Source organism: Eschrichtius robustus, chromosome 5 (assembly GCF_028021215.1).
Source record: "Eschrichtius robustus isolate mEscRob2 chromosome 5, mEscRob2.pri, whole genome shotgun sequence".
NCBI classification, from domain to species: Eukaryota; Metazoa; Chordata; class Mammalia; order Artiodactyla; family Eschrichtiidae; genus Eschrichtius; species Eschrichtius robustus.
This window is the reverse complement of record NC_090828.1, coordinates 964288-1103323: the sequence shown is the minus strand read 5'-3', so window position 1 is coordinate 1103323 and position 139036 is coordinate 964288. Positions and strand designations below refer to the sequence as shown.

The following is a 139036-nucleotide window of genomic DNA, read 5'->3' as shown; positions in this document are numbered from 1 at the left end:
GGGCTCACGCCAAGGAGTACTTCCCAGAACTTCTGCTGCCAGTGTCCTTGTCCTCACGGTGACCCACAGCCACCCACTGCCTCTGCAGGAGACCCTCCAACACTAGCAGGTAGGTCTGGTTCAGTCTCCCCTGGGGTCACTGCTCCTTCCCCTGGGTCCCGATGCACACACTACTTTGTGTGTGCCCTCCAAGAGTGGAGTCTCTGTTTCCCCCAGTCCTGTCAGAGTCCTGCAATCAAATCCCACTAGCCTTCAAAGTCTGATTCTCTAGGAATTCCTCCTCCCATTGCCCTAGCCCTAGGTTCGGAAGCCTGACGTGGGGCTCAGAACCTTCACTCCAGCGGGTGGACTTCTGTGGTATAATTGTTCTCCAGTTTGTGGGTCACCCAGTCAGCAGTTATGGGATTTGATTTTATTGTGATTGCGCCCCTCCTACCTTCTCATTGTGGCTTCTCCTTTGTCTTTGGATGTGGGGTATCATTTTTGGTGAGTTCCAGTGTCTTCCTGTCAATGACTATTCAGCAGTTAGTTGTGATTCTGGTGTTCTCGCAAGAGGGAGTGAGAGCACGTCCTTCTACTCTGTCATCTTGGTTCAGGCTCCAATACATAATCTTGTATTATGTGTGTTTTACAAAATGAGGATAAAGAGGAACACAGAGATCATCTGGCCACAGCTAGTAAGTAGCAAGCGCTGGGATTTAAAGTCAGTCTGTTTGTATCCAGTCTGAGTTCCATTGCCTCCAGCTGATCAAGGAGTGAATGATCCTTTGTCTGGATTTTTTTTTTCTTGATCAGTTTAGCCAGAGGTTTACCAGCTTCATTGATCTTTTCAAAGAACCACCTTCCATTTTATTGATTTTTCTCTGTTGTTATTTTTCTATTATATTACTTTTACCTTTTCTTATTTCCTTTCTTCTACTTACTTGGGTTTAGTTTGTTGTTGTTGTTTTTTAGCTTCTCAAAGTGAAATCTTAGATGAATGATTGTAGGCCTTTTCTCTTTCCCAGTATTAGCACTTAAAGCTATAAGTTTTTCTCTAAACACTGCATTAGCTTTATCTCACAGATATTGATAAGTTGTGTTTTCATTATTAATTAGTTCAAACTATTTTCTAATTTCCCTTTTTTTTAAAATAAATTTATTTATTTTGTTTATTTATTTTTGGCTGTGTTGGGTCTTCGTTGCTGCACGTGGGCTTTCTCTAGTTGCAGAGAGTGGGGGCTACTCTTTGTTGCGGTGCACGGGCTTCTCATTGCGGTGGCTTCTCTTGTTGCAGAGCATGGACTCTAGGCACGCGGGCTTCAGTAGTTGTGGCTCACAGGCTCTAGAGCACAGGCTCAGTAGTTGTGGTGCACGGGCTTAGTTGCTCCGCAGCATGTGGGATTTTCCTGGACCAGGGCTCGAACCTGTGTCCCCTGCATTGGCAGGCAGATTCTTAACAACGGCACCACCAGGGAAGCCCTGATTTCCCTTTGATTACTTACTTAACCTTGAGTTTATTATACTTATGTTGCTTAATTTCCAAATATTTGGGCATTCTTTAGATAGCTTATATTTTTTGCTACTGATTTCTCATTTAGTTGTGTTGTATTTGAAGAACATATTCTATATGATTTAAATCCTTTTAATTGTTTTGAGACTTGCTTTCTGGCCCAGTATATGGCCTATTTTGGAGACTATTCATGTGTACTTGAAAAGAATGTGTATTCTGCTCTTGTTGGGCATGCTGCTCTGTGGACATAGGTGTGGGCAAGTCGATTGATGTTGTTCAAGTCTACTATATCCTTAATAATTTTTTCTCAGTTACTGAGAGAGGAGTGTCAAAATAACCTATCATAAGTGTGGATTTGTCTATTTATTCTTCTGAGTTGATGCTTTTATCAATAGGAAGTGTCACCTTTTTATCTCCAGTAAGAGTCCCTGTACTGAAGTCTACTTAGATATCAATATAGCCATCCCAAATTTCTTATGATTAGTGTTTTCATTTTACATCTTCTTCCATTCTTTCACTTTGTTTTCACTTTTTACTTTTAATCTGTTTGTTTAAAGTGTATATCATTTAGAGAGTGTATTGTCACTTTTTGCTTTTGTAACCAGTTTGATAATTTTTGCTTTTTAATTGTAGTGTTTAGACCAGTTATATTTAATGTAATTATTGATATGGTTGGGTTAGATCTACCATCTTGCGATTGTTTTCTATTTATCTCATCTATTCTTTGTCTCTTTTCCTCCCACTTTTGGATTAATTGAGTACTTTGTTTTGTATTCCATTTATCTCCTCTGTTGGTTTATTTATTATGCCTCTCTGTTTTATCTTTTCAATGGTTGCTATTGGGCTTACAATCTGCATATTTAACTTATCAATGACTGATTAGATGTAGGAGGGAGGGGAAATTTGTGTGTTAAGAATGACACTCAAATATCTGGCCTGGGCAACAAGAGGGATCATTCTCTGAGATGGGGAACTTTGAAGGAGGATTACAGCATGGGGGTATGATGAAGGGGCTTGATGACGTGGTCAGTTCTGGTCAAGTTGCGCTTAAAGTGCTTGTTATATGTCCAAGAGAAGATGCCTTGTGGACAGTCCATGTGTGGTCCAGAGGTCTGGGCTGGAGCTGGCAGAGGGGTCAGGGCATAGGGGTGATACTTGAATCAACAGGACTGGGTGAATCTGTATGGAGAGTGTGTGATGGGGCGAGAAAGGGCCCAGGACCAAACCCCAGCAAACCCCAAGTTAGGGACCCACATGGAGAACAACAGGGATGTGAGAGGAGAAGCCAGAGAGGAAAGAGCAAAATAAGGCGAGTGCACCACCGTCACAGAGCCAGAAGGGCAGTGGCCCAGCAGTTAGCCTGTCCCCTGGGTCCTGCTGCCAGATCCAGACAGTATGCAAGGGCGCCTCAAAGGTCATCTGAGGACCTCCTCCTTACCTGTGCACAGGTACCTGGTGTGCACTTAGACCTAGTTAACATTTTATTAAAACATTTTAAAAGTAAAGAACTAGGGATGGTTCATCTCTGCCAAACGCTGCTGGGAGATGGAACAAGGTGGTCTGCCAGGGCCTGCTGGGTCTACGACATGGCAGCCAGAGGGCCCTCAGGGCGGATGCCTCTATGTGCCGACCATGGTGGGTCCCAAACCCCAGTGGCGGAGCGAGGAGGGGTTGGGAGAAGCAGACACTGTGCGTGCAGACGTCTTTTGGGAGAACGTGTGGGCCTGAGGCACCGTACTGCCCTCTAGCCAGGCTCTGCAGAGGGCTGGGCCCCCAGGGGAGGCAAGCAGTCAGCCAGACCCAGGCCAGGCTTCTCCAGAAGGGGAAGTGCAGCGGGGGGGGGGGGCATCGCAGCACCATGGCCAACAGGGGGCCCGTCCTCTCGGCCGGCAGCGCTTCCCTGGGGACCGGTCTCACCCCTGGGGACCGGTCTCACGAGTCGTGCTCTGTCCTGCTTCGGCAGCTGCTCTTGCAGCCAGCCGCTCCCCAGGGCAGGTTCCGCAGGCCCCACCCCTCTCCTGGCCGCTTATCCAAACAGGAGCAGCCCCAGCAGCTTTCCACAGCCCTGCAGTCTGACCAATCTGCCCCAGTGCTGACTTCCTGGAAGCGCAACCCCACCGCATGGGGCTGTGCAGACTGACTCTGACCTCGAGCAGGAGACCAGCTGCTCGGCTCAGGGGCTGCCGGAGAGCGCTCAGCAGATAGTGGGGGGAAACGAACAGCTGGTGGATGGGGTGGCGGGCCTGCCGCAAGGGGCCCAGGACGGGCAGGTGGGGGAGGTAAGAGCAGAGGTTGGTGGCCCAGGTGAGGGTGAGCAGGTGCAAGGGTAGGGCCATGAATCCGCCCTGAACCGCTGTGGTGTGTGTGCATGTACATATACGTGCATGCATGTACACATATATGTGTGTACATGTATGTGTGCCTGTGATTGTGTCTGTGTGTCTATGTACGTGTGTGTGCGTGTGTGTGTGTGCATGCATGTGTATGTACATGCATGTGTATATACATACATGTGCATAGGTGGGTGGGGTGCTTGTTAAGTTGGGCTCACCCCAGACAGACTGGCTGAAACCAGCCTGAGCTAGAGGCCGGCTGCCCTTAGGGGAGGGGGGAAGGGGGGAACCCCTCATGGAGAGACAGGACCCCTTCAAGGGAGACGCGCCCCCTCCTGCTCTGAATCCAGCTGCTGACTTTAAGGCAAGGATGGTGTGTGCTGGGCACACACTTGGGTTGCTCTCTGCCCATCAGACTCCCCAGCCTGAGGTCACCGCCGGGAGCAGGGCCTGGGAGCTGCTGTTGGGCAGTGGGGGCCCCTGCAGGGGAGTGGCCACCTGGTGAGGAAGGAGGGTGGAGAGTGGGCAGGGGATGCCCGGGCGGGGCGGCGCGGGCCGGGATGGCCATCTCTGCTGGGAAGGGAAGCCCGAGACCAGGCGGGGCGCTGGCGCTGGAGGGCCGCTCGGGGACGTGGCGTCCCGGGAGGGGCTGGCCTGGGACCAGCAGCTGCCTTCCAGGCGGAGAAACCCCGGGCAGAGAAAGGGGAAGGAGGCCCTGGAGCAGGCAGGAACCTGCGGTTGGACCAGCACCACGGCCCACCCACTGCCCCTGCGGGAGGGGTCCCGGGGTTCAGGGCAGGAGGCGGAGCTGGCGGCCTGGGAGCCGTCCCAGAGGAGGCCCGATGGGCCCTCAGGTGCCCCTGCCCTCAGCCAGCTGGGAGAGGACTGGACATCCCTGGCTTGGCCTCTGTTGGGCGCCACGGGGTCCCAGGGCGAAGGGAGCACGGGGGGAAGGAAGGGGCTGCAGAGCATAGGGGGGCGGAGGCAGGGTCTGTCTGGGGGCACCAGGGGTTTACGAGGGGGACCGGCTGGGGGAGCTTGCAGTGGGAGAGCAGGGGCGCCGGGACGCCGGACGCCACAGATGCCCGCCCCAGGGCCCCGGAGTGCGTGCCCTGGACCCATGGCCTCTGTCCGCCGGGCCCCTGGCCTGTGCGGTGGTCACAGATGGAGGGACAGTCCAGAGCCTGGAGAGCGTCTGGAGCGCTGGCCGTCTGACCGGAGGACCACAGGCTCCCGCCCCGGACGTGCCTGCTCGCTCCTGGAAACAGGGCAGCCATCCTTGGGCCACTCAGAGCCTGTCCCCCGTGGGCTCACTGGCCGGGTGGGGACCGGGTGGCACTGGAGGCCAGAGGCTGAGGGCAGGCAGGCGGCGTGGCCGCCACGTCCTCCCTGGTGTTTCCACGCCCGGTGCTCTCCCTCTCTGGCTGCGTCCCACTGACTCCACCGTTAGAGGGGGAAACACGAGCCCGTGCGGGGGACACAGTGGGCGTCCAAAGGTGGCCCGTGGAAGCTGGCCTCCCCGTCCCCTGTCCGCAGGCACAGCCAGGCCCTGAGGGCGGCTGCTGGGGCTCTGGCACCCCCTGCCCTCCTGCCCGCACCCTTCCCCGCTCAGCCGCATTTGCTGAGTGGGTGAACGAATGAGCGAACGGTGGGGGGGGGGGAGGGGTGGTGAGCAGGGCGGGTCTCAGAGGCCATGTAGTGGCTTTGTGGAAGGACAGAGGTGGCGGCCGCAGGGGCAGGGGCTGGAGGCCTTCCCGCGGGAGGGCCCCTGCTGGCTGGGGCGGCATCTGCAGCTGAGCCAGGCGGGGCCGGTGGGCAGGAGGTGGGGTCTAGGAGGGAGGCGGGTGGCAGAGCTGCCGGCGGCTGCGTGCCCGTCCCCTCCGCTCCGCCCACACGGGCCGAGGCCTTGGCTTTCCCTGCCCCTCAGACCACTTCTGTGGTGCTGTCCCCTCTCCGCCTGGCCAGCGGGCAGTGCACGGAGATGAGTCACAGGTCGTTCCCGAGGCCCTGCGCTGGCGGCCGGGTGAGCGCCGGGCTTGGCACAGAGCAAGTCTCGGGTTGAGGGCACCTCGGGCCGAAGAGCTGGACTCAGGCAGCCAGCCCCTCCCGCTCCACGTCCCCTTGCTGACCGGCCACCTCATCTGCCCACCTAACACAGACCCTTCCCCAGCCACGCACTTGTGTCTCTATTTTTATAAACTTTTTATTACGGGAAAGCTCAACTATATATCAAGGTAGGGAGTCTAGTACAGAGAACCCCAGGTCTCCTGCCCCATGAGGATCAACTCCCTGGCTCGTGTCCAATTCCAGCCACTGTGTCACCCCAGCCAGCGACACTTGCGTGTGCTTCCAGCAGACAAGGGTCCAGCCAAGGTGCCATGATGGCGCCCGAGGACAGAGGGCTGATTCCTGGCCTCGTCCTCTTGCTGGCCGATTCCCATTGTCCCGTCACAGAAGGATGCCTTCCCCAGGTGGCTCTCCCCAGGTGGCGGGCAGTCGGCCCGCGAGGCCGCATCTGGCCGTGCCTCTGGTCTGTGGATCCCACCGCCGGGTCCCCTGAGGGGCTGTGAGGCTGGGGGCAGAGCCGGGGGCCTGGGCTCATCCACTGCCCCTTTGAGAGAGAGACAGAGAGAGAGAGAGAGAGACCAACCTGCAGGGAGACAAAGGAAGCGAGGCTGGGAAGAACCAGGCAGGAGGGGGAGCTGTGGGGGGGGGCAGACCCAGCAGAGAAGGGCTCCTAGAGGCCAGCGGCTGCTGGGTGGGGTGACGGGGGGATGGTGCCGGAGAGGAGGGGGCGAGGGGGCAGCCCGGCCAGGAAGGGTCTGTCCCCTGCCTCTCCGGGCCTTCCTCTGGGGAGCTGAGGCTGGTCTGACGGCTCAGGGGGGACCCCGGGGCCCAGGGCCTGTGGGGGAGAATCAGCCTGCCCAGTGCGAAAAGGGCCTGCAGCGGTTCAGGTTTGGGGTGGAGTTCAGGGTGTTTCGTTTTCCTGTGGGGTGGGAGGGACGGTGACCCGCCAAGGGGGAGTGTTGAGCGGGAGCTCGAGGGGCCGGCGTGAGGACCCGGGACAAGGCTGAAGGGCCTGTGAGTAAGAGCAGGACGGGGAGGCCCAGGGCAGGGCTGCCGGCCAGCGGGAGGAGGGCAGCGATGCCGCCACGGACGACCTACACCGGTCACCTCCTCGCCCTCCCCCCCGCCGTGTCCCCATGCCGCTCAGTTTCCTGAGGCATGTGCCCCCCATCCTCCTCCACTCCCCCGCGTGGCATCCTGCAGCCACCCCCGCCTTGCCCCACTACGGTGACAGCAGGGGCAGATAGCAGGGGCAGATAACAGGGCCCCCGGGCTGGCTTTTGGCCAAACCAGCGGGAGGCGGGAGGGATGTTTCCCAGGCCTGGTTTCCGAGAAGAGAGGAACAGAAAGTGCCTGCAGTGACAGAAGTCCACGCCTTCTCTCTCAGCTTCACAGGGATGCCAGGCCCAAGGCTGAGCCCAGGGCCCAGGGCCCTCGGGTGCCCCCCGTCGCCCACCCCGGCCAGGCGCCTGGGCCAGGGCTGGGGCCAGGGTGAGGCAAGTGAGGCCTCGGCCTCGGCACATCTAAGAGGCCCCACAGAAGTCAGTAATCAAGATAAACTGTCCTTCAGTGCAATATTTTAATACATCAGAGATAATGCAGAATCCACGAAGAACAAAGAATCAGCATATTAGATTAAAGGCAGGGTGGCGGGACCGGCATTCCTTTGCCTCAGGCTGAGAGGCACGATGGAAGACCAGCCTCCACCCGGCCCGTCAGGCTGCACAGGGTCCCCCTCTGCCTGCACCAATGGCCACATCTCCCTGCGGGCAGTCAAGCTCCCCCCTCCGCCCAGCTGTGCTGGGGATTGTGCAAGAGAGGTTGTCGGCTCCATCTCCAGCCTCTGTTCCCAGGGCCGAGGCCTTGCTCGCGCCCTTCCATCTTCCAGGAAGCCCCTCCCCCTCCCCACTCCTCCCACTTTCCAGGTCCAGCTCCAGGGCCTCCACCTTCAAGAAGCCTCCAGGTCCTGACCTGCCCTCTGTGAAGCCTCGCGATGTGAGTGCACGCTCCCCCCGTGCTGGGCACGCTCACCTGGGCACGCTCACCTGGGCACGCTCACCTGGGCCATCTCCCCCGCCCCCGCCCCCCGCCAGCCGTGTCCAGCACGTTTGCCCACGTGTGGGGCGGCGAGGGTGGGCACAGAAGAGGGGCAGACCGTAGTGTAGAGTGAGGGCGGAGTGGACAGAGTGTAGCCTGGGGAGGACAGCCTGGGTGGGTCAAGGCCCTTGGCCAGTGGCCGCACTGCCCGGCTCAGGACACCCCACCTGGGTGTCCTCAGGGTCCTTCATCCTCTTTCTAGGCCAGCATCCTGAATCCCCCACTCTCAGGGCTTTGTCCCCTCCTGGACACTGACGGCAGGGGCCTCGCTGCCACCTGAGGTGAGGAGGCGGGGGCTCCCGGAAGCAGTGGGGTTCCCGGGTGGCGGTGCGGTAGGGGCCCTGGGCCACGTCCACAGCCTCCGCTGGAGCGACTCCACCTCCCGGGGGGCACTTCCCTCAAAGGGAGGCTCACCTAGATAGGGTAGCGATGCCAATTTCCACCCTTGTGAGCATATCTCCCAGCTGCAGCTGTTGCCAGCAGCCTTTTTCTCTCAAACCCCAAACGTTCGGAGGGGCGGGGGGCCGGGAGGAAGGGGCAGGAGAGACCCTCCTTCAGACCTGCGCCTGGCCCGCCACCACCCACGGGCCTGCCACGTGGGCTCCCTAGCAGGTGCAAAGCAGGAGAGGAGGGTGCTGGGACGAGGCGCGGGGGGCTCTGTCTGAGCCTGAGCACCGAGGCTCCGGGGGCTCCACGGTGGGTGCCAGCAGTGGGGTCCTTCCCGGTCCTTCTCTGAGGAGGGTCCTTTATGGTTTGAGACCAGCAGGCAGCGAGAATGGGCCAGGCCTCTCGGAGCCCCGGGGATCCAGTGGGACTGGGCCTGCCCTGAGCCGCCCCAGCTCCCTCCACTGGGAGGGAGCTGGCCAAAGGGCCAGTAGAGGGAAGGGCCGTGGGGCAGGATGGTGGGGAGAGGTGCTCCATCCCACTCCCGGCCGACAGGGTTCTGAGCCTGCGGCCACTCCTCTTTACAGAGCGCCCGCCCGCTATGGGCCAAGAATCTGCTTGTTCCTTGGCACTGGCCACCCGGTTGGATTCTCCGGTTGGGGCCCCTGCTGACCGGTTAATGGGATTTGTTGAGGCCCTACTATGCGCAAGAGTGGGTGGGGTCCCAGCCACCGGCCAGAACAAGGACACAGGAGACATTCAGGGGAAGCCCTGTGGAGGACACCAGGCAGGGTGGGAGGCTAGGAACGGGCCGGCGGAGGAAGCTGGGGAGACTGGGGGCCGGGGGACGGGCAGAGAGGAGGCAAGGCAGGGGAGGAGCCCACGGTGGGACCCTCAGGCCTGGGTCTGGAGGGTGGAGCCCAGGCCCCGCCTCAGGGGCCTCTGGGCAGGGTCCCTGGTCCCAGGGTTAGGAGGCCTGGGCCAGCCACTCCCCTTCTCGGGGCCTCAGTTTCCACCTGTGGAAACGGGCAGGGCTGGGGTCGGAGCTCTCCCCAGCCCCTCGCAGTCTGTGCAGAGAGAGGTGCTGAGGTCAGGTGCTGCGGGACCCAAGGAGGTGGGCTCTGCAGGGGGCGGGAATAGCCCTTTGAGCAGGGTCTCCCAGCCCTGAGCTCAGAGTGGGGAGAAGAGAACAACCCCGGGAGGGCCCGGCGGAGTGGGGGAGGAGAACACTCTAGACCAGGGGAGGGACGGTCTGGAAGGAAGGCCCCTGAGGAGGTGGGTGTGATGAGGTGCATCTGGTGGATGAGCCGGCGGCTGGAGCCGAGCGGCAAGAAGCCCACGTGTGCCGGTGGTCACGGCGTCAGCATCAGCGTGGGCGTGGTGCGTGCGAAGCTGCAGGCCTTCCTGCCAGCGTGCCGGGGTGGGGTGCGGGCACTGACCGCAGCCACGGGGCTCAGTCCTGGGAAAGGCTCGCGCCATCCAGAGAGGCCAGAGACGACGGGGAGAGGATGCCGCCCGCCGCCCGGTGGTCTGGACCCGCTAGCTCGGGCGTCTCCAGAGCACGTGCTCTGTCTTAGCAAGCACGCCACTCCTCTGGAGGTGTTGACACGGGAGGCCTCTGGCACCCCATTTCCTCTCCCAGAAACTCCCCCAGGCAGCCCTGGGGTGGGGCTGGTGCAGGTGGTGGGGAGCCCTGCCACCCCAACTCTGCTGTCATCAGCCTGCCCACCACCTGCCGGCTTTAAGGAGGGGTACAGTCAGGGGGACCGGCTCACCCCAGCCCTGCTTCCCCACCACCCCCATCAGGCAGCACCTGCAAAGGCTTCGGCAGCTCAGGAGGAAAACCAAGGCTGACTGCAGGTCAGTGCCAGCAGGTCAGTGCCCCTGGGGCCAGGGGTCTCAGAGCGGGATGAGGGCTGGGATGGGGGTCTCAGAGCGGGATGAGGGCTGGGATGGGGGTCTCAGCAGGTGAGGGCTGGGATGGGGTCTCAGCAGGTAGTGGCTGGCATGGGGGTCTCAGCAGGTGAGGGCTGGGATGGGGGTCTCAGCAGGTGAGGGCTGGGATGGGGTCTCAGCAGGTGGGGGCTGGCATGGGGGTCTCAGCAGGTGAGGGCTGGCATGGGGGTCTCAGCAGGTGGGGACTGGGATGGGGTCTCAGCAGGTGGGAGCTGGGATAGGGTTTGAACCTCAGCAGAGTGTCCGGATGGAGGAGCTCTGCGGGAGGTGATGTTCTAGAAAGGGGGCATGAGCGTGGACAGCAGTGCAGAGGAACTTAGGGTGTCTCCCAGGGCCTGGACTCCCACCTCATTCAAGTCTCTGAAATGTATCCGTGGGTTGAGACAAGCATGTGAAGCTGGAAGAGGAGGTGTCTGAGTGGGGTTTTCCTAGCACAGTGAGCGCTGCTTTATGAAACTTGTCCTGGATCCTGGGCTATTTCTAAAGTGGGGTCCCAGCTCCAGAGGTCTCTATGGTGCCCAGGCAACGGGGGTCTGCGCCCACTCTCTGCCCCAGATCCCATTCAGGGAGTCTGCGGGGTTCCTTGGGGGGCCAGCAGGGAGGGCTGGTGGGAGGCTGTGCTGTGCTCAGACCCCCCAGACATGAGCAGACTTATCTCCAGTTGACAGCAAAGGTATCTCAGCGCATAATCAGAGGGCGGCTTCCTGCGTCTCGTAGGGGAAGCAGCCTGATCTCACTGTCACCCCTGGAGCAGGAAGTGACACCCCTGAGGTACTCCTACCCCTCGGGCCAGCCTCCCCCAGCAGGAACTGGCAGAGGGCCCCTGACAGCCGAGCGCGCTGAGCACTGGCCGTGCTGCAAGGGGCCCTAGCCGCCACAGGGCAATGGCTGCACAGTGTCTGTTGGAGGTGACAGGTCTGTACATCCAAGCAGGAGGCCAGCTGGCGTCCCTGTTCTCCACAGAGGGCCCCATGCCCTCGCCTGGCACAAGCAGGGACATGAAGTGGTTGCCGTGCCTTCTGGGGACCCCATGCTATTTGAGCTGGACCTTGGGACTTGACTCCCCAAACTTTTTTCACCCTAAAGGACAGAGATGAGGTGCCATGAACAAGGCATTTCCTCAAAGTCTCATGTGCACCTTGAGACTCTTGCAAAGTTGGTGTCCTTCCCCCTGACAGTTAGTTTGCTTTATTATAAAAGGGAAAATTGAAAGACTGCAGTTAGATTTTTTAACTTTCCTGCACAAAATATTGGGCCACACTGAGGCTACACTGAAAGTTATACGCCCCCAGGTGTGTGGACCGGGGCCCAGACCCTAGGCAGCCGTCTGAGTGGAGGGCATCGAGGGAGGGGACAGGCCCGCCTCCTTCTTCTCCCGCCCAGGCAGTGCCCTGGGCCGCGGGTGACCCAGAAGGGACAGCAAGCATCCACTGCTGCGGGCACCGCTGGCCAGAGTAGCGAGGGGCAGGCCCTGCACCCAGCTCGGGTGGGGAGCCCCTGTGGCAGCTGGGCCTGCAGAATCGGGGGATATTCCCAGTAGGCTCCGAGGGTTCTGGGCTGGGGGTGCCACACACAGCTGGCCTGGCTGCGGCCAGCAGGGCAGGCGGACAGGAAGGGAGGAACCCAGCAGTTGTTCCAGTGGGTTCCGGGGCCTGAGGAGACTGCCTGCGTGGGTCTGGGGGTCACAGAACCTGTGCAGAGTGACGTGTCGCTCAGAACAGGGAGAGAACAAGCAGAATCCTGCAGAAACGAGGAGAGAGGCTCCTTAGGGGCTGTAGAGATTTCATACACAGTGAAAGGGTCCATGAAAATTTAATTGCTGGCGAACGTGCCGTTTAAAATTCAGCAGAGATGGAACGGGATAATTGGTGGAAGACTTCTGTTCTGGCTACAGTCAGCGTTCCCGCCTCCCTAGGGGACTGTGGCCTGGAGGCTCCCAGGGGGCCGTGGCTGAGGAAACGGGCACCCCCGGCCAGGCACCAGTGAACCTGACACTGCGGCCGCTGGGCTCTGGATGATTCTTCCCTTCCTTGTGCGGAGGGGGCGGGTGGAGCAGAACCCACCAACCTGGCTGTGGGCCCTCCCCTGAGTGGACTGAACCCCCTTCCCTACCTCGCCTAAAGGTCAGCGAGCCCCCAAGAGGGCCTGTGCTCATGGGGGAAGGAAGGCCACTCCCACCCCACCCCTCCTGGCCCTTCCAGCCAGAGAAACAAAGGTGCGGGGATGGGAGGGGGTCTGGGGGGCGTGCACCACTCACGCATGCGTGCTCCGTGGTCCCACACGTTTGACACCAGCACCCCTGGGTGCTGCCCGGCTCAGGGTGAAGCCGGAGCCTGACCTTTGCACCATCTGCCACGCCCGGAATGTCAGACCGCTGACCCCAGCAGTCCTGGGCGGTGTCACGGAGCATGTCCAGGGGAGCGAGAGGCATGGAGGGTGAGGGCACGCGGGTGCTTCTGCTGATGACAGGGTGTGCGACGCCCAGTGCCACCCTAAGGCCGGCTCTGCGCCGCGGGCCTGCAGCTGGAGGAGCAGGGCTGCCCTCATGGCCCTGACTTCAGGGAGCTCAAGGGGACCCCCGACCCCAGAGGGGGCCTCAGGCCAAGCTAAGTGGGACCTCAGGGCAGAGGGCTGGGGAGGGTCTCGGAGGGAGGGAGGGAGGGAGGCTGGTGTCTGGGGTGGCCGCAGCCACTGTGCCCTCAGGAAGAGGATAAAGGACTGGAGGGAGGGAGAGAGGAAGGGAGGAGGGAGGGAGGGAGGAGGGAGGGAGGGAGGAGGGAGATGGAGTTCTGGAGCTTTCTGGAGAGCTGGTTGAGCCACGCACCCTGCTGTCCTGAACCTCAGCAGCCAGGAAAGGCCAGGTGGGGCAGATGCCGGCCCACCGAGGTGCAGGTGTGGGTCAGACTCAGGCACCACCTGCAGCTGGGTGTGCCAAGCGGGTGGAGGCGGCAGTAGGCGGCCCTGGGCTTTGTCCTCGGCCTGTCTTGGAGTCGCCTCTGAGCGTCCCCCTACCCTGTGAGAATGGTACTGGGTCTGGGGCGAGGCTGGCCGCCCCCCTCCCGAGAGCTGGCAGAGTGAGGGTCCCTGGGATCTGAGAGCTGGCGGAGTTGGGGCGGCTGGGACTGGAGGTGGGCAGTGGGCTCCCGCCTTCCTTTCTGCCCAGCGGCAGGCAGGTCCCTGCAGACGAGGGCTCGGGAGAGGGGAAGGGGAGCTGGGTCCAGCCCTGGGCCCGCTCACTGTGCCACCTTGGGCCCGCGGGCCTCTGAAGGCCTTGGCTTCCCCGCCCACCCAGCTGGTGGGGGGTGGCCGGGAGGGTGCCTCAGAGCTCCTTTCGGTTTCTTCTTTGGGAAGGTGAACTGGGGGCTCCTGACTGTGGGGTGGGCACTCGCCGCCTGCATCCCTGGCCGGAGGTGGGCGGGCCCAGGCTCCCCTCCCGGCCTGCGTGCCTCACGCCCTGCTTCCCTCCTGCAGCCCCAGGACCATGAACAACAGTACCTGTGGCTCCAGGGAGCTCCCTGGGCCCCAGGCGGCCAAGTACCTCTTCCTCACCTACACGGGCGGGCTCCTGGTGCTGGGTCTGTTGCTCAACGGCCTGGCGCTCTGGGTGCTGTGCTGCCGCCTGCTGCGCTGGACGGAGACCCGCATCTACATGGCCAACCTGGCCGTGTCTGACCTGTGCCTGCTGTGCGCCCTGCCCTTCTTTCTGCACTTCCTGAACAGCACCACAGACACGCCACTCTGCCAGCTCTCCCAGGGCATCTACCTGGCCAACAGGTACATGAGCATCAGCCTGGTCACAGCCATCGCCGTGGACCGCTACGTGGCCGTGCGGCACCCGCTGCGAGCCCGCAGGCTCCGCTCCCCGCGCCAGGCCGTGGCCGTGTGTGCCGTGCTCTGGGTGCTGGTGCTCGGCTCCCTGGTGCTTCGCTGGTTCCTGGACATGCAGGACGGCGGCTTCTGCTTCTCCAGCCGCTCCGGGCAGAATTCCTACACCGTGGTCTTCTCGCTGCTGGGCTTCTACCTGCCGCTGGCCGTGCTGGTCTTCTGCTCTCTGCAGGTGGTGACCGCCCTGGCCCAGAGGCCAGCCGCCAACGCGGGCCAGGAGGAAGCCACCCGGAAGGCCTCCCACATGGTCTTGGCGAACCTGGCCGTGTTCGTGGTCTGCTACCTGCCCTTCCACGTGGTGCTGACGCTGCGCATGGCCATGGGCCTGCACACCTGTGCCATCCACCTTGCCCTCCAGATCACTAGCAGACTCTCAGATGCCAACTGCTGCCTGGACGCCATCTGCTACTACTTCATGGCCAAGGAGTTCCAGGAAGCCTCTGCGCTGACCGCCCTCCCCGCCAGGGCCAAGGCCCACAAGAGCCAGGACTCTCCGTGTGTGACCTTGGCCTAGGAGACGGGCCACGGGCTCCTGGGAGGCGCTGCCGAGGTGGGGACCTGTGAGCAGAGACGAGGAGTTCCGGGACGGGGCTGGGGGCACTTTCAGGAGGCCCAGGTGGGCAGAACAACCCAGGCACGGAACCTGGGGAGGAGACACCCCTACCCCTGGGGCCGAAGAGGAACAGGGAGGAGGGCAGGAGGACGAGGCCTGAGCGAGGCCAACCCCAGGGACCCTGGGTGGGGCTGCACATCTGTTGCACCCGGAGCCTGGTACATCTGGGGCGCTGGAGGGTGGGGCCTTCTGGGTGCTGGGAAGCTCTGATGGCCAGCTTTCTGCTGCTGCCCCACAGGGGCCGGAATAAAGCTCTCCACCAAGGCTCTGTGTGTGCCACCCACACTCACACGGTGGGAGGTGGGGGGCCTGGGGGCATCTTCCCAGGTAACTTTCTAGAGCTTTCCACTTGGGAGCTCTCCTCGGGCCCTGCCACCTTCTTCCCACCCCTGCCCACTCCCCATCCGTCTGGAGCTCTGGCGGGGCTGTTGGCAGTTCCTGGAGGGGCCACGCTGGCCGCCATGGAGGGCTGGTTTGCATCTGCCTTGTCAGTCCCAGGCCCGGGCCACGCCTGAGTTAGGCAGCTGGTCCTGAGCTCTCAGTCCAAGTGTGAGGAGGGGCGGAGGGGACAGTTAACTTCTGTGTCTGGCAGGTGACACGAGTGAGCGTCTGTAAGGGCCAGAGGTGGGAGGAGCCCCATGAGCCATCTTGTGCCTCAGCCTGGGGCGTTAGGAGGCCCTGTAGCCAGAGACAGTCTCTGGAATAGAGAAAAAGTGAGAGATGGGAGAGAATGAGAGACAGATGAGGAGAAGGCAAGAGGGAATGGGGGTGGTGAGAGAGCCTGGGGGTGGGAAGTGTGGAGGAAAGAAAGGGGGAGCGGGGACAGAAAACAACGGGGGGAGAGTGATGGGGACGGGAGGAGAGAAGGACAGGCCAGAGACGAGAGTGAGGAAGACATTAAGCAGTGCGAGAAGGGGCATCCGAGGAGGATGAGGAGAGAGCACGAGGGCAGAGCCAGAGAGGAGGGACAGAGAGGCTAACAGAGAGAGACGACAGGTCAGCCTGGTCTCCCCGAGGCGCCAGGCCCTCATGCTCTCCTGCAGACCGGGAGCCCCAACGGCTGGCCTGGGAGCCCTCCTGGTCCCTCAGAGGGTCCCCGAGAGCAGGTGGGGGTCCTGGATTCTTGAGGAAGGACCGGGGGCCAGCTCTGCCTGCCCAGGAGTCTGGGGACCCTGCGCCTAGGGCTGCAGGAGGATGGACCTCACAAGGGGCCACGTGGCCTGGGCAGACAGGGTAACTGGGCAGAGGTGCGGACCGGCAAAGGTCCTGGGCTGAGCGGAAGCCTTGGGTGGAGAGGTCCAGAAAGGACCCCCCACAGAGCCCCCTGTCTGGAAGGATGCCACGGTCCATGCCCAGGCACAAGGCCAAGGGCTGGGGCCCCTCGTCCCACGGGGCGGGGCAGGGGAGGTGGCGGGTCCACAGGCTGGAGGGGGCCTTGGTGGAACCCCCTGAGGTTAGGGGAGGGGGCACCCTGACCCCGGTTGTCCAGGAGCCCTGGGGCTGGCACTGGAAGTCGGGGAGAGAGAGGGAGAGAAAGCTGGAGGGGCTGGGGGAGGGGGAAGAGAAAGGCGGCGGCCTCTCCCTCCCCGGCCCAGGTGAAGCTGAACCCAGCCGGAGCAGTCCTGGCCCTGAGCCCGCTAAAGCTCCCACCATCTTCCCGCCCCCTCCCAGGCCGTTGGCCTCGGTGTCTGTGGCCGCTGTCCCCGGGAACGACTCCAATGGCTGCGGTACGGGCAGGAGTGTCCTGTCCAGGTGGTGACCAGTGTCTCCGTCTGCCTCCTCACGGCGCTGGGTCTGCCCTCAGCGGGCCGGCGTGCTGTGTGTTCTGCCACTGCCGGCGTAGGTGGGCAGAGACCCGCATCAAGTGGTCAACCAGGTGGTGGTGACCGCCCGCTGCTACTGAGCTGGACGGATCCTTTCCCCAGGGCCGGGAGGACGCCCCGTGCGAGGTCCTGCAGTGTCTCCTAGGTCAACACCTACAGGAGCAGGTGTGTCATTTCAGCGCGGCCTGAGGGGAAGCTCCGGGGGACCCTGCTATGCCCAGATCGTCATGGATCTCAGGATGTGTCCACTCCACTGGGGCCAGAGGGCCTGGCTTGGAATTAAATGACTGGATCAGCACAAACACCTGCGCTAAGAAGCCCAGGAAGGCGACCATCCTGAGGACTCGTGCTAGAGCCCGGAACCCCCAAACTGGGGCCGGGGCAGTAGCGGTGGGTTCTCCTGACAACCTCAGGTGACCAGGTGACAAGCAGAAGGATCGGGAGACCCAGGCCCCTCGCTGGCCTCCCCAGACACACAGGGAGATGTGTTCATGCAGAATGAGGGCGGACAGGCCGCAGGCAGGGCAGTGTCCCAGGCCAGACCTGCTTTCCTGCCTGGCCACCAGCCTCAACCTGAGGGAGACAGACTTCTTGGCACTGAAACAAAGCAGCAGGGCCCTGGACCTGGTCAGCGTGGCCTGCTGGTAAACCCCCCTCCGCCCATGCAGGTGCCCCACCCATGGCCTGGCCCCGGGGTCTTCCGCTGCCAGGAGGTCCAGGCTCACCTGGCTGCCCCGGCCACGCTGACCGCCGGCAGCTGCTCACCTGCCCCCTCCCGCACTTGCTCTGGTGAGGTGGGGGGGAGGTACCTCTGGCCCCTGGGCACACTGCTCTGGGCCCAGGCACAGGGACGCTTCAGATGGCCCGTCAGCGGGCTCCTCAAAGAGGCTGTTTATGTGGCCAAGGCCGGGGGCGGCATCAGTGCTCTTGGCCGCTGCTCCAGTGCCGAGGAGGTCAAGAGCAGCTGTCCTGTCCTCGGCTCAAGTGCAGAGCTTCTCGGGGTGCCGAGATCACGGCCACAGCCCCTGCCCCCGTCTCCTCTCGGGGCTGCGGGCTGGCCAGAGTGGCAGCTGGCCGGCAGAAGGAGGTGTGGCCCTGGCCCGGCATCCCCCGCTCTGGAAACTGCAGGGCATGAAGTCCGCCCCACGGGGTCCAATCCTGACCACCAGTGGGCGGGGAGGGGGTTCCTGAAGGGGGCACCGCCGTGTCATTGTGAAGAGGCAGCGCCTTGGAATACAACCCTGAGCTGCGAGTGACCCCCAGAGGGCCAGACCTGAGTTGACTTATTCATCAGCACGTAGAGATAAAACCAGCCCCGTGACAGGCACTGGACCCCAAACGTGCACCCTGGAGCCTCAAGGGCTGCGTTCCGAGGCCTCACATGGAGGGAGCGGGGAGGAGAGAAGCTGGGAAGTGGGCCAGATAGGATCATGGGGCCTTGCAGGGGGATGCAGGGCTCATGGGTGTTCTGAAGGTGTGGGAGGGTTTGTGTCAGAGGAGCTGGGAGGCACTCTTCGTGCTGGCCTCTCCTCGTGCTGCTCTGGGGGGTCCAAGGGAGGGATGGCCAGGGCCAAGGTGGCAAGGGCAGATGTTGGCCAGGATGAGGGCTCCAACCGTGATGAGGGGCAACACGGGACTCAGTGGGACACTCTAGAGGGGCGTGGCTAAGGAGGAAGAAAGGGGGCCTCCAGGAGTCGCGGTGTCCTGGTTCCAGTGCGGAGGGGTGGGAGGGCCAGAAGGAAGCAGGGAGCAGGCAGAGGCAGCGGAGTGACCCTCCGTGACCAGGAGGGATTGCCCAAGGGGTCACGCTAGGTTCCGTCTCTTCTCAAGGACACCCCGGACCCCACCCCCACCCCTGCAGGCACCGGTTCTGCAGTCTTTGCGCCTCACACACTGGACTGGAGGCCGGAATCGCTGTCCTTCGCGATGCTCAACTTGCTGGTCCCAGCCCGGCGCCCCGCACGGGGCAGGGAGAGGCTGGACAGGACAGCCCTGGCAGGCGGGGGCGGAGCTTCGGCGAGGAGGGGCGGGGCCAGGCCACCGGAGCCGCCCACGTCCCCGCCCCTCCAGGTTCCGCCCCTCGGCGCCAGGCCCGGCCCATGCCCAGGGCCCCGCCCCTTAGCGCCCCGCCCCGCCAACTCCCCTCCTTTCCTAGGAGGTTCCGCGCCCTGTGGGGCTGGGGGCCTCTGGTGCAACCCCTCTTCCCTCCCCAAAGACGGTTCAGGCTCCAGGAAAAGAGCCCGGGGGCGGCTCCCGGCGCTGATGGGGAGGGGGAGGGGGAGGAGGGCCGGGGCTTTGCCTCCCGCCTCACCTGCCTCTCACTACGCAGCTGTGTCCAGCTCTGGTTAAGGTTTGGTTAAAGTTAATTTACGAAGGGGATGTGAATTCTGCACTGCGACCCAGATCAACAGGGTGAGGATAGCATGCTCAACAGAGACCCAGCCGGGGGCACACAGGCAGCTCGGGTCATGGGTTTGTCCTGCCTGCCGCTGTCCCTCGGCCCTGACTCCTTCCTGTAGGACTGTACCAGTCTGCCGAGGCGGGCGGGGCGCTGTAACGGAACCACAGGCTGGGTGGTTTATAAACGGAGCCCGACATCAGTACCCACTGGGTCCGGGTGCTGGTGGGGCCGGCTCCTGGTTCCCAGACCACCGTCTTCTGCTGGGTCCTCACATGATGGAAGGGATGCGGGAGATCCCCGGCATCTTTTTCATAAGGGCGCTAATCCCGTCCCTGAGGGCTCCACTGTCGTGACCTAATCAGCTCCCGAAGGTCCCACCCAGTACCATCCCATCCGGCGTTAGGATTCCAACATAGGAATTTTGGGGACACACAGACATTGTGACCATAGCAAGGGGCAAGTGATTTGACTTAGGTAATCACCTAGATTTTGCCTGGCACATAGTATCACAAAGTGCTGGTGTCTATTAGGAACCTCCAAGCCCCCCTAGATGAGAAGCACTTTGTTAGTGAGATGTGCCACCCGAGAGAAACAAAACTGAGACCTGGGCCCCTGCCCTCTCCCCTCCCTGCATCCCGGCCAGCACACACGCGAGAGCACCCATCTCCCCTCGCCTTTCCTACCACCTCCAAATTTTACACCCCAGCTGCCCTGTCCCCAGCCTGCCATAGCCTCTGGAACCCTCTCGCCTTTGCCCTGTTGGCCTCAGCTGGGAGCCCAGTGTGCCAGGCCGGCAGGCTCTGACCTGCCTTTAGGATAGCCCGAGGTCCCGCTGTCCAGAGCGTGGTCCCGCAGCCCGGCTGCCTGAGTGCAGATTCGCGGGGCTTCCTTACCAGCCTCAGTGTTCTCGCCTGTATCCTGGGATCCTTGGATCCAGGGTCACCTCTAACATTTGTGGGGCTGAGGACATGAGTACAGGTGAGACCCAGGCACGTCCAAGTATTGAACTTACACCCGAACCCTCGGAGTCCGGCCTTAGTTCCCAGCCCAGGTCCCCAGCCCTGGAGACCACAGGGGGCCCAGGGGCTGAGGAGGGGGCCCATCCCTGGCAGGGCTCCCCGGGAACCTGAGCCATATCCCCATCTTCAGGGGCTGGCCAGGACTCCTGGGAGCGGTTCCCTGGCTGGGAATGATGGGGGTCAGGGTGGCCTCCCTCAGGCACCCCTTTTCAGACTTGGGATCCCGAGGACTCCCCCAAACCACCACCTGAGCAGAGGACAGGGAAGGGCACGTCCCGCCTGCACTGTCCCTGTGAGCAACTCTGAGAAGCGGTTTTCAATGCTCCTCCCATCTCATCCCCTGGACTTGCTGCAAGGCCCCTGTGGGTCCAGGCACTGCAGGCCTTGGTCCCTCTATTTGTATGTAATATTGCCACAAATGGTCACTATCTTCCTGTCAAGATGCCAAGGCAGCTCTGCATCAGACTCGGGGAAGGTTGTGGGCCTGGAGAACCCCAGGCAAAGCTTGAGTTTCGGGGTGTCGGCTTTGAGGCCTGGAAGTGGGGAAGCCGTTAGAGGGTCAGGATAAATGGCCACCCATGATATTTAGCGGCGATACCTTTGATAAAACGGTCACCTGCATAAAGGCCAGAGCCAAAGATCACCAGGAAGTCTCCGTCAGCAATCAGCATCTGTTTTATTACTCACTGCAGTGGGGGACTAATAAGATTCACATTTATAACAGGTACATTTATAAAACTCTATCCTAAGAATTATAATTCTATCAGGTCCCCATGTGAGATGTTGTTTGATCACTTAGATGATAGCATTAAAACTGAAAGAGAAAAACATCAAAATTATTTTAGAAGACAAAACAAAATTCTTGCTGTGGTACTGGATTATTTTATTACCCTGTTTGCGACAACAAAATACTGTAATTACACTTCCCACAAATGGAATAACTTGGAAGCCCTCACCTTCTAAGGGAAAATAAAAATGATTTTAGTGGGGAAAAGCATCTCTATTGGTTCTAGATCTTCGGAAGCTCGTGGGAAGGTGGGGGCAACTCGGAGGTGACTCATTTCTGGGACCCCTTGACCTAGAGCCCATGCCCTGTGTTTCCAAAACCTGTGGGTGAAGTCCCAATAGAAGCGAACGTTAGATCTTAGGAGGAGAAAGGAATGCAAGAGTTGATGAGATTGAGGTGAAACTTTGGATGAAAATTGAAATGCTTGAACAGACTGCAGGGGAGGTGTTTGCATCTGCTGTAGCAGGACGTATTCTGGGGATACGTACTGTGTCTGACTGGGGACGGCATCCCCTACCTAATCCTGTAAAACAGGAGGCGTGTAAACCCACCCTTCAGCCAACATTGATTGGGAGTTCTAAATGCGGGTCAGTGAGATTGTCCAGCCCACAGAGGTTATTAATATGAAATAGTATAGGGCGCCTGATGGACGAAAGGGGATTACCATCTTCATTATGTCCGGTAGAAGCTGGAGCGCAGTAAGGACAAATTGAACTATAAGGCAAAAGAACTATTGCCCCATGTGGAGCACAGACTGGGCCTTAGAGTAAAAGTCAGTGAGCGCCACCCAGCGGGGACCACTGGGATGCTGGACCGGAACATTTCCGTCTGAGATGATTGGTCAGCTAGCTATTGGGCTTTGATTGAGACCACTCCTCTTACCCAGGGACATAAAGTAATTCTGAAACATCCTAAGTGATGCCAAAGAAACCGCCAGTGGGGAGGTCAGTGACCGGAAGAGCTCCAGAATAAGATGGAAATTTTATTTACTTATTTATACAGGTGCATGCTCCCAGAGGAATATCCACCATCAGGGAGCCTCTTTCCCCCTTGCACTGACTTTGGAACCCCTGAGGAGCCGCCAGACGCCACTACCGCATGGACGGTGCCCGATAAGCAGCTCTCAATGGACCAACAGAGGGCTGCCCGGTTTTCGGACGGCAGTTCCGAGGGGAATGGGCAGCATCCTGCTTGGATGGTCACCATCTGATCAAAGAAGGTAAAAACGAATCAGCTCAATGGGCTGAATTGCATGCTGTTTGCCTCTGCGTTTGAGTTTTTACTGACTCATGGGTGGTGGCCAGTGGCCTGGCCATACGATCAGGTAGATGGTCAACAGAAAACTGATCTGTTAAGGAGATGGTCCCATGCAAATTACTATGGAAATTTAAGGGGTGCATTAAACTAGGACATTTCGATACCCAACAGAAGAACCCCCTTCCAGGATCAGAGGTGATTGGAATTGGCAAATGGCTATCCCGGTGCTCTTGCCTAAGGTGGCCACAGGGACCCATGAAATGAGTGGACATGTGGGCACTGCAGCCCTGCAGAGATGGGCTGAATCTCTACAGGGTCCTCCTGCACCCGCTGAGGCACAGAGTGCCAACAAGGGCTGTGTGTCCATCAGCGAGAGAGACTGAGACTGCAGACGGCTGGGGGTAGATTCCCGGCTGGCAGTGGCTCCCACAGGGCTGACAAGTCAGATTGATGCCCCATGGCCCCAGGTGGCCACAAATGGGTCCCACTAGGAGCAGATGCTGACCGTGCCCTGGGCTTTGCGGGCCCAGTGGTAGATGCAAGCGCTCAGAGGGCCAGCAAATAACTGGAACAGCAGGGTTTGCACCAGTTTGTATGGTCGAGTTCCGTTTCTTCAGACCAGAGAAGACACTTCCATCTTCAGAGTAATGGTCTGACGGAGAATTGGAGCAGGCGATTGAAACACTGGCTGTCTAAGCGGTGGGGAGATGTGGCACAAAGGGCCGGTGTGTGCTCACCCTCAACACAAGGGGCCACGGGCAGCTCCTCCCAGAGCGCTTCCTCTGTTTTCCTGGGGGGTCCAGGGAAAGGGGGTGAGGGAGAAGCTCGTCCAACTATACAAGTCTAGAAAGACTTGTAGAAACGGGGAAGGATTCTAGTGTGACTGTGCGGTTTGGTGCACATACATTAACGATTGCCTTGTCTTCTTAGTGCATTTAACCCCTCTTATCAATGTGTAATATCTCTCTCTGTCCCTGGTAATTCTCTTTGCTCTGCAGTCTATATCTGATATGAACATAGCCACTCTGACTTGACTTTAGTTCATGTTTGCATGGCGTATCTTTCTCCATCCTTTTACTTTCAGCCTCCCTGTCTGATGATGGTTGAAGTCAGCTTGTGAAAGGCAACGTGGACTAGTGTTTTCATGTCCATTCTGGCAGGCTCTTTCAATTGGCATATTTGATCCATTTACATTTCATGTGGATATTGACATGATAGGGCTTTGTTCTGCCATTTCATTTTTTATTTACTGTTCGTTCCTTCTGTTTTTGTCTTTCTTCTGTAGAATTTATTTTTAGAATAGTTTTAGATTTGTAGACAAGTTGAGAAGATCGTATAAATAGTTCCCATGTGCCCTGTACTCACTTCCCCATTATTAGCATCTTACATTTGTGTGGTTCATTTGGTACAGTCAACGAACCAATATCGACTGTTGTTATTGACTACTGTCCATAGTTCATTCCTATAGTGTAGTTTTACCTAATGTACTTTTCACGTCCCAGCATCCCATCCAGGATGTCACGTTACATCTAACTGTCCTAACTCCTGGGCTCTCCTTGGCTGTGACAGTTTCTTAGACTTTCCTTGTTTTTGATGACCTGGGCACGTATTTTGAGGAGTACTGGGCACATATTTTGTAGGATGTCCCTCTATTAGAATTTATCTGGCCTTTTTTCACTATTAGACTGGGATTGTGGGCTTGGGGAGGAAGACACAGAGGTAAAGTGCTATTTTCTTCTCGTCATATCTGTGTACGTACTATCAGCATGATAGTTCATTGTGGATGTTGACGGTGGTCACCTGCCTCAGGTGGTGCATGTCAGGTGTCTCCACTGGAAAGTTGCTCTTTCTCCCCTCTTTCCATCATGTCATCTTTGGAAGGCAGTCACTAAGCGCAGCCCACACCTAAGGAGTGGGAGATAGGCTCCCCTCCTTGAGAGCAGAGTATCTGCATCAACTGTTTGGAATTCTTCCACACAGGAGTTTCTTCTACCTCATTAATTTATTTATGCGATCATTTATTTTTATCAGCATGGATTCGTGGATATTTATTTTATACTTTGGGTTATTGACTCAGTTTTTTTTTGTTGTCTTTTAAAGTTTTATTTTATATTGAGTATAGTTGATTTACAATGTTGTGTTAGTTTCAGGTGTACAGCAAAGTGATTCAGTTATGCATATACACGTATCTATTCTTTCTCAGATACTTTTCCCATTTAGGTTATTACAGAATATTGAGTAGAGTTCCCTGTGATATACAGCAGGTCCTTGTTGATTATCTATTTTATATATAGGAGTGTGTATATGTTAATCCCAAACTCCTAATTTATCCCTCCCCCACCTTTCCCCTTTGGTAACCGTAAGTTTGTTTTCTAAGTCTGTGAGTAGTTTTTTGTTGTTGTTGTTGCCCAAATTGTTCCAGTCTTGGCCATTGGGGAACCTTTTCAGTTGGGTCCTTGTCCCTTTGACATACTCCCACCAGTGTGGGTGTTTGGGGGGGTTTCCTACCTTCCTGGCGCTACAAGATGCTCCAGGCTTACCTTGTGTATTTCCAGCCCCAGCCCTAGAAGCAGCCATTTCTCCAGGAAGTGCTGGTTCCTTTGATCGGAGGATGGGTTTAGAAATCAAGCTCTGGGAGCTGGAGGGGTGCTTTTGGGCCCTCTCTGCAGGCACGGGACTCCTCTCCAAAAGACCCCTCCCTCGCCGCAGCCGGGCTCCCACACCCCACACAGCCAGGATGGGTGGGAGTGTGCTGGGGGGAGGGAGGGGCAGCGGGCCAGAGATGGGGAGCTCTTTCCGGAGCCTGGTGCCTGGAGCCCAGGAAGCCAGAGGTGTTACAGGGCAGCCCGGCCCTCCCTGAAGGCCCAGTAGAGCAGCCCCTGGAGTGCACCCCCCAGCGCCCCTCCCGCCACTACCCTGATCACTTCCTGCCTTCAAAATGGGCAGTTTAGACCATCAGGGGCTGGAGGGTCTAGGAGGAGTAGGGGTGCAGAGAAAGCTCCTGGGCTGTGCCTGGAGGCCTCAGCAGAGGGCAGCCCGTCTCGCCCTGTAGCCAGGTTACGGTTAACGCCCACTGCCCACAGCGGGCTCCCCTGATTCCTATATCTACCGCAGCAGGCCCTGAGCAGCCCACGCCTGGGGGGCTCCCCCCAGAGAAGCAGGGCAGCCCCAAGGCCTCCTTCAGCTGCGCACCGGACTCTCTGGCCTCCCACTGACCTCTTTCCCGTCGCGCCTCCTCCCTGGAGGGCCCGTGGGCTGCGATGGGCACCGCGCGGTCAGACCAGCCTCTCCCACACCCCCGGCACAGGGGCTGTGAGGGCGCAGCCAGGGGACCAAGGAAAGGCCCTTGGAGCAGGTTAGCGGCGCTCGTTCCTTAAGTGGCCAGCACAGGGACAGCGTAGGGGCTTAACCAGCACCCGTCAGGACGATGACCGGTGCGTGTCCTCCACCACAGAAGCAGGCGTCCAGGCCACTTAGCGCAGGTTAGCACAGGTGCTGCCAATGGCCAGGCGAGCCTGGGGCCCAGACCCCGACGAACGCCGCGGGCAGGCCGGCTGCTGGAGGGGCCTTCTGGGGGCTCTGCCCTGAACCGCGTGTGTAAGCACGTGTGTGTGAGTGCGTGGCCGCACCCCCTGGGCTTGTTCATTTTGCCTCTTCCGTGACTCTGGCGTTTCGGAGTCCAGGTCAGGGTTCCTGTAGAACAGCCCACGCCCTGGGTGCACCCCACCCCTTCCCGGAGGTGGGTGCTGTACTCCGCTCCCTCCGTCCCTGCACTTCCGGTGAATTAAAATTGGGTTAGAGGCTCTGTTGGATTTGGCTCACACGGGCTTGGCAGGAGGACTTCAGAGGTGACAGGCTTTCCGGAGAGCAGCTGAGGGCGGGGAGGCTTGCCAGCCCCAGAGAGCCCGCAGCGTCACAGACACACACCACGGGGAGCACGAGATTATGGGGGGGAAAAAAAGACCCAGGAGATCACTCTAATTTGGAAATCACACGCACAAGCCCAGAAAGGTTGCATCTCCTAAAACCGGTTTCAGGGGCCCCTTGGAAATCTAGCCAGGCTGATTGGGGAAGGCCTTAGCCCATACAAAGCCAGTCTCTAAAGCCTGGGAGACGTGACTCTTTTTTTTGAAATGCTTAGAGCTCAGCAAAAATATTCAAAATATTCCTCTGTGTACCGTGTGGAGTCCCTTTGTTTCGAATGGTTCTGTTTCTCCAAGAACCGCTCTTGAGTCCTGCTTGGTCCAATGGACTTTTTGCCTATAACAGCCCCTCCCAAACCCGCTTCTCCTCTATGGAAGAGTTTCCTCCCCATAGCTTTACCAGACTCGCATATGGTTGCGTGTCCCGAACTGCAATTATTTGCGGCTCCTAAATAAACCCATTTTGCTGGTAAAATCACTGGCTGTTTTATTGTTTTACAATGTAAACTTAGTGTGAAAAACATGGTGTGACTTTTATATCACACAATAAACAATACTTTATCAATGAGAGATTTTGATCCCTCGTCCGATTTTCCTGTCTCCCTTTTCTGCAAATTCCTTAATTAGGTAATCAAAATTTATACATTCGGCAACTTCATTTTCAGTTAATCTAACTGAAAGCAGTATCCGTCACTCTGGGCAAATACAGGATTGCAATTATTTTTGACAATTTTTAGCTTTGAGAAGGATCTTTCTGCTGATGAAATTGTTGCTCGGACCGTTCAGAGTATGAATAGGCTGTGAGAGCATTGGGATACTTTCTAATCATTTTGAAATGTAAATTTTAGGACATTTAGAGCTGATGATTCTTTCAGAGCAAGTTTTCTAAAAAGATTTAACTCTTCATACAAATCAGTTTTGTGACAGTTTGAATTTAAATGTAAATCTATACAGTGCCATTTTCATATTTCCTGTAGCTTGTGGAGGTCATATAAGAAACTGACTCATAATTTGTGTGTAATTGCAAACACCTCTTTGTGCATTTTATCACTGTATCTTCAATTATATCGAAAAATTAATTATTAAGTTGTCGTGCATGTTAGTAATTGGTTCATCAACGCTTCACGTGGAAATTGTGCTCTTTTCTGTCTAACGCCAGGTTCCTTAAATTTAATTTTTGTTTCCAAGCCTGTGGATTTTGGTTTGCAATGTTAACATTTTTCAAAATAGAGATTCTAAACTCCTGGAATAATTCTAATAACTTGCTGATATGCTTTATCGCGCTGCCCACATATTTGCTTTTCTTGAACTAATTTCCTGATACAATTTACTGCCCAGGCAGCAGCGGTTTCTGTCCTGGAAGGGTTTGTGCAGAGGCTGCAGGGACTTTCTGCGGGGACAGATGTGCGGGTGCCCCACCTCGGGTCCTGGTGCTCCAAGCGAGGGGCCATCGCTCCGCGGACACCGTGGCTCTGGAGAATGGCCCCTGTACCCACAGGTGCCCAGCCCCTCTTGCTGCACCTCTTTTAACCCTCAGGTGGATGCTGGTACCACCCACCCCCGCTACAGAGGAGGGACAGGCCCAGAGAGGTGAAGTGATTGCCCGGGGTCAGCCAGCACAGGGGAACCCCCGACTTCCCGCCCGTGACCGCCACAGGCGCTGCCTCCAAGCCTCCGAGTCCTCGGGGCAAGTTCTCACTGAACTTCTGGATAAAGATGGAAAATGGAGCACAAGGCCCTGTTTTGTTGTTTCCTGAAACGGCTCTAAAAAGACTGAAAGAGGTTTTGGAAACGGTGTCAGCCCGCCAGGATCGGGCGAGGGGAGCAGAAAACAAGGCGAGACAAACGCTAACGGAATCAGGGGGCAGGCTCCTCCGGCACCGTGCAGAAAGCCGGGGAGCCGCCCAGCATGTTCCAGGGGGTGCCCCAGAGTTTCAGCAGGTGGCAGCCCAGGCCCCCTGGAGGTGGGGCTCACCTGGCACCAAGCTGGGAGGAAGAACTGCAGGTCTGCGGGAGAAGTGCTGGGTCCCAGGACCCTGGACGCCCGCCTGGGCCCTCATCACGGTCGAGAGAGGCCGTGGGGACCAAAAGCGGACGCGTGCCCATGGGTGCTCGCCCCCAGCCTCCTCCGCAGGCGGCTCCCGAGGGGATCCTGACGGCTTCGATGTCGCCATGGCAGCTCTGGAGTTAGAGGCAGGACGGACCTGAATGGTGTTCCCCCGGATTCAGGCCATTCCCGGAACCTCGCAGTGTGACTTTATTTGAAATAGGATCTCGGCAGGTGTAAGTAGTTAACTGAAGATGAGGTCACGCTGGAGTAGAGTGGACCCCGATCCAGCGTGACTGGTGCCCTTCTAGGAGGAGGAGAGGCGGAGACACAGTGAGGACGGGCAGAGACGGGAGCGATGCGGCCACAAGCCCAGGGGCACCCGGGAGCACGGGGAGCACAGAGCCAGGGAGTCAGGGAGGGACGTCCTCGGCCTCAGACACGGCACGGCCCCCACCCCGATTTCTGCTGCTCAGCTGGGGAGCTGGGTGAGCACGCGGCCAGCGGTCTCGAGCCTCTCGCTGTGGGTGCTTTGCTGTGGTGCCCGGGGCTGAGGCAAGGCCATGAGAGTTCCATCCCCGCCCAACCGGCAATCATGGGGGCTCAGAGCCAAGACATCTTATTTCAAATTTCCCTGCCAGGACCCCGTCTCAGGACTCTGGGGGAGACGTGCCCCACCCCATCCAGCGGAGGGAGCAGAGGACGCGACCAGGGCATCCCCCGAGGAAGGATGGAGCTGTCGGGGGAACTCCCAGTTGTCCATACCTCTTGGGCGACATTGACAAAGGGGACACTGGTGTTGGAGTCAGGAAACATACGTAGAACACCGAGCGAGGCCTCAGGGCTCCTCTGGGCCAGTGTTGACAGGGTCAGAGCTGAGTGGAGCCTTGCCGCTGGTCTCACCCAGCGGATCTGTGCCCTCCCCAAGGTGAGGCCTAAACTGAGAAATCCCCGTGCGGCCCAGTAAACCCGAAACACTCAGCTGAAAGAGAAGACGTGGCCTGGAGGAGGGGATCCGGGCGGAGGAGGGGACATGGCCTTTTTTGTACATTTCCTAGGACTAGGTGCACCCAGAGCGGAAGTTACAAACAGTAACAACGGCCTAGGAGCCCCCCTCGCTTGTTTCCCTTCCCCCAGGAAGCCGAGGCCAGGTTCCCTGAGTGCTCACCCCGTGTAGACAGAAGTGGGAGGAAGCTCCCAGAGTTCCGCTGGACCCCAACTCCCATCTGATGAGGTTGTGGCGAGCTCAGTGGAGACAAGGGGCTGCGACCAGAGGCAGGGGAGGGTGTGACCTCCACCCGGGGCCTCAGACTCCCCGGGGCCGGATCCCTGGGATCTGGTGGCTGAGGACAGCACCATTACCTAGCCCTGCGGCCACACTGCTAATGGGCCTTTGCTGCTTCTCTGCCCCGGCACAGGTACAGCGAAGGAAGGGCACCCACGGCAGGGTGAGTTGAGGGGGTCCCCCCCGCTTCTGGGAGTCACCGGGGGCCCTCACCCAGGAGCCTCAGGAGAAGGCCACTCCCACGTCCACAGCCCTACACCGGAGGCGTGGTCCCTCTTACTGTCTAACTTGGCCCACTTTCCCCTGGGACTCCACTGTCACCAGGCCCAGCGAGCGTCTGGTCAAGGGACCCTGGCTCGGGGTCTGTGAGGATGCCCTGCAGGGGCCACGGGACCGGACACTGGGAGTCCCCACAGGGGCACCGTCCCCGCCTGTCTGCCCAGCACCCTCGGAGGGTCTGCTTCTCCCCAGACCCTTCTACCTTCCTCCTTGGCTCCAGCCCCCTCTGTGACGATGTCCAGACCAAGATGGGCCACTCACAGCCCCTCCCTCCAGGATGGTCAGGGAGGGGCACGTGGCTTGGGGAACCTTAACTGCAGGGTCTGTAACTGGAGCCGAGGAGCCCCCCTTCCCCCGTCTACATCACAGAGGGAGCCTTTGGAGCCCCATGAGGGCAGCTGGGATCACTGACCTGGCCCTCTCCCCTCCCCACAGGACCTCGCAGCCAGGAAGCACTCTGGGTACCAGCAGCTCCTGAATCCCTCAGGTATGTCCACCTGGAATGCCTTGCGTATCATTCCTGTCCCCCAGATAAGAGCCACCGCCCAGGGCTGGCCTTGCTCACCTGCCCCCAGGGACTCCCTGAGCCCCTTACCTGTCAGAGGGCCCAGCCAGTATACCTGGGCGTACTCCAGCAGTGTGTGCCCCGAGCAGTGGAAGGTGACGGAGGCAGCCAGGGCGGGGTTGAAGGAGGCAGACGTGAGGGGCCCAGCTATGGGAGGAAGCGCACACGGGCTTCTCCTGGCCCTGCCTGCAGCCACCTTTCCAACCGGGACCCGGCCCAGCCCCCAGATCCCCACCGAGAGTCCTTCTGGGCCCGGGCCTGAGCTGGTTCTTGGCACAGAGGCCGGGGGCTCGGCGCATCCTCATTCCCTTGTACTGACGGGGACACAGGGAGGAGGGCCACTCACCAGGCCAAAGGTCATGGGGTCAGGGAGCAGCCGGGACAAGAGTCTCTCCAGGGACATCCAACACCCATCCTGACCTCTCACCCCTGGATGGATTCTTCTTCCCCAGCCCTTTTCTCCATACCCCGCAGCTGCAGGAGGTCATCTCTGAGAGAACGAGAGAGATAGAGAGAGACACACAGAGATGGAGAGACAGAGGCAGTGAGAAGGGGAGACAAAGAGACAGAGAGACCGTGGAGAGAGACTTGGCCTAACGAAGAAGCAACAGGAGAGGGGGGTGGAGGGGACCGAGAGGGGTCACGTGGAGAAGCACCAGTGTCCCTCAGCCCCAGGCCAGCTGACCACGGCTGGCGATCAGGGACCTCCCCTGGGCAGGGCCAGAGCAGGGCCTGGGCCTTGGGGAGAGCCTTGGGCGGCTTCCACAGGGGCTGAGGGGCCCCATGAGAGCTTGGTCAGGAGGCTCGGCCTGGGTCGGGGGACGGACCCAGACAAGGGAGGAGGATGGGAGGTGTAGGAGGGGGATGGGGGATGGGAGGGGGGATGGGAGCGGTGGGGGGCTGCCTCTCGGGTGACACATGGGGCCCAGCTGGAGGGGGGAGGGGGCTGAGGAAGAAACGGCAGCCCTGGGTGCTCTAGGAGGGGTGACCGAGGGTGCAGGGGCTTCCAGACCAGAGCCTGGGCCCTGAAGAGGCTGCACCGGCCGCCCTACCTGCCTCAGGTGTAGGCCTTCAGGGATGAACAGGGACAGCTGGGGGGTGTAGACAGACCCAGCCAGGAAGGACAGCCCTGATAGGTGCCGGGGTCCCAGCCCAGCACACCGTATCCAGCCCAGCTGGCTCCCATCCCCACCAGGTGCCCAGGAAATGGCCACCCCCAGACTCTGCGGCCCCTCGGCCAGCAGCCCCTCTCCTGCGTGTCCACAGGCACGAGTGTGCAGGGTGGCCACACGGGCCCCGGGGGACGGGCAGCCAGGTCTCACCCGTGTAGGCCATGATGGTGACCAGCAGGGCCACGGCCAGCACCCTGTAGACGGGAAGACTGTTCCGGCAGCGGAGGAGGGTCAGGTGGAAGAGGAAGGCGCAGGAGCCCTCCACCAGCGCGTGTGGGGGACGGCCGCGCGCAGGGCCGAGCCGCAGTGCACGTCCATGAGGGTCTGCAGGACGCGCATGTCGCTGAGCTCCCAGGCCCAGTAGAGCCGCGTCAGGGCACAGGCCGCCTGCATGCCCAGCGCCTGGGCTGCCAGGTCCAGCAGCGTGCCAGGCAGAGAGGCCTCGGCCAGGAGGAACTCCTGCAGGGACACGGCGGGATCGGCCGAGGCCCCGTCCAGGGCGGCCCCGTGCACCAGGAGAAGCAGGAAGAGCGGGGTCAGCAGCAGGTCGGGGCCGAAGCCCCCTCCCCAGGGGCCGACATCCGCCAGCGTCCGCATCTCCAGGCAGCAGGCCCCCAGCTGGGCGGCGCCCACCACCTCCCGGGCAAAGCGGGCGTAGGTGCCCCCGGGGAGCAGGGCCTTGGCCGCCCTCCTGGCCACCTGGCAGAGGGCGAAGGTGGCAAAGAAGAAGGAGAGGGACGTGTTCAGACTGGCCATCGGCCTGGAGGCTCCAAGAGGGTCCGGGCTCAGCAGGGGACTTGAGCTGACTGACGTGTCAGGGGCTGGTGGCCCGGCCCCAAGGGCGGGGGGAGGGGGCTGTGGGAGCGCCACACCTGTGCCCTCGTCACACCTGTGCCCTCACACCTGTGCCCTCACCGCACCTGTGCCCTCACAGCTGTGCCCTCACCGCACCTGTGCCCTCACACCTGTGCCCTCACCGCACCTGTGCCGTCGCCGCACCTGTGCCCTCGCCACACCTGTGCCCTCGCCGCACCTGTGCCCTCGCCACACCTGTGCCCTCACACCTGTGCCCTCACCGCACCTGTGCCCTCACACCTGTGCCCTCACCGCACCTGTGCCGTCGCCGCACCTGTGCTGTCGCCGCACCTGTGCCCTCACACCTGTGCCCTCACCACACCTGTGCCCTCACACCTGTGCCCTCACACCTGTGCCCTCGCCGCACCTGTGCCCTCACACCACCTGTGCCCTCGCCGCACCTGTGCCCTCACACCTGTGCCCTCGCCGCACCTGTGCCCTCACACCTGTGCCCTCACACCTGTGCCCTCACCGCCAGCCCCGCCTCTGCGGCCCTGCGGGAGGTGGGCCAGTAACTCCCCCAGCAGCGGCCCGCCCCTCGGCCACCCTGCGCTTCTCCTCAAAGCCTCCGTCGGAGCCAGCAGGGCTCTGTGACCCCCACCCCACCGGGCTCCTGGCTCCACGGGCACAGCCGTGCAGCTCCCTGCACCTGTGCCGTGTCCCATCCTGGGCGAAGGTCCCCGGCTCCGCCTGCCCTGTGGGTCTGCTGCCACCAGTTCGCCCGGGGAAGGCAGCTGCATGCTGGGCCAGGAGTCCCCGCGTGGGGAAACTGTGGGCGCCCGGCAGGGCTGCTCTGGACGCCTTGGAAGCTGAACCTGCAGAAATGGGCCCACTTCACCTTATACTTAATTTGTCTGCCTGGAGTGTGGGCACGTAACATGCATTTCTAAGAGAGCAGTGAGTCAGTCCTGAGCAAAACAGGTGGCTGGGAAGTTCAGGGGCTGCTTCCAGCTCCCAGCATGTGGTGAACTTGTTCCAGGGCAAGCGGGGATCCCCTGTGACCCCCCTCCCCGCACCCCAGTCACGCCCACAATGCACCCCCTTCCTGGAGATATGTCGCTGGGCCTCAAGTTGGAGGGACCGGGAGTCTGGGACTCTGCTGGTGACTCGGTGCTGGACGCTGGCCGGGCTGCAAGAACACAAGGCCCGAGGTCGTGGTCATGGACGCTCCTCAGGGACCCCAGGACGTGCAGGAGGAGGGGCAGACACTCGGGGGTGGGGGCTGCACTGGATCCACTGGGCAGCCCTGAGGCAGCAGTCATTCCAGCAGAGGGGACAGGCTGAGTGAGGCTGGAGGCCACTGGGGTGGAGGGAGCCTGGCAGGGGCAGGGGCCGGGGCCGGGGGCTGGGCTGAACCCCCTCTCCCAGGCCTGTCCTGGAGCGGGAAGAGGGGGCCGGGCCGGGGCAGTAGGGAGTCCTGGCAGGACGCTCCCAGGGCAGGAGGAATGAGCTGGGGGTCGGAGGCACCTTCTGTTGAAGACCCAGGTCCAGGTCTCTGGGACGCGGCTCTGTCACCCGCCAGCCCGTGCAGGCACAGTGGGGCGGAGGCATCGCAAGGGCGGGGTTGCCCGGGGGAGACGGGTTCCCTCTCCCTGAGCCCCCACCCTCACCCCTGCAGAGGGGTGGACAGAGCAGGGGAGGTGGCTTTGAGCCCAGGAGCCGTGGTCTCTGCCGGGCAAAGGCCTGGCGTCCAAACACCGCCAGGGGACCCCCTGGGAAAGGGGCACAGGTGACACCTCTACAGCCCCCACCTCATGCCCACCTGGAGGACCCCCAGGCCCCGCAGCAGCTGCTGTTCTCTCCCCCACGTCGCATCCCTGTCCTGCTGTCCTCCACCTGCCCCTCGGTGGACGGCAAGACCACCCCTCACCGCCACCTCCCCCCTCCCTCCTTCCCAGGCAGCGATTCCAAAGATTAGAGGAAAAAAGGCCGTCAAAACCAGTATGAATTTCCTTCCAAGGAGTTCAGCTGGGCCCAGCGCTGCAGAGGGTGCTGAGCGTGGAGGGTGAGAGCAGGGCCTGGCCACCTTCGTCGGCTGGCTACGCCCCAGATGGAACCTGTCACCTGCAGCATCCCTGGTTTCCCCACCAGACGCCCTGCCCCTGGCGATGCCCCGGCTTGGGGGTCCGCATCCCCGAGCAGGTCACGGCACTTTCAACGCTGGGGCCCGAAACCAGCCAAGGCTTCCAGCCTTGCCACCAGAACCAGTCTTGCTGCTCGGAGGGCCGTGTCTCCACCCCTTACAGGCCCTCTTGTTTTCTTTTTCCCACCCAACATCTGTCCCTCCTGGAGCTCAGACTCAGGGAGTGGGGACCTGCAGCCTGAAGGATTAGGAGCTGATTTTTTCGGTTGCCCCGGTACACAGTTTGGAGGTTTAGGACTTTCCCAGAGGTGGGGAAGGCAACTGGCCCCCCCGCCCTCCAGGGAGAGGGGTGAGGTTTGCCCCCGCAGGAAGGTCCCCCAGGGCCAGCCTTGCCAGAAGTCCACCCACTGTCCCCTGGCCCCCGACTTCGCCCTGGAAGGCGGACAAGCCCCCAGACTCCAGCCTGGGTTGTGCGGTGTGTGTGTGTGTGTCTGTCCTTCCCTTGTGCGAGGCCCCCACCCTCTCAGAGGAGCTGGGAACAATCCGGAAGCCACTGAGACCTGACGGCTGGGTGCACAGAAGCCGGTGATAAAAGAAATGTTCACCTATTGAGGTCTGGGGAAGTCATTCTGGCTTACACATGTGTTAGCTTGAATTTGATGCTGACTCGAGCAGCCTGATTGTGGCTTATCAGACGTACGTTGTACGGATACCTCTGCTTTAATGATGAAAGAAAAGAGCACATTGACCAGAAGTAAAGAATGTCCATGTTAAAAATAAAGATGAAATGCCTCCCTTCCTGGGACGCCGATGCTGGCTGGTGCTGCTCTGAGGACAAGACTCCCTCCCAGGCACCAAGTCACGCTGACTCGCTGTGTACCTGCAGGTCTGTTTTTTTTTAAACCTTGAAGGAATGTAACCCTGACTTGGTTGATGTTCTTTGTTCTGACAAGTTATAAAACTGCTGAAAACTCTGCTTCTGCAGAGCAGTTTCCCAGTCATCTGGAAAGCTGTTTTCCGGACTATAGTCTTCAGTCTGGCTTAAGTAATACTCTTCTCTTCCTATTACAGATTATCGGTTATTTTGTTCGACAGCGGGTTCCCCTCAGGGCCCACGCGGTGCATGAGTGCATGGGGAGACCTCCTGTCCACCTCGGGAGCTGCTGGCCTTCGTCCTTCCCTAACTGTCACCCCGCTCCCAGCAGTTGGGGCCTGGTCTCCAGGTGTCCAACACCTGCTCAGGTCAGAGCACACAGAACCGCATGACCGCGCAGACCTCCTGACTGGAGTTCCACGGTCATTCACACTGAATAATCAATGTTAATTAGGTTTTTATTTTTTTTTTTAATTTATTTATTTATTTTTATTTTTGGCTGTGTTGGGCCTTCGTTGCCGTGCGCGGGTTTTCTCTAGTTGCGGCGAGCAGGGCTACTCTTCATTGCGGTGCGCAGGCTTCTCATTGCGGTGGATTCTCTTGTTGCAGAGCATGGGCCCTAGGCGTGTGGGCTTCAGTAGTTGTGGCTCATGGGCTCAGTAGTTGTGGCTCGCGGGCTCTAGAGCTCAGGCTCAGTAGTTGTGGCACACGGGCTTAGTTGCTCCATGGCATGTGGGATCTTCCCGGACCAGGGCTGGAACCCGTGTCCCCTGCATTGGCAGGCGGATTCCTAACCGCTGCACCCCCAGGGAAGCCCAGTCTTTGTTTTCTGATAAAACTTAAGTGGTGCGGAGCCCACCAGTCTTAATAGTGGACTTCCACCTGTGTGACAAGTGCACAAACCCAGGTAACCCACACATTTACCCAGATAGGAACGTTTTCCCCGAAAGTCTCGTGTCCCTTCCCAGTCGACCCTGCCCCTAATCAGAGGCGTCTGGCTTCCTGCTTTACTTCATCACAGGCTTGGGGACAATCAAATGTAACCAGACTCCCGCGTCTCCACCTGGGGGCCAGCAGGGAGGTGGACTGATTTTGTTTCCAGTGTCAGAGTTTTGCTCCTTTTTATTGCCGAATGGAATTCTGTTTCATGGATGAACCACAACTTGTTAATCCATTTTTCCTGATGATGAACAAACATTTAGGTTTTCTTCCATTTTTTTTTTCACTAATACAAATAAAACTGCTATCGCACGTTCGTATAAGTCCTTGTAGACAATTTTTTTTTTTTTTGAGTAAATACCTAAAGAATTTTTCTAGACCACAGGGCAGGTGAATGCTTAATTCTGTAAGGTACCATCACTACTTTCTGCAGGGTAGTTATAGTTTTTACACTCCCAGGAGCAATGTATGAGATGCATGGTGTCTATAAAAGTCGGTGCTGTGAAGACTTTCACACATTTCCTGTTCTCCCTGGTGTTTAGTTCTCTCGGTGGTGGGAAGTTGCATTTCCCTGATGACAGGTGATGTTACACACATTGTCAGGAGCCTACTTATTGGTCATTCAAATACCTTTGGTTCTTTTTTTTTACTAAACTGTATATCTTTTTTATCATTGAGTTATAATAATTCTTCATATATTCTGGATACAAGTCCTTTGTCCTATAATTGTTTTACAAGTACTTCCTCCCAGGTCCTGGTCCATTTTCTTGATACGGTCTTCGGATACGTAATTCTAGAAGTTCTACAGTTTCCCATTTTACATTTAGGTCTAAGATCCATTTTGGCTCAACTTCTTAACTTTGTGAAAAGTGTAAGATCTGTGACCAGATTCTTTAAAATACTTTTTTTGCCTGTGGGCATCCCATTGCCCCAGCACCGTTTGTCGTGAAGACTGTCCTCGTGCCCTTGAACTGCCTTCGCTCCCTTGTCAAAATCAGTTGACTCTGCTTGGGTGGGTCTATCCCTGGGCTCTCTGTCCTGCTCCGTTGATCTATTTATCTGCTCTTTCACCAGCACCACACCATCCTGATTTTTGAAAGCTGATAGTAAGTCTTGAAGTCGGGTAGTGTGAGTCTTACAACTTTGTTCTTCTTCAGTACTGTGTTGGCTCTTCTGGGGCTTTGGCCTTGACGTACAAACTTTGGAATCAGTTTGTCAATATCTGGTGTCCTGGCACTGTGATTGGGGTGCATGGAATCTGTAGGTCCAACCAGAAAAACTCACATCTTTACAGTAGTCAGTCCTGCAATCGGTGAACACAGAATGTCTCTCTATTTACTTACATCTTTGATTCCTGTCATCAGAATTTTGTTGTTTTCTGCATACAGATTCTGAACATATTTTGTTTGATTTTTACCTACCTTGTGTTTTTGTTTTTGTTTTACTTATTTCTCTCCTTTTTTGGGTGCTACTGTAAATGGTGTTTTTAAAATTTGAAATTCTAGCTGTTTGTTTCTGGTATATAGGGAAGTCACTGACTTTTTCTTTTCATTTTTATTTTATATCGCCCCATGTGGGGCAACGATGAGTAGAGTTGCTTTAAACATATGAATATCAGTTTTCTAGGGCATAGTTTTTCATTTCTCTAGGGTAGATACCCAGCAGTAGGACTGCTGAGTCATATGAAAGTGTATGTTTAGCTTTCTAAGAAATTCCCAAACTCATGTCCAGAGTGGCTGTGCCTTTTGCATTTTCACAAACAATAGAGAATTCCAGTTGCTTTGTTTCCTCGCCAACCCTTGATATTGTCAGGTTTTGTTTTTTGTTTTTAATTTTAGCCTTTTTAATATGTGTGTAGTGGTATCATTTAGCATTTTTAAATTGGGTTGTTTTATTTCTTATCAGTGAGGTTTGAGAATTCTTACTGTGTTCTGGAGACAAGTCCTGTGCCAGATGTATGATTTGTGAGTGCCTTCTCCTTATCTGTAGCTTGTCTTTTCATTTTCTTTCACAGAGCAAAAGTTTTTTCATTGTAATGAAGTTCAATCTTGCATTTCTTTTCTTTCATGGATAGAGCTTTTGGTGTCATGTCCAACAACACTTTGCCTAGCTTTGTCTCCTGGAGATTTCCTTGTATGTTTTCTTCCAAAAATTTTATAGATTTAGATTTTACATAACATTTTGAGTTACTTTTTGTATAAGGTGTGAGGTTTAGGTTGATGTTCATTTTAAAAAACATATCAATGTCCAATTGTTCCAACATTATTTGTGGAAAAGTCTATCCTTTCTCCATTGATTGCTTTTGCACCTTTGTAAAAAAAAGAAAAATCAGTTCGTTATATTTGTGTGTGTGTCTACTTCTGGATTCTCTCTTTTGTTGCCTGTATCTATGTGTCTGTCCCTTTACCAGCACCACACTGTCCTGATTACTGTAGCTTTATGGTAAGTCAAAATTGGGTAGTGTGACTCTTTTTACTTTATTCTTCTGTGTCAAAGTTGTTTTAGCTCTTCTAGTTCCTTTACTTTTCACAAAACTTTTAGAATCAGGTGGTTGATATCTACAGGAATTTTGATTGAGATCATGTTGAATTTATAGATCTATTTGGGGAGAGATAACCACTTAACAAATATTGAATCTTCTAATTATGAATACAGTGTAACTCTTCATTTCACTTAGGTCTTTGATTTCTCTCATCAATGTTTTGTAGTTTGCAGCATACTGATTTTTCATATGTTTTGTCAGATTTATACATACGTAGTTCACATTTTTGCTATTTTAACATCTTTATTGGAGTATAATTGCTTTACAATGGTGTGTTAGTTTCTGCTTTATAACAAAGTGAATCAGTCATACATATACATATGTTCCCATATCTCTTCCCTCTTGCATGTGGTACATTTTTTAACTCAAATTTTCAACTGTTTATCGCTAGTATATAGAAATAAAATTACTGTTTGTAGTTCAATACCTTGTAATAATGTATAATGGAAAAGAATCTGAAGAAGAATATATATATATGTGTGTGTGTGTACATGTATATATATAACTGAATCACTTTGGTGTACACCTGAAACACTGTAAATCAATTATACTTCAACAAAAAAATAAAATAAAATTAGTGTTTGTATATTGACCTTGTATTCTGCAACCTTGCTTAACTCATGTATTAATTCTAGCAGATTTTTGGTATATTCTTTAAAAAAAAATTTTTTTTTTTTTTGGCTGCGTGGCATGTGGGATCTCAGTTCTCCAACCAGGGATCGAACCATGCCCCCTGCAATGGAAGCACAGAGTCTTAACCACTGGACCGCCAGGGAGTCTTTTTAAATTTTCTACCTATTATGCCATTCTTCCATTCTGATCTGTGTGCCTTTTCTTTCTTCATTTTGCCTTACTGCACTGGTTAGGATCTCTATTACCATGTTGAATTGGGGTGATGATAGAGGGCATCCGTGTCTCGTTCCCAATCTTAAGGGTTAAGTATTAATTTTTTTGCTATTAAGTATGGTGTTAGCTACAGATTTATTGTAGACACACTTTATCAGGTTAAGGAAGTTATCTTCTATTTAAAGTTTTGATTAGCAATGAATTTTGGATTTTCGTCAAATGCTTTTTCTGTATCTATAGAGAGGATAACATGATTTTTCTTCTATTAGTTTAATATAGTGAATTACATTGATTAGTTCTTGAACCAAGCTTGCATTCCCAGGATAAACCCAACTTGGTCATGAGGTATTAACCTTTTTATGTACTACTAGATTCAATTTGGTAAAATGTTATTGAGGATATTTGTTTCTATGTTGATGAAGGATATTGGTCTGTAGTTTTATTTTCATGGAATGTCTTTGTCTGGTTTTGGTATGAGGTAATGCTGACCACATAAAAGGACTTGGGGTTGCCTGGGCATGAGGCTGGCAGTACAGGGGTGGCATACCCAAGGGCACCTGGAGCTGTTCAGACAGGTGCAGCCGGGTACTGAGGGAAGCAGGTGGATGCGACCACGATAAACACCGTCTTGTACCTCCCACCCCTCAAGGCTCTCTCCCCTCCCCACCTCGCCACTGGGAGATGCGTGCTGTCCCCAGACAGCGCTGGACACCTGGCCCTGTGGCTATTTAAGGCCCCAGCAAACAGACCTAACACACAAATAAAGCCAAGTGGAGACCCGCGGGTCTGGTGTTGCATAAAGAGCCATGTTTATTTCTTAATTGGACAGAGCCTTAAGTGCACACACACGGTACAGGAGCCTAGAGCCTAACACTTGGGTTTCGGACATCAGGGAACTAGAGTCATTACATCAGGATGGCACTTACAGTGCAGGGGCTGGGGTGTGCCACAACCACGTATGTACAAGCCACGGGGGAACTCAGGAGACAGTTGGCCGCGGGACGCACGGACCTGGGAAGGAGCCACAGCCTGTTGTCTCTCCCGGGGGAACGCGTGGCCCAGCCCCAGGGATACAGGAGGGTGCCTGCGGGGTCCCCGCGCTGAGGAGAGCTGACGGAGGACCAGTGTGGCCACCCTGCTCGTGCCTGCAGCATCGGCGACGTTTGGGGACCCTCCCCGAGTGCCTTGCGACATCCGCCCCAGAGGTGTCGAGGGGGGACTAGGATTGCCGGGAGACCACGTCACTGCAGCCGCCCTGGTGTGTGTGTGGGTGTGCGTGCGTGCGTGTGTGTGCATTGTCGGTGAGAGAGACAATGACTACTCAGAACAGAGAGGCCTTGAAACTTACGAGCGTCTCAACAGCCGGCCCTGGGCACCAGCCGGATCGCTTTGGAGCCGGGCCGCTCAGCCGGGAGCCCAGCATCTCCCTCCCTGGGGCTCCTCCCTAGGGCCACAGCAGAAGGAGCCCATCCCTCCCTGGGCGACAGAGAGCCCCCTCCAGGCGAGCACGGCCTCAAGCACAATGAGGCTGCAGCCTGAGCAGCAGCAAGCACTGGAACAAAAACCGTCCAAGAGAGATGGCTTTCTGGATCTTTCTCTCCTTCCCCACTCGCAGGACACAGCAGCCACAGCCAGACCTGACTTTCCTGTCTGCACCCCACAACCTGAGGACCCTCACGGGCCTCCAGACCAGCCTCCCATGTCACAGATGTGGCAACTGAGTCCCAAACCACTTGTCTCTGGCTTACATGGCACCGGGCATGGGAGAGCAGCTTTCCCGACTCACAGATGGAATTCTCGGACCCAGGCCCTCGCGTGGGAGCCAGCCTGAGAGGAGGAAGTGGTGACGGGTAGGGGGCACCAGATGGTCCACACCTGGTTCCGAGTTACTGCCAAGATGCCAAGACAGCGCAAGGCCCAGACGAAGCAGCCCTGGAGGCCTCCATGGCCGTGGAGGCCCCTGAATTTGGGGCGATTCCCAGAAACCCTCCCGGGGGCCCCCTGCCCCACTCAGCGGGTGCTCTGCAGGTTGGCTGGCCCCAGACACCTGTGCCCGGGGTGAGAGGGCCTCAGACTCTCCGGAGTCCACGGCCTCAGGCTGGCTGACCTGAGTGGCCGTGGCCTGAGCCCTGCACCTCCAATCTCCCTGTAGGAAGGAGGGGCTCTTGGAACTGACCCATCTTAGGACAACTCACCCCACCCGTCTCTCCTCCCTGCCCTCAAGGCCATCACGAAGGCCAGCGTCAGTGCTTGCTCCAGAGCGTGCTGTCCCCTCCGCTCTCTGCGTCTTGACCTCTGCCTCCAGGGAAGCCCTGTGGGGGGAGCACAGGCCTGCTGGTTTCCGGACAATGTTTGACTTTAGTCCAGAATGTGAACCCTCCGTCACCCCCTCTGGGGGGACGTGGTAGGGACGGGTCTTGTGCTGTGGTTGCTGTTTTCCCTCGAGCTAGAAAGAGGCTGAATGTGCCTCTGAGTGTAGGAACTGGTCACTGAAGACCCCAGGCCCTGGTTTCTCTGAAGGGTTTATGGCCTGGGCATGACACACGGCCAGACTCTCAGCCCGGGGCTGGCTCCTGCCCGGTTCCGGTCAGCCCTCAGGCATGGGGCCTGCAAAGGGGACGAAATGGATATTGTCACGAGGGGGCAGAACAAGATAAGGGTGACGCCCTCGGATACAGGAGGAAGCCCCCCTGATGACGGGCTGCCCTCACCTGACCCCGTGGAGTTTTCTCACCGGGACTCACAGAAACTCCTCTCTTGGGACAAAGAGGGGAAGTCACCATTTCTTCCCTGGAGCGACCTGGAGCTCACCCCAGTCTCACAGTGGCTGGAGATGCCACACCAGAAGCCCCTCGCTGCCTAGACCACCTCTAAACACAGCTCCCCGCGCCCAGCCGGCCTGGACACAGGACACGCCCGGTGGGACCCTGACCACTCTCCCGCTCGGTTCCCACCAGGACGGCCCCCAGCCAGGCGCCTGCTGCCTCACCTCCCACGTGCTGCCAGGGACAGGCTGCCGGCGTCACCTGGACATTCGCACCTCAGGCGGCTGCTGTCCAGGTGAGACGTGGGTCCTCCCTCCTGCGAGGAGGAGTGCACCCACCTTCTGTGCTGCTCGGACTTCAGGCTTCAGAGCCCCCCAGACACACACAGGCACACGCACACACACGCCCTGGGACCAGGGCCTGCCCCACAGGCCGCTGGGCAGAGGCCTCAGCTCCGGCCGGGCAGGTGCCCCCGTGGTGCCAACCGGGAGGTGCCCGGCCTGTCCCGACGCCACCTCACTGTGGTCTTCCCAGGCGGCTGCCCCGCCTTGCGTGTCCTTAAGAAGCTTGGGAGGTGCGTTTGGGGGCAAGCGGGGTGGGTCCACCTGAGCCCTGCGGGTCTACGTGAGGGCATAAGAGATGCACACTTATAAATAAAACACAGTCTTACAGTTAATTTCTGAGTGGACTGTTTCAGTGTCACTAACTGATGTATGTTAATTATAGTCTGTCTATGCGTAAAAAAATATTAGAACGGCAGCGACGCCCCCGTGGCTCCTGTCCTTTGGCCTTCCTGGCGTCTCCCAGCTCTTCCCACCCAGGGCGCGTTCCGAATGAAGAAAGGACAACAAACGCGGCCTCTGCTGGGAGCACGACAGGTCGTGTGGCAGGTCCCTGGCCAGAGGTGGGCTTTCGGGGCCCAGCGCGGGCATCCCCGGGAGGAGGGGGCGCGTTGGCTGTCTGCTGAGAGCAGGGCTGGGCGGCGGATGACACGACAGATGGTGACGAGGGTGGGAGAGCGGGGCCGGGCCTGCTGGCTGTCCAGGAGGGCTCGGCTCAGATCCTCATCTGGGCAGACCTCCTCCTGGAGAGCTTGGACCTGCCGAGGGCGGGAGAGAAGTGGCGGTCAGGGCGCCAGAATGCCGGCATTAGTGTCTCTGGTTCCCCGATCGCCCGAGAGACGTAACCCCTGTCTCCTGGCCCTGTGACTCGGGGGGAGCAGCCCTCCTCCCAGTCCCGTCCCCACACCCCAGCCTCCTTTGTAAGTCACTGACTAGGGGCGAGGCTCCACCCACCGAGGGCCTGCCTGTCCCCAAGCCTGGCTGCAGTGTGTCCCCAACATCGAGGCCCGCCCTGGTTGAGTGTCAGTTCTGAACATCTTGGGGATTTACACACTCGGTGAGGAGCAACGACCCGAAAACAAGAATTCACGTCCTCAAGACCGTCCCCCCCGCCCTCTGCAGGCAGGACGTACCGTATGGTCCCTGCCAGGAGGGGGTTGAACGCGTACAGCCAGTCGTGCATGTCCTTGTCGCTGTTGGCCTGCAGCAGGATGCCCCGGTGCTCCGTGCACACGGCGAACGTGTTGGGGGTCTGTGGAGGGAGGCTGCCGTGAGGGGCGCCAGGCCTCCCGCGGTCAGCTAGGGGCGGTCGCCACTCCACCGGGGCCCAGGTGGGCGGGGAAAGGCCCCTCCCCGCCCCAGGGGGAGCGTCAAGGATGAGGAAGCAGAAGAGAAGACCCCTAGGAGGGGGCAGCGCGGCTGCATGCACAGCCCATCCTGACCCTGCAGGCGGTGGCTCCCATCTGGAAGCCTCTGTAGTCAGGACACCGGTATCTTCTCATGTCCCCGTGGCCACGCCCGAGGCTACCTTGTCACTGCTCTGTGTCCCCGTGGGATGAGTCAACCCCTCACAGGCCAAGGTCCCTCCCCCGGGGACCCTGGCTCAGCTGCTGGCCCAGATGTATCCTCTGAGGCCCGTTAATCCTGGCATCTTCTCTCAGGCCCGAGCCCTCGATGTGGCGGGCGTGGGTGGCGGGCTGAGCTCACACCTCCCCCTCCCCCACCACAGGGAATCAGTGCCCAGTGGGCCCCGTGGCCACCAGCCAGGAGTCAGGGCTCCTCACATCCAGGGCCACCGCTTGCTCAGAGAGGAGCAGGGGCAAAGCCAGGCACAAGGGGCTGGACTCCTGGGCCCACTGCCCCGCTGGCCCTGCAGGGCTCCATGACACCCACTGTGGGCGTCCCCAGGAGGAGGGGACTGTGTCGTTAGCCATCGAATGGGAGAGGAGTAACGCTTGCGCCACCCATCACCGCTGCTGTCACCAGGACTACCAGCCCCATGGGTGGGCAGAGCGACCCCGGGACACGAGAGGCAGAGGGACAGGGAGGCTGACCCCCATGTCCCGGCCCGTGACAGACGGGCCTGGCTTCAGCCGGGCAGCGAGCGGACGCAGGGCCCGCGGAGGAGGACCAGGCCCGGCGCCCGCCCTCCCCCCGCCCGCGGCCGTGTCGCACCTTGAGCATCGCCTGCTGGTCCTCGCTGTACTCAACCTGGGCCGTGGACAAGTTGAGCACGAACCTCTCCACGGCATCCCTGTCGCTGTTGTACATGTAGGCGTAGGGCCGCCGCACGACCACGAAGCGCTTGGCCCAGCCGGCCGTGTGCGGCTCCAGGAAGTGCAGGTACCCCTTCTTGGAGACGATCGGGCTGGGGGCGGGGACGCACCGAAACCATCTTTCTGCAGCTGCCCACCAGGTGCCCAGCCCCCGCCCGGCACTGGCCCTGGCTCTGGCTCTGGTCCCCCCTCCTGCCCTTTATGTCTGCTCATTCTCCACCCCTGTCCTAGGTCAGGGGGCCCTGCCTGACCCCCCGGCACAGAGCTGTCTCCATTCCAGGTCAGGGGCAGCCCACCTGTCCTTGCAGGGGCAGAACTGGCGGGGTGGTGCTTTAGAAGGGCCCCCGTTTGGGGCAGGGCCCCCACGCACCTGACCCGGATCTCCTGGATGTCGGGAACCAGCTGGCGCTGGGGCTCCTTGTTAGTCTCCGTTGCCCGGGCAGGGGAAGGGGGCTTCTTGGAATCCACCTCCGGCAGGGGCTCAGGCTCTGGGCTGGCCGGCCGGGAGCAGGGCTGTGGGGTCCTGGGAAAGCAGAGTGAAGCCGCTGCACTCCTGCCAGGAGGTGCCTCTCTGGCCCGGCTTCCCCGACAGCCAGTGTCACCCCCTCAGAACCGCCGGGGGCACCTGCCTGGGCCTGCCCCCCACGCCGGCTCAGACCTCCGGCCGGCCCGCCGCTGCGCCGCGCTGTGCTACGATGTGTGGCGGGCAGGGTCCACGCCGACGCGGCGCCTTCTCCCGTGGCACGTTCTGGCTCCCCACCTCCACCCCCCGTGAAAGCGGCTTCCGCATCTCTTGTCTCCAAAGTTAAACTGAAGCTGACCCGACTTTCTCAGGGACCGTGTGCGTGGAGGGAGCTGCTAGTCGACTGTGGACACCAGGCCCAAGCGACGGACCCGGTGGCCAAGGAGGCCTGACTCAGGATGGCGCCCAGAGGGCTTGATGCCTTTTCCTTTCAAGAAGACAATCTGGAAAGCCTGAGGTGTCATGAGACCTGATGGATCAGACACGAGCACTGCCAGCAACGCGTCCCCTGCCCCCAGCACCGCTCAGCAGGTGTCAGGTGGGCTTAAGTGGCCTCTAGGCTCTGCTTTGTCACCACTTTGCCCACTGAGTATTTTATGAGTGCTGCCACTGAATAGGGCTTTTTGTTTAGTGTTTTGACCCGTTCCTGGTTTTATTCACGACTGTATTCTAAATCTACTCTTCAGCAGAAAATGACCTTGGACAGGGCCCGTCAGCCGGCAGGGCAGACCCCCTCCCCCAGCCCTGCCCTAGTGTGTGGCTGTCCCCAGACACCCAGCCCCTCGAGCCCTGCCTTCTTGCTCTGTGCCCGAGTCCCAGCCATTGTCGTCGGTCAGCTTGTGGAGGCGGAAGCTTTGCCAGGAGCCTGGAGCTCACTTACCTCAGGTCAGCAGCTCCATACCGGCCCTCGACCAGGGAGGGGCAGGTGGAGGAGGGGGTGAGCGTGGCCGCCCCCAGAGGGGACATGGACGGGTCCCGCAGCAGGGTGACAGACATCTCAGAGAGCTGTGGAGGAGAGACGGTTCTTCGGGGACAGCCTCAGGGCCCTCTGTGGGTGGGGGCATCCCTGCCGCGGCACCTTTGCCTGCATTTTACCTTCTGTTTAGGGCAACCCCACTCCAGCTGCGGGCTGGGCTCTCTTCCCAGCCTCCCCACCCTCTCCCAGCGCTTCAGGCTCTGCCTTGCCGAAGGAGGTCCTCGAGGCTGTAGAGCTCCAAAGACGGAGCGAGAACCACTGGGTGGGGGACTGGTGATGGGCCAGAGCGCCGGAAGGGAAGCCTGGAGCCTGACGCGGGGCAGGGCCAGCCTCCACTGGCTCCACGGAGGGCAGCACAAGAGCCACCCCAGCCTTGGGCATGGGTATAAGGCAGCAAGACCAGGGTGGGCCCCCAGGTAGGACGCCAAGGAGGGAAGGACGCCGAGGAGAGGGGGCTTGACCAGCCCGGGACAGAGGCAGCTGGGTGAGGGCCAGGCTGGATAGGGCTGGGGACTGGGAAGACTGGAGCCAGGGAGGACACCGAGCGGACAGCCCTGGACCCGGCGGGCCCCTCGCTCCCTGCCCTCCAGGACCCCAGCCTCAGGCCCCGGGAGGCCACCCCTCAGCTCTGAGGCATCCCTTTAGGCTGGGAGAGGAATGCTCCTAAGAAAACCCTTATCCCCTTCTCTCGGCCACAACAGCCCCCGCGGGCGGCCCTCCACACCCACCTTGCTCTCGCTGGCGCTGACGCAGACGTGGCCGTGGGTGTGCTCTCTGGTGAAGGAGTGGGTGAGGAGCCGTAAGCACTGCCGGAGAGCAGACGCCTGGTCAGGGGCTTCCCGGGACCCGGCTCCGCCACGGACACAGGCCCGGGACACGGGAGACTGGCTGAGGGGCCAGGCACCCCAGGTCAAGGTGGGAAGCACCCTCACCTCTCCCAGGTGATGCGGCCATCTGAGGAAGCCCCCGGGGCAGGCCTGGGGCCTGGGCGGGGCTGGGGGTGGGGCCAGCATCCCCTGAAGTCCGGGAGGCCTTTCCCGTGGCCCACCCAGCAGCAGAAAGGGCCAGCTCTGGTGTAGGTGGCGAGCTCCCCATCAGCATAGGTATGCAAGAGAGAGCAGGGCACTGCCTTGGGGAGTAGGCTATAAGAGGTCCCCGGGTTCCAATGTGGGTAGGGTGGGGTGGGGTGGGGGCGAGTTCAAGGTGACCCTACGTACTCATTCTCCCAGATCCTGGTGGCCATGACAAGACACTGGCACCAGGAAAGGGCCAGGAGCACGGCCGCCACCCGCCTGCCGCCCACCTTGACCGCCAGCTCCCGCTGCCTCTCGTTGGGAGCCTCCAGGGACGACGGCCGGCCCGCAGCCGCGAGCGGGGAGGTGGACAAGCTGTGGGCCTCGGAGTCCTCGCTGGAGATGGGGGACAGGGCCTCGGGAGCAGGCCGCTGGGCCGTCTCCAGCTTCTCCCGCAGCAGCAGGTAGTGCCTGGTCTTCTCCACCTGCACAGAGGAGCACAAGCGTGGTTTTGCCTCTGCTCCCGCCAGGGCAGGGAGGGTGGGCGGCTGCTCTGAGCCCCAGGCCCGGTTAGGCCCGGGAGAGCCGGCCGCCCAGCCGGGCTGTGGCGTGGGACGTGGCGCCAACAGACCCGCCCGTGCGCCCGCCGTGAGCCGACGGGACGGACACCACGTTCCCGCAGCCGCTTTCCAGGGGGCCGTGCACGCTGCAGCTGTGGCCTGGCGAAGGGCCCAGAGGGTGGACGTGGCCCCGGATGCCCGCTTCCCACCCGCGCCCTGGCCCGCAGTCAGCGCCGCGGCTGGACACTGGCCGTCCTGGCCCGAGCGACAGAAGGGCCTCGCCCTGCCCACTAGCTTCCCGCCCGGTCTCTTTCTTGTCTCATCTACTGCCCGACAGTCTGCGCTTGGGTCGAGGATGAACCTTCCCCCCTAAGCCGGTGGCCGTCATGCGGCCGGTCGGCTCGAGTGCCACGTGCCCCATCTTGGGCGGGGTGAGAGCCCGGCGGGCGCGGCCCTCTCACCTCCTGCAGGAGGCTCAGCTTCTCCAGCTCCCACTGGTGGTCCAGGATGAGGCTGTCGCTCCGCGGCCTCCAGCCCGCCAGGTTCTCCTCACCCCGGACGTAGGCCACGGACGTGTCCAGCACCCGCCGGCGCCGCCGCTGCATCCCTGGAGCGACGCCGTCAGACGCAGCCCTAGCTGCAGGCTTATCCACCGAGGGAGGCGGGACCCCCGCCCCAGGCCCCCAGAGCCAGGTGTCCCGCGGGGTCTCGGCTGCCCCTCCTCTCCCTTCCTCCCTCCCCTCCAGCCCCCCAGCAATGCCGGGGGGCACGAGGTGGGCACTTGAGTCTCCAGGTGAGGGGCCCCCAATGGCAGCGTGGCTGCAGTCACCCAGGTGATCCCAGGGGACCGGGCTCCCTGACCTCCAACGGTGCCCCACCCCACCCCCGACCAGAGAGCCCAGGGTAGACGCTTACCTGGGCTGCCCGTGTCGGCCACGTGGCACAGGCTGAGCTCATACACGCCCGTCACGCGATTGCTGCCAGGAGTGGTGGGGGGTGGGAGGAGGAACGTCGTCACCTGGCCCTGCGTCGGCCAGGCACCGACTCTCGCCACCATCAAATGCACACTGGGCGCGAGTCCTGCAGCCGCCCACGCCAAGCGGCCTTGCACGGGGTGGCTGAGGCGCTAGGTTCCCCGCGATGCAGTCCCTGTACATGGTTCCCATCCCAGACTCCCGCTGGGACCCCTTTCTCTTGGGACCACTGATTCTGCCAAGGGCACCCCACTAACCCACTCATGGAGAGGAGCTCACGCGCACGGGGTGACCTCCTGGACGACAGGATCATGGCCAGCCCAGGACCCCCACCCCCCCTTCCTCCCGGCTGTGCCAGAGCAGCCTGGACACGGGGGCCCACGAGACAGTGCACGGGGAGCCTCACTGAAGGCGGCCAGCGGTGACCTGGCACCCTTGGTGGTCCCTGTTGCTGGTGCAGGGCCCCCGCTTACTGCCTTGACATTCTCGGCCATTCCTGCCCTACCCCCAAGAATGCAGGGAGTGGTCAGAGCGCAAGAAGGGACGCCAGCCTCCGAGAGGCACTGGCTCAGCACAAGTCCTCAGGAAGTGCTGTCCAGAGTCCCCCTTCCCGCCCAGCCCCGTGTTTACCCAGCTTCTCCCACGGAGTGGGGGGAGCAGTCCCAATAGCACAGATCCGCATGGCCCCTGGGGCCGAAGGTCACCGGCACCTCCCAGGGAGGCCCCAGAGTGCACACCTCAGGCCTTCCCACTGTGCCGTGGGGAGAGCCTGGCTCTCTCACACCCCCCAACATGACATCGGTGTCCCCACAAGTGCCCGGCGGCGTCCACTGACGGTCCGAGTGAGATGGACCCCAGAGCCGGAGGCCCGACGGGACCGGGGCGGGTCCTCCGTCTCATGGGCCAGCCGGCCCGGAGTGCACCACGTGACATACTGCTCCGCGCACAGCCCAGTCTGGTGCTCCCTGCGCCCAGGGCGCCACTGCAGGCTCACCTCTCCGAGGCCCGCAGGCTCCCGCTGCCGAACAGGTTACGGATGGAGCGCGACGCCGGCAGCTTGGCATCGCGGGAGTAGAAGACCATGCAGAAGTCCTTGGTGATGACGGCCGGCTGTGTGCAGTTCTCCAGCTGCAGAGGGCAGGGAGGGGCTCGGACCCAAGGACAGCCCAGGGCGCTCGGCTCCAGCTGCACCTAGCCATCTCCCCCTCGGGGCACAAGAGCCTCCGCCCGACCCACAGCCAGGCGGGAGAGAGAGCCGGGCACCCACTGCCGGGGGCCGGTGTCCGTGCAGGGGCCCCAAGTGCCCTGGACACGGGCCTCAGCTGCCTCACCATTAAATCGGGGCGACACTGTCCCCAAAACGTTTGTGAGGATCCGACTGGACCCTGTCTGTGCACCCACAGTTTAACTCTCAGACACCACAGGAAATTACTGCACAGCGAGCGAGGTGCTGTCTTGAACAGCCAGTTCTTTGGTTTTCCCGAAGCTCCAAGATAACTGCTGACAAAGCTGGGGTCTTGTCTGGGCAAAGCCCTGCAAGTGTTTTCTCAGCCTGAGCAAACCTCATCCCATGGGGCAGTCACACAGGTAGGTCCCCATATTACAGCTGGAGTAGTTAGGCTCTAGGGGGGTGGATGCCTTTGTCTCTACCATCCCGCTGGCTGCAGACCCCAAATCCCCGCCCCCATTCCTCATTACTGTGCACAGCAAGAAATGCCCATGCCCCCAGCCTCCTCCTGTGCTTCGAAGGGAGGTCATGGCCTCAGACCCTGGGGATGGAGAAGGGGAGGCTTCTGCTTTTGTGCTGCCTGGAAGATAGATGCAATGTCTGGTGGTGCTGCAACCATCTTGCAACCCCAAGGACAAACCCATACACTAAATATAGCAGCGTTAGTTAATTGTGAGCATAGCCATTAAAAGTACATAGATTTAATTCAAGGACTTAAGAAGCCTTCTCAGAAGAGAATAGGGTTGACTGGGTTTGTCCAGGGCTAACAAGCACCCTCACTGCCCCTTGGCAAGCAGCTGAGGCTTGGGGCACGGATGATTTTGGTGGAGTGCCCTGGGGGCAGGCTTCTTACCTCAACGTAAGCAGAGAGGGTCATGTAGATCTTCTCTCGGTAAGGGGTGACCCGGTTCAGCAGGAGGGAGTTGTGCATGGAGCTGTCCCATGCGGCCTCAAACTGGTAAAAGGTCCTGGATGGAAGCAGAGACAAGGTAGAAGGTCGGATGCGGCTTGCTCTTGGTGGGGGTGGGGACATGCAGACAGACAGACACAGACAGACAGACGTGTGGGCCACCCGCAGGGAGAGCCGCTGGGGCCACAGGTCAGAGGCCCAGGTGCTGGTGTCCAGGGAGGATGGAGCCCTCCTTACTCAGGACCATGCCAGGTGGGGGGCTCCAGGCGCCCCCCAGGATGAGTGCAGAGCTCTCTCAGCTCCACCCTGGGGGAGAGGGAGGGGGGGTCCCCTGGAGCTGAGGCAGGAGAGGATGGAGAGGGGAGGAGAGGAAAGGGGAGGGGGCTGTGACAAAGGGGAGGGAGGGTGAGAGGAGGGGGGGAAGGGGGCAGAGGCGACGGTGGTGGTGGGGAGACCGTGGGAAGGGGTGACCGGCTCCACTCAGTCTCGGCCTGAGTAAGGAGGCGCCCTGGCCTCTCCCTGGACTCAAAGGGAGCCCGCCCGGCTTTGCCAAAACTCTCCATGGCCATCTCCTCCACCAACCGACTTGCCCTTGGGGGAGGATGCTGGGGGTGAAAACCGGAGTGGCCCCTCTCCCAGACGGCATGGCCTCCGCCCACCTCAGCCAGGCCCCGTGGAAAGGCAGGGCCCCACGTAGCACAGAGCAGGCAGTGGTGGCTTCTTTCTGTCCCCAGTCTGTAACCCGGAAAATAATGACCAGAGCGTGAGCCAGTGGCCAGGAAACCCCTCTGAGGGCAACTCAGGACAGCCCCAGGGCCCAGACAATTTGGTGGTCTCCACTCCAGGGCAGGGTTTCCTGTTATAGGACAGTTTCTGTTTTCAACCATCTGATGGCAGAGCTCCTAAACTCTTGCCTCAGGCCGGGTGCATGTTTTGAGGACCCTCGTATTCAAGCTGGGGCTTTGCCTCAAGGCACAATGTGGCCGCTCTGTGGGCCCCGGCAGCCCCCAGCCTCACCCGGTTTCCATCCAAGCATCCTCACAAAGACACAGTTGAGAAACGCATCAACACAAGCAGCCGGCCACAGCACACGCCCTGACATGGCCCGGCCCCTTCGGAGGAGCCGGGCCCACCCGGCAATGCAGAGGGAAGAGGAGAGAAGCTGCGTAGGGGCAGGGACAGCGCCACGGCCACCCCCTCTCTCCATGGCGCAGTCCAGGGGCGCGGGAGAAGCAGCGGGACAGGGCAGGGCCACTGCCGGAAACGTCACTGAGGAGAAAGATCCAGAGGCAGGACGTGAGGACAGCAGGGTAACCAGAGAATGGGCAGAGAGCACGGGGAGACATCGGGGGAGAAAGGAAATTGAAAGTCAGAAAGGACAGACCGAGCGAGCGCGGAAGAGAAAAGTGAGCTGTACCTAGTGTCATTTCCGAATGAAACGCTAAAGGCGGTGGCAGCCAGAACACACACGTACACACACAGAAGAAATTCACATGTCAGAACGAGCACTGTCACCCAGCCAGGTACCAGCTAACTGACATGGAGCAGGCGGGGCCGTGCCACACCAGCCGCGGGGCTGCTGACCGCTCTCATGGGGCCCAGACGCGGCCCACAGGGGTGGGGGGCTCCCTGTGGGTGGGGCCCACTCTAAGCCCCCAGCCCAGGCACTGCAGACACCCCCTTTCCCTGTGTCCGCAGGGAGAGCCTTGGGTCCATCTCCAGCAGGACCAGCTGGGCGCACCTGGTGCCACCACCCAGACCCAGAAGGATGCCCTCTGTCCCAGGGGTCCCCAAATGCCCCAGCTCTGAGGCGCCAGGCCTGCGGACAGAGCCAGAGGCCTGCTGCAGTGCAGCTCAGAACAAATGCCCCCCCTGACAGCCCAGCTCCAAATGCCACTTCACAGCATGTGACCTCAGGCTGACAGCAGACACCTCTGTGCCCTGCTTCCTGGACCAATGACGGGCAGCCACTGCCCCACCTCACTGAGATGTCCTGTGGGTTAAGTAAGCCAGTGCGGAGCTGAGGACAGAGCCTGGGAAGCACTATTGTTATTACTAGTCCTCACCCCAGGAGGCCCAACTGCACCCTGGGTAAGGCCCAGCCTGAGGCCCCAGCCCTGGTAGGCCGGCCAGCCCCAAACCCTCCCGCTGTCCCAGGGCCTGGCTCAGCGCTGCCACCTCTGTCCACCTGCCTAAAATGTCGCTACAGGACGCTGCCGGCTTCCTTCCCGCCGCAAGTGCTCGGGGCGTGAGGACCCAGCCCACCCCAGCAGGGCGGGAGAGTGGCAGCCCACCCACATGGGACCCAAGCAGCCACACAGGAGGCCCAGAGCTTGCTGGGCAGGGTGTCACATGGCAGGAAACTAAGACCCAGCGGGCTGAGAGGGAGCCACGGTGCATCCAGGAGGTGACTGGCAGGCGGGGAGACCACACCAGGACCCCGACTCGTGAGCAGGCCCAGGAGACCCCTCTGGGCATCAGGTCACCCGGAAGGGCGCCCCCTCCCCTGCGGCGCTGCCTACTCTACCCAAGCGAAGTTCAGTCAACCCCCCAGGTACACTTTTAAGGGAAATGTGTGGCCCAGACTTGGGGTCCCGGGACCCACAGCATCTGCACCACCAGGAACTGGTCAGAAATGCAGATTCCGGGGACCCCGCACCCACGGAGGCAGAACCGCTGGGGTGGGGCCACCTTAAGGGCAGAGCATCAGAGCTTCACCGTCGGCTCAGCACCCGTCATACTGTGGATCCTCTGCATCCAGCCCATTCTGGGGAAAGTGGCCAGTCCCTGCCTCCAGCGAGGCCGTGCCAGGCTCCACCATGGATCCTAGTCATTTGCCCTTCCATCTGCGTGCCGTGCCCTGGGACCCCGTTTTAAAGAAAGGGGCCACAGGCAGGCCAGCCTGCACCCACAGCAGAGCCCTGGGGGGGTTCCTGCAAGGCCCCCAGCCGGACGGAAGATGCCCATCAGCACAGTCCTTCTGCAGCAGAGTGGGGACCCAGCATCGAGGAGTCCCCCCCACCCGATACACCTCCGGTCCACTTCCAGGAGCCTCCAGCTGACATCTTGACTCCAAGCGAGCCGTCCAAGCCCGGCAGGGGGTGGTTCCTGGATGGGGAGGCCTGTCTGGCGGCTCTCTTCCAGCCAAAGGGGTCAGGCAGCAGGGGCCCGGAAACAGAACCGCCCCAAATTCAGCTCTGGGACATGAGCGTGATGCTCAAACAAGCGAGGACCCACATGGGGAAAACTTGAAAACTCAGTTAAAAAGTTTTGTTGACAGAATGTCACATGTTGTAAACATCTTTTCTGCCCTGCCACAAATAGGCTGCAGCTGTTTCGTTTTCCCTGGGGTTGGTGGAACGGGAACCCGTATTGGCCCTGCCTGTGAGCACGTGTGGGTCCGCGGGAGGCCCTGGGCTGCCCAGAGGCCCAGGTGGGGCTGGCCCTCATCTTGGCTGGGCTGCCTGGGTGGGAGGTGATGGAACCTCAGGGCTCTCAACACGAGCGCCTGGTCATTCTGTATGGGACTCTACCATGCCTGCTGCCGACGGCCCACCAGAGCTCGTTCAGACAACTTCTGACATGCGTCACAGCCATCGTGTGCCAACAGGCCAGCATGGCGGGCATCCTAAGGCGAATGGGTCTGTCAAGAATCTGAAAATTAAACCCCACGCTCGAGGTTTCAACCAGAAACTCGTTATGCTCTGGGAACTATGTTTCTCGAAAAAGTGTCACTTTCAGGAGTGGCCCAGGTTCTTGGGGAAGGTGGTCTGATGGGCAGGCTTCCAGGACTGAGCCCCCGGACTGCAACTAGGGCAGCCCTCGTGTCCGGTGGGAACCGTGATCTCAAGACGTGCTCACGCGGCTAAGAGCAGGGGAACGGCCTCGAACTCAGGAATTCTGCTCAGTGTCTGGATGCCACACGTGCTCGGCCAAGCGGCATCACCCACCACGCAGAGCGAGCTTAGACCAGAGGGACAGAGGGGATGGAGGATCGAGGGGATGAGGGGACAAGCGAACTCCCTGGCCAGGCTTTGAGCTTCCTGGGGACTGCCTGTTCCTGTCTTAGTCTTTAAGCCCCCTAACACCCCGAAGAACGTGGCTCACATGTGATAGATGAATGAATGGGTGAGTGAGGGTCATGGCCCCATAAATGGCGCAGCATGGCAGGACAGAAGGGGAAACTCAACAAGACCCCACATCTGGGCCCTTCCCGGGAAGGCTGGAGTAGCCTTTGGGGCACCTGGGCCACCTGTTTGGAGAAATCAGATCCCGCGCCTGGTGGGATGGGTGAGGGTCACCGTGGACTGCCCTGCTTCCCAGCCTTCTCCTCAACACCTCTGTGCTTTAAAGGGTCTTGAGGACCCTTTCTGCTCCGGGCAGGTGGAAACCCGAGCCCTGGGCAGGAGCGTGAGCTGGGGTAAGATGCGCGGACAGGGTGGAAGGTCTGACCCAACTCTTCATGGATCACAGGCTGTGTCACAACCCCTCTTGCGCGTCTCAGGGGCTCCACAAGGTGGGCGTGAGTCCCTGGTATTTAAGTGGGGCTCCTTTGGCAAAATTGGAGTGGTTAGAAAAAAAAAAACCCAGGCTTTTGCTCAGGAGGTATGTGTTTTAAATTGATTACAAGTATTTTAAATTAAATACTAACAAGGTAGTAGTGAAAAAACCACACAACTTACATTAATAAAGTTCCACATGCAAGACCCCTGCTAAGAGCTTTTCATGTTCATCTCATTTAACATCACAACCTTAGGCAGGCCCTAATAAAATCCCCTTCCTGAGGCGGAAAGAAACCAAGGTTCCAGAAGATTCTGCCACTTGTCCACATTCACAGCCAGGCTGCCCCAGCCCAGTCGGTACAGCCCCCAGCCCCCACCCCACTCCAGATGTTGGGGACGGGACCCTCTACTTGTCCCCAGTACCACCCACCACAGTGGTTTCCTGCCCCGCAAAACATAGCCCCGTAAAAGAGGCACCAGCCCGAGTCTTGGGGCTCTGACCCCTCACCCCTCTGAGCGCCCTAAGCCTCCTCTTGCAGGCCAAGTCCACTGGGGGCCGTTGAGCCCACCTCTGAAACTGGGGGCTGGGGCCCCCTGCTCAGGTGCAGGGGTGAGGTCCTCCTGAAGTCTAGGGGCTGGCGAAGGAGGCCCTGCTGGGAAGGAGGGGCTCTCCCTTCCTTTCCTGGTGCCATGTCTCCTCCTGGCCGGAGGGTATGTTTCCATTTTACCCAAACCTTCCTGGAGGCATGAGGTACTTGTAGGGGGGTGTCCAGGACCAGCCTGAGCACCCCTCTATCATGCTGGGCTGGTTGTGGAAACGCAAACTTGAACAGAATGCCCACACACCCCCATGCGATCGTACTGATGGGCCTGGAAGTTTCCACTCATCAGGGAAACAGCCCCTAAATCGGGTCCCCTCCAGGGATGAACCCGAGCCGATGGGATCCCGCCCCAGAGCCTTCTGAGAACCGGGAGACTGTCTGGGCAGGCTGCAGCCGCCTCGGCCAGCCCAGTCCGCCTCCAGGACCAGCTGGCAAGCTGCCACCTCCAGCAAGCCCTCCGGACTGCCCGAGAGGCAGGTCCCTGCTCTGGGCCCTGCAGGGCTGTGACCCTCCTCTGGTACAGCCTCCACTGCCGTTTTCCTTGACCAGGTCTCTGCCCCACCCAGCTGCGTGTCCCCAGGGAGGGCAAGGATCTGTCCCTGGAGTGCGGGCACACGTCCTCAGGCACACACCCAAAGGAACCACAGTCTGCTCGCTGCCCCAGGGGGCCTCAGCTACAGCTGCCCGGGGCACATTCACAGTGACCATCTGTCCTGACACACCACCCCCATGACCTGACAAGGACACGGCCTCAGAAGGTCCTGTTGTGCCCCCAACCTGGTCCTCGGGCTCCCCCCTCATAAAGGGGCAGGCACCACCCCATTCCCCTCCCTGCAGCTTAAAGCCTCAAACATCCGCACTGGAAGCCTTCCTGCTGCTCCTTTCATCCTTCAAAACAGTGACCCCCAGGGCCACCAAGCTCTGGCCACCATCCACAGGGACCCCCGAGCTGCCCACCCCAGCTTGGCCCGCAGAAGCCTCCCCCTCACATCCCGCCCAGCCTGGCAAGACGGTTACGGCCTTGACCCTCCACTCAGAACAGACTAGACTCTCACGGACAAAGTCTGAATTAGGGACCGTGAGGCTGTCCACCCCCAGGGTCTCAAGGACCCTGCACCTGGTCACTGCATGCCAGGGCCTCACTCGAGTCGGGAGGGATCTGCTGTCCCCGGCCCAGGAGCCCGTGCCTCGGGGGGTTGGACCTGGGGCCACCCGAGCGAGTCCAGAACCTGGGCCCTTCACAGCTTGACCACCCACCTACTTCCAAAAAGGGTGTGCGGTGGCCACGGCAGGAGCATGGCTGGAGCCACCCACCTGGCCAGGCAAGGGGCTCGCACCCAGGCCTGGGAGGTGCAGAGAGAGGAGATCTCAGCCGGGCTGCTCCTGTCTGCCCCTCGGCCTGTGCCCACTACAGCCCCTCCCTCCCTCCCTCCCTCCCTCCCTCTTTTCTCTTTCACTTTGCGGGGAGTGGGCCTGGCCGGCCAGCCTGCATGCGGGTGCCTGCTCCCGCTGGGGTGCAGGGGATGGGCAAGGCTCAGGAGTGGGGCGGGGGGGGGGGAGGGGGGAGCAGGAGGTCAGCCATTGTCTACCGAGGGCAGGAAACTACCAAAGCAGGCAAAATCAAGAGTGGGGGCAGAAGGGACTCAGCCAAGGGAGGGTGATGGGGAAGGAGGCAATAGGAAGAGAAAAATACAAAAGGAAATAAAATGAAAGAAGATGGGAAAGACAGGAGGGAGAGGTGAGCAAGTGTGAAAGGAATCCAAAAAGCTGAAATGAAATCTCAGGGCTGCGGGAGTGGGAGGAGAGGCTGAAAGGAAACCAAGGGGCACAAATGGTACCTAGGCATGTCCGAATCAAGAAACTGCCTGCAAAACACAAACAATCACAGGTTAGTGAGGGGCGGGGGCCGGGCAGTGGGGCAGAGGGGCGGCCGCAGCGAGGGCGGGGGCAGCGCGGAGAGAAGCCGTCCGCGGCGACAGGCCCACTCTGAGCCGGGGAGGCTGCAAAGCGCAGGGCCTTTGAGCGGGGAGGAGGCTGAGGCCGCGGCAAAGCAGGTGGGCAGCTGAGGCTCCGAGGCCCAAGCCAGACCTGGGTCTCTGAGCCTCAGCGTCTCTGGGGGCAGGAGGGCCTGCCGGGTCACCCACAGGGCAGCCGGGCCCATCGCGGCTCCGAGGACGTCAGCCACGGTCCAGGGAAGAAGAGGGCCCTCAGGAGGAGCTGCCGGCCTGGCCAGCTAAGCCTCAGAATGTCTCCTGCCTGGGGCCACCCCCTGAGGAGCGTCCCCGAGATTTTCCAGGCCGGGCTGGGGTCGCGGCAGTCCTGGGGCCATACAGCAAGGGCAGGAGCCAAGCAGGGGCCAAAGCAGCTACGGGCAAGGACAACAGCCCCAGCCCAAGGACGTCCTTGAGCCTTGAGGGCCCTGACCGGCCCACAGCTGGCCGGCCTCACTTCCCACAGCCCCCAGGGAACAGGACAGAGCCCGTCAGCGATGGGTCCTCTGGCCTCCACGAACAGGGCGAACCTCTTTAGCCAAAGCCCCACTGACCCGGGGTCCAGCCAGGAGCAGCTGCCCCCTCCGCTGCCTGGGGACTGAGCCCAGGACGAGGTCCCCTGTGCCCTGCAGCAGCCGTGCTGGCCGGAGGACGGGAACCCAGAAACGCAGTCCTCAGAGCAGGGAGACCGTGCAGGGCGGTAGGCCCAGAGGCACCCCCGCCCCCTTCTCTCCCCCCCAACCCCTTCTCGCCCCAAGAATCTAGGAGTTGCTGGGGCAAAGGAAGGGTCAGAGGTCAGGGGAATGCTGAGGTCATTCTCCAGGTCCAAAGCGGCACTCAGCATGGCAGACAGAGCCCTCCCAGGCCCCACCTCCCCCCGGGGTCCCCATCCCTGACGGCCCGGGCACAGCGGCCCGTGTCCCTGCAGGCAGCCCGTGCAGGTGGGCACCAGGCCCTCTCTGCCATGTCCCCAGGGTGTGTTCTCATGGTGACAGGCCCCCCACACCGTGCCTCACTGGCCCCCGCCCCGAGGTAAGCCCAGCCAGCCTGTCATGGTGCCCCCCGCCCCCGTGAGAACACCCCCCAGCAATCTTCACCCAACCCCTCCCCCCTCTGGACATGAGTGCAGGGTGAGTTTCTTCTGGAAGGTTCTGAGGCAGGGCTGGAACCAGAGCCACACCTGCCCCTGTCAGGGTCTCTGCCCCCACCCCCCAAGCTGCCCGCACCAAGGGATGGTTCCCTACAGCCCACTCTCCAGGGAGTCTATAAGGAAACCGAGCTCCGTCTGGACCCAGGACCCTTTATCCTTATGGATCCAGTCCTCCCTGCACGTGTGGGGTCCCCGCACTCCGCTCTGAGCACACCCAGCCCTCAAGACATCTTTCCTGCAAACAGCCGCAGAAGGCCGTGGAGACGCCCATGGCTCGAGCTCAGGGTCGGCTCTCGGCTTCTTCCTCCTGGGCCAGGTCAAGCCCTCGGGACTCGGGAGCACCCTCCCTGTGTCCCCGAAGCCCCAGAAAGCAGCATCTCAGACAGAGCCAAGCCCTCCGACATTCCCCGGAGGGCGGCTCTCAGCAGTCATGAGCTGCCTCCCCCTCACATCCCCGCCCAGCCTGGCAAACCCCGACAGGCCTGCTTTGTCAGGTGCTGCCGGGGGGCCACATCCACCCGCCCTGATGCGGTCAAGCTCAGACTGCCCAGGTTGCAGAGATCTTGGTCATCACCTGGGAGCTTGGAAAGGAACAGCCCAGTGACAAGGAGTGTGGGCTAAGCTGTGCTGCTGGGCAGACCTCCACCACGGGACGCCAGACTGCCGACCCAGCTGGACCCTGAACTCCTCCAGGACTCTTGGCCCCAGTACCCCTGCCAGAGGGTACAGACTTGCCCGCAGCGGCGTGGTTGGGAAATCCAACCTGTTTGTCCGCCCCATGCTGCCTACTGCCCCATCCCGCCCACCCACCCACGAAACTCCCGAGGATGGGACCCAGCTCATCCACTGGCAACTCCCACGCGGCCCCTCCGTCGGGTGACCGAGTGAGCTAGCGACAGGATGGTGCGCAGACAATCCTGCCGGGGGAAGTCGCGGCCACAGGCACCCCTCCCTGCACCCCTTCCTGGAGGGCTCAGAAAGGAGGGCTTGGAAAGCTTTGGGCCCTTTGCTGGGCCAAGTGGGCGAGCTGAGAACGCACCCTGGGTCCTGACTCGGATCCTCCTCCAGGGAGTTGGGGAGCAGCCCTGCCGCCACCCCCAGGGGACTCACCGGTCGTCCTGGGCCGGGTAGATGTATCCAGACGAGAGGATGTTGAGGGACAAGATGTTGGGGTCAATCAAGGACTCGTCGGTTTCCGGGGTGTTTCGGATGCGACCTACAGGAAAGTGGACAGGCCATGTGTCACTTCCCAGGAGGGCAGGCGGGGGGCTGGGTCCCTGCTCTCCGCCTCTGCCTGGGCCGGAGCTTCCACCTGTGAGGCCACGTCATGTGGCTCCCCACGTGGCCACAAGAGCACCTTACAAAAGGCAACACCGGGGGGTGGGGGACAGGGAGGCCTACACAGGATCTGCACCTGCACGTGGTGCCACCTGTCAGTGGGCGTCCTGCCATCTTTCTCCTGCAGCCTAAGTTCTGAGTTTCTTAGTTTCTCAGCCGTCGATAACTCTCGCAGTATCTCCCCCACCCCAACTGATAAGATTCCAATCCCTCAGCCTAGAACTCACAGGCTCTCCTACCTGCTGGAAAAGGAAATCTTAGCAAGATGAGAAAGAGAAAATGTTCCCTTTTCTCTTTACACTTAAAAAAAGGAAAAAAGAAAGAAAAGAAACACTATCTGCGTCAAAAATCTCTCCCTGTAAGAAGCATCTCCATCAGGGCCCTCTAAGGTGCCCGCACTTGGGGGGGGGGGGTGGGAGTGACTCTGTAAACGGCACCAGAACGGCTATGAGTCAGAACTCCCTCCTGCAGGTTTCATTAATAATTTCGTGCTCTTGTAGAGATCCTTAAATTCACTGCTCTGCTTCCTCGAGGAATAAACAAATACTGACTTTTTTGTGTTAAGCCAGAAAGGAATCCCTGGCCTCTCCCCTCCTCCCCGCCCCCCATGCACGGAAATGAAATAAGACCCAACACCAGGCCAGAATTCTGAGCCCACATGCTGGGGCTCCACTTCCTGGAAGTCTCTTGCAACATTTGAGCTCTGGGAGGAGGCAGGTGTGGGCCTCCAGCCACATGTCCCCGCAGGGTGTGTCCCCCATGGCTGGAGGCTAAGGCGGGGGAGGGCCACATGGCCCCTGCTGGGGAGGCTCAGCTGCAGGAAGAGACCTGGCCCGTGTGCCAGCCTCACCCCTCCTCATCCCTGGGCGTGGGCTTCAGCGGAGGCTCTTCCGAGGGACTCTGTCCTCTCCGAGTCCGCCCAGGCGCTCCACCTGCAAAACTGATGCCCTCGGAGCCCCGGTCAGGCCGAGACGTCCACTCACAGGTCTGCGAGTTGATGCAGTCCAGAGGGGCAAGCCCAAACCCCTTAACCCAAGAGTGGGGGCCTTGGTGTTCCTGCCAGCATCTCCCCGAATCCCCTTCAATAGCACCCTTATCCCTTCACCACACACATAAGCGAACACCCCTGTTTGCATTTTCAAATGGGATGTGGCCGGGAGAGCAGAGAGAAAGGTGGGATCCCGGGACCAGGGCCTGGCTCCCCAAGACCAGCGCCTGGCTCCCCAAGACCAGCGAGGGTGCAGCCTCTGTGCAGACACAGGGGTGCTGGTCACTATCCTAGGGATGAGGGTGATGGGGTGGGGCGTCAGGGAGAGGTTCCACCAGGACCAGAGCTGGGTCCGCAGGCGGTGTAGACCCTTCCCTCTGGGCAGAACAGGCTCGGGGTGAAGGCGGCATCATTTCCCACCCACGTGCAGTACGTCCGTGAGCGAGTTGGGTGTCTGCTTCATCTTTCTCTTTAAACTGATGCAGAGTTTTTAGATTCACCCTAAACAACATCTGAAATGGGGGTGTATGTGCTTGTTCTACCGTTTTTCTGACTTGTGTGAAAATAGATACGAAACGTCTAAAAATAAAAGCATTTGTCCTGGGGCCCCCAGAACCTCCCTGCCCACAATCCTGCACTTCAGGTGCAGGACGATGGGTCCCTTGTCACAGTCCTGTTACTACACCCTCAGAAACCCCCCTACAAGCCCCCAGGGACACTGCCCTGGAGCTGTTGCCCACCAGCCACAGCAATGCCCCAGGGTGGGCCCTCCACGGGACCCTCAGCTCCAGGCCAGGGTGGCGTGGGCGCCTTCATGCTGATGACACACTGGAATGGACAGTGGTCCCTATCCTTGAATGGAAACTGGGAAGACAAATTCTTTACAAAGAATCAGCAAAGGAAACGTTTCCAGTAGATGAAAGAGTTCATGACGTGAAGTTACAGAAGAAAAGCGTCTAAGCTCCTGGGTGATCTCTGTAAGTTGAACTGTGTCCCCCCCAAAAAGACGTGTTGCAGCCCTGACCCCCAGAACCTTATCTGGAAATAGGACCTTGGCAGACGTGATCAGTCGAGATGCTATCACACTGGAGTCAGGTGGGCCGTCATCTAAGTATCTAGGCCCTGTGAAGACGGAGGACCAGGGTGATGTGTCTACAAGCCAAGGATTCCCTACAAACCACCAGAAGCTGGAAGAGGCAAGAAAGGATTCTCCCCTGAGGTTCCAGAGGGAGCGTGGCCCCTGCTGACACCTTTATCACAGGACTTGTGCCTCCAGAACTGTGACAGGATACATTTCTGTGGTTTTAAGCCCCCAGCTTGTGGTACTTTGTTACAGCAGCCCTAGCAAGCTAGTACAGTGATTAAATAGAAATCTGGAATCATCACCTGAGGCCAAGCTCTTCTTTTCAGGTGAGGGGCTGGGGCACAGAGAGCCAAAGGCACACAGCAACAGGGGCAGAGCCGTGGTTAGAACGCAGGCGTCTGGCCAGGGGCCGGGGGTGAACGGGGTGTCTGTGTTCTTCCCCCGAGGCCGCCCCCCCGCCCCCCCCCCCGCCCCGCCACTCACCCACGACCAGCTCTCGCACTTCCTTCCAGTGGATGTGGCTGCCTGTCTCATGCAGCAGTGTCACGGTTATCCGTCTCTGGATGCCCTGCGAGGCACCAGGAGAGAAGACACGGTCAGATGTCCTGGGGTCCCTGGGTTGGGGGGGGGGGTGCTCGAGGCTGGTGGGAGCAGCAAGCGCTTCGCACCTGGTGAAGCAGGAAGGTCCCCATGCACGGCATCCCGCCACGGTGGTCCACCACTGCAGGGATGTAACTGGGAGAGAGATGTGAGAGCTGAGGGCCGTGCCCGTCCTCCCAGCCCCCCACCCACAGCACACACACCCGGGCCCCAGGAGCAGAAGGGGTGAAAACAGGAAAACAGATCAGCTGCTCCCTCCGGCAAAGGTGGGGTGGCCCGGTCCAGGGAGACCAGAGTGCCACCACGTGCCACCTGGCCCAGCCCCTGGACCCCTCCCTGCTCCACAACCCCAGAGGACCCCAGCCCATCCCCAGCGTGGGCAGCACCAGCCTTGGGACTTACTCGCCATTGGCCTCCAGCTCGCAGATCTCAAAGTAGACCAGCAGGTCGTACTTGCAGTGGCAGGGCCCGGGGCAGGGCCGCGTCAGCGTGCTGAGCTTGGTGGCGGGCACTGGGGGCGACAGAGGAGAAGCACACACTGGTAGGAAACTGAGAAGCCACGTGCCGAGGGCGCGCTCAGAGGGGAGGTCAGGGAGGGGACGCCTCAGAAGCAGTGAGGTCGTTGCCCTCCAAGATAAACCACCAGAGGACCCCTCCCCCGGCCCCAGGGTACGCCCCGCTCTGGGTACCGATGGACCTGGGAACAGACGTGACCGTGGGCTTCCCTGTGCCCAGTGGGAGGAGCACTCAGCCACACACACCTGGGCACAGGCCTCTGAAGAGGGCAGTACTTGAGCCCCACAGAAGCAGCAGGACAGAGGAGCCCTGCCTGCTCGGAGGCCACATGACCCGCTCAGGACCCTCTGCTACACCACCCTCACCCTCAGCCACTGCACCAGCCCAAGCACCTGCCTCCAGCTCAAGGGGCCCCGGCCCTCGGCTCCCACTGCCCTCCACAGCCCCTCCTCTGGGCCAGCCCAGAGGCCGCTCCTCCATCAAGTCCCACCTGAGCCCCACTACTCCACTACAGATGTGCATCTGGGTGTCCCCCTGGAGGCTGCAAGGAAGGCTGAACAGCCCAGGAAACATAAGGGGCCAAACTAAGACCCACAGAGAAGCCAAGAATAATGTCCACAAGTGGTCAGCAGGCCTGGAGGGGCTGGCGTGCATCCCCCTGAAGCACCCTCAGTCCACAGACCACCATCTTACGGGGACTCTGGGGCGGGAACGCAAGGGTCACCACGGACGCAGCCCAGGAAGCAGCAGACGCACCTCCTGCATGGCCCCCCTCGGGCACCCATGTCGGGGACAATGCCCCCCAACCTCAAGGCGGGTTCCTGGGCTGCGAGGGCCTCAGCTGCACTGCCCGCCCCAGTGCTGACGCTCCAACCTTCTAGTGACTGCGTCCCTGGGCTTCAGCTTTTGTCGTGAGGGCAGGAAAAAACCCTATAACCCCTTTTAACTAAAATCCACCTGATCTCAAGAGCTCTTCCTCCTCCCACCTGCTCCTGGGGCTCTGGGTGCCAGGCAAGGGTGCTGACCGTCCGGTGCTCTTCGTCCAGGGGCCCCACTGGCTTGCCCACCACCAGCCTCAGCCTCCCGTGGACCAGCTTCCTGGTCTGCCTTCCACCCCAAACCTTGTCCATCCTGCGAGAGTCAGCTCAGATGTCCCGGCCCCGCTGAAGCCCCTGCCCCCCACTGTCGGCACCGGGCAGCCTCACGGGACTCTGGGCAAGCACCACCTGACCGTTGCCCTGCTGCCCTGTGTGTGCCGAGGATTAAAGGACGTCCCTGTACCTTCGCCCTGTGCCCCCCGCTCCAGTGTGAGCCCCTTCCTCCGTGGGGACCCCATGAGGCCCAGCAGGGGCAGGGTGGCCCCAGGAGGCCGGGAGAGCACCAACCCATCACCAGGACTGCGCTCGGCCTTGGAGGGGCCGCCTACACGGGCACCCACTTGCCCAGGCGTGCACCCACTTGCCCAGGCGTGCACCCACGAGGGCCCCGCCTACCTGGCTTGGACAGTGGCATGACCCGCGGGAAATGGCGGCGCGAGGGCCTCAGGGGGCTGTGGGGACAGAAGCACCAGTGTGAGGTGACCAGAGACTGGCGTCTGCAGGACCCCAAGCTGGAGCGGGCAGCCGAGGGCAGGGGCTGGCTGGGGAGGCTAGCAGGCTGCCGACACCAAGCCCAGGTCTCCCTCCTTCCCTCCCTCCCTCCCACAGGGCCTGGGCAAGGCCCGGTCTCAGGCCCTCCACCAGCTCGGAGCGAGAAGGGGGCCCCGCAGGACCCTAGAGCCCACCTGGGAGGCCCCACGAGGCCCCGAGAAGCGGGGCAAGGGCCAGGGGCTCCCAGGACAGGGCCTCCTTGGCACTCCCAAGGACAGACAAGGCTCCTGGGGCCAAATGCCCCGATACCAGCTCCTCGCTGGGCCCTCTCTTTCCCCGACACCCCAGATGTTTTGCTCTGGGTCCCTCATGTCAGCTGAGAGGAGAGATGGAGGTGGCAACAGGGGGTCCCACTGTCCCTGACGCCCGTTGGCTGTTCCCCCCACGCTCTGGGTGGGGTGGCCTCAGAGGGGACTTGCCCGACCCATCAAGTGAGCCCCCGGCAGGTTGTAGCAACGAGGGAGCAGACGAAGGGCCCTCATTCAGTCTGGGGAGCTGAGGACTCCGGGACACTTCGGCGGAGTTCTCGGGGGGCCACAGAAGCCGTCTCCCCGTGGGCCACCCCGGCCTCCTCCAGCCCAGCACCCGGCTCCCGTCCCCAGGATGCAGCCTGTGCGCAGCCTAGGCTGAGGTTCTGACAGCGACGGTCTTTAAGAAACCCCTCCTCAGTCCTCAGGGGTCATCTCTGACCCGCTCTGGGTCCTGCCGACCCGGGAAACCTGCCGCCCGTAGGCAGGGAGACAGGTGTTGGGAGGCGCACGGCTCTGCAGCCGCCACACCAGGCCCGTCCAGGGCACGGGCTGACCCTGCTGGCCAGGAGGTGGAGAGGCCCTGACCCCCATGACACCCTGACCCCCCTGACCCGGGGCCGCTGACCTGAGCACGTCCTTGCAGAGGGGCGGGAATGGGTGCTGCTGGTAGTGACCGAAGACCTCGAACACGATGGGCTGGCTCTTGATGTACTCGATGAAGGACTTGGTCACCTCCACTGCGATCTGGAGGGAGGTGTGGTCAAGTGGGGGAAGGAGAGGCACAGAGATAAGTGCCCAGCCTCCACAAAGGACCCAGCACTCCAGGCCCAAATTGGAGACCCCCAGCCGGGCTGACCTCTGCCCACGAGGGGGGCAGTGCTCCTTGCCTAGGTCTGTCCAGCCCACCTCTCCTACCGTCACACTCCCAGTGGACAGGCCACCAGGCAGCGGCCCTAGGGCTCGCTCCCCAGGACAGATGGGGCTGGGGGCCACTAGGCTCAGCTGCTCTTTCAGAACACGGAGCTGGAGGGGCCTCTGTGATCCGCTCTGACCCTTCTCGGGCCCTCGCCCACTCACCAAGAGTTATGGGTTGAATTGTGTCCCCCCTGATTCATATGCTGAAGTCCTAACTGCCCCCCGCATGTATGTTTAGAGACAGGGTCTTCACAGAGATGATCAAGTTAGGATGGGGCCCGATCCAACATGACTGGTGTCCTTGTAAGAAGGAGACATTTGGGCACAGGCACGGATGAAGAGATGACGTGAGAACACAGGAAGAAGACGGCCGTCTACGAGCCAAGGAGAGAGGCGGGGACAGATTCTCCATTACAGCCTCAGAGGGAACAGCCCTGCCCACCTGGATCTTGGGCTTCCAGCCTCCAGGGCTGAGAGGTGCTAAGTCTTTGCTGTTGAAGCCCCCAGGGTGTGGGGCTCTGCTGGAGCAGCCAGGAAAGGAATCCACCAAGCACACCTTCAGACCTGGCGTCACTTCACTGCCTTAGAAACCATGGGAGCCCCTCTTCCCTGAGGGTCAGGACAGGCTATAGTCCGCAAGGCCCTTCTGAGCAAGGCCCCTGTGCCTGCTTAGGCCACACACCCACAGCCGGGCAGCCCAGGGTCAAACTCACACTCCCTGGCCTGGCCCCTGAGGCCTTGCCACCTGACAGTTTCCGTCATGGCCCCATTTTCCTGCCTCACACCAGAAAGTCCCTGCTCTCCTGACAGCCTGACTTGGAGACACTCCCCGGCCTGGAGCTTTCCTGGCCTCTCGGGCGTCTGGCCGGGCATCCTGCAGCTCTCCGCGTGCCCTGCCCCGGCCTCAGCCCCAGCACCAGGCCAGGGTGGCCTCGCCGGGCACCCCAAAAACTGCTCGTCCACATCTGCCCAAGGCTCACTGCAGAGAGCCCTCGGGGGCTCTGATCTGCCCCCACCCCCAGTCTTAAACCCACCAAGGCCCCCAGTGGCCAGGACAGGGCTGGTGCTCAAAAGAGAGAGAAGCAGTGACAAAGAGAATGAATGAAGCTCAGGGAGCCCGCACAAAGCCCCGGCCCCCAGGAGGGGCCGATCATGGCGGGGGAGAGGGGGGCTCTAAGGACGTACGTTTTGGACGTGGTAGAAGCCGAGTGGGGGCCCCCTCCCCGTGTTCTTCAGGGGCTCCGTAGAGAAGGCCTCGTCATGGCGATGGATGAAGCTGTGAACGGGGAGGAGATGTTTGGCGGGTGTGGGGCCTGAGCACGGGGACCCACAGCCTCCAGGGGGTCACCAGGTGCCCCCCGCACCTTGCCGAGACCCACCCGCACAGCCCGGCCCCGGTACAAGACTCACTTGAACTGGCAAAAGATGTCGGCGTATTCGGCGGAGATGCTGGACGCCTGCAGGACGGTCACGCGGAAGGTGAAGGTGCTGCCCAGGCCGAGGTGGTCCAGGGCAGCATCCAGGGGCCCATCCAGGGCGGCTTTCTCGGGGCTGTCCAGGAGGCCCTCCGGGGTCACCGCTGCTGGGAGCCAAGGGCAGAGGGGCATGGCGGGACCCGAAGGGGCTAGAGCCCGGGCTCAAGGGCTGGGCTTCACCACCCGTGCCGGCTAAGAGGCGGGGAGGGGGTGGGGGGAACGAGGAGGAACTCCAGGCCCTCGCGGGGCTGGGCCGTGTCCCAGAGCCTGTCCCAGCAGCCGCAGGGACCCACCTGAGCAGGTGTTGTTGTTGACCTCATCGGCCGAGGGCCCCACGTCAGCGCCCTGGCCCTGGCCCTCCACGATCCGCAGCTCCTCCTGGGAGGTCCCTGAGCGGGACATCCCCACCACGGGGCAGGACTCGGACTGGAACTGTGTGGGCAGGGGACAGAGTCAGACAGAGCCGGCCTGGGTGTGGCCACTAGAGCCGCGTCGAGGACCGGGAGCCTCGTTCCAGGCCTGCCCTGCCGTGGACGGCAGCCACCTCCCCAGACCTGTCTCCCATGCTGTCATGGCCTATGTTAGTCTACCAAGTGGAAAAGGAAGGTGGGAAACGGTCTCTGGCCTTAAGTTCTGTCCCCTCTCCCCAGCCAGTACCCCTCCCTCAGCTCCTCCCCGCCGTGGGCAGGACGCAGTGAGACTCTCCCACTGGCTCTCAGGGCCCTGGCCAGGTACCCCGCCACCAGGTGCCCCCATAGCCTCTGCTGCCCCGTCCATGCCCCCCGTGCCCCCGCATTCTCTGCCCGATGCCCTCTGCCCCTCCTGTGCACCCCCAGCATTGACGACCCCTCCAAGAGGGACCGCTGGGGGGCTCTGGGCCCAAGACCTCAGAAGCACTGAGGTTCAGGGTGGGGCGGTGGGTGGCCGGGTGGTGTCAGGTTAGGAAAGGGCCTAGAGAAGAGAGAAGGAGCTGCCCGCTCCGGGGAGCACCGAGCGGGACCCCCTCTCTGCCCTCTCGCCTGAGAGCAGAAAGGGGAGCCCTGGAAGGAAGATACTGTCTACTGTTCCCCCGAGTGAGGCCCGGAGTGCTAAGGTCGGGCTGGAGGCCTGTCTAGTGGCGTCCACGGCTGCACCACCCTTGCACGCTACCTTCTCAAAATGCTGGTCGTCAAAGGAGATTTTGGCGGTTCCCGACTGGCGGACGCCGGAGCCGTAATCAGGGGCCTCTTCGTCGGCTGAAACGGGAACGGAGCAGGTGGTCAGGGCCCAGCTTGCCCCCCGGTGGGAGTGGCAGAGCTGCCCGGTGCGGGGAGGGCACGGGAACCAGGACAGGTTCTGACCCACTTTGGGGGGGGAACCCCAACACTGTCAACTGGCTCTGGAAGAACGAGGGCACCACCCTGGGCACACTGACCCCCAGCCTGTGCTAGCCCAGGGGCCAGAGGCAGCCACGTCCTCGGCACGGCCTGCTCTGATGGGCCCGCGAACTCCACATTTTCAAAACAAAACCTTCAACCCCTGCCCCTCTCCCCCCCCAGCCCCGCCCACCCTCCCCCACCTGTCCTGGCCCAGACTCAGATGCTCCAGCAGAACCCAGGGGCCCTCCGGGCCCTACCTCCCCCTCAGCAGGGCCTGCCCCACCAGGTCCTCCTGGCTTCCTCTGGGAATCGCACCTGTCCCTCTGCCGCCACCGTCACCCATCTGGACACTCAGTGTCCCACACGCTCTCACACCCGCTCCTTCACAGAGTTTGGGATTCCCCGCTGTGCTTGGGACAAAACCCTAACCCAACCCTATTCCTGCTGCCTAAAGGACCCCAGATCTGACTTCCCACAGACTCCCTGGCCCCCAAGTCCAGCCACTCTGGCTAAATGCCACCCCAGCAGACTTCACAGACCCCAGGGGGCTCCAACCCTCTGTTCCGCGGCCTTGTCAGGGCGCTAACACCACCATGCTCTCCACCCTGGCTGCCCGAGGGGCCGTGGCTCCGTCCCACCATCACCCAGGGCTGGCCCAGGGCCTGTGCACAGCAGGGCTCCGTGTTGGGAGACTGGATCAGCCGACCCCTGCCATGGTCGAGGGCAGGGGCAGGTGTGACTTCTGAGACCGCTGAAACAACACCCTATGGCTTTGTAAAGTTCCCTCTCCTCCACCACAGCCACTAGACAGGGGACGTCAGGTGTGGCCCAAGCACAGACAGCGTCGACCTATATAAAGCAGCCAGCTCAGTGGGATCCACTCAACAGGGCTGAGCGGGTCAGGAAGGGCCAAGGAAGAACCCAGGGAGGACAGAGCCCCCGGAGATTGCAGGGGCAGTGTCCCCGGAGGGATGAGGGTGGCACTAGATGTTCCCAGCATCCCTGTCACCTGGCTCTTCCCTAGAGCCACCCTCACCCCCCACCCCAGGCTCCCCCTTCTCAGCTGGGTCCCCAGGGGCCTCAGCACCATGGTGACATGACTGGGAGGTGCCGGAAAGAGCACCTGGAATGATGGGGTAGTGAGAATTTGGCGAGGGGGGGACCAGACATCCAGAGTGGGGTCGCGTGAGCTGTCCGGTGGGAGTACAGGCCACCCAGGTTGCTCACACTCCGAGCCTCCCTGTCTCGGCCTGGAGCCACTCCGCTGCCACACACTCTGTCTGTCCTACCCGGTTCTGGCCCCAAAGTGCCTGGGCTGCTGAGACGTGTAGAGGAAAGAGAGTCCTGTGGAGGTGCCAGGGGCCCGAGGGCAGAGAAGGGAGGAATGGACGTTACAGTGCGAGCACCTGGCCCTCTGGCCGAGCGCTCCCACATCTGTGTTCTCCAATGATCTCTCCACATTCCTGCCGCTAAGAAACTTCAAAGTGGATGCCATTTTCCAGGGAGCAAACCCAGGCTCAAAGGCGTTGTGTGGCTGCCCACGGCCAGGAGGGGGTGCTGGGAAGGTGACTAGGCAGTGAGAGGGGGTCTGCCTCTGCAGTGAGGGGGGCTGTATCGCCAGGCCCACGGTGGAGGGGGGTGTTCATGGCCTCTGGGGACACAGGCCAGCACATAAGAGATCAAGGGGTCTAAAGGGGGCAATGCTGGGGAGTCAGGAAGGCTGGGGGGCTGCAGTGGGCAGGGCCGGAGCTAAGGGCTACAAGTCTGTGCGCCTGCCCTGGGGCTGAAATGGCAGTGGAGGGGGAGTGGCGGGGGGCACCTCTGCGCCAGGCTGGCTCCGTGGGTCCACCTGGGGCTGCCTGGTGGGAGGCCCAAGCCAGAGTGTGCTCAGACAGCCCTGGGCTCGGCCTGCACAGCCCCGGAGGCCCCAGCCGACCAGGAAGAGTCCAGGAGGCCAGAGCCAGGAGCCGGGCAGCAGGGGCTTCTCCCACAGGGAGAAACAGAGGAGGCCAGGGGCCTGGGTGGGGCTGGATGCACGCGGACCACCATGTGAGGCCCGCAGAGATCTCCCCACCCAGGGGCCCCATCGGTGAAGGGACAGAGCCAGCCCGGGCTGCCCCGCACGCACCTGAGATGGCCTGGACGGCCACGCGGAGAAAGCCCTTCACCTCGCCCTTCTCGCTGACGATGGCCACACGGTGCACCAGGGGCACGGGGTACAGCAGGTTGCTCAGGTACACGAAGGCCCTGGGGGGAGGCAGAGGCTGCGGTCAGGGCCACCCCGCTGTGCGCTGTGACAGGCGGCAGCGGCTGCACGGCCCGGGCTCACGACACAACACTGCAAAGCAGAGCGAAGCGGGCAGCCAAGGTGGCAAGCAGCAGGGCGGGTGGGCAGGCAGGGCACTGCGCTGGGCGGGGTGGGGAGAGAGGGGTCCTCGGCCGCAGAGGAGACAGGAAAAGGCGCAGGGACAGGGGGCACGGGCGCTGGCGGGAGCAGAGGCTGTGGTGAGGGGGTGGGCCAGGGCGAAGCCCACGGCCTGAGCAGAGAACAGCCGAGGAGGGAGGTTTCAGCCTGCTTCAAGGAGGAGGACCTGGGACCCGCCTCGCTGACCTACGACCCTCACGCTGGTGCTGATGTCCCCCCCGCCCCCATCTCCCCACCCGTTTCCCAGTGGCCCCTGACGCTTGCTCACGGACCCCACGACGGAATACGCCTCATGATTCCCTCTGAGCCCCTCCAGGAACACGGTGGGTGGGAGCTCCATGATGTCAGCAAAGCCAGGGCACCCCCCCTCACCGGGGCCTGGGGTCCGGCTGAACGGAGCCCTGAGGACACCCCAGAAACCGTGGCACTGCCTGGCACGGCCCCACCAGCTTCCAGGGTGCCCAGAGCTCCCCCCCCTCCTGTGCAGCTCAGCTGTGCACCCAGCTAGTGCCAGCACAGATGGGACAGAGGCCACATCACCCCGGCGGTGCCCCTCTCCCTGAGCCGGCCAACGTGTGGGAGTCACATGGGCAGCCAGGAGAACAGGGGGGTCCCTGGAAGAGCCTGTGCTGCCCTGCCGGGTGGGTGGTCTGCTGTGAGCATAGCTCCTCACCATTCGGGGCACCCTCCTTTCGGGGGGCACCCTTGCCTCCCACCCTGCTCTGCCCTCCCCTCCAGCCCAGAGGAGCAGACCTCAGCAGCCCTGAGCTCTCTGGGCTGGGGGTCCAGGGGGTGGTCCTGGGGGAGGGGCACGGCTTGGGCAGGATTTGGACAGAAAAGGGTGGGAGGTGCTGGGGAGGAAGTGCAGAGAGTGGGGTGAGGGAGGCCCAGGGCCTCGGCCAGGGATGGGGGGAGGTGGGAACACAGGTGAGAGCAGCAGGGAGGACAGTGGAGGGGAGGTGGGAGTCTGCTGGCCAAGTGGGCGCTGGCACCAGGTGCATGGCCGGTGGGGAGGCGGAGCTGGGAGGATGGGAGGAGAGGCGTGTCATCCCAGTCACCCTGCCCCTCTCCCAGGCTGAGCCGCTGGTGTCATCCCACGCTGAGAGCTCCAGGGTCCCCACTCTGGACCCTCTGTGGTGAGAGGCACGGGGAGGGGCCCTTCCCCGGGGGCCCTGATTACAGGCCCTGGTGTCCCCTCTCAGCTGGGCTCCTGATCTTGCCGTGTCTTCCCGCCACCCTCCCCCCGCAGGAGGTCGGAAATCTGAGCACCGTCCTGGCTTTTATCTCAGATCTATGAGTTCTACCTCAAAACTCTCTCTGAGATCCGCCACCCAGCCCATCACCCCTGGCCTCCCTCCCGCTTCCTTCACGGCCTCCACAGCCGCCAGAGGGGACTCGAGGCGCGACCAGACCCGCACCTGCCGTGGCCCCCAAGCTCTTTGCATCCAAGAGGCACCTGAGCCCCTGCGGCAGCCCCGCCCACCCCGCTCTGGCCCCCAGCGCCCATCTCCCTGCTCCTGCCACTGCCCCCAGCCGCTCCCATCTCCGCATCCAGGCCGCCTTCTGCACGGCTCTCCCTGTTTGCCTGAATTCACTAGTAGGCCCATCTCTGTTGACTGCTTTTCGCTTTCTGGGCACCCACAGGCCAAGGCAGGCCCCAGTCAGGGGAGGGTGTGCTGCCTCCCGGGCCTGAGTGTTATCCGGGCCGCCCTCCTGGGGCTAGAAGAAGCCCCTCTTCCCCAGCACAGTGCCCCTTCCTTCCACGAACTCTTTGGGGGCAGCGTGTAGATGGATCGCACGGCGGTTGGCGGGGGCCTGGGGCTCCACTGCCCCAACCACCCACTAAGGCGAGCCCCAGCCCTGGTCCCAAGAGGACACTGAGGCCCAGAGGGCGCCAGCAGGCAGGGGCCGACCGGGGTGGGCTGCTGGCCTCGCCCAGCACCTGCCTCGGGACGGGACGGCACGGCGGTGGCCTTCCCTTGCTGGGCACCTAGGCTCCTGGCCAAGGGCCTTTGATTGACATTGGGAGTGGGAAGGGGGCTACCATGAAACGAGCAAAGTCATGAGGTCCAGAAGGGGAAACGGAGGGGGCCCAGGACTCAGGCCGTGGGAAGAGGTGCAGACCCTGCTCGGCCCCTGCACCCGGAGGCCTGTCCCCTGGGTCGGGGCACCGCCCAGCCACCCCACCCTGCCTGATCGCGCTTAGGGAACTAGGTAGGACAGCCCCAAGCTGCACGGCCAAGTCAGCACCCACCCTCCAGCAGGTGCAGGACCTCTTCCCCAGGGCAGGACCCCTTCCCCCGGGGCACTGCCCGCTGCAGAAAGCCGGGTGTCGGGAGGCTCCCAGGAGCCCCAGGCACGGCCGAAGGGAGGGGCCGCGGCCTGCCCACTCCACCCGCAGCCTACAGGGAACCCACAGGAGGACCCTCAGGAAAGGCGGGGACACCTCTGGTTGTGGGCTAGGTGAGGGCATGGTGCCAGGCATGGGGGTGCTTAATCAGCACAGCTTGCCCAAGGGAGAGTTTAAGGGCTGTCCAGGGCCACCTGGCCAGAAGGGAAAGCCAGGCTCAGGGCCGCTTCAAAGCCCCCAGCCCACCCAGGGCTGCCTTCCTGAAAGGGTCAGGGGGCAATTCCACAGGGGCTTCAAGCTCCCGGAAGGCCACTCACAGCACCCTGGAGGCGACCCGGGACCGCCCCTGAGGGGCAGTAACGGAGGGGCAGGAGGTTATCCCTCCCCTTTTGAGTCCGCAAAGGCCAGGCCAGAGGGAATCTGAGGCACTGCACAGAGAAGTAAACTGAGGCAGGCGCCAGACCCAGCCCAGGTCATAGGCGAGGCCAAGGCAGGCGGGCCCCCTCCTGGCTCCCCCCAAGGGCCTCACTGCTCCACCAACCTACTGTGGTCTCCTGGGGGGCGCTTTCTGCCACATGACCCACCCGTGGGCACAGACGCCAGGGTCCCACACATCAGAGGGGGCTGCGCCCCTCGTGTCCCAAGGCTCAAACAATCCCATTGGCAGCCCACGAGACTGAAAACTCCGGTGAAAAAACCGTCTGCGCCCGCCCCTCCAAGCTCACGGGGGAGGCACTGGAGCCCCCAGCACCCCGGGCGGCAGGTGCGCCCGCGTCTCCTCCGCTCACATCCCAACACGGAGACCAGGGCCCCCTCCAATGGCACATCTTATTTGGATTGGCTGCGTCTTTCTCTCTTAGGGGCACAACTACGGTGCCGGAGAGCTAAGACGTCATGCTAGAGCTGGTGAAATATGCCATTCCTGCCCCATTTCACAGGTGAGGAGATGGAGGCTCAAGGACATTAAGGAAGTTGCTGGCAGCAGAGCCCCAGCTGGGATGAGACCCCACAGGCTGGCTCCTGTGCGGCTCCCAACCGTCTGGACACCACGCTCCATTCCCCACCGGCTTAATTAACGCAGCTCATTAATTAAGTAAATCAAGCCTTTCTTGATCTTTCAGGATTTCCCCAAGTGAGAGGGGCAAGAAAGCCCAGATACTTCTGGCACTGAAAACCGCCAGGGCCGGGGGCCCCGAGGGACCCCTTGGTTGGAGGTTGGGTTTTACAATGAAAAAGACGCCTGGAACCCACAGCCACGCCCACCCTCTCTGAACTTCGTTACCCGCCTGTGGACAGCCTGCTCTCACACTCGCTGGGGTGCCCAGGTGGGTTCGCGTGCAAATCCAGCTGCGGCTCTGGGGCCGGTGCTCCCAGAGGCGGAGGAAGCCACACTGCATACTCTCTCCTTCCTGCTGCCCCTGGTCCCCGTCTGACCGGTGACAGTGACCGGTGCACTCATCCAGGAGGGACCCCTGGGGCCCAGCAGCCACGGCCCCTGCTGGCAGCACCAGCCTCGAGGGCAGGGGGCGGGGGCCGGAAGACCCCAGGCCCACCCCGGCCGGCAGCCCCAGAACTTGAAGGGATGGGGCCCACGCTGCAGAAGCTGGGCCTCCCCCTCACTGCCCACCAGGTGCCGGAAACAACCTGACGTCAGCACCCGCCCCCCTGGGCCAGAACAGCCCAGCCCTGTCCAGAGGACCCTGCCGGCCACGGCGCACCTACCCGCACACGGGGTGGCTCGGAGCCTCGCGGGTGACGATTCGGGCTGAGCGGCTCGGCACGCAGAGCGCACCCAGCTGGGAGCTGAGGGCTCAGCCTCGCCAGCCCAGATGGCACAGAGCGGACACGGCGGGTCAGTGCTTTTCCACCCAGAGTCTTGAACACATCCCTTGGGCGGTCGCCAGTCCCCCTTCCCCGGGACCCTCCATCCCAGTCACCGCCTCGCCTTCCTCTCTCTGCAGCCCACCCGCCTTCTGAAAGCCACGGCCCGAGCAGGGAGGATCATCGGGGAAAACTGAGCCCCCAGGCCCACTTCCTCCACCTGGATTGGCCCATCTCACCTCCCAGTTCACTGGCACCCAGACCGCCAGAGGGAGAGGCCCCCTGGGGGGCTGACCCTGGACTTGGGTGAGGAGCCCCGGGTCAGGACGGGGGAGGCCCCTGCCAGGGGCCCTGTTCACAGAGGTGAGGGCACCTTGAAGCAGGCTGAGACCCGCCAGAGAGAGAGGAGGTGGCAGAGCCGGGGCTGAGTGTGGGGCAGCGCTAACCACGAGATTGGTGAGGTGCAGACGCATGCTGGGGCCCGGAAAGCCTGTCCGAAGGGAGACAAGAGTGGGCGCCCCTATTTTGCTTAAGCTTTGGAGAGAGAGCCAGCAGCTACCAGAGGGAGAAAAGGAAACCAAAGACGGGGTCCTTCTCAGGGCCTGGGCCTGCACAGCTGCTGCGCGGGAAAAGCCAATTCTTGCCAAACCAAAAAGATCAGGACGTTTCCAGATGAAGCCCCTCGCAGACGGCCGCCGTGGGGAGCTGGCCTCTCACTCGTGGCTTTGGTTTGGCTTGGTGGTTTTGTCACATCCCAGATCCACAGAGGGGGGAATGTCGGAAGGACCCAGCTCTTTCCGGCTGAGACTGCAAGAGCCCACCCCCATTTCTCCCGGTGTCCTCGCCCCCGTGTGCCCTGACCCCACGCCTGCCTGGCACCCGGCAACCCTGGCCCTAGCGGCCGGGCTTTCTGAGAGGCCTGCGTGGAGCTGGCCCTGGGGCCGCACCTCCCGCTCGGGCTCAGCAGAGCAGGAAGCCCGGCCGGGTCGTCTCGGAGAGAGCCACGCGGTTCTGTCCAGTGGGCCAGCATCTCACACTCAGGGAAGACTAATCAGAATAAATCCATGACGCGCCAGCTGAGAACCTGCTTCCTTCCAAGAGGAACCAGTGGGGCCTTCACTCCATCACCCGCACCCAAGGGCTCCCAGTGCAAACCCCGCTATCTGGGGACCAGCCTCTGTCTTCAGCTTTCAGTACTGGTGCTCCAAGGTCAAGACTTCCAAAAACTTCCATCAGTCTAGCCCAAGGAAGCAATCTCAAACTCCTAAAGAGGTTGCTGTTAAAATTATCTTACACCTTTGCGTATATGCAAATTCAGTTTTTGTGAGCTGAATTTCCTACTACTACAGCTAGATTTCTAGGCCTTTCCTTCACCTTCTTGCTTGCATTCCATTCCATGGTAATAGACATAAGGATGGACTGTATACACCCAACCTGCCTACAGGGCGGGGGACCCCGCTCCCCCCCTGAACTTGACCTCTCTCCTCTGTCCAGGAAACTGAATCATGGGCTCCTCTGCAAAGGGCACTTTCCCATGAGGGCACGCAGCCACCGGCACCGTCTCCGGCACTGACGGCCTGGGGGTCAGGAGGGACAGGACGCCCTCACCTTTAGACAGAGACTGGCTCAAGAGAGGCCGGGCTGCCCGGGACCCAGGGCTTCAGAAGGAGGCCCTTCCACTGCCCGGGCGCCTGCCCTTCCTTCCGTGCCCCCCGGGCCGGCCGGCTCCAGCTTCTGCTGCTCCTCCCACAGAGAGGGCAGGGGCCCTGGGAGCAGACCAGGACCCGCCATCTCTTTCGGAAAACAGTGGAGGGAGGGAAAGCCACCCTGGCTAGATGCATGGCTCCACCTTTCCAAATGCCCCCGCGGGCCCTGAACGGGCGGGGGCCTTGCTCTTCCAGGGTCCCGGAGGCCTCTCTGCGGAAACAGGCCCACCTGTGCGGAGCCCGTGCCCCAGGGCACCCTGCCCTCCTCCATCACTGGGGCCCGCCTCTCCCCGCCGGGCCCCTCCAGGAAGGCCAGGAGCCCTCGCGCTCCCTCACGCCCGCTCCTCGGGGAGGCCCTGCTCGCCGGGGGTCACGCCCTGACGGCGGTCAAATTGTGCCCGCAGCAGTGCTCCTGTGCAAAAGAGCTGGTTCCTTCCCAGCATGCTGTCCTCGACCTCACCAACCTTCCTACTAAACTGAACAGGGGGGGCCGGTCGTAAAACGGGTCCCGGCCGTCGCACAGCACGTGCTCCGGAAAGACGTCGTCCTCCAGGTCCTCCTCCTCCTCCTCCTCCTCCTCCTCCTCCTCCTCCTCCTCCCCCACGCTCTGCTCCTCAGCAGGCTCGGTGGCGTCGGAGTCGGGGCTCGAGAAGGTGGGGGAGGGGGTGAGAGCAGCCATGCGCTCGCTCATGCATGTGTTGAGAAGAGGGTAGCTGTTGCAGCCAGAGATGACTGAACTGGGGTTAGTACGACAAGACAGAGAGAGGTTAACGCCAGCTCCTGGGGGGCGGGCGGGGCGGGGGGGGGGCTGCCGAGGAGATCCCAAACCAAACACACAGACCGTCAAGAATGCTGCCTCGACGGGCAAGAGAGCCAAAGTGCCCGGTCCCCAGGCGTGGGAAGACACCACATGGGGGTCAGTGTAAAGCTCCGGAAGGTTCCGGAGGGCACCGGCAGGTATGATCCTGGCCGGGTGTGGCTGAGGTCGGTGAGGGCCTCGGGAGCCTGGCCGCGTCGAGGCCTCAGAAACCATGCCCCGTGGGGGGCAGGGGCCGGGTGCAGCCCCCGGACCAGGAGACCGGGGACAGCAGGCATGGACTCAGCTCTGGGAGGACACGGCTCTGCCTCCTGCTCGCACCCCACCTGAAAGCCTGACCGAGCCTCACATTCACACACATGGACAGCTGTCACCTGACGGCCGTGGTCCCGAAGTGGGGGTGGGTGGCGATGCTGAGACCCCCTCCCTGGTCAGGGCCCACTGGTGTGTGGAGAGGACTGGCCAGGGGGCTCAGACCAGGAAGGACCAGGGCCGGGGAGTTGGGATGGAGAAAGGCATCTGGCCGGCCCCCTCCTCGTGTCAGGGCCGGGGCCCAACCCCTCGCTGCCCCCCACCTTCTCTCCATCTCTCAGCCCAGGGAGAGGGAGGCGCCTACCTGCCCACAAGGCGGAACCAGGGGAAGCGGTCGTAGAAGGGGTCTCCACCAGTCACCACGTTGTCACAGTCCTCGATGACGCTGGAGGGCACCTCGGCCGCCCGGTCGTACATCTCCCGCATCAGGTCCAGCCGCTGCCTGCAGGGCAGAGGTCAGCGTGGGCCCGGGCGGAGCATCCTGGGGTCTCAGGCCCAGCCTGGCTCAGGCCACAGCATCCTGCTCAGGGTCACCCACGGCTCAAGCTGGTTTGCCAGGCGGACCCTCCGGGGTCCTTGGAGTCGGCCGACTGTGGCCAAGGGGCTTGCAGTTCGCCACACGTTCCTCTCAGCCCCCGTGATGGCCATGGGACGTCAGCCGGGGGGGTCGGTGACCAGCCACGCTCAGGATGGGGCGTCAGGGCACGGAGCCCCGGAAGCTCGGGGAGCAAAGGATGAGTGGTGAGAAGACACAGGAAACAAGGCATTTTAGAAGCTATCCCCCGGAAAACCGGCAGGTGGTGGGAGAGACGCAGACGTCTCCCTCGGGGGCTCAGGTACAACAGGAGGGACGTGGGGGGGACATCCGCCCTCCAAGAGCAGACGGTACCCCAAGAGGACGGGGCAGGAGCAGGCGCGTGTTCGTGAATGCGCGCGGGTCAGTGCATGTGCCGGGGGTGGGGACCTCATAAGAAGGGAAGGCGTCTGCGTGTGAGGGTGTGTGAGTGGGACGGAGTGCGTATGAACGTGTCTCCGTGCGTGAGCGCGTCTTGACCACGTTTTTCGTTCTGTTTCTCATGACGTTTCGACATCTCTGGGGCCTGCCCCAACAGTGAACAGCCTGTGGGTGAGCCCACCTCCACACAAGCCACCCCACCCGCCCCTTAGCCAACTCGCACGCCAGCTGGTTCCCCAGCCCTAAATCGCCCGGGTACAGCCGGGCCCGAAGCCCGCAGGCGTTACGCTGACCAGCCACTCCTCGCTGTTCACCCTGCCCTGCTTTGCCCATGAAAACCTCGTAGAGGCCGTGGCGAGGCCCTCCCCTCCCTCCTTTGCCCCCGGACAGCCCTGTGCCCACGCGCCTCTCGTTTCTAGGGGCACTTGAGCAACATTAAAATTGTCTTCAGGGCTTCCCTGATGGCGCAGTGGTTTAGAGTCTGCCTGCTAATGCAGGGGACACGGGTTTGAGCCCTGGTCTGGGAAGATCCCACGTGCCACGGAGCAACTAGGCCCGTGAGCCACAACTACTGAGCCTGCGCGTCTGGAGCCTGTGCTCCGCAACAAGAGAGGCCGCGATAGTGAAGAGGCCCGCGCACCGCGATGAAGAGTGGCCCCCACTTGCCGCAACTAGAGGAAGCCCTCGCACAGAAACGAAGACCCAACACAGCCAAAAATAAATATAATAAATAAATAAATAAAAGATTACTATTAAAAAAAAAAAAAATTGTCTTCAGTGGCAAAAAGCCGTCCTGTCACCTTCACCCAGGAAAAGCCAGGCGCACGTCAGGGTGAGCGTGTGGGACCTGAGGTAGAGCCGTAGGGCAGACACCTCCCAGGACACCTGGCCGTCCTCCCTGGGCCCCCACCCAGCCCTCCTCCACCCCCCCAGGTGGAGGAGCCCCCAGCTTCCTGCAGCGCCTCACCCGCCCCTTCCTCCAAACTTTGTCACTGCTCTGGTCGAGGAGAATATGGATTCTATAACGAGGCTGGAGTAAGTAGGAACTTATTTTTTTTCGTCTGATTTTAAAAGATATCAAAACAGGAGAAAAAGCTGCCTGGACACGTGAGCCCCGTGCATCCCACGTCCACCTCCGTTTCAGTGGCCTCAGCCCAGGCTCGGGGAGCAGCCCGCCCCACTGCCCACCGCACGGCCCACCCGCTGCACCTGAGTTTCTCCAGCGTCCAGTAGTGGGTGGCCCCGTTCTTCTGGTCCTGGACCTCCACGGCCACAATGGTTCGGGGGAAAGGGCGAGTCTCTCGGTCTTTGGCGGCCTCTGGGGGCAGCAGGTCAGGCGGCAGTGGGGAGTACAGTGTGTCCGTAAGGAGGACAAACTGGAACTGGACCTGTGACCAGTGAGGAGGATGCCCGTCAGCCCCAGAGAGGGCGGAGCCTGGCCCTGGAAGGGCCTCTTTCCCGCTCCCAGAGATCCCGCTGCCTGTCCCTCAACCGTTCCCGGAACCTTCCCACCGGCCGCTGGAGAGGAGGCTCCACCTGCCCACCGGCCTGCCTGCGTGTCCCCCTCTGTCAGTCCCGGGCCCCCCCTCCAACTGCCCACCCTCCTCCTGGGGGCTGCAGGTCAGGGGGTCCGCCCCGCCCTCCCGGGAGGCAGAGCAGCCTGGCACCGAGGCCCGGCAGGAAGCAGGATGGGTGACGCCCGCCCTCCGAGGCGCAGACAGCGGGGGCAGGGGCGGCGGCAGGGGCCCACCTTCTTCTTGAGCTCGACGCTGATGGCGTTGGCCTCCTTGAGGAAGATGGCGTTGCCCCACAGCAGGTCCCGCAGGGACGTGAACTGGTACCATTTCCACTTCCGGAAGGCCCACAGCGCCAGCTCACACTCCCTCTCCGTCCACTGGACTGTGGGGAGAGGCGCACGTGGTCATCATGGGGCTGGGGGCTCGGGGCTCGGGTCCCCACTTTCACACTAACTGGCAGCAAGCTCTGCTGCAGGGAACGACCCTTGCGCCCGAAAGAGGCCGCCAGCTCCACCAGTGTGAGCGCCAGGGTCCTGAGAGTCGGGCTGGAGCTCAGCAAGGACCTGGGGGGCAGCAGTGGGGCGGGGGCAGGAGGGCAGACTGGGGCTTGTCCCACACACCCTCTCGGGTGGACGAGTCCAGACAGGGGAGGCCTGGTCACGTCAGCACAAAGGTCCCGACCAGCTGACCGGAGGCCGAGCTGGACGTGAACACCCTGCCCCTAAGCCATCCTCGGGCCCCGGGCAGCAAGAGGTCAGCCAGTGGGCCGCCCAAGCAAACGTTCCCACAGCGGGTCCCAAGGTGTGGAGCAGAGACATTGTCCGGGGAGGAGCACCAGCCTCCATCGGGCAGGACAGGGGTGAGTGGACGCAGGGCACCCGCCTGGGAGCGCCCACCCCGCCCCGTCCTCCTCGTGCTCCAGGCCGCCCCCGCCACAACCAGCAGGCGTGTGCACACACGTGTGCGTGTGTATGCACAGGTGCTTTCCTGCTGCAGCACAGCCTCTTAAATCCTGCCTTCAGGCCAGGGACCCCAGGGCAAAGCTGCCAACCAGCTGACCTGCAGGGAGCGGCCCGGGGCCGCCTCTTCCCTGAGACCCCTCCCCAGCCCACCTCCACACCGGACGAGCTCCCTCACCTTCATCCCCCGGCTCCTCCTCCTCCTCGTTCACCTCCGGGTAGAACCGGGCGCCCATCTGCTTCTGCAGGGCCTCCAGCTTGCTCTCGTAGTCCTGGGCACAGACGCAAGGCCTGTGGTGCCACGTGGACACCAGACCGTCCCCAGCCCTCCCACCCGGGCCTGGGCCCAGGGCGCCCGGACGCAGCCCCACCGCAGCGAGCGCTCGGGCAGCCAAGCACAGGGCCGGGCGAGCAGGGACCCTGGGTGCCCTGAGCCCCGCGAGGGGCCTGGCGGGCGGGCCGCCCTCACCAGCCTCTGCTGCTCCAGTAGGTAGGTGGCCTCCTCGCGCTCCCGGCGGTACTGGTCCTCCAGCTCCTGGAGCCTGTAAGAGCGCGCGGGGGTGAGGGCAGGCCGGGCGACGGCGGGTTCGGGGGGCACCCTGGCGGCAGCCCCTGGGGCCTCACCTCTGCTCCATCTCCTGCTTCATGTCGATGCCCTGCTTCTCCAGCAGCTCACGCTGGGCGAAGGCCCAGTCCACGGGCTCAGCGGGCGTCTCCGCGCAGGGCGTGCGCTCACGCTCCTGCCTTGCCTGCTCAGGGTGGTTGAACCGGAACACATGGCTCTTTCCCATGATGATGCGGTTTCCTGGGGGACGGAGGCGAGGCCAGAGTTGGTGGACCTTTGGCCTCGGGTGGTCTCGGGGGTGAGAGGGGGGAGGAGAAGGGAAAGAGGAGGAATGCAACTGGGGTCCTAGCGTTGCCCACCCCTGGGAGGGCCTCCAGCTGCCAGGAGCCGGCCCCCCGGGTCCTGTGCCCACTGTCACCCTCGCCCCCGCCGGGGGGCCACCTCCTCCACCAGGACCTGAGCGGGCCTCCTCATTCTCCCCGGTTCCACCCCTCGGCCCCTCCCCTTTCAGTAGCAGCGATGTTGGCAAAACACAGTCCTGGGGCTTCTCCACGGCCCCGTCCTCTCCACAGCCCCACAGGTACCACCCCTGGGCCAGCCTGGCCTCCTGCTCCCGTGCCCTGGGCCTTGGCACTCCCCTACCCGAGGGCTGGGGTTGGCCCCCTCTTGCAGGGCCCCCTCCCGCCGGGAGATTCCCTTCCCATCTGTCCCACCGACGGAAGCAGGGCAGGGGTCTGCGTGTTTCCAGAGCCAGGGTCCACCCTGTCTGCAGGACCCTCCAGGGCACACCTGTCCCACGAGGGCAGTGCCTGCTGTCTCTGGATAGTCCTGCCGGTGGGGGTTTCTTTGGACGGCCTAGTTTCTTTCCAACTTTCTCCAGGAACCTGAGCTCTGCCTTGAGGCCTGCAGAGCTGGTTCAGCCCCTCTACCCACAAGAGAACCCAGGCCTGCAGGCTGGTCCTCCCCAGGCCTCCCTCAGCTCCACCTCCAGCTCCCGAGTTCGGCCTCCCCTCCCAGCCCGGGCCCTGCCCCGAGCCCGCAAACACCAGGCCCCATCGTGAAACAACAGGGGGGAGAAGGAAACTCTGGACCTGCCCTTGCCCAGCTCAACCGCCCCATCTCCCCACACTGGCTGCCAGGCGAGGACGCCAGCCACTGGCAGCCACACGAGGCCCATGAATCCAGGACGCACGGTGTGTCCCTCCCTCAAAACATCCCTCGGGACCCCAAAGGCAGGACCCTGAGTCCTGGAAGCTAAAAACAAGGCCCTTCAGGGTGGCCGGAGAGGTCTGGACGTCAGGCTGCCAGGCGTTACCTCCTAGGCCTCCCATCCCCTCTGCACCTCCAGTTGGGGAAGGGGAGGGTCCCCCTCAATCTCAGCAAAAAGTCACCCCAGCCAAAGTTGACACGATGGTCAGTGCTGTGTGTCAGTTTGGCCGGGCTGGGGAGCCCAACGGTGCACCTACAATCACGTGACCTCAGGACAGGAGACCACCCACCGTTACACAGGTGGGCCTCCCCCCGTCGGGTGAAAGGCCTCAGGAGCTAAACTGAGGCTTCCCTGAGGAGAAAGTCCCGCCTGTGGATTTCACACGTGCCTGTCCAGCCCTCACCACCTCCTGAACCAATTCCATTAAATAAATCTCTGGATAGATAGACAGACAGACATATCTCCAGGTGTGTTTTAGAACGTGAGGATACGAAGCCAAGGGCCGGCATCCGGAGGCTGGTGCAGCGCGCACCCCGCTGGCTGCTCCTCCGTTCCACACCGTGCCAGTCCCACCGGGGCTCTGGGACAGGCACCCCACCGCCCGGAATCCCGCCTCGGCTGGCCTGCAGCGTCGACTCAGCGCCGCTGGAGCAGCCTTCTCCCCCCACCGCCCCGGGCCTGTGTGCTGCCCGGCTGGTCGGGGGCGGATTGAGGTGCTGCACGAGCAGGAGGGGCGCGCGTGCAGAGCGGGCGGGGCAGGGGCCACCCCTGCCCCCACTGTACCTGACCGCAGGACACTGGGCTCCGTGACTTTCTTGCCGTTGACGTAGGTGTCTGCCCCCTCACAGGGCTCCAGGGTCACCACGGCTATAGGACAGGTGGGGGCACAGAGAGGAGGACCGTGAGGGGCTGTCCTCCTGGCCGCGTCCCCGTCTGAGCCCAGCAAGCCCCACTCAGGGTCGGGGGCAGGGGGCACGACCCACCTGGCCACCTGCCACCCAGGCGCGGCCCCCGCCAGGCCCCTCTCCTCCCTGTGGCACCTGGCTTGGGCCTCGAGAAGCCGGAGGGGCCTCTCAGCCCCTCACAGATGAGGAAAGTGATGCCCAGTTGGGAGGCTCAAGGGCCCAAGGTCAGAGGTGGGGAGGCCGTGCTGGGTGACCGCCCCGTCCTGCAGGGTCTCCAGGTGGGATGGAAAACAGTGGCTCACATGTCCCCAGGAGTCCCAGAGCCCCTCCTGGCTTTGTGCCCACCCACCGAGGGGAGAGAGAGCTTCGGGGACAGAATTCTGGGAGAACCAACGTCCGCAACACTGTTTAAGGCCACCACCCTGAAGTGGCCTGGTCACAGAGGGGACTTTGGTCACTGGTCTGCATCCCAGAGGCTGTCCAGACACCTGCCCTGATCTCGGGGGCCGTGGGCACTGGGACAGCCCAGCAGGTGCCTTCTCGAGAAGGAAGGGTCATGCCCAGAACCGGCAGTGGGGACGGAGGCCCGAGGGCAGGCCAGCCAGGGAGATGGACAGATGGCCGCTCCCAGCCCACGGGAAGGCGTGGCCTAAGAATCACCGTCCCTTCGATCCAGGCTCAGTGCCCTCCCGCCCGTGAGCACCCGAACCAGCCCCCTGTGCAGGGACGGAGCTGCATGTCCCCAGCCCAGCCTTCAGAGCACCTTTCGGGGGGGGCGGGGGGGCTCCCGGGACTGAGTGGGGAGCCAGGAGGGCGACACCAGCAGCACCGGGTAGGGGTGGGGCCGGGGGAGGCCATACCTTCACTGCCCCCTCGGGAGTCGCTCCGGAAGACGCAGTGCTTCTCCTTGATGAAGTGCCCGCTCAGGACTATGTCCTGACGCTTTTCTGCGCCTTCCCGGCCCACTCTGTGTGTGTGGTGCGGTCATCAGCGCCGGCTGGACCCACGGCACCACGACGCCACCCACTGGCCTGCCTGGTCCCCCTGCAGCCCCCAGGATGCCCAGCTCTTACGGGAAATGCCTGGAGAGCACAAGCGGGGGTCCGGGGGACAGCCCCCCAAGCGGCCTGGCCTGGGGGAGCCACACTGCCCAGAGGGGCCCACAGCACCCCTGCCAGCAGATGCCCGGGCTCAGCGACCCCTCAGTGGAGGAGCCCACCCCTCCCCTCACCCCGCCGACCCCCACCTGGTGATCCCATCCTTGATGTAGTAGAGAAGGCACTCAGACATGAGCGGGTCCTCATTCAGATTGACAAGATGCGGCGTCTGCGGAGATAGAAGGGTCACCTGTTTTTGCGGGGAGCGGGAGCCCGGCCCGGGCTGCCTGCTGCCCTCTCTCTCCCCAGGACCTTACCGCCACCTGCCCTAGGCCTGGCCTCTCTGGGGACACAATATCCTCCCAACCTGGCAGAGAGAAGAGGAGATGTGAAGGAAAAGGCTCCTGAGGAGGAGACTTTGATGGGGACCCCAGAGTCTTGGTAGGACAGTTGCCAGGCGGCACTTGAGGGGCTGGGCTTCGGGAGGGGCTGGGACCCCAGCTCTGAGCACTTGAGGGCCCAGGGAGTGCTCGGAGGCTGTGGTAGGCCCTGGGATGTGCAGGGCAAGGCTGGGTCCCACGGGGCCTGGGCCTGGTCCTCCATCCTAGAACAGGGCTGCAGGTCCCCATTCCAACCGGGGCAGCCAGGAGCTGAGGGCCCCGGGATTAGGACGCTGGGCAGGGAGGGGTCGGGCCCTGGATGCCAGGGAGCAGAGAGGCTGTGAAAAAAGTCCCCCTGAGCCCCCCAGGTCAGACACCCACACCTGTCCTAACCACGGGTCTACCAAAGCATGACCCAAAGCCAAGGTGACCACCTCTCGCCAGCTGCCCCGTCTAAGCACTGCCCTCGGCTCCCCACCCCATCCCGTGCCCAGGGCAGCCACTGCAGGCTCTGTCCGCTGGGCCTTGGACCAGCACCCCCTATCTTCACTTTCTCCGCTGCTCTCACCCGGGGTCTCTGGGCCCCGACACTTCCTGACCTCACACCCGGTCCCGGGCAAGGATCCTGCAAAATGCCAGAGGCTGGAACAGCTTCCCGTTTCCCACCTGGCACCTTGGGGCAAGCTGCCCCCACCCTGAGCTACAAACCCCTCTAACACCCCTGCACAGGGTTGTGGACACCTGGTCATCAGACACAGGACAGACCAGCCACAGCGGCCCCTTCCCCTGAGTGCAGAAGGCGTCCAGCCAGGAAGGGCCTGTGCTCCCTCCACGGGGCCAAGCGGGGGACCCAGCTGGCCCATGTGCTTCTCCAGAGTCCTGGGGACCCCACTGTCCTCCCACTCCTGGACAATGTCCAGACCCGGGGCCACCAGCAAATCCCTCTGCCACCAATGAAGCCAAAAGACTGCACAGCCAGTCTCCCGAGGACACCTGTACCCCAGCTTCGCCTGCCCACCCCGGGGCACTGTGCCCAGAGGCAATGCAATGGCTCAAGAACAATGCATTCTAAACGAAAACCAAAGGCCTGTCCAAAAGGGAGTGAAGTAGGACCCCACCAGGGTGCCACCTGCTCCCCGCCCTGCCGAGGTCCTCCCAGGCACCCCTCCTTCCTGCTTCTAGGCCTCAGGTGCTCCCTGGGCCGGAGTGCATGGGTGCAGAAGGAGCCTGAGGAGCCTGGCCCTGTCCCCAGGGAGCAGCCACCCTAGCGGATGTGCCCATCGTACCAGCGCCCCGTGCTCCTTTTCTCTTGGGGCCCCAATGGCTCAGCGGGGGCTCTACATGCCGCCAGCTTCCGAGACTGGCAAACAAAGAAACGCTTTGCTGGGGTGAAAAGTCAGCCAGGCACTTCCTCACCAACAAGGCAGCAGGGGCAAGGCCTGCAGAGTCCCGTGCTGGGGTCAGAACAGACCGCCACTGCCTTCCAGGAAGGCTTCTGGGCTTGAAGCTAAGCTCCTAAGGGCTCTAAGGGTCTGGCAATCTTTGGGGTGGGTGCATGGGTGTGTGGGTCTGGGCCCTAGAATCATGCAGAGACTTTTTCCCTGATGTTCATGCTTCGCCCCATCTGAGCTACTGAACAGGGAGTGGTGCTCTGCTCCATTTGAGGGCCGGGGCCATGGGCAAGCTGGGCCTGGGTGGGAGAAGAGGGGTCCCTGCTGGGACAGCCAAACCCTACTTCAGCCAATCTCCAAGAGGGCAGCTGGCTCCCAGCTCGTGTCCAGCCAGGCCCTGCCCATGAGGGGTGCAGGCTCCTGGGGGGTCCAGGCCCCACCTGTTTCAGGACCCCGGTCTCACCCCAACCTGAGGGGCCCAATCCACCCCTCAGGCAGCTAAGTGACCTCTCTGACGCCCTAAGGCCATAGAGACAAACCACCATGAGGAGGCAGGGTCTAGGCTCCACACAGGGAAGGGATGGCCGCGGGGGAGCCTGGCCGGGTGCCTGGAGTCGCTCTCCCTGCTCCCAGGAGGACCCTGCTGACCTTCCAGGAGCTGACACCCTGCCAGGGGCCGCAGGTCCCCCAGCCCTGTCCACATCGGGGCAGCCCAGAGAATGGCCGGCTCCTACCTTTTTGGGAGAGAACACCCCCAGGGTGCCGCCGTCCTCCCTCATGGCCACGCCCATCTCGGCCAGCAGCGCTTCCCTGGGGGACAGAGCGGGGGTCAGCACCCAGACGATGTTTCATCTGGTCAATGAGTTCAGGTGCCCACTTGAGGGACTGGTCCCCTGACTGGGAATCAGGTCAATGGGGCCATTGGTGACCGGGGGCGGGGGGGGGTCACTGGATGAGAGGGGACGGGTATGTCCTGCACTGGACGCGGCCACCCCTGGGTACAGGAGCCGAGAGCTGAGCACAGGGCTGCTGCCGGCCCCCCGCCCGCACCGCCCACCTCTCCATCCGGATGGCTTCCGTCCGCCGCAGCTTCTCCTCCCAGGTCTCGTTGAGCTCAGCGATGATCTTCTCCGTCTCCTGGGGAGCAGACAGAGCAGAGCGAGGTCAGGGCAGGGGGCAGGCAGTGGGCAGAGGCCTGGGTGCCAGGCAAAGAGGAGGCGAGTAGCCAGGCCTGCAAGGCCCGACACCCCAATTCCCAGGTCCATCCAGGCTGCTCGAAGTCTGAAAAATCAAGGTGAAAGGCTGAGAGTTAATACGTGCGAAGGACGCGTGTCTTTCCTGTGGACACACCCAGAGAACAGAGAGAAAGGCAGAATAAACCCAGAGAGAGAAACAAACACGCGGGGAGACGCTGACACCGGTTCTGAGGCTCGGATGCCCCTGGACCACGGGTGAGACGGATGACACTTCCCACACCAGCACCGCCTCCCCATTTCCTTCCCAGTCCCCACATTCCAGTGGGCCTCTGCACCCCAGGTCCATCCCGGGTGGACGCCTCCCACACCCCAAGTGGGACCCTATCCCCCCAGTGGAGCCCCCCACCTCAGGTGGCCCCAGGCGGGCCGCACAGCCCACCCCTCATCAGCCCGGGTCTGGCGCCTGTGCCGTTGTCCCCTCTGTCTGGGCTCGCCGTCCACCGCTCACACCCACACCTTGTTCCCACTCGCTGAAGGAAGCCAGTAACCCAAACCCTAAATGCAGCCGCCCGTGGCCAAGCCAGGAGGGTGAAGACCATGCAGGAGCAGGTATAAGCACAGAAACCCGGGAAGGAGGACACAGAGGCCCTAGGACCCCCGCCCTAATCAGCAGATGGGCCCCATGGTCCTGGACAGGGCGCACCGACCCACTGGATGGGGTGCTTGGGGTCGGGGGCCGAGACGCACCCCGCGTCCCCCTGCACGGCTCACTTCACCTCTGACCAAGCCCCTCCGCCTGCGACCATCCAAGAGGAGGGATCTTGGCCTAGCGCCCACCAGGTCCGAGCCCGGCCCTGCCTCACCTTCAGCCTTTCTATGGCCTCTTCACTGCCCGGGGCAAACAAGATGCGCTCGTGCAGGCTGGACACAGAGGCGGCACGGCTGGACAGGGCCGAGAGCGAGGACGAGGGGCTCACGCCCACCAGGGCGTTGGTCACTGTGGAGAGATTGTCAGGGGCTGGACTCAGCTCCGCCCCGCCACGGTTACGGTTATTGTTCTCAAGGTCGGACACGTCTACGGGAGGAAGGGGGGCAGACAGACGGGAGGAGAGAAAAGAAAGACCAAGTTGGGAAAAAGCAAGAGGCAGGAAAAGAGAAGGTAGCAAGCAGGGACCACGAGCTGGGCGCCCGGACGAGCACATGCAATGCTGCCCCCGCCACGGTGCGGCTGCGCCGCCAGGTCCCTCGGCATCCCCGCCCGGGGCCTGCGCTCCCCCCGCACACATGCCAAGCCTGCGGGCCACCGGCCTCCCTGCCCTCCTGCCCACCGCCCTTTGCTGTCACTGCCCGGCGGCCCCCCTGCACCCAGGCCCTGACGCTCCTCCTCATCCTCTCTGCCCCACGTCGCGCCCGCCACCCACCAGCCCGCCACGCACCCTGAGCTGTGGGCGCGGGCGGTGCTGTCCGCCCCGCTGAGCGCCCTGGCTGAGCCGTGGACTGTGGGACCGCCGAGGGAGCCCCCACTCCTCCACCCCAAGAAGCTGCTCTGGGCCCCCCGCCGCCCTAGCCTCCCTGCCCCCCAAGGCCCGGGAGTTGGGGCTGCCACACCCCCTGGGGTGGGAGGTGCCCAGGCCCCTCCTGGCAGAAGCAGACACACAGCAGAGCAGCGGCAGACGTAGGACAGCACAGGCACTAGGGAAACTGAGGGCGCCCTGTGGCCCCCGGGGTGGAGAGGCCCCAGCACGTGCCCCTGCCCAGGGAGCCGGGCCCACAGCCAGCGGGAGACGCAGGCTGGGAGGACGTGGCAGCATTCACACTCCTGGCGTTTCCAGGGGAAGGGGCCTTGGGGTGGGTGGGGTCAGAGGGGGGCCGGAGCCAGGAGCCGGGGATGGACCCGGCCCTGTGAGCTGTCCCAGCCCCTGTGCTGACATTCAGGCCTCTAGGAGCACGGCAAGCAGAGAGCCTGACCTCAGCCACGCTCGGCCAGAGGAGGCCTTGACTGCCCCGCGCCTCCCTGTTGCCTCAATTTCCCAACAGACGCGGCGGTGAACCAGGATCACGGCTCGCAGGGTGCCGTGAGAGAGAGGGCTCAGGTCCCCCAGCCCCCAGAGGGGGAAGGCCAAGGAGGGGTGCGTGCGCCCCGCCCCCCCACCGTGCTGCCCTACGCCCCGCGGGGCCGGGCCGAAGCAGGGATGCGCAGAGAGCAGCGGAGGGGATACACACATTTGGGTCCTCCGGGCACAGTGTTGGCTAAGGGGGGGGAGGCGAGGGGGAGAGACAGAAACAGAAGAACAGGTTTGTCTCCAGAGGGCGCCGTCACAAGCCAGGCATCAGGTAGGGTGGCGGTGGTCTTCAGCGGGACGGGGGGACAACCCCGGCACCGCGGCTGGCCGCTGTGGCTTCCGGGAAACCGTCACCAGCCTGCTTGGGCCAGCGGCAAACCCAAACCGTGCAGCTCCCCAGGCCCAGCCCAGAACCCCGGCCCCCCACCCAGAGGTGGCTCCGCCTGGAGCCCGGAGCAGAGCCTGGGCCTCGGGCCAGAGGGGCCGCGAGGGCAATGGGACCTGCCCCAGCCCCACAGCCCCGCTGCCCTGCCCGGGACGGGCGGGCGGGCGCAGACACTCACTGTCGGCGATGTCACCGAGACCCTGGGCATACAGCAGGTCCCGCAGCCGCGTCACCTCATCCTTCAGCTCGCGGATCAGCTTGTTGTTGGGGTCCTCGTTGATGACGGCGTTACAGCGGATCTGCTTGGCCCGGTCCGCATACCTGGGCGGCAGAGGGGGGTTGGGGGCTGTGCCGCCCGGCGGCCAAGGGCACCCGGAGCCCTGCCTGCGCCCACCTGCAGGGGCATCTCCGACAGGGAGTCACCAGGGCCACTGACCTACAGGGGGGCTTGCCACTTGGGGAAACCGAGGCCCCGGGAGGGGAAGGGACAGGGTGGAAACTTCTCTGCACGACGAGGCCTCCGCACCTGGACTTGTGGTCCCAGGTGGACGGTGCGAATCTAACTTGCACTCCAGCCCTTTGCGGTGGCAGCCAAGAGGCCAGAGCGCCGAGCCAGACCGCTAAGCTGCTTCCCGCAGCCCGGGACGGCCCCTGGCCAGAGGGACCTTCAGACACGCCTGCCCCCCCGTGGCTTGTTAAAGACCCTGGTGGCTCCGTGGACCATGGGTGGGGGCGAAACGCTCAGCCCGCGAGCCCAGCTCTCCTGGTCAGATGGCAGGGCCCTGGGCCACTCGAGGCCACAAGCAGTGGGAAACGGAACGGGGCCCGAGAAGCGCCAGGTGCCCTGCCAGCCATTTGGAGCCTCAAGAAGTCCAGGTGAGCCGGCCCTGCAAGGAGGCACCTAGAGGATCCACTACTGCTCAAGCCGGCTGGTGGGGGACAGGGAGGGTCCACCCCCCTCGGGACACACCTCAGCGTGCTCAGTGTCTCATCGTAGTTGATGTCTGCGGGGCTCAGCGCCGCCACCATCGCTGTCCGCGAGTTCCCGCCTGTGGGAGGAGAGCAGGTGGTCCCAGCGGAGGGTCAGCCCCACTGCTGCACCAACCCCCCCACCCCGCCCTCCCCCCGCACAGGTGTAGCTGGGAGGTGAGCAGACAGCAGGCGGCCGGCCTCCCTCACCGAGCCAGGCACCTTGCTCACTTTTCGTCTACATAAAACCATGCTTCTCTGACATTTGGGGTCACATTACGACCAGCAGGCCTCCCCCTCCCCATAATAAAGAGAAAAGTTGTGAAGAGTTTTATGGCCTTCACTACAAGGACTATTTTTGTCCTGTAAAAATTTCACTTTTATCTTTCCTATTTGGAACACATTTCCTAATGTTTCGTATCAGATTCCCAGCTCAGGTCACATGGATCCCGGCATCAGGAAACGCACGGACCCACAGACCTCAGGGGCCTGTGTCCCGGGGACCACATCCCCAGGGTGTGGCCTCCACACAGACTGCGAGGTGACACTGCGAAGGGCTCAAGGTGCCATGCTGTGAAGGGTCTCCCAACCCACCCTGGGGCGGGACCTGGGTGTGGCCCTGGGGGAGAGGCCTCCCTCCTGGCCACGTCTCAGGTGAAGGGACACTCATTCCTGTGACTCTCGTGTCCTCTCTCGGGGGGCCCACCTGCCCCCGGGGTCTCCCATCTGCCCTCTCCTCCACCGGGTGGCCTGACACTGCACCCGACGCTGGCCCGAGCCGGGGACCAGCTAGGCTGGTTCTGGGGTGCAGGGTCCCGCCATGCAGCCGAGGAAGGCTGGAGACCCCCAGCTGTCCACGTCCATTGGGTCAGCCCGGGGCTCAGTTTACGTTCCTGGGTGTCAGGCCCCCACTGTAAGTGTAGGTGGGGAGGACCCCAAGGCCATTTTGGGTGGGAAGACATCGGAGTTGGGGCGTTTCCAGCTCCGTCTCCCCATCCGTCCCACTGGCTCAGAGCTCAGGTGGAGGGGAGGAGGGGGAACCAAGGCAGCCCCCCAAGAGCCAGCCAGAGGGCTCCCCAGAATCACCGAGGCCCAGAGGGTGGCCTCGGTCTGGGCGTCACAACCCTGAGCCAGCAGCGCCGACACAGCGGCTGCTCATCTGCAGCCCCGAGGGCCACCCGGGTCCCCGGCTTGCGTCGGGCCCCCGGGAGGAGCCCCCGGGCTCGCTGCTCCACCCGGAAAGGATGGGCACCCTCCCCGGCCGGGGAGTACAGGGCGGCGGCCGGGCCGGGTGTCGGATCCGGGTCGGGCGAGTCCTCACCCAGGTTTTCCCGGAGAAGCCAGGTCAGCACCGAATCTCTGTACGGAATGAAATCTGTCTTCTTCTTTTTCTTGTTCTGCAGGAGAGGAGCGTCCAAGGTCAGCCCCGAGCCCACCGGAGGAGCAAGGAAGAGGGGCTCAAGCACAGGTGGGTCCCCGAGGTCCAGGCTGCCTGGAGCTCAGGGCGGGGCCCGCTCCCAAGGCCTCTCCAGCCCACCCCAAGCCCCAGTGCCTCCGCTCGGGCTGCTTCAGGGACTTGCCAGCACATTCCCTGGCCTCCCCCTCCTCCGTCACCACGGTGTGTCTGGGCCACACGGCCGGCCGAGCCCGGGCAGGCTGATGCCAGTGGCCAGGACCAGTGCCTCCGCACTCCGCGCCGTCAGAAGGACCAGCGCGAGCCCATCAGCCCACAGACGCCGCCAGCAGCTCTGCCGACTGAGGGGAAGAGACCCCTCGCCTGCGGGAAGCCCTGCGGGGCCCCCTCCCCGTGCACGTGCAGCCGCCTCCGCCAGGCCCGGGCCCGTCCCGCCTAAGCGGCTCCAAAGCCCCCAACAACCTGGTCCCCCTCCCCACCCCCTCCCCCCGTCAGGACGAGGCCCCCTCAAGCGCCACTAACCGTGGCAGAGGAACTTCCCCACGTCCCTCGTTCGTGCACATTTTTGCTTCCGGAGCGTCCGCTCCGCAGCAGCCCCCAGGGCCCCGCAGGGTGTCCTCGGGGTGCAGACACGGCATCCCCGAGGGGAGCCTGCAGGGCCCGCGAGTCATGGCCGCTCCCGGGACCCGCCACTGGGGGGCGGGAGGAAATGCCGCGCGGCTCCCCCGCGAGAGGGCAGGTGTGGGAGCGTCTGGCCACCAGGGCGCAGCTTCTTTCCCACTGCAAACTTGGTGGGTGAAGAGACTCTACTTGTATCGCGTGTTTTGATCACTTAACCCCTGAGAGTGAATTCCCTGCCACGTTTGTCACATTCTCGTTCCCACACTAAACGCCCCACGGTCACCCGGTCACTCCACGAGGAGCCCAAGCGGCGCCTCTGGCTCGGTGGCTCCCTCACACGTTCCGCCCTCCACTCCGCCTGCCCGGCCTCGAGTGCCTCAGCTCCAGGACCTTCGCCACCCTGACCCTCCGCCGTCCCGCCGGCCGCCCCCCCTGCCAGCGGCTCCTCACACCGCGGGCGCACCCAGCTGCAGTCAGCCTTCCTGAGCCCGCGGCAACCCATGGCCGCTTCCGCTAGATCACGGTCAGCTGCTTCCTGATGGCGCTGGGGAGCAGGTCAGGCCCGGCCCTCTGGCCTCATCACCCACGGGCCCCCGCGCTCCCGGCTCCCGGCGCTGCCCCCCAAACTGGTCTCGCCCTGTTCCTACGAAGCCCCCATCACAGCTCCTCACGGTCCCTTCCTTGTTCCCTCACACGGTTCCCCACCCCGTTCCCCAGAGTTCCGCGCAGCTCCTCCCACTCCCTTGCCGAGCTCCTCCCACGGCTCATCACGCGGTTCCTCAGTACTTCCTGCACTTCCTCACGCAGAGTGCCTGCCCAGAGCACCAGGCTTGCAGCACAGCCGGGCGCACAACTCCTCCCAGGGCCCCGGCTCCCACACACAGTCCCCGCGCCTTTCACGCACAGCCCCTCAGTCTTCACACGGCTCCTCACGGTCCCCAGAGTCCCTCCGTCTCCTCACAGTTACCCGTTCACTTCCCCCAACACGGTCCACACTTGCCCATAATTCGCCACACAGCCCATCTCACAGGTCCTTGTGCATCTGCCCCCGAAGCGTCTCACGGCTCCTCACACAGTGCCACCCGGCGTCGCGGTTTCCCGCACTCTCTCACCTCCTCACAGAGCTCCTCACAGCCCCTCCCGGGACCCCCGCCTCCGCACGTGCGTCCCCCCACGTCTCCTCACACACAACCGCACGGTTAGCTCCTCTCGGGCCCCCGCGCGGCTCCCCTCGCGCCTCCTCGCGGCCCCTGACGCCCGACTCCTCCCCCCCGCTCCTCACGCAAACCAAGCTCCTCCCACCTGGGCACCTCACACCGCTCGGCGGGCTTTCCAACGGCAGGGTGAGTGCCCACCGGGTGCTCCTCAGCCCCCAGGCCCCCGCCCTGGAGCCACCGCTCCCATGACGCCCCCGGCCCCCAGCCATGCTGACGAGAGGCCGCCGTCCTGCTCAGGGTCACCCTCACAGCCCAGTTCTGTCCTCTGCGAGGCTCACCCCCGTTCATTCATCATGACCTCATTTCCCGCCATCGCTCATCCACCCCCGCGGCGCTGCTCTCCCCGCACCGGCACCGGCCCAGCTCTGATCGGGGCTGGTGTGTCCCGCGGCTGCGCTGCTTCTCAGGCTCCCCGCACACCCGCCCGAGAGGGCTGAGACCCCCCCCACTCCCCGAGAAGCGAGGAAAGAAGGTGCTTACCTTGTTGGGCCCAGAGTCCTGCAAAAGCAAAGGCAGAGTCTGAGGACGGAGCGTGCTGGGCCCAGGGGCGAAAGGGTGGGAGGAGCCCAAGCACAGCCCGAGCCCCCCTCGCCACACTGCCTCCCCTCCACCACCCACCAGGCCCAGCCCCTCACCCCGAGGGTCCCGGTTCCCCCTGACAGACAGCCCGGGGGGCCACCCAAGGTCACTGCCCCGCCCGCAGCCCAAGGCCACCCCCAGGGCCCTGTGGGGAGGTGGCACATCCCCATTTCACAGGTGGGACAACTGAGGCTCGGGAGAGTGACAGGGTCATGGCTCCATCTCCAACCCGGGGACCCCCCTCACCTCCAAGCCTCTGGGCTTTTCCGTGAACCTGGCCCCACAGCAGCGACCGGTGGCCGCTCCCGGATCCCCCCAGCAGGGCAGGACGGAGGCGCCCGCTGTCCCCCCCACCCCGAGCCCAGCTGTCGCGGCACTTGGAGCCCGCTCACCATCTCGGCCAGCGCGGAGATGACCTTGCCCAGGGTGGTCAGGGACTTGTTGATGTTGGCTCCTTCCTGCGTAGGGAAGATGAGGCCGGGCGTCAGGAGGCCTCAGGCCCCTCGCTCCGGCAGGACCGGGCCTGAGCCACTCGGCCCTGATGGAGGCCCAGCGCCCAGCCCTCTGCCGTTGACCCTCCCCGCTTCCCCGTCCCATGAGAGCAGGAGCAAAGGGGGCGCCCACCCAAGGCCGGCCCGCCTCCCCCGCCCCCAGGGTCTCGGTCCTTGCTCCCCACCGCCCCCTGGCCCTGGAGCCGCTGGGCGTCAGGCCCCGCCGGCAAGCCGGAGGGGACCCCGGTGGGGGGCGGCCCTACCTTGAGGCGCGTGCCCTTGGCCCCTGTGGAGTCGGCCCGCTCGCTCCCGGCCAGATCCACCAGGCTGACTTTGCTCACCTGCGGGGACACGTGTGTCACGTGCAGGAGCTGGGACGCTGCGTGGGCCCCCCCTCCCCGGGGCCGGAGCGCCCAGCCCTGCGGAGCACAGCGACCTCTGCTCTCAGCTCTCCCCGCTCTCCTCTGAGGAGGAGGCCACCTTCCCTGGGAGGCTGCACGGCCTGCCCCCAGCAGCTGGCACCTGCTGTGCCCTGCCTGCTGGCCGCTCTTCACCCGCATGTCACTGTCGCTATCCCCCGTGCCACAGACCAGGCTCATCGTGTGGTGGGATCTGAACCTGGCTCCGGGAGCCCCTTCCCCCACTGCCCGCTGCCCCCGGAGCCGCCCGGGCACTGGGCAGGGGCCCCCTCCCCCGCACTCGCACAGCCCGGGCTGGGCAGCCGCATGCGCCCGGGGAAGCCCAGGGCTGCGGGCAGGAGCCGCCTGGTGGGACCGCCAGCTGCCCTGAGCCCGAGGGGTGGGAGCAGCAGGCAGCCGCAGCCAGGCCGCCGGCTCAGGTCCAGCTCCATCAACCCCACCCTCCCAGGCCCGCGGGAGGACGGCGCCAGGCCAGGGTGACCCGGCATCATCAGGGACTGAGCACCCAGAACTCCCCCTGGCCACTCTGCGGACCCCAGGGTGCTGCCCCCGGGAGCAGGGCCTGGCTGGCAGGGTGGCGATGGGGGGTGCCCAGTCAGAGAAATCGAGATGCCTAGAGTCACACCCACGGAGGGCGCCCGCCCTACTGCCCCTCCAGCGCCCACAGGCGGCATGTCTGGATAAAGGCCCCAGGAGACGAGACCCCTGCCTGGGTCCACTGACAAGGTCAAGGCTCGTGGGAAAGGCATCTGGGGCGGGGGCAGTGGGCGGGGCCGCTCAGCACAACCTCTCCTTTGTGCTCACAGATGCCGGCGCCCACGGGGTGAGGGGCACCCCCAGCCTGCACCAGGGCCCACGGTCAGCCTGTGACGGGCACTCACAACCTGCGGCCTTCGACACCGCCCTCCAAGGGCCCCCGAGGCGTCTCCGGCCAGTGGGGCTGCCCTGGAGACGTCCCTCCTCGGCCCTACAGTCTCCACCATAACTGCCTGGCAGGAGGCTGTTCCAGGGTCCACGGCCCCTCCACTCAGTCCCTTCCACACCCACGTGGCACCAAACACCGAGAGGAGGTGGCCTCGCAGGCCTGGCCAGCCCCTCACCGAGGCCCAAGCTGGGCAGGGAATGGTCTGCGCCCGTGCCTCACGGGCCGGCATCCGGCTTGGCCTCCTCGCCCGCCTGACCAGCCCGACCCAGTCCCCGGCCAGGGGCCCCGCCCGCCGAGGCTGAACTCACTTTCTCTGTGGTGATGTTGGTCTCTGCATCGTGGCGCTTCTGCGTGAAGATGATGTTGAAGACGGCGTGGGAGCGGCTGCTGGTCTCGTTCATGTTCGTGGCTGCCACGGTCCTGGGGAACAGAAGCCACACGCGGTCACCCGGTGTCCCGTGGTCGGGCGTGGGGGCCGCTGGTGCTGCTGGCCCGCTCGACCAGGTCACTAGACGTCACCTCCCCGGGCTCCCGGGGCCGCCCTGCCCGGCCTGGTGGCGACCGTGCCTCCTGTAGAGCTCGGGCGGGGCCCACACTGCCTGCCGACTGCGTCCGTTGGTGGCTCCTTCGGCCCCCAACTCGAGCCTGGCACTCGGGGCCCCGTGACTGGGGGTGCCCTGCTTCCAGGGGCTGAGCAGAGCCCCCTGCGCGGTGGCCTGCAGGCTGTGACATGGAAAGACCCCCAGAAGGGAAAGGGGGCTCTACTGTCCACCCACACGGCCGATCCGGGGAGGGCCAGCACGGCCTTGGGGGAGAAGGCCCGAGGCTGCCGAGCGGAGGCCAGTGGTTGGTCCCGATGTCGCTGCCGTGCAGAGCCCCCAGGGAAGCCCCCAGGCTGGGCTCGCTGCCTGACAGCTGCCTCCACAGAGGTAGAAAAGCCCCCGGGGACCCCTGCTGAGTGCAGGGCAGGCCACTGGCCAGGGATCCTCACCCTCCCGGGAGTCCCTGCGTGGCAGAAGGCGGGGGACTGTTGCCATGACAACCAGGGCAGACCCTCCTAGGCTGGGTGGCCCGGGGCAGCGTGGTCACAGAGACCAATAGCTCATGGCCGGCAGCACCTTGTGGCCGACCCTCCCCACATGCCCCCGTCCAGAGGGCCATCTGCCCTCCAAGCAGGCAGGGCTGGTCCTCACAGCCTGGCCCCACCCAGGGCAGCCACCGCCCCCCAGGGCGCACAGCCTGACCCCCCAGGAGGAGCAGACCCTGTGTAGGTGACAACGTCCCCTTCCCGGGGAGCTGGAGGCCCCCATGGGCTGGCATGTGCCCTGGATGTCCTTAGGCCCACAAGGGCCACACCTCCATGGGGGCCGCTGGACAGACCCCATGGGGATACCAACAGGCGCCCCAAGGACAGGTGTCCCTCAGAGAGACTCGGAGTTGCGTGGGTGGTAGGGGGAGGGCAGGGAGGGTGGGGGCGTCGCCCCGCACACACCGGGCCTTGTTCCCTGAGTCCATGAGGTCCTGGATGTCATTGTAGGAGGTGACAGCCAGCTTGGACAGGTCCTCCACGTAGGGCCCCAGCAGCGGGTGCTCCCTCACGCGCAGGTTGCCCTTGTTCTTGGGGTTCAGAAGGTCACGGACACGCTCGCAGTAAATCTCCATGTAGCTGACCTGCGGGACAGAGATGACATCGGGGACCTCTGAGGTGGGGGGAGCACACAGTGCACTCCAAGCCAGCTGGTGCGGCCAGGCCCCCCACACGGACGTGTCAGTGGGGGTGTCAGCCCACCCCCTGCCTGGCCCTCCCCACACACAGCCATGCCTGGGGCTCACCCAGCACAGTCACACTGGGGCCACCCGGGCCACGGCTCAGCCTGGGCCACGCAGCTCGGAACAGCTGCTCAATAGACACCGCAGAGCAGACACTGCCCCTCGCTCCTGTGCCCAGCGTGGGCTGGCATGTTTGCAACGTGCACGCGTGAATGACAAGCTAAGGGCACAGACCAGTGGCGGGAACTGGCTTTAAATCAGTAAAGCCACGTTCCAAGGGACAGATGACGGAGAGCCCTACCTCCACGGAGTAGGACATGTTGTCATTGGTGGTGTCGTTGATGCGGGAGAAGAGGTCCTCACAGAGCTGCAAGGACAGAGCACACCACCAGACGTGAGGCTGGGCTGTCCCCAGAGCCTCACCCCTCAAGGCGCTGTGGCTCCTGCAACCCAGGCTGGGCTCTGCTCTCCCGGGCCCCTCCCGCACCCTCCCACTCCACCTTAAAGGCACTGAGACGGTCTGTAGCCAAGGAGCCACTGTCTTCTGCTAACTCGGGGGTCCCCCCAGCCGATGTCTGATCCCCTCCTGCTCCTCACACCATCCTTGCCTGCATGAGGTGAAAGGTCTACCATGCTACAGACCACCCAGCATTCTCCCCTGCCCTGACCAGGTCAAGTACTGACCAGCTCAGGTTCAGAGACCCACCCAGTGGGCATCCCCTTGTCCCGGGCCTCTCCCTGCCGGGACCACCAGCCCTCACAGCCCTCCCAGAGAAGGTCTGCCCCTACCAGCGGCTGTCCCAGCCTCCCTGTCTTATGGGTGTGACCATGGTGGGCATTGCCCAGGCCTGGGGCCCTCCGCAGCTCCCCATCCGTGGATCTGGGTCTCCAGCCTCTTCACAGCCCGTCTGCCCCACGCTGCCCCTCCTGCCCTGAACTTCCGCCCCCCTTCATGCTTTGCCTTCCCTCCTGGCCCTCTGCTCTCCCGGGTCTCAGCTTGTGCTCCCCCGCCTGTCCTGCCCTCACCAGGTCCCCCACCCCTGCCCCCGCCCCGCATGCCTGCGGGATGATGCCCTGCTGGTCCTTCTCCTGCTTGCCCATCATGGTGTAGGACTTGCCGGCCCCGGTCTGCCCGTAGGCGAAGATGCAGACGTTGTAGCCCTCGAAGGCATGCTGTAGCATCTCCTCGCCAATGTCGCGGTACACCTGCTTCTGTGAGGCGTAGTTCATGTCTTCCGGCTGCAGGACAAGGAGGGGGAGCAGCTGCAGGAGGCTGGGCGTGCTGTGCCGGGGTCTCGGCCCATGACATTCACTGAGCGCCTGCATCGTACCCAGGGCCTCCGGGCGCCAGGGCCAGCACAGTGGGGAGGGACGCCTGCCCGGCCCATCCACTCACAGGAGACCCGGAGAGGGGAAATAATCCTGCCTGGGCCGCAGCTTCCGGAAGGAAGGGTGGGAGGAGCCAGCCAGTCTAGGGCCAGACAGAGTGGAAGGGCATTTTAGTAGTGGGAGCAGCATGTGCGAAGGCTCAGAGGTGGGAGTACATGACGTGGTGCTCAGTGTAGCAGCCGTGGGAGTGATGAGGTGGGGCTGGAGAGGCAGCAGGGCAGGGGCCCAAGGAGTCCATGGTCCGGGCTATCATCCCTGGACGCTGTCCTGAAGACAGTGGTCACTTTAGGCAGGCCCAGGGTTACCCTGACGACGTGAGAGGAGGGGCTGGATGGGGAAGGTGAAATGGGGAGCCCTGGGGCCGTCCCGGGACCAGACACTCAGAGGTGTGACCCAAGGTGGGCCCTGGCCCTGGGGCAGGGGGCCTGGACACCTTCTAGGATTCAGGAGGCTGGGGGATGGGAGAACTGGTGTAGACCAGATGGGGGATGTGGAGGCACAAAGTCCGGGGGCCTCCCAGGCTCCCGGGGGAGGTGGAGGGCGTGCAGGGGCTGGCGCCAGGTGGGCAGCTTCAGCTTCGGACACCGAGCTTGGGGTGTCTGGGGAACAGGAGATGCTGGCAGGCAAATGGTTGTACGGCTAGGACCCTGGGAAACTGCCCACAGTGGGCTGATGGCCCCTTGGTCCCTGCCGCAGCTGGGCACAGTGTGTGTCACGGCTCAAGGTGACCTTCCACACACAAGGCGACTTAGGAAAGCAGGCCCCTCCCCACAGGCCTCACACCTGTGCCCCCACCTCCCAATCAGCCCTGCAGAGGAGCAGGGTGGTCCCTCGCCCCATTGGCTCAGAGAGGTCAAGGGATTGGCTGAGGGCCGCACAGCGAGCAGGGTTGAGCTGGCATCCACATGGCAGCAGCCCACCCATCTGGACCCCCAGCCCTGGGCTTACCGAGGTGTGTGACCAGTAGGAATAGTCGAAGCTGAAGCTCTTGGGCATCTCCTTGGGCTGTTTGGGGTTAACGATGGCTGCGGGGAGGGGACAGGCAAGGTGCTCAGCGCTGTGCTGCAGGGACAGGCTGACCCTGGATGTGCCCGCCCGAGAGGGACCCCAGGGCAGGGAGGTGGGGTCCTCAGAGGCCTTGGCCCCGACAAAGGCAGCCCCCCTGCCAATGGGCAGGGACAAGGGCCCTGTTTCCAGGCAGACAAGCCATCTCTGCCCCCTCCTCTGTCTGACCTCCCCCCGCCCCCCGCCAAGGCAGCCCAGAGCGGTCCCGTGGTGCAGGCACTGGGTCAGACCTCGAGCCCCTGGCCCATCCCACCTCTCGGGTCCACACCCTGCTCACCCCCCCAGCCCAGGTCTGCCTTGTCTGCTCTGCGTGCAAGCGCTAGGAGGCGCAGCACAGTCACAGCCGTGTCCCTGCTGCTTTGGGGCCCCATCACGCCCACGTGCTCATCCGTGTCCGGGGCGTGCTGGCTGTCCCCCCACAGGGACACCACACATATTCCTCCTCCTGCCGGGACACCTGCAGGTCCCATCCAGGTTGCTCTCAGGGGCTGTGGGACTGTCCTCTGCTCAGGTCCTCCCCCACCCCATCCCCCTCCTCCAGCAGCTGCATCTGGCCTGGCGGGAGGCGGTGCTCACGAAACGTCGGTTCATCGAAGGAGGAGCAATGCCGCCGGCACAGCCCGCCGGGCCTGCCGAGTGCCCCGGGAGCCCCCCAGGCAGGGCTGAAGCACCCCATGTTTCCCAGGCCCTGGACAGGTCTCGGCTCCCCGAGGCCCGGGCTCAGCAGGCGGCGGGTCTTCGGTGGCTGGGCAGAAGGGGCTGCGGCCCCCGCGCCCACCAGGCTGCCCTCTGGGACACTGTCTGAACCCCCGATGTCTGTGTTGATAGAGGACCCCGAGGACCCCCGAGGGCCCACCTGGCCGGGGGTTTTCACCTCCACCAGGAACGTGGGCCGTCCTGGTGGGAGAGGGCTCCAGACCACCACCCTACCTCATCCCATCTGAGGACCACATTCCCCCCACCTACTTGGAGATGAAGGACATGTCTGCCCACCCCTTGGATTGGCTTTCCTCAGCTGCAGTGGGCTGGGGGCCTCGCCTCTCTGGACTCCAGGACCCCCCCCACCCTTCCCCACCAGCGCGTGTCCAGGGTGACCTGTAACTCACACCAAGAGAACAAGCCCTGGCCCTGTTGCAGGTTGAATTATATCCCCTCAAAATTCACATGTTGAGTCCTAACGCCCAGGACCTCAGAATGTGACCTTATTTACATACTTGCAGACGTAACTGGTAAGGATGAGGTTACCCTGGAGTCAGGTGGGCCCTAATCCAACATGACTGGTGTCTCATAAAAGGGGAAATTTGACACAGACACACACATAGGGTGAAGGCCATGTGAAGGGGGAGGGGGAGACTGGGATGGTGCTTCTACAAGCCAGGGGATGCCAGGCATTGCCAGAAAACCACTAGAGGCTGGAGAGAGGCAGGGAATGGATTCTCCCTCTGGACCTCAGAAGGCACCAACCCAGTGACACCCTGATCGGGGACTTAACAGCCTCGGGAACTGCCGTCTAAGCCGTCCCGTCCACGGTGCTCTGCTCCGGAGCCCTGGGACGCTGGGACCCCCACCGGCCTTGCGCCCCTCGGCAGCTGCCCCGGGCCACGGCTTGGCGGGCAGGAGCTGACTGGCTCTGGGTCCCAGACCCCAGGCTTGAGGGGTTCTGGGAGATGACCCGGCACCGTCGGGAGGCCGGCAGGAGAGAGCAGGTGACTGACCATCACAGCCCTTTCTTTGGAGCCGAGAGGGGGTCACGTCCATGCTGGCCCCAGGAGTGAGGCTGAGAGGAGACCTAGCCATCCCGGTTTCAACTCCTGCTGGGCCTGGGGATGCGGCCGCCAGAACCCAAGCGCACGGTAATGCCGGCGCCACGGAAACGACAATCACAGCGTCTCCTGAGCGCACGCAGCCTGGGCAGGGCCCCCGGCGCCCACCAGTGCCCCACCTCCGTCCACCTCCTCCCCTCACCCCACCCAGCCGCTCCCGCTTGCCGGCTGCGACACCTGCCCCCGGCGCTGACCTTGCTCTGACTGTGTCCTGGTGCCGGGGCGTCTGCTGTATACCCTGTGTGGACCGGGAGCTCCCTGAGGACCCCCCCCACCAGGGACGGGGCACGGATATGCTCAAGGAACACTGGGTGGGCAGGGGACAGCCGGCTGCGAGGGTCAGTGAATGCAGAGTAGGCCACGAGGAGAGCCCGCCGTGGGGACCACCGGGCAGAGCTGCTCTGGCCCGCGGGAACTGCTGTCACCTGCCCCCTCCCCCTCGGGTGGGGTCCCCTGGTGCGGCTCTGACTCCCGCCCTGGTCCTGACCCCCAGGTGTCCTGCGGGGGTCCTGTGGTGTCTCTGTCATCACAGATGGGGTTCTGCGCTCCAGAAGGGACGGCCCTCCCCAGGCTCCACCCCAGGCCTGCTCTCCACCGACGCCTCTGAGCCCTCACCAGGGCGGCCTGCCTGGACTAGGGCTGGACGGGCAGCCCCCCGTCAGCACTGAGGCGATTGGGTGGGGAGGGGCTTCCCGCGCAGCTCTCGGGTCGCTTCCTCCCATGGGTTTGAGGAGGGGGGCGGGACCGCGGGCTTGTTGAGTGGGGGGCTCCGTGCCCTCCGCCCCTGCTGCAGGAGCACAGAGGACAAAGGCGACAGCTGTGAGGCGCCAGCTTGCATGGGGGGCGGGCGCAGCAGGGACGGCGCTAAGCAAGGGAAGCCGTGTTCTCAGGGTCTGAAGCCCCACAGCCGTGTGCCGCGCCCGCTCCTTCTGGGCGCCGTGGCCCAGCTCTGAGGAATTCCACGGCTCTGTGGTTAAACCCTGCGTAGCTTGCAACTGTCCGTGGGGAGAGCACTGACACCACGGAAACCGGCGAACAGGGGTGTGTGTGTGTGAGAGAGAGAGCGAGGGAGAGGCTTCGCTAAAACGGAGACTGAGACATCGGTGTCAGGAGTTTCGGGGACGTTCTCCCAACACGGGGCACGTGCCAGTCCTCATGAACCGTCAGTGGGGGCTCTCAGAGGATGGCACGGCTCCTCCCACTGACCTGGCTTGGCTCCCATGCTCCACGCCCCCGGCAGGGCCCCCGCGCCCCCAGCAAGGCTCCCACGCCCCCGGCAAGGCCCCCCACGCCCGTCACTGCCTGCCTGACTGCGATCGGTGGCCCTTGTCACCAGCCCGTCTAGTTCCATCTCCGTGTCCCCACTGGAACGTCACCCCCAGGGCAGTGAGAGCCTCTGTCCTGCTCCCCGGGGCCCGATGCCAGCAGTGGAGACTGGCGCGGGCTGGAGCTCAGTGATGTGTGAGATGTGGACGTGGAGGGACCCCCATCTTCTCCTTCCGTGTGGTGACGTGTGCTGACCTGACCCCACCAAGCCTCGTTTCCCCATCTGGGCCGTGGGAGCGCCCTCAGCCCTGAGGGGCTCAGGCAGCCCTAACCCTAACCCTAACCCTAACCCTAACCCTGCAAGTGGAGAGCCCGCTGCGACTCTCACGGGTGACCCCCGGGGAGAGGCAGCTCAAGGCAGGGAGTGCCAGGGGCATCCTGGCCTGGGGCCAGCCAGTGACAGCAGGCCCCCAGCACCCTCGGCCGAGGCTGCCGACCAGGACTCCGCTGGCCCCCAGGGTCCCTCCTTTGACACCACGTGTGTGGAGCCATTCCTCTAATAGAAAGGCCTGTACCGCGTCACCACCTCCTGGCAAAACCAAGCTCCCTTCTGCGGACTCCCAGGCCCAGTCTCACTGTATTTGGAGCCCAGAACATTCTAGAAGAGTGATGGCAAATGGGGCCGACTTCTCGGATGGGTTAAGTGTTGAGACCGCACGGGGGCTGCTGGTCAGGCAGATCCCGGTGGACCTTCCGGAACGGTGGTCCATTCCCTGAAAGCACACACCGGGCCCAGCTTGCCAGGGTCCAGGAGGAAGGCTGGCGGCCCGGCCCTGAAGGCGTCACCCTGTGGCTTTGGGCGGGTCCCTCCCCTCCAGGCACTGTCCTGGGTTGAACAGTGTCCCCTGGAACCTCACACTGTGACCCTATTTGGAAATAGGGTCCCCACTGTAGGGACAGAAGCACACGTCACGTACAATTTGGTTGGCTCACAGAATTGCTAGATTTGCTGTGTTTCAGATGAAGAGTGCTGTTATCCAGGCCATGATTACAGGATAAGAATTTAAATTGACTTTTAAGTGTTTCTAATTTCTGTGTCCCAGTGGAGAGTCCAGGTGGCGTGTTCAGAGAACTGGGGTCTCCTGCTGTGCCCCTCGTTTTGAGATTCAAGGAGTATGTCACCACCCCCACTGGCCAGGCTGGCCAGATCATCTCCCACCCGGACAAAACGGCCACGAGCTGCAGCCCAAACCCAGCTCCTATGAGCATCTGCCTCAGGTCGGCTCTGGAGCCGCCTGCCCTGCCCTAGCCCCTGTCCCAGGACCTCCAGGAATAAAGCTCACCCTGCCCTCCGACGCCACTCCTCAGGCAGGCTTCCCTGTGCTGAGGGCTGCCTCTCTCTCTGTGTCTGTCTGTCTCTGTCTGTCTCTCTTTGTCTCTGTCTCTCTCTGTCTTTCCCTCAGTCTCTGTCTTTCTGTCTCTGTCTCTCTCTGTCTCTCTGTCTTTCTGTCTGTCTCTCTATCTCTTTCTGTCCCTATCTCTCTCTCTCTCTCTGTCTCTCTGTCTTTCTGTCTCTCTATCTCTTTCTGTCCCTATCTCTCTCTCTCTATCTCTGTTTCTCTCTCTGTCTCTATCTCTGTCTCTCTCTGTCTCTCTCTGTCTCTATCTCTCTCTGTATCTCTGCCTCTATCTCTGTCTGTCTCTGCCTCTATCTCTGTCTCTCTCTCTCTCTCTGTCTCTCTATCTCTCTCTGTCTCTCTCTGTCTGTCTCTATCTCTGTCTGTCTCTATCTCTGTCTGTCTCTCTGTCTCTCTCTCTGTCTCTCTCTATCTCTGTCTCTCTCTGTCTGTCTCTATCTCTCTCTGTATCTCTGTCTCTATCTCTGTCTGTCTGTCTCTCTGTCTCTCTCTCTGTCTCTGTCTCTATATCTCTCTCTGTATCTCTGTCTCTGTCTCTCTCTGTCTCTATCTCTCTCTGTATCTCTGTCTGTCTCTGTCTCTCTCTCTGTATCTCTGTCTCTCTGTTTCTCTGTCTGTCTCTGTCTCTGTCTGTCTCTGTCTCTCTCTGTCTCTCAGGCCCCAGGCGGGGCACAAGCCCCCCTGAGTGCAGCCCACCGTCACCTCCAGCTGTTTTGCTTCCGTGACACCGGCCCCACCCTGTCCTGGGCCGCCCCCAAGTCCCAGGGGAGACACGGGGTCTGCCTCTGATCCTTTGTTCTTTCTGTCCATTCTACAGGCTCCCGTAGGGTTTGGTCACCTGTGAGCCCCTCAAGCCGAGACCCCCAGCTACTGTCTAAGGTGGCGACTGTGCCGCTGGGGCCTGGCCCAGCATGGAGGGCGATTCTCACAGCCATTCCTGATGTCCTGGGTCACCCAACAGTGACGTGGCCAACCCTATCAGCTCCTCGTGCGGATGCCCCCTGCCCACCCAGGGTCACGTTCCCACCCAGGGTCACGTTCCCGCCCGGGGTCACAGCCCCTGGCTTCCCACCTTAAGGCTTGAGTCACACCTCCTGAGCACTTTCTCCAGCCTCGAGGGGGCCAGGCTGGAGATACAAGAAAGCCAGGACCTGGACGGACCCTCCGCCCACGTTGGGCAGCAGCTGAACAAGACCCCCAGCCTCCTGGAGCGGACACCCCAGAGGTGCACTCTGTATTCAGAGGGTCCCAGCGAGCTGAGCCCCTGCTGCCCGTGGCGGCCACCTGCTCGCCGACGGCCCTTCGCGGCTTCTGCACCCCCGCAGTGCATCCAGGGACCACCTCCCACATAAGCCCTTGGCACCCAAATCCTCATCTCAGTTCTGCTTCCAGGGACCAAGCCGAGGCAGCACCATTCACAAGAGTCACTGTGAGCCCCCAGATATGCCCAACAGACCCCCACAGGCTCTGAGTGGGGCCTCCACAACCTGCTCCAGGGGCTCCTGCAGAGACCCCCAGCCACGCCCGAAGCCTCAGCCCCTCAACAGGCCTAGGGAGGCAGCCGCCATCAGCGCTGAGCGCCCTTCCCCTGGGACGGCCCCTCCCTCCAACCTGGTAGATAACAGAAGGGGTGGCGTTACTCAGGTGCGGGCGAGGCCTATCCTCCTCCTACACCCCGAGGTCCGCTCGGTGCGGCTCACACCACCGGAGCCTGCGGTGACGGCAGCAGCTCCAAGTGCAAACCTCCCAGCTGAGCCCTGCCAACCCCACAGCTAGGAGAGAGGACGGCGAATTCTTGCTCTAAATCACCAAGCGTGGAGGTGGGCTGACCAGCAGGAGATGACCCAAACACTGGTTTGACTTCCAGGGGACCCCAAACAAGCCCTCTAACCTACAGTGTTAGAAGCAAGGATGCCGGCTCCCTTTGTGGGTAAGGGTGGGTGGGTGGGGCCGGGGAGGGGGGCTTCCGGGTGCCGGCATCGCTCTGTTCTCAGCAGCGGAGTGCTGCTGAGAACTCCTTGAGCTGCACACTGGGCTCTGTCCACTCTTCTGCAAACGTGTCCCAACTCAGGACAAAGTCTGCGGCACCAGAAAGAGCAAGGGGAGGCTCGGGGCCAAGTCTCCTCTGCTGCCCCGGCAGCCAGGTCCTGTGCGCTAGAGCGGCCCTGGAGGCCATGCCTGTCCTTCGGACCTTCTCGAAATTGCCACTCTGTCTCTTACCACTCCCTGTTCATCCTGTTGACCCCAGGCCTCCTACTTCTCAGAAAGGCTTGAGATGACTTACAATTAGAAACAAAACAAAAGAGCAGACAAAGTAAAAAGCAGCTGAAACAAGACAAGAAATCAGGAACCTTGTGCCCTGGGTTGAAAAGTGGCCCCTGCCAAAATTCCTGTCTACCCCGAACCTCAGAATGTAAGAAACAGGGTCTTTGAAGATGTAATCAGTTGTTGAAATGAGGTCATACTGGATTAGGGTATGCCCAATGGTCAGTGTCCTTATCAGGCCACACAAAGACACAGACATTCAGGGAAGAAGCCACGTGACGACAGAGCAGAGATTGGGGTGATGCAGCTGCAGGCCAAGCTGGCGGCCGCAACTGGAAGCCACAAGAGGCAGGAAGGATCTTCCTCCAGAGGAGTGTGGCCCTGTCAACCCCTTGGTTTTGAACTCTGGCCTCTACAACTGTGAGAGGATAAATTTCTGTTGTTTTAAGCCACCCAGTTTGTGGTCATTTGTTACTGCAGTCCCAGGAAACCAGCACCCGGGGTGGACAAGGAGGGAGCCAGGGCCGGGAGGCCCAGGAGCCATGGCCCCGAGGGACCAGCAGCAACGGCAATCCCATCGCAATACTCACTGGTGGTGCTTCCGGACATCTGGATGATGCACTTGGAGTCGCGGCTCATTTCTCGGGAATTGAAGGGGCGGACACGCACCGCCACCTTCACCGAGGCCCCAGCCATCTCTGCGGCCTTTGTGGGTCACTCCTAGTAGCGGCAGGAGCCCCAGCAGGCACAGGAGACACCTTGGGAAAAAGGGAGCCGTGAGTTAGAAACAATATCCAAAAAGGCAGAACAGATGTTTCTGGCTGGCAATGACAGGGGCTAAATGACGCCTGCTCGGATAACCAGTCCGCAAGGAAGGGGAACGGAGCAGGGCAGCTGCAGGTGAGAAATGCCACGAGTTTTGGGAAAGAAAGCCAACCGGATGAGAGGAGCCTAGGAGCCTAGGAAAGCTGGAACCTAACAGGAAATAGCCAATTCGCTCTCTGGGACCCGGAAAGACTCCAGGTGCCTCTGAAGGTCAGAGGCTGTGTGGGACTGAAAACATGTGTTTGTGGAAAGTTAGCAGAGGGAGCGTCAGGCCATGTCATGGGTTAAATTGTATCCCTTGAAATTCACATGCCGGGACCTCAGAACGTGACCTTATTTGGAGACAGGGTCCTGGCACTGTAGCTGGTTAAGATGAGGTCCCACTGGAGTGAGGTGGGCCCTGCCCAGGGTGGCCAGTGTCCTTATAAAAGGAGATGCGCACAGGGAGAGTACCACGTGAAGACAAAGACAGAGGTCTAAAAGCCAAGGACTGGGGGTAAACTGCCGAAAGGCAGGAGAGAGGCAGGCAGTGGTTCTCCCCCATGGCCTCGGAGGGAACCACCCTGCAGACCTGGGACTTCCAGCCTCCACACTGTGAGACTATACATTTCTGTTGTCTAAGCCCTCAGTCTGTGGTACTTTGTTACGGCAGCCCCAGCAGAGTAATGAAGACCCCGAGACCACCTACCCCACCTAGTGAACATCCAGGACCTGCCCCCTGCCCCATGCCACCATCAGGCAGGAGGCCAGAGGCTACCCTCTGGGAGAGTGAGGCTCCGTCCAGCCTGGAGTTCTGAGGACCAGCTGAAGGTGGGTGTGAAAAGCCCAGTGAAGATGCCCAGTAGTGGGACCCCAGCCTCCTCCTCCTGCTGCAGGGCCCCCACCTGCTGGCTGCCAGGGAAGAGGGCAGGGTTCTCTGCTGGGGAAACTGAACAGGGCCACACCCTCTAGCAAGCAATACAGAGACTAAAACAAATAGAAAAGGAACACAACAGAAAGAGACAAAGCAGGAAGAGAAGGAAAAAAAATGTTTAAATACCTTGTAATTAATATCCTCAGAAAGAAAATTTACTCACCCATGAGCAAGTGAAGGATGCTTTTTTTAAAAGGACCATTTAATGAATAAGAAAGAGTCCTTGGAAATTAAGACTATGAAAACAGAACCTTCAAAAGTAAATAAAAAGGTTGGAAATACAATTAAGTAATTTTCTGTGTGAGGAGAGAAATAAAACTTGGGGATCAATGAAAAGAAACTATTAAAGAAATAATTCAAGAAAACTTCCCAGCACAGCCAGTCATGAGTTTCCAAATTCAAAGGGTCTACCTACCCCACCTGCTATAAAAAGTCAGAAACCACAGCAAACTGTGAAATTTCAGAAACTCAGGGCTAAAGGGAAGATTCCAGAAGCTTCCAGAGAGAAAGGATGGAGACTCAGAATGGCATCAGCATCTCATGGATACCAGATGAAGAAACACTTTCAAATTGCTGAGGAACGGCGACTTTCAGCCTAGAACTCTGAGCTCAGCCACACCACAACCGGGAGGGAGGGTGAGAGGAAGACCCAGGAAGACTGTGCAGGAGGCTAGAACCTGAGCTCCAGCAGGTAGCTGGTGGGGCAGACGTGGGTGCGGGCCCAGCCCGGAGGATGGTGAAGGGGTCCCAGCAGGACCCTGGGGCTGCCTCGAGTGGGGGACGCCCCTCATTGGGGGGCAATGGAGGGGAACCAGCCGGGGAGAAGACCGGGCTGCCAGGCGGGAGGTGGTCTCCCCACGTGGAGAAGCATCCATCAGAGGGTTTGATGAGAGATCAGTGATGACCCCAGGCATTATGTCATCACTTATTCCTGATACAATGTTCTTCAAAGAAAGAAAATATAAGCAGAGTGCACTCCTGAGAGCAGCAGGAAAGACTGTTCACTAGTTCTGCTGGTGTAAACACAAAACACTAATCAACACACAGGAAACACAGCAGGAAGACCGGGAGAGGTGTTGCATATGGCGGGGTCGTTAACAGTGCGATGGGGCAGAAAAGCTGACTCTGTCCCAGTGGGATCTAAACGGATCAGAGAAAACCAAAAATGGACTGGGGAGGGTGAGGCCCGGGCGGGGCTGCTTCTCCCGTGGAGACTCGCAGCCCTGACGGACCTGGATGCCACGTCTCCATATGTTACTTTGGCAAAATTTTAAGAACAAACAAAAGGGAAAGGCCAAGGGGGAACCCACGGTGCGGCCAGCCTCGGGGCAAATGCCTGAGGAAGGAGGGCGAGGGCGCGGCCACTGTCGGCCACCACGGAGTGAGCCTCTGCACGCGGCTGCCACTCCCTGGGCCTGCTTGGCCACCACCCGGGGGTGAATGTGAAGCTGACCCTCACGTCCACTTGAAGGTCACACTCACACGGAGGAGGCACCCCCCCCCACACCCCCCGAGGACGCAGGCCCCGGGCAGGCTCCAGGCCAGGTCTGTGCCGGCTCGAGAGGACTGTCCCTCCCTGGGCTGGAAGCCCACGGGCCCAAGATGAATGGACAGAGCAGTGCCCACGAGACTCGGATAAGCCGGGAGGGTGGGCAGGGCAGGAGGGGGTTAGTTTCCCTGGGGTGGAGCAGGGGAGTATCCAGGCCAAGGAAGTGGGGACTCAGGCAGCAAGGCCTGCATCTGGCAAGGGGGTGCCCACATGACACCCCATCCTCCCCTTTAGAGGGGTGGCCCCTGGGCATCCACCTACCTACCCTATGCGTGGGGCAGCTCCTGGACTCCCAGGAGAGGGAACCCTGGGGAGAGGGGCAGGCCTAGGTGGCAGCCCTCCTCCCGCCTTGGGGCAGGGCCTGGAGCACAGGGCACCCGCCTCTCCCAGCCGGCTCCAGGCGGGCCCCGGAGTCCAGCAAGGACAGTAAGCTCCACCCAGTACAGCGGGCAGTGGTCCACCCCCCCATGTGTCAAAATCAGGGCAGGAGTATGTCCAGGGGCAGCGGCCTGAGGGGCCCAGGAGGGCCAGGGGGAGGGGAGGCGTGGCGAGGTGCCACCCGTGGCTCCAAGGCAAGGACACACGGGGGCTGAGTGTCCCTGTGGGCAGCAGCCCAGCCCAGTCACAGGCACAGGGGACAGTCCATAATGCGGGGGCACACAGAGCCTCAACCCTCACCTGGCAGAAAGGTAAAATCCATGGGAATTGAAAAGGCTTGGAAAATCTTGTTTCCGGATGACCAGGAAGGACCTACTGTAGAGCACAGGGAACTCTGCTCAATGTTATGTGGCAGCCTGGATGGAGGGGAGTCTGGGGGAGAATGGATACATGTATATGTATGGCTGGGTCCATGTGCACATGAAACTATCACAACACTGTTAATCGGCTATACTCCAATATAAAATAAAAATTAAAAAAAAAAAAGTAAAAGAAAATCTTGTTTCCACCAAAGCTGCTGCTGCTGAAGACCAGGTGATATGTTGCCTGAGCTGCCATGGCCGACCTACAACCCGTGACCTAGCAGGCTGAGCCCGCCCTGCCCTGCAGGCAGCCCGCAGCCCGGAACCACACAGCTGGGTGGGGTCTGCTGAGAGGCCCCTTCCTGTGTTCAGGCTCCTGTCCCCGCGGGGCCACTGCGGGGCCTTGCCTATCAAGGGAAGGTTTTAGCGTCCTAGGATCAGAGCGCTCCTCAAGCCCTCGTGTCCACAGAAAAACACCGTCATGTGTGTCCCGAGGCTCGGCCTCTGCAGAGCTGTTTCCACTCCTCCCCGAGCACCTCGAGCCCCGACGGTGCCCCCGCCCCAGGCAGGGCCGCAGCGGCTCCCAAGCAAGGCCGGTACCCAACGGCCGTGGCCCAGGCAGCCTCCGTGGCACAGAAGGAAGAGGGTCAGGCAGCCCCGGGCTGAGGGCTGTCAGGGACCACATGGGGCCAGTCCCACAGGGGCTCAGCCGGGCCCGGAACCGCCCTGTGACTCCCTCTCCTGAGCCCCAGCCCAGCCGTCCAGCCCCGCCTGAGACCCAGAGCGCGTGCCCTCCCCTGCGACAAGGGGCAGTGACCAGACGGGCTCTCTGTGAAGGGAAACATGACCTTGGCACAGCCAGGCCTTTAAATCACCAACGCGTCAAGGACGTTTACAGTAGAATGTCCACGCGCACCGTCCCCCTGGGGTCTAGCTGGCGGCCACAACTTGATATGGTCTCCAAGCCATCAGGAAAAGGGATGATTTATTCAGCAAACCAAAAGGATAGGGCAGACAGCCCTAACCAATGGGACAGAAGTCTACACAACATCCCCCTGTCCTAACTCACGCCGGATCCCGGGGTCCGAGTCCTGAGACCACACCCAGGTCACCTTGAGGGGAGCAAACCGTGTCACAGAGACTCGGGTGCAAGCCTGGGGTCAGGGGACCAGTCCTGGTCCTGCCTTTATCTCAGCTGTGTGACTCAGCCCTTGGGCCTCGGTTTACCCATCTGCAAAATGACAGGGTTGAGGAGGTTGGTCCCAAAGTGATTTCGCCTCTGGGGTCCTGGGCCTCTGGGGAATGTCTGCAGCCTCTGCAAACTGTGACGCTGCCTTCCCCGGGGCTGCAGGGCACCGGCCAATGCCACAGCTGCTCACCCACGGGGACTCGGGGCTGAGGAGGGGCTCCTGGGAACAGGGAGGGGGACAGGCTCAGGGCAGAGAGCTGTTGGTCACAGGAAACAGAATTCAGCCAGGAGCTCTCGGGGCTTCCCCCTACTGCTGTCTAAAATGAACTTGGATGCCGGTTAAGTGGTGAGCCCCCTGTCACCAGAGGCACCCAAGTAGAGCAGAGGCTGGGGGGAGACTCTCCCACACTGAGGTTCCATGACATCTCCCCTTCTGAACAGGGAATCTTCTGCCTCAGTCTCCCTGCCTGTAATTGACACCCTCAGGAGAATCTGGCCAAAAGACCCCCTTCTAGAATGGGGCAGGGACCTCTGTGCATGGACCCCAGGACCAAGAGCAGGAGGGGCCTGCAGAGACCCTGGGGCCCCTCTCTCTACAGATGGGGGAGGGCATGGCCAGGGCTGAGGTCAATGCTGTAAAGTCCCAGGGCCAGCTCTTAGGCTCCCCAGAACTCCCCAGAGCAGGCTGGGCACAGAGCAGGACCGTCCCCTGAAGCAACACAGCTCTTCCAGAGGCTACAGGGAGAGAGGGAAGTGCCAGACCAGCCAACGACTGAGGGCCAACGGGTTCAGGACACGAGCAAAAGCCCAGGTGGGTGGGGGCAGAATTCAGGGGCTGGAATCATGCCCAGCTCCACCCCACAGCCCCTCACAGTCACGAGTGCGCCCTCATCTACACACCATGAATGTTTTCTCCAACACCGTTTCACCTTCTTACATCCATGAATGACCATCCAGGGTGGGCTGGAGGACGTACCTCTCTGAGCATCCATGTTTCCTTATGTGGGAAAATCTCTGCCCTTTCGAAACTGAGAAAAGCCTTAGGCCATTCTGGCTGGAGTGGGAAGAGCAGGAACAAGGTCAGGAATTCTTGGTGAGAACGCAAACTGGGGTGAGGTTTCCAGCAAGCCTTTAGCAACAGGCCGTATGTCTTAAAAATAAAGGCCGTATCCTTTGAATACGTGATTCCCAAGTGCCGAAATAGGTAATAATTAGAAACGAAGAAAATATTTATGAAAGATGTTCAATTTGACATTGCAAAATTTTCAGTTCTCCTCAGATTTAGCTATATTAATTCAGCGCAATTCCAATAAGCAAAATATTCCAACAGGATTTTCAGTGGAATTTGGCAAGTATTTGGAAGAGAGTTTTGAAAAATAAGAACAAAGAGGGGGCGCATCCCCTACCAGCTATCATATTTACTCTAAAGCTACAATAATTTACAAAGTCTAGTAGTGACACCAGAACAGAGAGATCAATGGAAAAGATGAAGCTTGGCCACAGACAGACAGACACACACACACAGACAAATCCAACAGATGATAAAGCAGCATTGCAGGGATTGGGTAAGATTGGTATCCGACAATTGGCTATCCCATGTTGAAAAATAGAGCTAGAACTTTATCTTGGAATGTGTTACAAGAACATATAGGAGACTCTGCTTATGGCTCTGGATAGAAACTCTGCATTGACACCAAGCATGAAAAACAAAGGAGGACTTGTGCGTCCAGATGGCAGAAAGGCTGGCGGCAGAGGGTTGCTCCCTCCCCTCCGTGCACAACTAGAGGAGCTGCATACAATTTTTAAATCTGTTTGAAGGTCTAAGAGCTACAGAAGCCACGCAGACAGGCAGGCCAAGATTCCAGAGATGGGGCTACCGGGGCAGGGGAGGACTTTCCCCACCACTTTCTCCCTGAGTGTTTTGCATTCTGGTCACGGGCTCGAGGCTGGGAATCTAGAGTTTTCCCAGGCAGAAAGCCGTTGCTGAGGGATGGAGAACCTGCAGAGCTTTTTGGTCGAGAAAAACAAAACTTGAGAGGTCAAGATCCCAGGAGAAAGAAGCAGAGACTTAAGCTGAACAAATGGTCAGTTCTCCCCTTAAGACATCTGCCAAACTCCGAAGGCATGAGGGGCGGAAGTTTAAAACTCAAGTAGAAGCCTCTGGAAATCAAAGAGAAGTCTTCCACGGTCTCAGGTGCCAAGGAGTCAGAGGTTAGAGTTCAGGGTCCACTGGGAGGAGGGGCCACAGCAATCACGCCAGGGTCTTATTTGAAAGCCCTGAAAGGCACAGAATCTAAAAGCAGGGCAGAACCACACGTAGGCTACACCTTATCAAACTGCAGCCAGCCCTGACTCAGCTTGGTCTCTGACTGAATGAGGGATGACCTTCACTCCATCTGCCTGGAAGAGAAAATCTGAGCCATCTGGAGCCTCGAATATGCATTCAGAGGCAACATCTGAGACTAATCAAAACTCACAAGGCATGAAAAGAGACAGGGCTATATGACTCAAAACAAATTGGGAAAGAAAGGTAAAAAGAAAAAAAAGAAACAAACCTACATATGATCCAGATCTAGGACTTATCAAACAAGGACTTTAAAATAATCATGACTGGGGCTTCCCTGGTGGCGCAGTGGTTGAGAATCTGCCTGCCAATGCAGGGGACACGGGTTCGAGCCCTGGTCTGGGAAGATCCCACATGCCGCAGAGCAACTAGGCCCATGAGCCACAATTACTGAGCCTGCGCGTCTGGAGCCTGTGCTCCGCAACAAGAGAGGCCGCGATAATGAGAAGCCCGCGCTCTGCGATGAAGAGTGGCCCCCACTTGCCGCAACTAGAGAGAGCCCTCGCACAGAAACGAAGACCCAACACAGCCATAAATAAATAAACAAAAAATTTTTTAAAATGCTAAATACGTATATATTTATAAAAAAAAATAATCACGACTTATATGTTCAAAATAAGAGAGAAAAGGATGGAGAAAATAAATGGAAAATGGAGGATTTTGCAAGAGGATTTGAAACTATAAAAAAGAATCAAATGGAAATGTTAGAACTGAAAACACAATAACTGAAATTAAGAACTGAAGAGATTAGACACATCTGAAGACAGTGTTCATGAACTGGAGAACAGGTCAACAGAAAGTTAAAGAACAGAGAAAACAAAGAATGGAAAATATAAAAATGAGAGTCAGAGAAATACAGGACACAGTGAAATGGTCGAACATGCATGTAACTGAAATCTAAAAGGAGAATAATGGAATAGGAGAGAAGCAATACTTTAAAAGATAATGACCATTAATTGTCTAAAACTACTGAAGTATATATATCCATCCAGATTCAAGAAGCTCTGCAAACACAAAGAAAACTACACCAATGCACATCATAATAACACTGTCGAGTACCAAAGATGAAAAGAAAAATCTTAAAAGCTGGCAGGAAAAAAAAAAACCTTTAAAGGAACAAGAATAAGATTGACAATTGAGGACTCCCCTGGTGGCACAGTGGTTAAGAATCCGCCTGCCAATGCAGGGGACAAGGGTTCGAGCCCTGGTCCGGGAAGATCCCACATGCCACAGAGCAATTAAGCCCATGCACCACGACTACTGAAGCCCGCGTGCCTAGAGCCTGTGCTCCGCAACAAGAGAAGCCACCGCAATGAGAAGCCTGCACACCACAAGGAAGAGCAGCCCCCGCTCACCACAACTAGAGAAAGCCCGTGTGCAGCAACTGAAGACCCAACGCAGCCAAAAATAAAATAAATAAATGTATATAAAAAAAAAAGTTTGACAATTGACTTCTCAACAGAAATGATGGAAGCCAAAAGATACGTTCTAAGGTTTCAACGTTAAGTAGAAAAGTAATCATTTATATTAGACTGTCAAGGATACTTGTTTCAATTGCTAGGGTAACCATCAAAACAGCAGAGAAAGAATGTATAACTAACAGGTTAATAGCAAGATAAACAGAAAAAATTTTAAATATTTTTATTAATCCAATAGAAGGCAATAAAGGAGGAAAAACAGAACAAAAAAAAGTGTCAAATGGAAAATGAAGATTTAAGACCCTAGATAAAAGCTCAAGTCAATTAGTACGGACCATTACTCCAAGTCAAATGTTACAGTTGTCAGAACAGATTTTTTTTTAAAGTTATAGTCTGTTGACAAGAGACATCTTTAAATAAAAAGACACAGAGAGGCTGAAAATAAAAAGATAAAATTTTTTGGTTTTCCTATTCTTTTTTTTTTTGAAGTGGACCATTTTCAAAGTCTTTATTGAATTTGTTACAATATTGCTTCTGTTTTATGTTTTTTGTTTTATTGTCTTTATTGGCCACGAGGCATGTGGGATCTTAGCTCCCCGACCAGGGATCGAACCTACACCCCTTGCATTGGAAGGCGAAGTCTTAACTACTGGACTGCTAGGGAAGTCCCTGGTTTGCCTATTCTATCAGCTACTGAAAAGGAAAAATGTCTATCATGCACATTCTTTTAAAGCGCCCATGGAACATTTACTAAAATTAGCCATATGCTGGTCATAAAGTAAACGCTAACGAATTTCAATTTAAAATTAAATTCATTACATTCATAAAATTAAATTCATATGTTCTCTGACCACAGTAGAATTAGGCTATACATCAATACCAAACAAAAAAGCAATAAAAAAACCTACAACCAGGACTTCCCTGGTGGCGCAGTGGTTAAGAATCCGCCTGCCAATGCAGGGGACATGGGTTCGAGCCCTGGTCCGGGAAGATCCCACATGCCGCGGAGCAACTAAGCCCCTGCGCCACAACTACTGAGCCTGAGCTCTGGAGCCCGGGGGCCACAACTACTGAAGTCTGCGCACCCTAGAGCCCGTGCTCCGCAACAAGAGAAGCCACCGCAATGAGAAGCCCGCGCACCGCAATGAAGAGTAGTCCCCGCTCGCCACAACTAGAGAAAGCCCTTGCGCAGCAACGAAGACCCAACACAGCCAAAAATAAATTAATTAATTAAAAAAAAAACCCCAAAAACCTACAACCTCTCGACTGTTTGGACATAAAGCAATACAATTCTAAATAACCTATGGGTCAAAGGAAAAAAAACTCATTGACTATTAGAAAATATTTTGAACCGAATAATGATGATACAACATATCAAAGCTGTGGAGTGCAGTTCGCGCAGAACTCACGAGGAAATGTATAGCTTTAAGTCATGGGGGTCGAGGTGGGGAGTCCTTCACAGCAGTCCCAGGTCAATCCAGAACCCACCGTCCCCCAGGGAGCCATGGGTTTGCCAGGCGGACCTTCGGGACTTGAAGGTTTGCCTTGAGAAGGACCCGGTGCACGTGAACCAGCAGCTGAGGCTCCGCCAGGGCAGGATTGTCCTCTTGTTCACCCCTTAACCCTGGCGCCGGCAGGAGATGCCTGGAGATGTCAGGGAGGAGGCTGGATGTGAGCATTTGAGGAGGCGTCAGGGCAGGAAACATGCATCAGTCGCTTGTGAGCACTGACTCTTTAAGTCATGGAGATGGATGAGATCAAGGAGGGAGAAGGGTTAGAAAGGAAGAAAGAAATGCGGAAGGAGCAGGTGGGGAGAATTCTCAGGAATCTAGCTGCTTCTCTAGCAGACTTTGGACCCGTCTGCCCAGGGCAGCTGGGGGCCCAGTTCCTGAGCCTTGTGAGGACGTCCGCCTGCTGCTTCCCAATTTCCCTCCGTGCCTTTGGCTTTCCTGGACCTGCTGTCAGTTACCACATGGGTCTGCTTTTCATTTCCCAAAATGTGGGTGCTGAGCCTTGTCTTCTGTTTTTTTACCCTTATGGAAGCATTTAGGTCTTTCTTTAGTTTACCTCTACTGTTATTTCAGTGGCATTTAAGGAGGGAGAGAAGATAAATTAGAAATGATGAACCAAACACTAAATTCTATATAATTCTATTTATGTAACTTCTGAAACAGGCCAAAAATGAGCAGCATAGCACATTATTTAGCAATCTAGAGCTAAATAACAACAGTAACAACAACAAAAAAGTAACAACAAACAGCTAAAGGGAGTTGAAAGAGGTTGCGGATAGAGAGCAAAACCTGCTGATTTTCTAAATGAGTTTTGTAGATACATTCGACTCTTCTAAATAATGTTCATATTTTACCTAAAAAGAATTATTTTTAAAATAATTACCAAACGGTTCAGGGAAAGAGGGAGAGAGAAAGCTAGCTCACTTTCGGTTGACAAGCACTGGTGTGCATGAAAACAAAAATCAGTTTTGCTCATTAAAATTAATATTTCAAAACTGATGGGGGAAGAAAGGTGATTGACAGACTCCCATTCCTGGCAATATGATGGATGAGATACCCTCCCATTAGAAATCACCTAGAAATTTGGGATAGATAACAAGCATCAGAATAAAAGAGGAGGGCTTCCCTGGTGACGCAGTGGTTGAGAATCTGCCTGCCAATGCAGGGGACACGGGTTCGAGCCCTGGTCTGGGAAGATCCCACATGCCGCGGAGCAACTAGGCCCGTGAGCCACAACTACTGAGCCTGCGCGTCTGGAGCCTGTGCTCCGCGACAAGAGAGGCCACAATAGTGAGAGGCCCGCGCACCGCGATGAAGAGTGGCCCCGGCTTGCCGCAACTAGAGAAAGCCCTCGCACAGAAACGAAGACCCAACACAGCCATAAATAAATAAATAAATAAATAAATAAATAAATAAAGGAGTTCCTTTAAAAAAAAAGAATAAAAGAGAAGAATTCTGGAAAAGGGGGGAAAAGAGGAAGGAGGAGCTGAAATGAAAGTGGGGAGCCCATCCCACAAGCCCACCCAGAAGGAAGCTGCAGGCGTTTGCTGATGCCAGAAACGCAGAGAATTGGGTTTCACCTGCTGAGTGGGGGGATGGGAGACATAGCCTCAAGCACAGGCAGTCGGGACTGGAACCAAATATCACAGAAAGTTGGATCCTGCAAAGTCACAGCCCCGTGCAGTGGAAGGCTGGGGAAAGCCATCTGCCGTCAGAGGGATGTGGGCATTGGTCTGAATGACACTCAGCTCCATGTGGTGAACAAGCCAGTGCTTCTGAGAATCTGAGGCCACAGACCTGACCTCATACAGGTTTGGGTCCAAAATTCACCTGCACGATCAGGGAAGCCCAAGGTTGAGAAATTAGCTCACAGTAGGTCTCGGGTGTTTGCACCCAAAGCACCTCACAAAGGCAGATACAAATCCTCCTTGGAAATAGCTTCCTACCCTTGGGGTCCCAGTATTCCCAGAGATGAAGATCAGTCAAATAGGAGCTGATGGTGAAATATTACCCAACACAAGAGATGAAATTCACCATGAGAATCAGGAAAAAAAAAAAGGAAAAGAAAACCAGAATTAGATCCTCAAGGACCTCAGATGTTACAATTGTCACATACAGATTATAAAATAAGTGCACTTAAAATGTTTACAGAGGCTTCCCTGGTGGCGCAGTGGTTAAGAATCTGCCTGGCAATGCAGGGGACACGGGTTTGAGCCCTGGTCTGGGAAGATCCCACATGCCGCGGAGCAACTAAGCCCGTGAGCCACAACTACTGAGCCTGCGTGTCTGGAGCCTGTGCTCCGAAACGGGAGAGGCCGTGACAATGAGAGGCCCGCGCACCGCGATGAAGAGTGGCCCCTGCTCGCCGCAACTGGAGAAAACCCTCGCACAGAAACGAAGACCCAACACAGCCAAAAAATATATATATATAAATAAATAAATAAATTTATTTTAAAAAAATGTTTACAGAAATAAGCAGGAATGGGAAATAATGCAGTAAAATATGAGGGAAAAGCCATGCAGAACTTTTAGATTTAAAAATGTAATCCTTTAAATTTTAAAACTTAGCAGACACGTTAATCAGCAAATTAAATGGAGCTGAACAGAGAATTAATGAACTAGAAGATATGTCAGAAAAAATTACCCAGAATGGCCCCAGAGAGACAAAATGATGAAACCATAAAACAAAGGTTAGGAGTCATGCAACATGGAATAATTCATTAATTTACCATGGCAGTTTTAACACACCTCTCACTAACTGACAGATCAAGCCGACATATAATTAATAAGGATGTAAAAGATTTGAACAACATAATTATCATGAACTAGTGAACATATGTGCTCCCTTGCCCTCAAAATTTAGAGAAACACACACTTTTCTAACACATAGGGAACATTTTCAATATTTTACCTTGTAGTAGGCCATAAAGAAACTCCTAATAAATTTCAAAGACTCTGTAATGATCATGTAATGTGAACACAATTAATTGTGTTCATGTAATTAAATGATCATGTAATTTGAACACAATTAAATTAAAAATCAATAAAAGATCACTAAAACCCATATGTTTAGAAATTTTAAAAAATAAACTGCTAAATAACCAACACACAAAAAACAAAAAATCACTATAGAGTTATAAATAAACTTAGTAGTAAATGATCATGCAAATACTACCAGCAAAATTTACAGCACTTCCACATCCAGCCATGAAGGAGTTACAAGGACCATACTTAACCTCCCACTGTAAACAACAACTAGCAAACTGGACAAAATAGATGAAAATGACTGTTTTCAGACATGGCACAAAAGGCACTGAGAGAAGGGAAACATATGAGTCTCCCTTCCCTCCAATCACTCCACATCTTCCCAGAGGCAATTTACAGACCTCAGGCACTGGGAGGTGGGACCCAAACAGCTCAGCAACTCTGATGAGTTGGGGAGACGGAAGTCAGAGTTTGGGTAGGTTGCAGCTGCTGGAATCTGTGGGTCAGAGTTCTGGAAAGGAAACAGTTGCTCAGTAACAGAGCTCCAGAAATCTGCATAGGGATACCCTGGCATCTTTGTAGACTCCTAGCCCATGCCCACAGACTGGACAAAGAAGACTGAAGACTGAAGAATTCCCAAAGCTACACAAAGTCAGAAGGCATCTGTGCTTCCACGAGCCAGAATACAGTTCTCTTGATCCCTCCACCCCAGGCCCCCAGACATTCAGTAGAGACCCCAAAGAAATCATACTTTAGTGTGGGCTATTCCCAAAGTGTAATCTACCCTAGAGCAACTCTAAAAAAACTTAAAATCAGGCCTTGAAGGATCAAATAAGTCCTCAAGTAATTTAACTGCCTGCCAAAACAAAGCCCAACATTCTTTACAGGAAGAAAGCACAATTCAGATGCTCCACAATGTAGAAATGTCTAGAATTCAATTTAAAAAATTACTACACATGCCAAGAAGCCAGAAAAGATGACCTATAACCAGGAGAAAAATTTGTCAGTAGGAACTTGAATTTTCCTACAATCATTAAATAAATTGATTCAATAGTTTAAAATATTAACCACGAAAAAAGTAGAAGACTTAGATACTTTTTATGAGTTCTACCATATATACAAAAAAACAGATATTTCCAATCTTATACAAACTTTTTAAGAGAACAGGAAAAAGAGAGGGAAACAGAGGGAGAAAGATTATATCCCCAACTCATTCACTGAGGCTAATATGACCTTGGCATCAAATTAGACAAAGAACATTTGAGAAATGACCAATTTCACTGATGAACATAGATAGAAAAGTTCAAAATATTAGCAAGACAGTCCAGCAGAAAATAAAAAAGATAATGTAGTAGGTTTATTTCAGGAATACCAGTATAGTAATATAATGCATGGTTTAACATTAGGTATCTATTAATACAATTCACCACATATCAGATTAAAGGAGGAAAAGGCCAAATGAGGTCCTCCATAGATACTGAAGAGGCATTCAGTCATTTTCAAAATCCATTTGTGATAAAACTCTTGGCAATAGGAGGATAAAACTTCTTTAATCTCATAATAGGTATCTAGTAAAAATCTACCCAAATACCACACTTAATGGTGAAATAGTAGGAACATTTCCTTTAAATTCAGAAACAAGTTCCAGATTCCTGCTGTCACCACTTGTATTTAACACTGTAGCAGAGGTTCTTGCCAAAGTGATAAGGCAAGAAAAAGGAATAACATCGGCAAAATATGGGTTGGAAAAGAATAAAACAAATTGTCATTATTTGCAGACTATTTGCTTATCTACACAGGACTCAAGAGGATCCAGAGACATATTATTTGAATTAGTGGGAAGGGTCAGCAAAGTTGCTAGGAACCAACCACGTGAGTATGCACTAGAGACAAGAGTTTAAAAATATTTTTTAAGGTGGCATTTAAAAAATAACCAAAAATATAAAGTACCTTCATAGAAATAAATGTCACAAAGGATACATACAACTTTTATGAAGAAAACTTTTAAACTTTACAAAAACATTATAGAAAATCTAAATAAATGAAGAACTACAACCTGTTCATGAAAATGAAATTTAAATGTCTTAAAAATGTTTATTTTCACCCAAATGAATCAAAACATTCAATGTAATTTCAAATGAAATCACAAACAAGTCTTTTTGTGAAACTGGACAGATTGCTTCTAAAAATTTATATGGCATAAGATACTACAAATATCAATAACAAGCTTGAAGAAACACAAGAGGTAGAAGGCAACAGGCCCCACCAATAACAAGACTTAACATAAAGCTGTAGTAATTAAGACAAGGTGGTTGGGACAAGTAAGTCATCACCATTGTAACAGAAGGGACCCCAGAAACAGATCTGCACACACAGCCCTTCTGACATCTGACAAGGAGGCTTTACAGGCTGATGAGAAGAGAAAGGGGTGCTGAACCAGTGATGCTGAGAAAACAGGTGTCATGGACTGAATGTCCGTGTCCCCCCCAAATTCCTATGTTGAAACCCTACCCTCCAGTGTGATGGTGTTAGGAGGCGGGGCATTTGGGAGGTTATAGGTCATGAGGATGGAGCCTCATGAATGGGACTAGTGCCCTTATAAAGGTCCCAAGAGAACTTGCTCCTTCTCTCTGCTCTCAGCCATGTGAAAACACAGTTGAGTCAGCCATCTGCAACCTAGAAGAAGGCTCTCACCAGAACCTGGCCATACTGGTACCGTGACCATGCTGCGCCCGGACCAAGCTCGTGCCCTGATCTTGCACTTCCAGCCTCAGAGCTGTGAGAATTAGTTTCTGTTGTTTTTAAGCCCCCCAGTCTGTGGTATTCTGTTATAGCAGACTAAGACAGACTAACACAACTGGCCAGTCATACAAAATTAGATCCCTTTTTATTCCAAAACAAATTCCATGCAGACTGAAGACCTAAATGTGAACAACAAAGTTTTGGAAGAAACCGAACACTGTTATCTCCATGCTCACCTTTAAGAAGGATTTCTAAGCCCATGGAAGACACCAAAAGGAAAAGTCCAGGCATCAAGATACCATTGAAAGGGTGAAGAGAAGCCCACCCACCTAGAGATGTCTGTAGCACATATGATCAACAAGGATTCATGTGCAGAACATATAAAGGACAGACAAAATCAAAGAAAAGAGACACAAAAGAAAAAATGGGCAAAAAGATATGAACAGGCAAATTACAGGACAAGATACTGAACCACAATAGTAATTAACAAAGTGTTGTCTAAAACCATACCCGACAGATCACAACATTAAAACGTCTGACAACCCCAACTGTTATAAGGATACAGCAACAGGAACTTACAGATCACCTGGGAGAAGTTCATTGGTTCAACCGCTTTGAAAACAACACAGCAATTTTCTAGTAAGGCTGCAGACCACGTGGCCAGCAGCTGTGCAACTAGAGATGTTGTGCATGAGCCCAGGAGTTGGGAGGGAGGGAATGGAGACGCCTAAATGCCCCCCAGCTGGAGACCAGTCAGTCATACAGGAGCTCCATCCAGACATAAAAGTGAATGAAGCATCCTAGGGAATCTCACAAACATGGTTCAGGCAGCAACGTGCAGACAAGTGGACACGGTGAGATCAGCCAGTAAAGCCTCACACTCCTGGTAACACTACTGAGAGCCCAGGGGTAAACAATGGAGTTCTGAGAATGCTGATGCCGAATTCAGGGTGGCGGGGAGACCCCTGGTCAGGGGTCCAACCGACTGGGGCCAAGGCCTCGACGTGGACCTCCAGGATGTCAGCAGCGCGGACGGAACTCTGCACGCTTCTGTGGCCCCATGTGCAAAGTGGGTAAGACAGGCCCTCCCCCGACTCCATGAGGATTAGGGGAGCAGTCCTCTGTAGTACAATAGCGGGGGCCTCCGGGGGCTCTAGGCTGAGGGCTCATGGACCCAGCGGTGGGCAGGAGTGGGGAGTGAGACTGAAGAGGGGGCCCTGGGTGCAAGTCTGCCTGTGGAACCACCACTTCGATGGTGAAACCCTCACCCCTTTCCCTGCCCCCTCTTCACAGAGGGCCGTGGCTTCCAAATCCTCAGACAAAAGGTAGGAGGCTCTTCCCTACAGAAATGGAAGAAAACACCAAGCAAGAGTGAGGTCCTCGATGTGGACGCTGGCCCCCTGCACTCTGGTGCTGGGGGCACAGCTTGGCATCCGGCTCCCACACCTTCGCCTAAAGCAAACCTGCCACTGGGCACCCCCCCACCCCACACTCGGCTCCAGTTGGAATCCCACCCAGATCGCAGGAACCTTTCCACTACCCAGCAGACCTCCCAACGGCTTCAAAGTGAAAGACCAGTAAACCAGCAGAAAACAAGCCCTGTGAGAAAGAGTTAAACCACAAGCAAAAACAAGCAAACCAACAAAAAGCCTTTATAAACTTACTCAGAATGTTTCAAGAAGATGTTACATTCTCAAAACAAGAACAGGATGCTAAGCAACGGGAACACTTAGACACAAGGAAGATGGTTCTTTTAGAGATAATCAGTGTAAATGCTGAAACACAAAACTTCCCCAAAGAACTCGAAAATGAAGTCCAAAACTTGTCCAGAGAATAGGACATAAACGAGGAGACAGAATGAGAGACACAGAAGACCAATGCCTGAACTCAAGGAGGAAAACAGAAAAAATGAAAGGGAAGAAACATGAACAGATGAAAGAAAGAGCTTGTCTTCAGTTGAAAGGTCCCACTGAGCACCAATAAAAACATACACCTACACGTAACCCAACTGCGTGGCTGGTCAGGAGTCCACGGATGAAGAAAGGATCCTAAAAGATTTCAGGGAGGAAAGTCGAGTTGCTGACAAAGACTTCTCATAGGTGACTGGATGCAGAAAGTGATGATGACAAAGGCTTCAGAGTGATTTACCAACAAAAAGTGCCCCCAGACAAAGCATCGACCCAGCGTGAGGACAGAGCAAAGACACTCTCAAGAAGCCAAGGACTCATCACCCTTTTTAGGATGTCACACAAGGATGTGCTTGAGCCAAACAAGACAGGAAACTAAGAAAGAAGCCGCTCCCGGGCCCAGCGAACAGAGAATCCAGCCCAGGGGATGCGGCGAGCAGCAGGAGGGAGGTGGCTTCCGGGGGTGCGAGTGCCAGGAAAGAGGGGACGCAGCAGAAGAGAGAATGTGATTGAGAAGCTGGGGGAAGGTGAGGATGAAAGAAATGCATTCAGTACAAGAAAGGGACAGCTGAGATCGCCCCTGATCTGGGCCTGGCCCACCGCATCACTGCTCGTCCTGGAGCTGCCACCCTCCTGGGCACGGCCTCGGCCGTGGTATAGCCCTGGCCCCAGAAGCAGGTGGAGAGTGGAGACCAGATGACACTAGCAGCTGAGTGACCCTCTGCCCCAGCCCCATGACGGCCCCCCAGAAGCATGGTCCCCACTGACCCACAGGCCTTGGGCCTTGATGACCAAGCCCTGCCCCTCACCATCCTGGCTTGAGCCGATGACAGATGGGGAAGGAAACTGAGGACCACCTGAGTGTTACTTGCAGGGCTGAGACTGGGGTGGGGGGCCAGGACTCCTGACACCCCTGAGGACAGGCCAGAGGCTGGGCTAGGGGAGGGGGCCTGCAGGGAGCTGGGCCTACAGGAGCAGTTGGGGCGTCCCCACCCTTATCCCAGAGCCGCATTTCAGAAGCCCTGGCAGGCCCTGATGGAAACACAGAGACACACAGACAATCCCCACCCCTGACAGAGAGGCAGCTGCTCGCCCTGGGGCCACAGGAAACGAACTCCCTGGGCTAAAGCCACTGGCCCAACAAGGAACCGGCATTTACTGACTGGCCACTGCGTGTAAGGCACTGTGCTGGCACGGGATGGGGTGGCAATGGGGTGGGATGGAGGGAGCAGAAAGTGCTAGAAGAGCAACGTTTTTGGAGTCAGAGGCAGCTGGGGTGGAATCCCAGGTCCTCTGTGACAAGTCACATGCTTTCTCAGGAGCCTCAGCCTCCAAATCTGAAAAATGGGGGCAATGCCACCTGCATGTTGAGGTGTTGGGAGTGCGGACAAGGGGGCACACGGAGGTGTGCAATGCAGTCTGCCCCTAATCAGTGTTCACCTCCTCCTCACTGACCCCCAAACTACCTACGTGGGGTGGGGTGGCCCTCAGGGGTGCTTACGGCAGGCTTCAAGGTGCTGGCAGCACTGGAGCGGGGCTGGAACCTCACAGTGGGAGGTCATGTGGAGTGCTCCAGGGGAGAGAGGACCAGGCGGGAACAAGCCGGGCGAGGGCTGCAGAATCTGTGTGTGTGAGTGTGTGTGGGAGCGTGTGTGTGAATGGTGTGTGTGTGTGAGTGTGTGATTGTGAATGTGTGTGTGTATGTGAGAGCGTGTGTGTGAATGTGTGAATGTGTGAGTGGGTGTGAATGTGTGTGTGAATGTGTGAGTGCGTGTGACAGCATGTGTGTGAATGTGTGAATGTGTGAGTGGGTGTGAATGTGTGTGTGTGAATGTGTGAGTGTGTGTGTCTGCGTGTGTCTGTGTGAGTGTGTAGCCGAGTAGCGGCTCCAGTCAGCCCAAGGGCCAAGTGGGGAAGGGTGAGGAGTGAGAACAGGAGGCCAGGGCTGGGGGGTCCTGGCTTGTCCTCCCCAGACCCCAGGGAGCCCTGAAACCCAGGTAGAGGGAGGGGCAGGGGGGGCATTTCCCCACCCCGGGGCTCCTGAGCGGGGGATGAGGCGGGGGCGGGGGAACCAGGGCTCAGCCGGCCCAGACACAAGGACAGGATTAGGAGATTAAATCCAGCAGAGGCATTAGAGAGGCAGCAGGCAGAAGCGAGGCCCAGCCACCCAGGCGGTGTGTCCTTCCCGATCCCAGGGGTGACACCTAGGAGGCTGCAAGAGGAGCGGCTTCCGGCAAGCAGGGGGGCAGCTGGGAGGGAGCAGTCTCAGGGTGGTGTGTGTCGGGGGAGGGCAAAGCCCGCAGGAGGGGCTGGGAAAAAACCCAGAGGGGTCAGGAGGCTCAGCCTCAGCTGACCTTGACCGTACCCTCCACCCTTCCAACGTCTCCATTACTCTGGGCTGGGGCGCTGGGGGAGCCTGGGGTCAGCCAGCGCCCCTCGGCCCGAAGCCAGGACCCCGGTGGTGCTCAGCAAACCTGCTAGGACAGGTGGGACGGTGAAGCACACCTGCCATCAACCCCATCCCCGCCCCCTGCCCTGGGCCTGCCTGTGCAGGGTGAGGCCAGGTGGGGAGAGTTCCATCAGCTAACTGGACAGAACAGAGTACCGAGCAGGCCCAGCAGCCTGGCGGTGCCCCTGGGCACCCTGGCAGAGCCGAGAGGTTTGGGGGAGGGCATGGTCCAGCCCCTCCAGCACTCTCAGAGGAGCTCCAGGGTATGGGCAGGGGAGACAGCGGGAGTGGCACACCTGGGTAGGGGTGGTGAGCCTGGTCCTTTGGGCCTAAGAACACTGAACGGGGAGTGCTCTAGGGAGCACGTGGGACTGGGCAGGAGGGCAGCCATGCACTCGTCCTGGGGGTCACTCGCTGCAGAGTGACCCCTGGCCAGCCACTCTCCATCCCAGGGGAGGCAGCCCAGGCCGCTCCAGACTCAGGAGGGTCTCAGGTCTGAAGGGCTTGGCAGGCCTGAGCACAGGCCCTGGTCAGTCAATCCTAAAGTCCAGGGTGGGGTTCCCAGTGCTGGTAGCCCTTCCACGGGCCCCAATCCTGTGATAGCAGGACCCCATGAGAATGTCCCCCCACCCTGCCACGCCCAGCTCACCCAACCTGGCTGGCCTATTTGAGCTGAATGGGCCTATGAAGACTGCCCCACCCCTTCCTGGCCTTCTCCTGAGGCTACGCCCCCCATCTCCACCTCCCACCCATGTCTGTCCCCCCACTCCCGGTCCCTCCCCCAACCCCATCCCACCCTCCACAGAGCCCATGGGAGGACTTCGCTGCTCTGCGTCCAAAGGACGTGGTCAGCCCTGGGTCAGCAGTGGTGACACCAGGGGGACTGAAGGGGGACAAGGCCGGGTGGCTGGGCCCCCTGCGCCCAGTGAGTCTGGCTGTGAATCCCGGCTACGCACCACCTCCGGGCTTTAGGCACAGCCTCAGCTTCCACCCGGCCGTGGCTGGCCCATCGGGAGGCCCCAGGACGGGCGGTCTATGGGCCACTCCAGCAGGGGCAGGCGGAAGGGAGGACACTCGGTAGGGGTAGCACCCAGTGGGTGGACATACAGCAGGCCTCTGGCAGGCCCTCCTCAAAGGGGCCCCCCCTGGAGCCTTGGGGTTGAGGGGCCCTGACTGCACACCTGACCCTCCCTCTGTCCTGTGGACCGCACCCCACAGGCAACTCCCTGCTCAGCTTCAGATCCGGGCAGAGCATGGGATGGAGTTTCTAGTCCCTTCCCTGGCTTTGACCCAGTACCCTCACCAGACTTCACACCCAGGTGGAGACTGACTGTCCCCTCCACCCCGTATGGGTCTCTCAGCCAGTGGCCTCCTTGAAAGCATCAGCCCCTGAAGGTTCCTGGATCTCGACCCCAACCAAGTGCAGCCCTGACACCTGGCCCTGGCCCGGCAGCACCCTTCACCCTACACTGCAGACACTGCAACGCACGGCAAATGCCACACCTGCTTCATTCCTGACTCCCCCCATCCCTCAGGCTCAGCCAAGGCGGCCGGCCGACCACACCTGCAAAATGGCCGCCGCAGGTACAGCCCCAAGCCCCCACTCCAGACCCCAGAGCTTCCCTTCAAACCTGCAGCAGCTTTCTCAGACCGAGAGGGGGATGGGCACGGTTGCCCCGGTAAAGGGCCCTCAGCCAGCTCGGGAGCAGGGGGAGGGTGGCTTAGGTGTGACTGTCCTGCAGAAGCGCGCGCTGGGTGTCGCGCTGACTCCCCAGGGTTAGGACAGGGACAGCCCTGCGCCGCAGGGGCCCCTCCGCACCACCTCCTCTCCGCAGCCGCAAGATCCAATCCTTTGCTCTAACAGGCCTTTATCCCAGCAACGCAGGCATCCCCTGGAGGGGGCGGCCGCTTGGGGAGGGGTCCGCGGGTCTCTGTGGGAAAGTCCCTCTTCCCGGGAACGTGGGCGCGCATCGGGTCCGCGCCGGGGCGATGTCGCGCCAGCGCCAGGCAGGCCCCATGACTTGGCATTCCCTCCTTCCCCTCCCCCCTCCGCCCCTGCGGCCCGCGATCCCCCAGCCCACCCAGCGCCAGGCAGACTGCGGACCCTCCCTGCCCGCCGCGAGGGCTGCGCGGTGGGTTTGGAGGGCAAGTAAGGGCGAGAGGCAGCTTAAAGGACTAGCGAAAGGGTCTAAGCTGCAGTGTCCCTGTCATCCGAGCCCAGGCGCCTGGGGAGCGCCGCCAGCCGAGACGTCGCGGCCCCGCAGCCCCCTCCCCTCCTGCAGGCCACACCTGTTACTGGGGCGCTGGCTGCGTGGACGCAGGCCGCGTCCGAAGGCGGCCCCTCCCAAACCGTGGGTCTTTCTGGAAGGGAGAAGGGGTCTCTTGGGTGGAGGACGCGACTTGGGGTGGGGCGATGGGCAGTCTCGGAGGTGCGCACCAAGCTGGCGGCCCAGCCCTCCCGCCGCAGCCCCCGCCCGCCCGCCTGCCCGCCTGCCCGCCTGTTTGGCTCTTGGCTCCAGCATCCGCCTTCCCCCACCCCGGGGACCAGGGCCTCTGCTCGTGCCCGGCCGCCCTGAGTGCCCTCCCCTCCGGCCCGGCCGCTGCAGTCGCGCCCCCTCTCGGATGCCCCATCCGCATCGTCTCGCCTTTTCTCCATCCTTCCCCTCCCCCCGCCGGTCCGGTCGCAATCCCGGCCGCATCCCTAGGAATGGCTCCACTCCAGGGGAGGGGAAGATCGGGGAAGGGGGGGAGGGTATCTCGAGATGTAGCCAGCGGCCTGCGCCCTCCCCGTAACGACCCCCGCCCATCCCAGACGAGAGTCCCCCTGCAGCCGGGGCTGCAACGGAGGGGCCTTTCCAGAGGGCCCTGCTCAGCTGCTAAAGAAGGGCGGACACCCTTGAATTTGCACCATTGTTCTCCGCGGGGACGGGGGAGGGTCGGGGGAAGGGAAGGGGCCGCGCGGCGCCAGCGCCTCTGGCCGAGAAGAGGACGCCAGCGCAGGGCGCGAGCTCCCCGCCCCGGGGCGCAGTCGATGCAGGTGCAGGATGCGGGGTGCAGGTTCGGGACGCGGGGCTCGGGAGGCCGGGAGAGCCGCTGCCCTACCTCTCCGGCGTCACTGGCGGCGGCCCGGCATGAGCACGGGCATGGGCGCGGGTCCCCGAGCGCGGAGCTGCTGCCGCTCCCGGGCTGCTCTCGGCGCTCTGACGGCGGCACCGCGTGACGGCTGCGGGCCCCCGGCCCGGCCCGGCCCGCCCTGCGCCCCTCCCGCCTCGCTGGTTGGCTGCGCGCGGCGCCCAAGCCCCAGCCGCCAGCTGGTTTGTCGCGCGGGGAGAGGGACGGGCGTCGCGGCTGCGGCGGGGATGGGGCTGGGGCCGGGCTGTGACATCACCGCTGACACCGCGGTGCGATAGGTGGGGGAGTGGGGGACCGACACCCGGGCCCGGACGCGCCGCCCCCTCCCCTGGCGCAGCCCCGGGCCCCCCCCCCCCGCCCCCGAATTTACCCATGGATCCCGCGCGCCGGGCCCTCCCCGACTCGGACCTCTTTTAAGTGAAACCACTAAAGCTTCACCTGCCCCACCCGCGATGCCAGCAGTACAAACGCATCGACGCGGAGGGACAAAACTCGCGTGGCCTCCTTCCTTGCACCATGGAGGGGCTGTCGGGGGTGGTAGGGATACTGACTTCTAGGTGTAACAGGTGAGTCTTTCAATCGCGCCTGGCGTCTGGGCCAGAGCCCTGGAGGGAGACCAGAGCATCGCAGACAGCCGTCCTGGCAGGGAGGATGCACCCGGCCGGCCAGTGGACCTGCCGCTTCTCCTCCCGTCATGCCTCGGGTGGAGACCCCCGCCATCCTCTCGCCCCACTCCTGCAGGTCGTCAGCGCCCCCGTCCTCACACCCTGTTTCTCCAGCTTAACTTCCTTGGACCAAGCCACACGCGGCTCTCGGTCCACACTGGCAAACCCCAGCCTTTGTCAATCGCCCAGCCGGAAAGCAGGCCACCAGGGACGGACTGGCATCTCTGCGTGCCACCGACGTCCATCCGCATACCCCGCTGCTGGGCAACTTTGACAAAGCCTCTGGCCAGCTCACCCACCGGAACTGCGGTGGGTGCGGTGACGTCCTGCCGCCCGGAAGCTGGGGCGCCGGGACCCCCTTCCCACGCAGCGCCTGCGTCAGCCTCCTCCGCATCCCCAGGGCCTCGGTGGCGTCGGGCGGGTGCCAGGCGCTGCCCCCAAGGTTTACCCGGTTAACCATTTACTCCTCACACTGTGCAGTAAGGGAGGTGCTTCACCTCAGTTTGCAGCATCCGTGGGGCTTGTGCCTTGAAAGTAGCAAGGGCACAGACACATACACTTCTGCAAAGGAGACCACCCTACCCTCCAAAGCCCCCTAGGTAGCTTCTGTTTTTCTATTCCCTGGCACCACCTGCATAAAAGAGAAGTTATTGTTCTTCCAAACTTTTGGTAGAAACAATAAAACTATGTGGACCCCCCAGGGAGGGTGGGTCTTTTATCCTTTCTATTTCCATCATAGTTATCCCTCTGGTCAAATTCTCTATTTCTTGAGCCAAATTTGACATTTTACATGTTTCTAGGAATTAATCCATTTCACTGAGGTTTTAGAATAAATACTAGCATATTTATTCTTATACCTACTGTTTCTGTACTTATTTCTCCTTTTTATTCTGTATTTTGCTTATTTGAATTTTTCTCTTTTTTAATATTTTCAAAGGACAAACTTGTACTTTGTTAATCTTCTCACCTTTCCCTTTATTTCATTTATTTCTGTCCTTATCTATCATTTCCTTCCTTCTTGGTTCTTTGGATTTGATCCGTTGCTCCATCTCGAGGTAAATTCTTAGCTCGTTTACTTGTAACTCTTCTAAATTTCTGATCTATTTAAAGCCACAAAATTCCTTCTATAGCACTGCCTTAGCTGGGTCTCACAAAATTTGAACATGCAATGTTTTCATTTTCATTCAGACCTAAATATTTCTTAATATTCCTGGTGATCTCCTTTTAAACCCAAACCCATGGGTTACTTAATAATGTTATTTGTTTTCCAATAGTGTTTCTTTTATGATAAACTTTTGTTACCAATTTCTAATCTAATTGCATTATTGTCTGAGAACATAGTCTGTGTTCTATAAGGATCCTGGCAGGGGGCAGATGGCACACTCAAACTGAGCAGGGCTTGGTAAAGGGAGTACTTACAAAGGTGTGGGTAGGAAGTAGGGAAGCCACAGAGCTGAGTGACACTGTCTCCTGATTGCCCCGGGGGTGGGGGGTGGAGGTGCCCTGGCTGGGAGCAGAGGCCTTAGTTGAGGAATGCAGCCAGCCTGAGCACCCGTCAGAAGGGACTTGGGAAAAAGACCCTGAACCTCACTCTCCGCTATCTGTCGGTGCTCCCTTTGGCTGAACCCACCCACTGACATGGTCTATGTAGGACAATCTCTTAGAGCATCGGGCAAAGGGGATTTAGAAGCACAAATGGAGGACAGCAGCCCAGGCTGCGTGTATTTCTCCTCTGGAACTTATTGAGGCTTCTTTATGTCCTAACACATCGTGTATTTCTGTAAATATTCTACGTGTGCTCAAAAGGTTGTGTTCTCTGTATGATGGGTGTAAAGTTCTGTATGTATTTAAAAGTTCAGAATTATTAATTGTATTGATCAGAATTTGGAGATTTCTGCTCATTTTTGTCTGCTTGAGCTGTTAAATTATTATTTTTAAGTTAAAGTCTCCAGTTACAATTGTTGAAATACCTACTTTTCCGTGCAAATCTGGCAGGTGTTGCTTGATGGACACTGAGGCATACTCTTAGGTATTTAAATGATTCTGATGGATGTGCATTATCATTCTGCAGCCCCTTTCATCAGCATGCATGTAATGTCCTTCATCTGTTGTTGTTTTTTTTCTGTTTGTTTGTTTGTTTTTGCTTTAAATTTGAATGTCATATATGAAGAGGTCAACCCAGTTTCCTTTGGTCCATATTGGCTAGTATGTCTTCTGCCAACTTTTTTATTCTAAACTTTTTGTATCTTTAAGTGTATCTCTTTCAGGCAACCCATTGTGAGGATTTCAAAATCTAGACTGCTTCCACCTTTTACTTGGAATTTAATCCACTCACATTTATAGAACTGTTATATTGAGACTTAGTTTTGCCATCTTATTAAAAATTTCCATTTATTATATATATTGTTTCCTGTTTCTCTTTGAGTATATATTCTTTGAGTATATATTCTTCTGGTGGTTCATCCTTATTCTTATTTTTATTTTTATGGCAATTGCGCTTAATTTAAAACCCTGTTTCTTTCTTTCTTTTTTTTTTCTTTTTCTTTTTCTTTTTTCTTTTTTCCCTACTCCCATCTCTTTGGTCACTTATTCCTCACTCCCTGGCAATAATGAGATTGTGTGGAATTACACAGTTCTGAGTTATTGTGGATATACTCTATTTCTTTTCTTTTGTCCTCACTTTTAAGACAATTAATACACATTCTAAGAAACTTGGTCATCCTTATTGTCCATACCTCTTGAAGAGTCTTCTTCATTTGTGTTACTTATGAAATACAAAGTATTTTTAATGTGGGTCATGGGTGGAAACATTCTGAAACCTTGTATTTCTGAGAATATTTTTTATAATACTTTCAATTTCACTGGATGTAAAATTCAAGGTGCAAAGTTTGTTTCCTTCAATACTTTAAAAATATGACTTTGTGGTCCCCTTGTATGCTTTTGAGAAGTCCAACACTTATTGGGTTCTAGTTCCATGTTCTTTCTCTCAGGATGCTTCTAGAATTTTCTTATGGTGTGGATTTTTCTGTCTCCTGTTTGACAGTCTGTGAGTCCTTCAATCTGAAGTTGTTTATTTTTCTTTAATTCTGGAAAATTCATTTCCTTTGTTTTTCAAGTATTTACTCTTCTCTGTTTTAACGTCTTTTCTTCTTTTGGGATGCCTAGCATCAGTGCCCATCCCCACCATTAAAATGGCTAGCTTAACAATCAAATCCTTCATGTTTTAGCCCTGCCACAGCACACTTCCCTGTGTTTTTCCAAATCACGCTCGGACCCCCTTCTGAGGTGCATGTTGGCATCTGCTTTCAGTTGTGGGCTCCACGCCGTCACCACTCATCGTGATGCTTTCTGGTTTGAAAATGTCCACTTAGGTTGCATTTCAAATGTATCAACTCAAGGGCTTCACTCCGCTATGGACTCGAAACAGCTTCTGGAAAGATGGGGGCAGCGGGTGAAATTGTGGATTTTTTTTTCATGGATAAAGGAAAACCAGTAAATTTGACAGGTTCAGAACTGAGGTCAAGGAGTCTCCCTGCTTCTGGCTGGGGGCTGCTGCCCTTCTTTCTTCCTGCAGACAGGTCCTGAAAAGATGATCAGACCTATGCTGCAGAAATGTCCACAGCATAACAAACCTTCTTGCTTTCACCTCATTGCAGTGTGGAAAGGAGGCCACACTCAGAGACTGGGAGCCACACATGGCTTGTAATCTAAATGACATTAAAATGATCCTACACCTTGACTGAATTCTCTGGAATGCAAGTGTGGTTCAATATTAAGGACTCCATCAGTATAATCTACCATTCTAGTAAGTCACAGGGCAAAAAGTAATAGGATGGTTTTAGTAGGTGTTGAAAAGGCATTTGACCAAAGGGCCATCCATTTCTGGTTAAAAAGCAAATAACTACTCCCTTCGGGGAAAGATGGCTTCTTCTTTCACTTTAGGAGAGAGCATCCCTTCAGGGTCTTGGCGGATAAGAGTCCAGCCAAGGGGCAGCATGGATTAGTGTCTGACTTCCCTCTCCATCAGCTGTGTGACTCTGGGCAAGTTCAGCAGCACCTATGTCTGTCACCTCTCCTGCTAGTGGGATAAGAACAGTACCAACATCAAATGGCAGTGGTGAGGACTCAGGTATGAAATGCTGGGTCCAGGGCTGGGCACACGGTACGCCCTATACAAACAATACTTGTCATGGTGAAACAGGAAAAGAATTCCCATTTAATTAGGGATGTGCATTATCATCTCTGTCTTATTTAGAAGTATCAGCCAATGCAATTACAAATGAGAAAAAAAGGTAAAAATATTGAAACAAAAAAAAGAAACAAAATTATCAATATTTGCAGATGACGTAATCATCTACCAAGAAAATTTAAGGGATGAGTGAAAAGCTATGGGAAACAGTACTTCAGGGAGAGGTAAGAAAAATTATCACTGAGAAGCCAACGATCTCCATAAAAACAAATAATAACCAGTTAGAGCCTATAATGGAGGAGTCTAATCACAATAGTACTAAGAAAGGTAAATAACAGGAAATGTGCAGGTTTCTCGTTTACAAAGAAATTAGGTAGGAAAACTTTGAAAATCCATGAAAAGAAGTAAATTAATGGAAAAGTATAGTATACTCTTGGAAACGAACAGGTGATACTGTAAAAGGTCTAGTTTTCCCTAAACTAAAGCTACACATTTGTTGCAATCTCAATTAAAAAAGCAGCAGAAGTTCATGTAGAAAAACAAACATGAAAGACTAGTGAGGCAATTTGTTAAAAAGAAAGAAGAATGAGGAGGATTTGCCCTATTAGATATTAAAACATATCGTGATATTCTAATCATTAAAAATATGCCAGTATTAAAAGAAAATACATCAAAAGTTTATGATAAAGGTATCATTTCAAAAAATTTGGAGAAAATAGATGATTTGATAACTGGTATAGGACACTATAGGAAATACATAAAATTGGATCCCACCTGACACGACATCAAGATAAATTTCCAACGAAGTAAACGTTTATTTGTAAAACATGACATTTTAGGAAACTAGAATGAAGTGTGAATGGATGCATTCAACATCTTGGTGTGGAGAAATCAGGGTACACAAGCTGATTGCTCTAAAGAAGACAGATGGACTACATAAAAACTAAACATCTACATGGCCGAGACATCATAAACAAAATTGAGAGACCAGCCCTACCCTGGAAAAAATATTTCAAAACATGTGAAGATGAAGGGAACTTCCTCGAGGTATAAAAAGCTTATGCAAACTAATAGCAAAAACTATAAGTAACCACCAGAGAAATGGCCACGGACTATGAAAGGGACACTTTACAGAAAGAAAATGGGTCAATAAGCAAAGATAGTCATAGTTAAAGAAATGCAGATCAGAACAATGAGATCTTTTTTCTGACCTGTCAGATTGTCCAAAATTTAAATGTTTGGTGGCGTCCAGCACTCTGTGGGTGTGGGGAAAGGAGCCCCTCC

At 59.4% G+C, this 139036-nt stretch overlaps 3 protein-coding genes across 4 annotated transcripts; 1 reads left to right on the top strand and 2 right to left on the bottom strand.

Annotated features, from left to right (window-relative positions):
• Nucleotides 1–13807: 13807 nt before the first annotated feature.
• GPR35 (G protein-coupled receptor 35) lies at nucleotides 13808–14728 on the top strand. Its single transcript, XM_068543657.1, has one exon. The coding sequence runs from the start codon at nucleotides 13811–13813 to the stop codon at nucleotides 14726–14728; it is 918 nt and encodes a 305-aa protein (XP_068399758.1). The 5' UTR covers nucleotides 13808–13810.
• A 13616-nt stretch (nucleotides 14729–28344) lies between these two features.
• On the bottom strand, nucleotides 28345–32141 carry LOC137765508 (aquaporin-12-like). The gene is given in 4 exon segments (XM_068545405.1): nucleotides 28345–28391; nucleotides 30244–30360; nucleotides 31536–31658; nucleotides 31661–32141. Coding segments are annotated over 4 exon segments (768 nt in total).
• An 8170-nt stretch (nucleotides 32142–40311) lies between these two features.
• On the bottom strand, nucleotides 40312–132941 carry KIF1A (kinesin family member 1A). 2 transcript variants are annotated; one of them, XM_068544087.1, is made up of 48 exons: nucleotides 132869–132941; nucleotides 109785–109952; nucleotides 102306–102382; nucleotides 101028–101207; nucleotides 100270–100335; nucleotides 99691–99869; nucleotides 98507–98618; nucleotides 97118–97195; nucleotides 96756–96821; nucleotides 96265–96282; nucleotides 93854–93929; nucleotides 92534–92612; nucleotides 91742–91884; nucleotides 89979–90112; nucleotides 88977–89056; nucleotides 88654–88729; nucleotides 86298–86377; nucleotides 85912–86018; nucleotides 84930–85013; nucleotides 82996–83176; nucleotides 82841–82913; nucleotides 82550–82643; nucleotides 81646–81794; nucleotides 81105–81283; nucleotides 79245–79382; nucleotides 78276–78548; nucleotides 71638–71756; nucleotides 69301–69386; nucleotides 68445–68583; nucleotides 68087–68255; nucleotides 67862–67952; nucleotides 66387–66505; nucleotides 65355–65410; nucleotides 63748–63856; nucleotides 63414–63480; nucleotides 63229–63313; nucleotides 60446–60551; nucleotides 51034–51148; nucleotides 49947–50080; nucleotides 48894–48955; nucleotides 48440–48585; nucleotides 47709–47903; nucleotides 47134–47211; nucleotides 46310–46434; nucleotides 45277–45429; nucleotides 44806–44998; nucleotides 43764–43882; nucleotides 40312–43388 (listed from the first exon to the last, which is right to left on the bottom strand). In XM_068544087.1, the coding sequence occupies exons 2-48, from the start codon at nucleotides 109888–109890 to the stop codon at nucleotides 43346–43348; spliced, it is 5337 nt and encodes a 1778-aa protein (XP_068400188.1). In that variant the 5' UTR covers nucleotides 109891–109952; nucleotides 132869–132941; the 3' UTR covers nucleotides 40312–43345. The 2 variants fall into 2 exon arrangements, with proteins under 2 accessions (XP_068400188.1, XP_068400187.1); XM_068544086.1 differs by lacking the exons at nucleotides 78276–78548; nucleotides 101028–101207; nucleotides 102306–102382; nucleotides 109785–109952; nucleotides 132869–132941 and having other exon boundaries at nucleotides 100270–100329.
• Nucleotides 132942–139036: the final 6095 nt, after the last annotated feature.

Coding starts and splice junctions, on each gene's coding strand:
- GPR35 (XM_068543657.1), top strand. CDS start 13,811: ATGAACAACAGTACCTGTGGCTCCAGGGAGCTCCCTGGGCCCCAGGCG.
- KIF1A (XM_068544087.1), bottom strand. CDS start 109,890: ATGGCTGGGGCCTCGGTGAAGGTGGCGGTGCGTGTCCGCCCCTTCAAT. Junction 63,857..65,354: donor CATGCCACTGTCCAAGCCAG/GTAGGCGGGGCC, acceptor TGTCGCCCCCAG/TGCCCGCCACCAAGCTCAGC. Junction 48,956..49,946: donor AGCCTGCGGGCCTCGGAGAG/GTGAGCCTGCAG, acceptor CACTCCTGGCAG/CAATCGCGTGACGGGCGTGT.